This window comes from Entelurus aequoreus, linkage group LG02, assembly GCF_033978785.1.
Source record: "Entelurus aequoreus isolate RoL-2023_Sb linkage group LG02, RoL_Eaeq_v1.1, whole genome shotgun sequence".
Lineage (NCBI taxonomy): Eukaryota > Metazoa > Chordata > Actinopteri > Syngnathiformes > Syngnathidae > Entelurus > Entelurus aequoreus.
The window spans coordinates 37,084,893-37,229,071 of NC_084732.1; the positions used below are offsets into that span (position 1 = coordinate 37,084,893).

Here is a 144,179-nt window from a genome sequence, read left to right on the forward strand (position 1 = left end):
TGTATCTGCACAAAGTTGTGAAAAACAGAGTGTGCAGACAGAGTCATTGTCTAAAAAGAAGGAATGCGATTATGGCTTGCAAGCCTTAAACAGATTTTGGATGTGAATAATGTGATAAAAAATTCAAATGTGCTCAGCTCATTTTGTATCTGGTGTGTATGGATACATTTTTCCATTTTTTTTGGACTTTTTTGAAAAAATAATGATATTAAACAATAATGACTTTTTATTTAGGCATGACAAGATGACATTCGCAAATCTCCATTGCTTTCCTCACCCCACAATAAGATGAGTGTAAACACAGGCAACCGCTTTTAATGTCAGTTGCTGTATAAACTTGGAGAAAAAGATTAGGCATGAGAAGCTGACCTGAAATTATTGGAACAAATAATAGAAATAATATAAGAGAATTATGTTTTTTATAGTTTTACACTACTCCCACAGAGAAAATGAGTGTGTGCTTACTGTATGTAATAACATGATTTCACTACTAAACTTCTCATATTGATCTCCTTCAGCAATTGGCACCACTTAACCCACATAACACTCTTTTGGGGTGTTACTTTTATCTTTGTAAAGTTGTGCAAATGGCATTTCAACATCTTTTGACACTGACTTATCCTGGATTTTTGACTTTTATATTATAAATCCATTCACTTTCACCGCCATGTTCACAATCGCTTCCCTCCTTGATGGCTGCACATCTGGGTAATAAACACTTTATACGTTTCCATCCACCGGCTTCAACCATGCATTAAATTGATCGTTCAGGAGACGTAATTGTTGAACTTTTACTTACCCATCTTATGCAACTAATTTGGCTTTGCTGTGGGCTTTCGTTAAGTTTTCTCCACTGCTATGCTAACTAAGCTGTCAATACACAGCTGCGCGCGCACAGCAATAGCTTGTGGTGTTCGATAAATTCTGACCGGGCAGCACAGTTAGTTCCGCTGTGTAGTTACGTTATAGCGTCCTCAAAAATCTAAACATTTCAAAGCGAGACCGAAGTTTATGCATGTTTTAAATAAAAGTAACGTCAATGATTTTTAAGACCTTTCAAAATCGTATTTAAGACCTTTATGAGAATTTTTGACATTTTAAGGCCTTAAATTCAAATGATTGGATTTAAAACTTTTTTTAGACTTTTTAAGACCCCGCGAATACCCTGAGTTTAGTGCTTCTTAACCATAGAGCTGCGAGCGCCCCCTAGAAGGCCGCCAAAAATATGTCTCTCTCTGCTGTGGTCCGTATAGGACGCAGCGGTACTCTGTTGTAATACACTTTTTCATCATGTGTGGCAGTAATGACAATTTCAAACAAACAGAAGAAGTCTGGAGCAGAAGTCATGGAGAAGTTTCCTAAGAGCAAATATGACTAAAGTGATTAGGCTGTATATTTACTTGCACTTTAATTTTATTGAGAGTTTATATAAGAAACATATGTATTATTAATTAAGTTTACGTTCTTATTTTAGCACTGCGTAATTTTGTATGTAAAAAATGTTCATCAGATTTTAAAAGTCCCTTCTTTTGGTTTCATGGTTCATGGTTTCATACCATTTGACAAGGTTTTTATCATGTTAAACTGTAAGTAGGTTAAATATATTTTAATAATAAAATGATTAAAATCAAGAGTACGATTGCTAATTCAGTATTAATATTTGGGTGGGCCTGGCCCCTGTGTAGGTTAAGAACCCCTGTTTTACAGTGCATTACATCGGACCATGAGAGAGCAGGTTACACAGGTGGACTGGTCAATGGGAATTTTCCATAGGCCCCGCCCCCGAGGCGTGAGATGCTGAGAAGCAAAAATAGCTTGTAAAATGTTAGTTAATAAATGACAGGGTGAAACTTAATAACAAACTTAGCCGCCTTGCGAGACACACCTCTCCCGGATGCACTGCAGTATGTGTCATCATTTATCATATCAGCCCACTATTGTTGCTTTTATTATTTACTTTTACTTTATTTTGCACTAAAAATAATTTATCATGTATTTTTAAAGACCCAAAACATGCATCTAATCCTTCAAACCACGCCCCTTGTACTCAAGCCAATTGTGCCACCGAACCCACTACTGAAATCAGAATTTGGTCCCTGGTTTGCACATGATCATGTCTACAAAGCCACATTATCCCGTTGCCCTGGTACAAAGGAGCAACCCAGAAGGCGTTAATTATATTTTACTAACTTAACTGGACGCCACGTCTGAGCACGTCATGTTATGGCAGTATATGTAGCTTCAAAAGTATAAGGTTGTAAATCCTCATTTGTCCAAGTCTGCCATGATTAGAAAACACACTTGTGATTAATTCCGGAAGTAGGAACTAACAGTTGCTGCCACATCTAAGTGAATTATTGTGCATTTCTTTTCTCATTTATCCTGTTCAGGGTGATAGGATGATTCACAGATCATCACAGGGCACACATAAACAAACAACCATTCACAATCTGTGACACATTTTTGGCAACTAGCTTAACACGATGTTTTTTGTATATATATATATATATATATATATATATATATATATATATATATATATATATATATATATATATATATATATATATATATATATATATATATATATATATATATATATATATATATATATATATATATATATATATATATATGTATATATACTGTATATATATATATATATATATATATATATATATATATATATATATATATATACTGTATATGCGTGTGTGTGTGTGTGTATATATGTATGTATATATGTATGTACAGTATATATATGTATATGTATATATACTATGTATATGTATATATATATATCACATATATATATATACACATGATTACACATTATGCAATGTGTAATCATGCACAATGCAATGCAACACAATGTCGTTTCGTACTGTAAAGTTCAAATTTGAATGACAATTAAAGGAAGTGTAAGTCTAGGTCTAATTATAATAATATAATGTATATAATTAATAATTATTCAAATTGAATATCAAGACCATGAGAAAGTTCAACTCCTACCCTGTTTCCCTTCATGACGGCTTCCTTAAAGTTATCAATCAGAAATATCTCGCAGCTAAAATGCGCCAAACATGCATAGGTGAGGAGAGTTTTTTTGCATTTTCCTATCATGCCTTGCAATGGATTTAAATGGGTGTAATTTAGATTTTTTATGTTCAGTGAGCAGGTTGTGTTGAGTGTGACATGTTTGTTCTTAATAAATACATTTGGAACGGGACAAGCGGTATAAAATGGATGGATGGCTTGTAAACACTAGGAAAGTAATTTACATATTATACTATACCTAATTGGTAATGCATAACACATCCATTCATCCATCCATCTTCTTCCGCTTATCCGAGGCCGGGTCGCGGGGGCAGCAGCCTAAGCAGGGAAGCCCAGACTTCCCTCTCCCCAGCCACTTTGTCCAGCTCCAGGCGTTTGGGTGGCATCCTGACCAGATGCCCGTACCACCTCATCTGGCTCCTCTCGATGTGGAGGAGCAGTGGCTTTACTTTGAGCTCCCCCCGGATGACAGAGCTTCTTACCCTATCTCTAGGGGAGAGCCCCACCACCCGGCGGAGGAAAATAATTTTGGCCGCTTGTACCGGTGATCTTGTCCTTTCGGTCATAACCCAAAGCTCATGATCATAGGTGAGGATGGGAACGTAGATCGACCAGTAAATTGAGAGCTTTGCCTTCCGGCTCAGCTCCTTCTTCACCACAACGGATTGATAAAGCGTCCGCATTACTGAAGACGCCGCACCGATCCGCCTGTCGATCTCACGATCCACTCTTCCATCACTTGTGAACAAGACTTTGAGGTACTTGAACTCCTCCACTTGGGGCAAGATGTCCTCCCCAACACGGAGATGGCCCTCCGCCATTTTCCGGGCGAGAACCATGGACTTGGACTTGGAGGTGCTGATTCTCATTCCAGTCGCTTCACACTCAGTTGCGAACCGATCCAGTGAGAGCTGAGGAGCCTGGCCAGATGAAGCCATCAGGACTACATCATCTGCAAAAAGCAGAGACTTAATCCTGCAGCCACCAAACCGGATCCCTTCAACGCCCTGACTGTGTCTAGAAATTCTGTCCATAAAAGTTATGAACAGAATCTGTGACAAAGGGCAGCCTTGGCGGAGTCCAACCCTCACTGGAAAAGGGTCCGACTTACTGCCGGCAACACGGACCAAGCTCTGACACTGATCATACAGGGAGCAGACCGTCACAATCAGACAGTCCGATACCCCATACTCTCTGAGCACTCCCCACAGGACTTCCCATTTATTGCGGTCATGTCTGGAACCACGGTCGAATGCCTTCTTTAAGTCCACAAAGCACATGTAGACTGGTTGGGCAAACTCCCATGCAACCTCAAGGACCCTGCCGAGAGTATAGAGCTGGTCCACAGTTCCACGACCAGGACAAAAACCACACTGTTCCTGCTGAATTCGAGGTTTGACTATCCGGCGTAATGCATAACACATATTTCCGTTAATTAACATATATGTTCAGAAAAGTGCACAGTGAGTATAGGGAGAAGGTGCTCAAGCCAAAAAAAGGGTACCCAACGTGAAAATTATTTAGGATGTTTTCAATTCATGTAGTAACAAATACAAACTCAAATTGTCAAGTTGAAAGAAAAATGTGTACAGTCACACACATTTTTTCTACTTTTTTATGATATACTTGAAGAAAAAGAAGTATCACACAATTTATAATATACATTCGTCCCTCTCTACATTGCGCTTCAAATAGTGTGTCTTCACATCAAATATTTTTTGGCATTATTTTTTAAATCATAGTCTACATTTTTTTGGTTTTAAATTAACAGTGTTAAATAATAAATAAAATAAAATATGACCACCCTCAGTGTGACATGTATGGCTGTTCCTCAAGTATGTCTTGCAATACCTTGCGTGTGTCTGCATAAGCCTCATACAACATGTGTCTGGGCCGGCACACTGTTAGTGTGGAGTAAAAGATGGTGCGGTGACAGTTTCTAGAGGACACTAAAGGCAGTGCCATCACGGCACACCCTTGACATTGTCAAGAGCCTTATACCACACCATGAATGGTAGAATCCTTCAGCTCCACACACAACGCTGTCAAGCGCCATTCATTTAAAACTCGCGGGCTGCACTAACATTAAACTTTCATATTAAGGTGGGGGCCGCAAAATAACGTCTCGCGGGCCGCAATTAGCCCGCGGGCCGCAATTAGCCCGCGGGCCGCGTGTTTGAGACCCCTGTTTTAGAGGGCTTTAAAGGCTACAATGGTGACTTCCATTAGCCGCATCTTCCAAGAGTTTTTTTGTCGTAAAAAAAAAAAAGAAAAAAAAAAAGAAGTGTGTGTTCTTGTCTCTCATAATTATTGTGAACGATTCCAAAAAAAAGCGCATTTCCCCTTTAAGCATTTTCAATCATAGCAATGGCTTAATAAAGTAGAAATATACATCAATCAACTACAGTAGTATTGGCCACTAGATGAGACCAATACAATTAGAGCGCACTGTTCAGTATTGTGGCCACTGATTGGCTCAGCCTTGGGGAGCATTAGTATATTGGATTAAAAGAGTATAAAATGACTGAAAGGTGTCATTTAATGTCTAAAGGGCTCTAATATTGTAGAAAATCGTATCTACAAGGTCGTAAACTGATAGTAGCCATAGGCATGAAAGTATTTGATTAATAATTAATGATTTCTACTTTGAGGAAATTCATTTATTGTGGTCACAGGAAAACAGTTGTTGTGTTTGTTTGCCTAATATTTTTGTCTGTGTTATAGCTCAGTGGTTAAAATGCTTACTTGGTATCAAGACTTATGGAACACTATAAGTGAGAGCCGTTGAGCAGTTTTGGGAGGAATTTTCACAAGAACTCAAATATGCCCCGTCATGTTTTGGGCTGGGATGTTGGCCAGGTGTTTACCGTTGCGAGACCCTGCATGTCGGTGGCATTCTGTGCACAATGTGATAATGGACTGAGTTGTCATGAAGTGGTGGTGACGAACCCCAAGATGCAGAGATGGTAGGCTTGGTACAAGAAAACTTGGTTTTAATGTTCAAAAAATGCAAGGAAAACACGAACCAGAAACCAGGAAACAGGGACAGGATCCAGGGAATAGCTCACAGCATACAAGAAACAGGCAGTCCACAGCATACAGCAAACAATACTCCAGCCTGACTGGAGGGCAAGGCAGGTATAAATAGCAGCTGACTGATTGACACCAGGTGTGGCCAGGTGCCAATCAGTGGCAGCTGAGGGGAACAGCGCTAAGGGAGGCAAGTAAGAAACTGAACAAAAATAAGAGCGTTGACAGGAAATAAAACACAAACAGAGGGAAAACTAAAACATAACCAAAACTGTCAGTGACAAGCCTGACATGAGTTGTGTGCACATGTGGACTGACTCTCATGAAAGGATCACAGGGCAAAATGCAAGAATGGGTGGGTCAAGCAAGATAAGGATGGAAAATGATTTGTGCCTTAGGAGATGGAGAGGAAAGTAGTATATTGATATTGACGTTTCATTGTCTGAAGGCTGTTCTAATCTACTTAGAAAATTCTGAATTCACAACAATGTATGATTAGTAAAGACCAATGGTATGTCAATGCATGGCATTCCAAGGCTGTCAGACCTTGGCTATTGACTTTCATGTTTTTTCACTACTGTGCAAATTACATTGGTACATTCTTCTTAGTCATTCTATTTACTGTAGTTGTCATGTCTGTGATTATATTTTGTTTTAGTCATGTTCGCATTTGGTTTTGGACTTTTTGTGCACTTTTATTTGTCACCATAGCAACCATTAGTTTCACCTGGTTCACATTGTCATGTCACGCACCTGTTTACGGTTAGAGTCACACACCTGTTTTCACTGATCATGTCACTATATAAGCTTTTCTGTTTCTGTTGTTCATCCTGGCAACATCACATTCATGCTCCACATTTATGCTCTGCACCCTTTATGATCACGCTTCTTCATGCCATGTTCACAGTTCCTTGTCACGTAAGTTTTTGTTTAATGTTCATAGTTCTCCGCCATTGTGCGCGCCTTTTGTATTCCTAGTCAAGTTTTTTACCTCCGCTGTGAGCGCCTTTTGTTTATACCCTTTTGAGCCTTTTGAGTTTAAATATTAAAACATGTCCTCACTTGCACGTCATGTCCAGTTAAGTTGCTTTGCACCACGGAAAAACAATCCACGCCAAGGACCAAGTCGTGACAGATGTTGCCAGCAATCCGTTTTTCCGCAAGCAACTTGGCGGATGGAGGAAGGAAGGTGGGAAGCGCTAGGTGCCATGGGGGACCGAGATTTGATGTGGGGGCCAAATGGAAAGCTAATTCCGATTAGCTCCATTTGGTCCGAGGATGGCGCTGCGTCACCGCAGTCCCGGAAGCGCCGCTCCAGACCGAGGACGTCAGGGAAGGTGAGCGGACAGAACACAGCGCTCCTGTAAGCTCCTTCCCCTCTGGGCGGAAATGGGCCGCAGCCTGCCCGGCTTCCCCAGGATGACATCACAGACCAGGATTTTTTTTTTCTGAACTATTTTTCTTTTGATCATCCGCCCCCAGCAAAAGACTCTAAGTCCAAGATAGAGCACTATCAAAACATGTTTTTAGAAATAAGAGCATGTCAATCACAGTCACCCAGTTTTCATGTCCCGCCCCCCAGGACTCAAGTCACGCCCATGTCACAAAAAATGTTTTTCTCACTCACAAAGTGCCAGGTAGAAAAAGAGAGACTTTTTGGACAGTTTGGAGGGGAGGATTCTGCCCCCCTTCCGACCTCCCTCCACCCACCCCAAAAGACGGTTCCAGACCGCGGGGAGCGCGTCTGGGATCCGCTCCTTGAGGAGGGGGGGCTAGGGCTGGGAATTGTTCAGGTGGGGTGGGTCAGCTTCGCCATGCCAAGCCACAGCCTCCAGCTCGGCCACCACCACCTGAATTTCGTCATGCCAAGCCACAGCCTCCAGCACGACCACCACCACCAGTCTTTCGATCTGCCAAGCCACAGCCACCAGCACGGCCCCCACCACCAGTCTTTTGACCTGCCAAGCCACAGCCTCCAGCTAGGCCACCTCCACCTGCTCCACGCCCAGCTCCACGCCAAGCTCTACCACGCCAAGCGCCACCAGTACCTGCTCCACGCCAGGCACCTGTCGCAGCTCCACGCCAAGTTCCGCTACCTGCTCCACGCCGCCAAGTGCCGCCAGTCGCAGCTTCACGACGCCAAGTGCCGCCAGTCGCAGCTCCACAACGCCAAGTGCCGCCAGTCGCAGCTCCACGACGCCAAGTGCCGCCAGTCGCAGCTCCACGACGCCAAGTGCCGCCAGTCGCAGCTCCACGACGCCAAGTGCCGCCAGTCGCAGCTCCACGACGCCAAGTGCCGCCAGTCGCAGCTCCACGACGCCAAGTGCCGCCAATCGCAGCTCCACGACGCCAAGTGCCGCCAGTCGCAGCTCCACGCCGAGACCCCTCAAGCCAAGACCAAGTCCAAGACCCCTCAAGCCAAGACCAAGACCCCTCACGCCAAGTCCAAGACCCCTCACGCCAAGTCCAAGACCCCTCACGCCAAGTCCAAGACCCCTCACGCCAAGTCCAAGACACACCACCCCAAGACCAAGACTGCCAAGACCAACACCAAGACTACCAAGACCAACACCAAGACTGCCAACACCAAGACTGCCAAGACCAACACCAAGACCAACACCAAGACCCACGCTGCCAAGACCAAGACCCACGCTGCCAGGACACGCCACGCCAAGCTTTTCCGCCCGACACACCACGCCAAGCTTCGTCATCTGCGACTGCCACGTCGACGAAGCGCCTGCCTTCTCGTCGGCCATGGATGTGGCCAGTCCATGGGCGTCCGCCACGCCAGGTACGCCGACCTCCTCGTCGGCCACGGATGTGGCCACTACCTGGTCGGCCGCCACGCCAAGTGCGCCCACCTCCTCGTCGGCCATGGATATGGCCATTCCCGGGTCGCCCACCTCGTCAGGTACAGCGGCGGTCTACGCGTCGCCGCCACCTGATCCTGCCCCGGTGGATTCGGGGACACCTGGTCTGGCGACCCACCGCCATGTCCCCCTCCCGCCCTCCCATGACTCTCGATCCTGCCTTGTTTTGTTTGTTTTGGACATCTGGGATCTGTCCGTAAGGGGGGGGCTCTGTCATGTCTGTGATTATATTTTGTTTTAGTCATGTTCGGATTTGGTTTTGGACTTTTTGTGCACTTTTATTTGTCACCATAGCAACCATTAGTTTCACCTGGTTCACATTGTCATGTCACGCACCTGTTCACGGTTAGAGTCACACACCTGTTTTCACTGATCATGTCACTATATAAGCTTTTCTGTTTCTGTTGTTCATCCTGGCAACATCACATTCATGCTCCACATTTATGCTCTGCACCCTTTATGATCACGCTTCTTCATGCCATGTTCACAGTTCCTTGTCACGTAAGTTTTTGTTTAATGTTCATAGTTCTCCGCCATTGTGCGCGCCTTTTGTTTTCCTAGTCAAGTTTTTTACCTCCGCTGTGAGCGCCCTTTGTTTATACCCTTTTGAGCCTTTTGAGTTTAAATATTAAAACATGTCCTCACCTGCACGTCACGTCCAGTTAAGTTGCTTTGCACCACGGAAAAACAATCCACGCCAAGGACCAAGTCGTGACAGTAGTAAATATCCACCACAAACCTATTAACATTTTAGCTATGACCTTTTTGTGTCTTCATGTCTTGGCATTTGTCTTGTACATCGTCCTCCATCACTATCATTATTCATATACTGTTGTTGTACATGTATCATTTATTCCTGTGTCTTTTGTACGTCCACTAATATAAATAGGAAATAAAGATTTTTAATGTGTGAGGATTAGGAAACCCCATCATAAGTGGCTTGAAAAAAAATGCAACTGTGAATTGATGCTTTAGTATATACACAAAAGTACATTGAATTGAATTACTAGATTTAGGTCCTCTGGAACTGGCCTTTTATCTTTACCAAATATAATAACAAAGACCTAGGGTGATCGGGCGGCATTTAGCCACAATGGCCCCCAGCTGTGGAATAGCCGGCTGGGGAGCCATGAGACTTGCAGAGACCATTGAAACGGTAATATAGAAAAAAATATATATATATTTGAATGCCATATTTATTTAATTAGTCTTATTACTAATAATTTCAAATTGTTCTTAGGTTCTGAATTATTATTGTTATTTTTTGATGTTATTTTCTTCTTCTACTTTGTTAAAGCACATTGTATTGCAACTTGCATGTGCATGAAAAGTGCTCTGTAAACAAAATTTGATTGAATAAATTATAATAAACAATACTAACTATCCAAAAGCGATATGACAAACAATACCAACTATATAAGCGATATAAAAAACCCAATATATATATATATATATATATATATATATATATATATATATATATATATATATATATATATATATATATATATATATATATCAATCAAACAAAGTCAACGGGATCACATAGTTAAAAATTAGGCAAAATAACATAATTACAAATAGAAAATATTAATAAAATGTAAATACAACTTAAATTTACAGTGCCCTGATTGAACAGGGTATACATACGGTAATTATCGTACGTCTGGCAACACCGTGTAGAACATGTTTGCCATAGTGCGCCATCTAGTAGACATTGTGGTACAAAGTACGCATCTACACATTAACTTCCGTCCATCCAATTTTTCTACCGCTTGTCCCTCTACAAAGATAAAATGGACCATTTGTTTTGGTGTCAAACACAATAGTCACTATCTTAAATTGATATTGAGTCGAGATAGTGCGTCAAGCGGTGTGAGTGACAATGAAAGGGTGGTACGAAGGAAGATTGATGGGAAGGAGGAATTTAAGGTGCGTATAAAACTTTAGGAAGGGTATGACATCAGGAAAGTAGGGCCAAAAGCACATTTTTATTTTTTTAACAATTTTTTAATACACCTTTATATATTATGTAATGTTCAACATTTACAAAAAAGCATATAAACAATAATAATAAAGACAAGTACAAAAACAGTACAATACAGCGCCAAGGGGTTGTAAACTCAATAAAGCAACTACAGTATATATATATATATATATATATATGTATATGTGTGTTTAAAGCCATAGGCTCACACAAGTTCCATAAATAGTCAAAATTTTATCATAGTTTTCACAGCCTTTTAGTTGTTAAGGTAGAAAGGGTTTTAAAGTAAAGTTTTTTTTATTTATTTAAAGGCACCAAAAACAGGTGAAACTTACATTTATGAATATATAAATGATAAATAATAATAATAAATGGGTTATACTTGTATAGCGCTTTTCTACCTTCAAGGTACTCAAAGCGCTTTGACAGTATTTCCACATTCACCCATTCACACACACATTCACACACTGATGGCGGGAGCTGCCATGCAAGGCGCTAACCAGCAGCCATCAGGAGCTAGGGTGAAGTGTCTTGCCCAAGGACACAACGGACATGACTTGGTAGAAGGTGGGGATTGAACCCCAGTAACCAGCAACCCTCCGATTGCTGGCACAGCCACTCTGCTAACTTCGCCACGCCGTAAAACTTAGCCAATAGTATAACGAGGCTGCAAAGGTAAAATTCCAAATGCAGTTATTAGGTTCCTATGTGAAAACCTTGGTGACGTAACGAGGGCAAACGTGCGTAATAATGGGGATCTAATGATAGTGTGTAAGAGTGAAGGACAAAGAGAAAAGGCTTTAAAACTTAAAAACATTTGCAAGAAAGAAATTGCATGGGGAAAAAGATAGAAGCAATGAAAGTAACAAAAGGAGTAATATATGATATTCCATTGAGGGTGGACTTGGACAAAATGAAGGAGAAATTAAAGGAGGGAAAGTAGTGAACCTGAGGAGATTAAAAGCATGGAGAGGGGGCGAAAAAGTAACAGCTTGTCAGTGCTTGTGAAATTTTAAGAGGAAACTGTAAGGAAAATAATAATAAAAATGTAAAAAGGATTTTTGGCAGAAGTATTGTAAGTGTTGGGAGAAAGACTACTATACATAAAATATGGGGAGTTGTTAAAACGATGAGTAGGGTACAAAAGTCTTGGAACTATACAGTTTTAAAGAATTAAGAGATAATAGCAGTTAAAGATGAAGACAAGGTAAATATGATGGTAAAGGTATTAGTTAAAGTGCATAATTGTACAAACTTGACTGATGTGGGGAGAAAGAAAAGAGAGGAAACAAAACAGCGGTATCAGCATTTATTAGAAAGTAGAGAACAAAATAATTATTCAATAAATGTTCCATTTACATTGAATGAAATGATAAAGACAATAAATAAAGCAAAAGTAACTTCACCAAGTAAAGACAGAATAAGCTGTGCGAAGTTAAAACATCTGAGTGAAGAAGCTCTTAGAATAGTTTTGGAGATGTTCAACAAAATTTTGGGAAAATTCAAAAAAATTGGAAAGTGGCAACTATTGTGCCAATTAGGAAACCAGGGAAGGACCCTACAATAGCAACTAATTATAGACCAATAGCTCTTACCTCTCATATTGGGAAAATTATTGGAAATAATGATTGTTGAGCGAAATAGCTTTTATATTGAATCAAGGAATTTAATATCAACATTTCAAAGTGGTTTTAGAAGAGGAAGATCGACAATGGATCCTATTGTCAAGTTAGAGAATGACATAAGGCTTATGATACGTAATGGAGCGACGGCGTACTAATTCAATTACGAAAGGAAGGATGTATGAGTAGATCAAGAACTTGCTCAGTAACAGGGAAATACAAGTGCAAATAAACAAAAGTGTTTCAGAAAGTATGATTGTGGAAAATGGGGTTCCTCGAGGAAGTGTGACGAGTCCCATTTTATTTAGCATTGTGCTAAATGATATATATGAGGCAATGGATCATACAATTTGTAAATTCTTATTTGCTGATGACGGTGCGCTCTGGAAAAGAGGCAGGAATATTTAACATACTGTACAAAGTTTACGAAATGATATCAACAATGTGGAGACATGGGCTGGAAAGGGGGGGATTCAAATTCTCAGTTGAAAAGAAAAAAGTAATATTTTTCTCAAATAAGAAAATATATGATACATATAAGTTTACAATGTATGGCAAAGAGCTAGAGAATATCAGATCAGTAATTGGTTATGGATGCGTAGCTTATGGGTCAGCCGTCATAAGCCAGTTAAAGAAGCTTGATGTTGTTCATAATAAAGTATTAAGGATTTGATCGGGGGCCATGAGAACCACCCCAGTGTGTGCACTCCAGGTTGATGTGGGTGAAGACTCCAAATATCAATGTCATACTTTTTACAGTTACAGGGGCAAAGAGATGATCACCCAACCAAAAATGTTGTTATTCAAACGTGGGAACAGACCAAAATGAAGAGGGATCATTTTGGTAAAAATAGGCAAACTCAAGTTAAAAAAACGTTTTAAGACAAATGTGAATTAAGACAAACATTGTTAGTCGACAAAATTACCAATGGGGACGTCAGGGTAGTCGATGCAGAAAGGAGGAAACAATAATCACTCGTTTGAGGTTAGGACATACTGGGTTGAATACAAACACTGTTCTCAATAGGCAAACACAAGACTGTGAAATCTGAAAAATGTAATAGAAACGGTAGAACATGTCATTTTGCATTACAGTAAATATGAAAACAAAAGAAACAGAATAAAGAAAAAAATTGAAGACATGGGAGAAACATTTGGACTCAAGACCACAGAACTTTCTTCTAGAAGGTCTTATTTTTGTCCATGTGATGTCAGATTAAACAAAAATTTAGCTGTTTGGCTACAATACCCGGCAGTATGTTTGGAGGAGAAAATGTGAGGCCTTTAATCCCAGGAACACCGTCAAGCATGGTGGTGGTAGTATTATGCTCTGGGCCTGTTTTGCTGCCAATGGAACTGGTGCTTTACAGAGAGTAAATGGGACAATGCAAAAGGAGGATTACCTTCAAATTCTTTAGGACAACCTAAAATCATTAGCTCGGAGGTTGGGTCTTGGGCGCAGTGGGGTGTTCTAACAGGACAATCAATCAATCAATCAATCAAGCACTTGTGATTTAGGGCTATATAAATAAACATTGATTGATTGATTGGCAACACTAAATTGGCCCTAGTGTGTGAATGTGAGTGTGAATGTTGTCTGTCTATCTGTGTTGGCCCTGCGATGAGGTGGCGACTTGTCCAGGGTGTACCCCGCCTTCCGCCCGATTGTAGCCCCCCGCGACCCCGAAGGGAATAAGCGGTAGAAAATGGATGGATGGATGGATGATTGATTGATTTATTGAACTGCACCAATTGGGTCAAGTGGAGTGGTCAAAAATTCAACCAGAAGCTTGCCAGAGGCTTGTGGATGGCTACCGAAAGCGCCTTATTGCAGTGAAATTATCCCCCCAACTCCCCCCAAAATGGATTATCTCGCTGGAATAAAAAAGACAATATAACATACATCCATAAACGTGGATGCATGTGAAAAAGTGCAATATATTTATCTGTACAGTAACCTATTTATTTATTTATATATGCACCTTATTACTTTTTTATCCTGCACTACCATGAGCTTATGTAACAAAATTTCGTTCTTATCTGTACTGTAAAGTTCAAATTTGAATGACAATAAAAAGGAAGTCTAAGCCAGTCTAAGTCTAAGAAATTCATAAAAGAACCAAACTTCATGAATGTTGCTGTAGTAGGGCCTAGTGATTTTTTTAGTTTCCTATTTTATCCTACAGCAAGAACAGAAGGGATTTTGAAAATAAGATAAACGGGTCCAAAACGGACCCGGGCCAGATGAGCCAGGGTTTTTATGAGTCCGTTGCTGAAGTTTAAACTTCATGAATGTTTTTTGTGACAAACAAGTATGTGCTCCAATCACTCTATCACAAAAAATAAGAGTTGTAGAAATTATTGGAAACTCAAGACAGCCATGACATTATGTTCTTTACAAGTTTATGTAAACTTTTGACCACGACTGTATCTGTTGAGATCCTGATGGAAACGAAGATCATTAGAAGAATATAGTGTATTTTAATGTTGGTTATTATAAGTACTATTGATGTATAACGAGTGTGTACAAATAGATGTGCATATGTATTTATTAATAGGAAATTTGAGTCAATGTATAATTTCAAACTTTAGTCTGCGAGCCATTAAGTTACCATTCACATCCGAGAGAGGGCGGTGATGCACGAAGTCAGTCTGCCACCGCCGTAAAACAAAGGAAGAAGAAAAGCTGTTCTCGGGCACACGCGCTAGGCTCCCTCTTTTCAATTCGCGTGCCCGCGTGTTTGCGTGTGTTCAGATCGAGTGATTCCATCTTGGGGAGGAAATGCCATCAAAAGTCATGGTAGAAACTGACACACATATGGAAGAAGAGCTGGACGCCGCCGCGGAACTTAAGGCCTCAAAGGTGAGCAGATTGACTCTCGGGCGGACTTTTAAATCCCTCCCGTTTCAGCTGCTTCCCTGTTCCATAACATGTGGCATATGATGCTAGTGTGACCATCATTTGACGACCGGCTTTCGAAACGGTGACGCGCTTTTCTAAACTGGTACAATGTAAGGTTATATAACGGGTTTGAACACTACGGTGTACGCCACAGTGTTAAAGAAGACATTCATTTTATTAAATGTCGTCAAGGTGGTGTTGTACATTCGCAGCATAGCCTAGCAAGAACATCGTCACGTGGGAAGGCCATGTGCTTGAGAACAGATCTGTAAACCATATGGATACCGGAAGTTGACAGCAAAATGAAAGACTCTGCGAAAACGTTGCAACACTGGAGAGCCGGTGTTTATTTTGTCGCATTGTTGTGACGTCACATAAGGTCGACTTGCAAAAGCACATAAATCAGCATGTTTACGTTTTGGGTTCATAGCACTCTAGCTTCTATACTCGCCTTTTGTGTCCGCTCTTCTTACCTTTTGGTCTTTTGATGCTGTTTTTACTGCGCAGGGAATGCGCCCCCGAAAGGGACAAGCGGTAGAAATGGATAGATGGAATGTTATGTCGGATTTGTTTTACTTTTTAACCAGCTCGTAGTATATAAAACAAATATTGTGTATACCTCCAAACTCCAGCTTAAGCTGTGTCACTGTATAGTCATATACAAATGATCAGTCTCTGTTTTTTATTCTCAAAATCATTGAATCTGCTTCTTTTACAAGCAATTCAGAATTTTTCAGTAACCTATATAAAAAAATACTTCAGGAAAAATGTTTAACAAGTAAAATTGTTTTTTCAAATGACCATTGGTAAATACGATTCACTCTAAGGACTTTAAAAGGGAACTGCACTTTTTTTTTGGAATTTTGCCTATTGTTCACAATCAATTATGAGAGACAAGAAGACAATCAATCAATGTTTATTTTTATAGCCCTAAATCACAAGTGTCTCAAAGGGCTGCACAAGCCACAACGACATCCTCGGTTCAGATCCCACATAAGGGCAAGGAAAAACTCACAACCCAGTGGGATGTCAATGTGAATGACTATGAGAAACCTTGGAGAGGACCGCAGATGTGGGTGACCCCCCCCACCCCTCCTCTAGGGGAGACCGGATGCAATGGACGTCGAGTGGGTCTAGCATAATACTGTGAAAGTCCAGTCTATGGTGGATCTAACATAATAGTGAGAGTCCAGTCCATAGTGGGGCCAGCAGGAGACCATCCCGAGCGGAGACGGGTCAGCAGCGCAGAGCGGTCCACCCCGGGTCCCGACTCTGGACAGCCAGCACTTAATCCATGGCCACCGGACCTGTGCCCCCCCCTTCCACAAGGGAGAGGGGGGCAGAGCAGAAAAGAAAAAAGAAACGGCAAATCAACTTGTCTAAAAAGGGGGTCTATTTAAAGGCTAGAGTATACAAATGAGTTTTAAGATGGGATTTAAATGCTTCTACTGAGATAGCATCTCTGTTACCGGGAGGGCATTCCAGAGTACTGGAGCCCGAATAGAAAACGCTCTATAGCCCGCAGACTTTTTTTGGGCTCTGGGAATCACTAATAAGCCGGAGTTCTTTGAACGCAGATGGCTTGCCGGAACATATGGTACAATACAATCGGCAAGATAGGATGGAGGTAAACCGTGTAGTATTTTATACGTAAGTAGTAAAACCTTAAAGTCACATCCTAAATGCACAGGAAGCCAGTGCAGGTGAGCCAGTATAGGCGTAATATGACCAAACTTTCTTGTTCTTGTCAAAACAAAACAAAACGTTTTTGTTTTGTTCACTTTCTAACTTATAAAAATCGGCTCGTTCTAGGTGGCTAGCAATGCAGCTAATGGGACAGTAGTCCGTTTGGTCAAGCTGGCCAGGGATGTTTCCAGTTTATTATGGTACTCCAATAATTCAGCATAGTAGGTATTCAAAAGTTCCAGATTTGCAGCATGACCAAATCGTACCGACCTCACTCTCTGGGCTTCCGTCTGCGACAACGATTCACCTTGTTCCTTGTGCTCGCTTCTATAAGCAGCAGTTCATTCTCCGTTCGTGTATTCAGCTTCAGAAAGATATAGATGTAAATCCTCATTTGTCCAAAAATAGTCGTCTTCGTGTCTGTTACCAAGTCTGCCATGATTACAACACACTCTAGTATTTGTTTACGGAAGTAGGAACAAACAGTAGATGCCAGAAGTCGGATGTACGCTGCTCTGGAAACGGAAATAAATGTGCTAGATTAGGAAGTCCCGCTGTTGATCAAAATGAGCAAACAATGGTAACTATTGTACATATTACATTTTGTTATGAACGTGTCTGTTACTTCATCATATATAGACTTGGAGCGTGTATATAAAACGTTAATGAAGGGTTTTAAAGGGCTTTGAAGGCTGCAACAGTGGCTCCCTTTAGCCTCATCTTGAAAGTTTTTTTTTATCATCTTAAAAAAAAACACTCAAAAATGACGTGTGTTCTTGTCTCTCATAATGACTGTGAATGATAGGCAAAAAGTGCAGTTCCCCTTCAAGTTAACCTGTTAAAGGGGAACTGCACTCTTTTGGAATTTTATGTATCTTTCACAATCATTATTAAAGACAAGACGGATGTATTTTTTAAAAAATGCATTCAAAGTCTGCTTATAGCGAAGCCAATGGGAGCTCCACTATTCCGCCCATGAACCACTGAAGTAAACCACTCAAAAAGCGCCAACAATACTCCATTTACATTCTGAGGCTTGAATATTAACTAAGTATGAGTGATATTGTTATTATAGGCGCTAACGCAGCCAAACTATTTATAGTGGCGCCGTGATCACTACCGTGTGTCACCATGTTTACACAATCGAGTGGTCTGTTTTTTCCTCGCTTCCCTGTTCCTTGGAAGTTTATTGTAGATCATAAATCATGCCTCTCACCTGGAAAATAGATGGCTGAGGATGTAATTCGACAAGTTGTTCTCACCAGTTCAGAGTCCTAAATGGCTGTCAAAGTGTACCGACACAAAAAGCACCAGCAGTCTGCATCCTAATGACAGCAGACTTTATACAATAATTGATGTTTTATTATGTTTGTTGGCTCTCGTGAAGTCTGCAGTGAGCAGTAATCAGTGATGAAGGAAAGAAAAAGTAAACGTGATGAGTTTTTCAAATTAATGCGCCGTGTATAAATGATTAAAGTACGTAAAAAATAAATATCATAAATGTGCCCGTTACTACATTACATATATACTTGTATCATGTATGCAAAACCCTAATGGAGGTGTTTAGATGTTTGTTACAGGCTTTGTAGGCAGAATTGAGCGCCTCCTATATGCTCCATCATACAAGTACTTTTGATCACATTTATTTAATATTTAGAATGCATTAAAAAAAAGCATCCATCGTCATGACTTTCATGGTTGTGACCAATAGGCAAAATTCCAAAAAAAAGTGCAGTTCCTCTTTTAAAGTGAGTGATATTTTTATAATTACTTCTAATTTGCAATAGCAGTTTGTTTTAAATTCATGTTGAGCTAACTATTTTGATACTCGACTAGTCATCGACTATCTTTAAGATGAATATCAGAATATAAAGTGTATACATACAGGCCTCGAAGTGTAACTTTTTAAGGTCAAGGCAAGTATTGCCCTAAAAGAGGGCACATATTTTAGTGTGTATATACACTACCGTTCAAAAGTTTGGGGTCACCCAAACAATTTTGTGGAATAGCCTTCATTTATAAGAACAAGAATAGACTGTCGAGTTTCAGATGAAAGTTCTTTTTTTCTGGCCATTTTGAGCGTTTAATTGACCCCACAAATGTGATGCTCCAGAAACTCAATCTGCTCAAAGGAAGGTCAGTTTTGTAGCTTCTGTAACGAGCTAAACTGTTTTCAGATGTGTTAGAACACTGGAGTGATAGTTGCTGGAAATGGGCCTCTATACACCTATGTAAATATTGCACCAAAAACCAGACATTTGCAGCTAGAATAGTCATTTACCACATTAGCAATGTATAGAGTGTATTTCTTTAAAGTTAAGACTAGTTTAAAGTTATCTTCATTGAAAAGTACAGTGCTTTTCCTTAAAAAATAAGGACATTTCAATGTGACCCCAAACTTTTGAACGGTAGTGTACATACAGTATACATATGTATATATATAGTTTTTTCCCCTCGGCCATCAGGCAAATGAACAATAACTCCTAACAGTAGCTCCTTGAATTCCCTCTAAGTCTATAACAATATCTGATAGCTCAGTTACAGCTCTTTTTATTACCAAATATGTGTTTTATGTTGCACGAGTGCACCAAGAAAAATTCCTAGTTTGTGAACCCGTTCTCAAACAATGGCAATAAAACTATTCTGATTCTGATGTATATACATATATATATATATATATATAACAAATTTTAGTGTTGATATTTGTCCACAAGGTTGACGAATCGTGGCACCCCTACTATATAAGGTATCAAAATATTACCTGCAGGCTAAAGCTTTTATAAATGTATCAAAACATTTTGTAATATGTGAAAATATCTTCTTTCCTAAACATGAAGAGCAAATCTAAGGATGGCAAGAAACAGAAGAAGAAGAAGCAGGTGGTAACACAGGAGGAGGTGGAGGAAGATATAGACTGTGAACCTCCTGCACCGAAAAAGAAAAAGAAGAAAGACAAGCTTGCAGAGGACCAAACAAATAAGCACATCGATGAGGCCACAGATGTGAATGACAACATTGACGATGTTGAACCACCCAAAAAGAAGAAAAAGAAGAGCACAGAAGCAGATAAGGAGGTTAGAACTGGTTTACCTTTTAAACAGATGTGTGCTAAAAAAATACCAGCATGATTTCTTGCTTTAACACTGTGAGAAAGCTTATTTGTAACCCGTTAAATTATTGCTTTACTTTCTTGTTTTAAGACCAAAAAAAAGAGAGCAATTGCTGAAGCTATCAACGGACATTCCATGCCGGAGACACCAGCTGAGACCCCCAACCCGACCCCATCTCAATCAAGCGATGACTCAACCAGTGACAGTGATAAAGAAATTGTAAGATTTGTCATCTTATTTCATAGCTTTTGACATGTGACAAATACTGAACTGAAATTATTTTAACTGTCATGTCGTCTGCCTTTACATTTAGTCTTCTAACAGGGGAACTGTCTATTAACAAAGTGAATATTAACAAAGTATTAGCAAAATTCTAATTATAAGCGCTATTTTTACCAATGCTGTGATCACAGAGAGCTAACTAGTTTTTGATGCTACCGTATTGACATACTGAGTTGCTGCTGCATCGCCTCTGAGTTGACAAAAATGAATTCTAGATTTTAAATCATGCATCTCACTTGTATAGTGAAAGGTTGTTGCCATAAATCTAGAAGTTGGTAAACTTTGAAATCCATCTTTTACCCGGAGAAGGTCTGCTTTACTTGCTCTCACATGAGTCCACTGTCTTGGTCGCCCCCTGGTGGTTGGCTGCCTGTTGACTTTGAACGTGCTTTGTTTGAAATGCAGCGGAGCCTGTAATTGTAGCTGCCAAATTGTGCAGCCCAACTTACAGTGGATATATTAATGTTGGAGGTTTTTTTAGAGCACTTTATAGGCAGAATAGAGCAAGTCCTGATAGCTTCATTGTTAGCTGACTTTTGCTAGCACTTATTTAAGTTAGATTGCATAAAAAAAGAAAAACATTTGTGCTTGTCTTGCATTAGGATTGTGAATGATGCACAATTCATAAGAAGTGCATTTCCCATTTTAAAAGCTCTCACGTTTAACTCAGTGATTCTAATTGTTTAGGAGGAGACACCAGAACAAAAAGAAGGGGCATTCTCCAACTTCCGAATCTCTCAGGACACCATTGAGAAGCTAAAAGGTATTTATCATGTATACATTTCTATACCTCATCAAAAATTTGTCTAAGCTGTTGTAGGACTTTGTGTTCCAATATTTTAACTAGAAGCATGGCTTGATGGCGTGTGGTCAATATGATCTTAGCATATAATTTGCTATGATGCAGATATTTGATTTAAAAAGGCAAAACCGAAATCTGTGTTAATAATTAGTAATAACATATATTTTCTTTACATAATATAGTTTTGCTATATTTTTCAAGTGTTGCAGCTTATTGTACAATGTCCAAAACCAGTGAAGTTGGCACGTTTTGTAATTCGTAAATAAAAACGGAATACAATGATTTACAAATCCTTTTCAACCTATATTCAATTGAATGCACTGCAAAGACAAAATACACTACATTGCCAAAAGTATTTGGCCACCCATCTTAATGATCAGAATCAAGTGTCCTAATCACTTGGCCCGGCCACAAGTGTATAAAATCAAGCACTTAGGCATGGAGACTGTTTCTACAAACATTTGTGAAAGAATATGCAGCTCTCAGGAGCTCAGTGATTTCCAGCGTGGAACTGTTATAGCAGGGGTCACCAACCTTTTTGAAACCAAGAGCTACTTCTTTGGTACTGATTAATGCGAAGGGCTACCAGTTTGATACACACTTAAATAAATTGCCAGAAATAGCCAATTTGCTCAATTTACCTTTAACTCTATGTTTTTATTAATAATTAATGATATTTACACTTAATTGAACGGTTTAAAAGAGGAGAAAGCACGAAAAAAATGACAATTAATTTTGAAACATAGTTTATCTTCAATTTCGACTCTTTAAAATTCAAAATTCAACTGAAAAAAAGAAGAGAAAAACTAGCTAATTCGAATCTTTTTTTTTTTAAATTAAATTTTTTTTTTATGGAACATCATTAGTAATTTTTCCTGATTAAGATTCATTTTAGAATTTTGATGACATGTTTTAAAAAGGTTAAAATCCAATCTACACTTTTTTAGAATATATAACAAATTGGACCAAGCTATATTTCTAACAAAGACAAATGATTATTTCTTCTAGATTTTCCAGAACAAAAATGTTAAAAGAAATTCAAAAGACTTTGAAATAAGATTTAAATGTGATTCTACAGATTTTCTAGATTTGCCAGAATATTTTTTTTGAATTTTAATCATAATAAGTTTGAAGAAATATTTCACAAATATTCTTCGTCGAAAAAACAGAAGCTAAAATGAAGAATTAAATTAAAATGTATTTATTATTCTTTACAATAAAAACAATACATTTACCTGAACATTGATTTAAATTGTCAGGAAAGAAGAGGAAGGAATTTAAAAGGTAGAAAGGTATATGTGTTTAAAAATCCTAAAATCATTTTTAAAGTTGTATTTTTTCTCTAAAATTGTCTTTCTGAAAGTTATAAGAAGCAAAGTAAAAAAAAAAAAGACTTAAACCAAGTCTTTAAAATATTTTCTTGGATTTTCAAATTCTATTTGAGTTTTGTCTCTCTTAGAAGTAAAAATGTTGGGCAAAGCGAGACCAGCTTGCTAGTAAATAAATAAAATTTAAAAAATAGAGCCAGCTCACTGGTAAGGGCTGCTATTTGAGCTATTTTTAGAACAGGCCAGCGGGCGACTCATCTGGTCCTTACGGGCTACCTGGTGCCCGCGGGCACCGCGTTGGTGACCCCTGTGTTATAGGATGCCACCTGTGCAACAAATCCTGTCGTGAAATTTCCTCGCTCCTAAATATTCCAAAGTCAACTGTCGGCTTTATTATAAGAAAATGAAAGAGTTTGGGAACAACAGCAACTCAGCCACAAAGTGGTAGGCCATGTAAACTGACAGATGGGTCAGCGGATGCTGAAGCGCATAGTGCAAGACGTCGCCGACTTTCTGCACAGTCAGTTGCTACAGAGCTCCAAACTTCATGTGACCTTCCAATTAGCCCACGTACACTACGCAGAGAGCTTCATGGAATGGGTTTCCATGACCGAGCAGCTGCATCTAAGCCATACATCACCAAGTCCAATGCAAAGCGTCGGATGCAGTGGTGTAAAGCTCTAGAGTCCAGTGTCGACGCGTTCCCTGGAGTGATGAATCACGCTTTTCTATCTGGCAATCTGATGGACGAGTCTGGGTTTGGGGGTTGCCAGGAGAAAGGTACATTTCGGACTGCATTGTGCCAAGTGTGAAATTTGGTGGAGGAGAAATTATGGTGTGGGGTTGTTTTTCAGGAGTTGGGCTTGGCCCCTTAGTTCCAGTGAAAGGAACTTTGAATGCTCCAGGATACCAAAACATTTTGGACAATTCCCTGCTCCCAACCTTGTGGGAACAGTTTGGAGCGGACCCTTTCCTATTCCAACATGACCGTGCACCAGTGCACAAAGCAAGGTCCATAAAGACATAGATGACAGAGTCTGGTGTGGATGAACTTGACTGGCCTGCACAGAGTCCTGACCTGAACCCGTTAGAACAGTGGTCCCCAACCACTGGGCCGCGGCCCTGTACCAGTCCGTGGATCGATTGGTACCTGGCTGCACAAGAATTAAAATAGATTTTTTATTTTTTATTAATTAACATAAAAAACACAAGATACACTTACAATTAGTGCACCAAACCAAAAAAAATACCCTCCCCCATTTAAACTCATTCACACTCATTCGCACAAAAGGGTTGTTTCTTTCTGTTATTATTTCTGGTTCCTACATTATATATCAATATAGATCAATACAGTCTGCAGGGATACAGTCCGTAAGCACACATGATTGTATTTTTTTATGACAAAAAAAATAAATAAAAAAATCTTCCCCCCCCCCCCCCCCCGGTCCGTGGGACACATTTTCAAGCGTTGACCGGTCCGCAGTTACAAAAAGGTTGGGGACCACTGCGTTAGAACGCCTTTGGGATGAAATAGAATGGAGACTGAAAACCAGGCCTTTTCGGTCAACATCAGTATGTGACCTCACCAATGCACTTTTACAACACTCAGTAAACGTTTGGGAACCGAGGAGACCAATTTTTGAAGCTTTTCAGGTGGAATTCTTTCCCATTCTTGCTTGATGTACAGCCTAAGTTGTTTAACAGTCCAGGGTCTCCGCTGTGGTATTTTACGCTTCATAATGCGCCACATATTTTCAATGGGAGACAGGTCTGGACTACAGGCAGGCCAGTCTAGTACCCGCACTCTTTTACTATGAAGCCACATTGTTGTAATACGTGGCTTGGCATTGTCTTGCTGAAATAAGCAGCAAGATGATAACGTTGCTTGGATGGCAACATATGTTGCTCCAAAATTTGTATGTACCTTTCAGCATTAATGGTACCTTCACAGATGTGTAAGTTACCCATGCCTTGGGCATTAATACACCAACCATACCATCACAGATGCTGGCTTTTGAACTTTACGCCTATAACAATCCGAATGGTTCTTTTCATCTTTGGTCCCGAGGACACGGCGTCCACAGTTTCCAAAAACAATTTGAAATGTGGACTCGTCAGACCACAGAACACTTTTCCACTTTGCATCAGTCCATCTTAGATGAGCTCAAGCCCAGCGAAGCGTTTCTGGGTGTTGTTGATGAATGGCTTTCGCTTTGCATAGTAGAGTTTTAACTTGCACTTACGGATGTAGCGACCAACTTTAGTTACTGACAGTGGTTTTCTGAAATGTTCCTGAGCCCATGTGGTGTTATCCTTTACACACTGTTGTCTCTTTTTGATGCAGTACAGCCTGTGGAATCGAAGGTCACGGGCATTCAATGATGGTTTTTGGCTTATGTGCAGTGATTTCTCCAGATTCTCTGAACCTTTTGATGATATTATGGACCGTAGATGGTGAAATCCCTAAATTCCTTGCAATAGCTGGTTGAGAAATGTTGTTCTTAAACAATTTGCTAAGGCATTTGTTCACAAAGTAGTGACCCTTGCCCCATCCTTGTGTGTGAATGACTGAGCGTTTCATGGAAGCTGCTTTTATACCCAATCATGGCATCGACCTATTCCCAATTAGCCTGTTCACCTGTGGCATGTTCCAAATAAGTGTTTGATGAGCATTCCTCAACGTTCTCAGTCTTTTTTGCCACTTGTGCCAGCTTTTTTGAAACATTTTGCAGGCATCTAATTCCAAATGAGCTAATATTTGCAAAAAATAACAAAGTTTCTCAGTTCAAACATTAAGTATCTTGTCTTTGCAGTGCATTCAATTGAATATAGGTTGAAAAGGATTTACATATCATTGTATTCTGTTTTTATTTACCATTTACACAACGTGCCAACTTCACTGGTTTTGGGTTTTGTACTTTGTTTATTTTTTACGACTCCAGAGTAGGGAGGGATGTCACTGTATGAAAATGTCTTATCACGATAATTGTGACCAAAATTATCACTGTTATCGCTGTAATTTCAAATGTGCTCAAAATTTTCAAAAACTACTTATACTGAAATCTTATAACCAAGTGTTATAAAAAAAAAAAATACAAACACATTCAAAATTTTGGTATGTACTTCAAGTAGAAAGTTGAATGTACATAAGCAACACAAAGTAATATGGCAGAAACAAAATAATACTATGGATAAAAATGTGAACATTTCGCAAGATGGCACCTTATGGACATAAAACGTAACTGCATTTTTTGTCCATATAGATAAAACAGTGTGTTTGAGGTCTAGTCTTACACATAGGACTGCACGATTATGGGCAAAATAATAATTCAGATTATTTTGATCAATATTGAAATCAGAATTATTCATTATGTTACGTAAAGCAGTGTTGGGGTGTGAACGCGACGCCATCATGTCATTTGTAATATCTGATAAATCAATCAATCAATGTTTACTGATATAGCCCTAAATCACGAGTGTCTCAAAGGGCTGCACAAGCCACAACGACAAATAAAATATACAAATGAAAATGCTCTAGATAAATTAGGGCTGGGCGATATGGCCTTTTATTAGATTAGACTTAGATTTAAATTTATTGGTCCCCTTGGGGAAATTCCTTGTCACTGCCGTACATTTGAACAATAGACATTACACATCACAAAAAATAACAAAAAGACATCCTACTTGACCAACACACATTTACAGGCTTGTCAGACAGGTCGGCCGGGCCTGCTGTTAAGGGCGGCTATAGCTGCAGGGATAAGGCTTTTCCTGAGGCGGGCCCTCCGGAATTTGATAGTTCTGTACCTAACATCTCTATATTTTTAGGCCATGTCACGATACACGATATATATCTCGATATTTTGCCTTAGCCTTGAATTAACACTTGATGCTTATAATCACACCAGTATGATGATTCTATTTATCATTTTACCGTTACATCCCTAGTCCAGAGACTTTTCCAAACCTTTAAAGGCCTACTGAAATGATTTTTTTTTTATTTAAACGGGGATAGCAGATCCATTCTATGTGTCATACTTGATCATTTTGCGATATTGCCATATTTTTGCTGAAAGGATTTAGTAGAGAACATCGACGATAAAGTTCGCAACTTTTGGTCGCTGATAAAAAAAGCCTTGCCTGTACCGGAAGTAGCGTGACGTCCCACGTTGAAAGGCTCCTCACATTTCCCCATTGTTTACACCAGCAGCGAGAGCGATTCGGACAGAGAAAGCGACGATTACTCCATTAATTTGAGCCAGGATGAAAGATTTGTGGATGAGGAACGTGAGAGTGAAGGACTAGAGTGCAGTGCAGGACGCATCTTTTTTCGCTCTGACCGTAACTTAGGTACAAGCTGGCTCATTGGAATCCACACTTTCTCCTTTTTCTATTGTGCATCACGGATTTGTATTTTAAACCACCTCGGATACTATATCCTCTTGAAAATGAGAGTCGAGAACGCAAAATGGACATTCACAGTGACTTTTATCTCCACGACAATACATCCGTGAAGCACTTTAGCTACGGAGCTAACGTGATAGCATCGTGCTTAAATGCAGATAGAAACAAAAGAAATAAACCCCTGACTGGAAGGATAGACAGAAAATCAACAATACTATTAAACCATGGACCTGTAAATACACGGTTAATGCTTGGCGAAGCTTAACAATGCTGTTGCTAACGACGCCATTGAAGCTAACTTAGCAACGGGACCTCACAGAGCTATGATAAAAACATTAGCGCTCCACCTACGCCAGCCAGCCCTCATCTGCTCATCAACAACACCCGTGCTCACCTGCGTTCCAACGATCGACGGAAGGACGAAGGACTTCACCCGATCATCCGTGCGGTCGGATAGCGCGTCTGCTATCCAAGTCAAAGTCCTCCTGGTTGTGTTGCCACAGCCAGCCGCTATTACACCGATCCCACATACAACTTTCTTCTTTGCAGTCTTCATTGTTCATTAAACAAATTGCAAAAGATTCACCAACACAGATGTCCAGAATACTGTGGAATTTTGCGATGAAAACAGAGCTTTTTTGTATTGCATTCAATGGTGTCCGAATACTTCCGTTTAACTATTGACGTCACGCGCATACGTCATCATACATAGACGTTTTCAACTGGAAGTTTAGCGGGAAATTAAAAATTGCACTTTATAAGTTAACCCGGCCGTATTGGCATGTGTTGCAAAGTTAAGATTTCATCATTGATATATAAACTATCAGACTGCATGGTCGGTAGTAGTGAGTTTCAGTAGGCCTTTAAGTCACTTAAGCTCTGCTAAAAACGACTAGCAACAAATCTAGCATAATTTTTCTGGTGTAATTATAGACTGTACTCGTGTTTAAAGACTTCTGTTGCTGCATGCAATCTGAGCGAGCATGACATCAAACTTGCTTCGCGCTGCTGCAAGCCTTCCTCTTCTTAAAAACCCCACTTTCCACTAACATTTTGTAGATGGCAGTCCGTGGGTATATCTCTGATATATTGAAGTACGTCATAATCCCAGAAATGCTGCCTCCGATCCAAACAACCCTGTGTGTCTTGCTTACGTCATCACAACATCCTGTTTTAGCAGCGCTGTTTCACTGATCAGTCTGTTTTTTCACTGGATTAATTTATGGTGCATCACACGTCAATAGTACGCAAATAATAAACTATATGTATATACAGTACAGGCCAAACGTTTAGACACACCTTCTCATTCAATGGGTTTTCTTTATTTTCATGACATTTACATTGTAGATTGTCACTGAAGGCATCAAAACTATGAATGAACATATGTGGAGTTATGTACTTAACAAAAAAAGGTGAAATAACTGAAAACATGTTTTATCTTCTAGTTTCTTCAGAATAGCCACCCTTTGCTCTGATTACTGTTTTGCACATTCTTGGCATTTTCTCGATGAGCTTCAAGAGGTAGTCACCTGAAAGGGTTTTCACTTCACAGGTGTCATAGTTTTGATGCCTTCAGTGACATTCTAAAATGTAAATAGTCATGAAAATATAGAAAACCCATTGAAATGAGAAGGTGTGTCTAAACTGTTGGCCTGTACTATGTGTGTATGTATGTGTGTGTGTATGTATGTATGTATGTATATATATATATATATATATATATATATATATATATATATATATATATATATTAAAAAGAGCGCAAGACTTTGTGTCTTCTCTGCGCTACAATACATTATATTACTTTTAATTTGTTTTCACCTAAAAAAAAATATATATATATTTTTTAAACTGTTGTGGCAGATGCGCCACGATCAAATGGAAACCCCGTCAAGTTAACGGAATATTTAAAAAAAGAAATAAATGACCTCCTGAATTTGTACTAAAGTAAATTAAACAAAGTTTTAACAATTTCAACAAATGTCCCCTAATCATGCATGCCACCAATCCCTAATCATTAGCACTGGATAGTTTTTCAAAAATTATTTGGTGAAATTCATTTGGTAAAATAAAATCTTTGGCATCCCACTATGAGATGTGAAAACATTTTAAATTGAAGTGACCATCTGGTGTTCACACACTTAATAAAAAACCTAACTTTACGTTTGTATAACGGTGTGCTAATTCAAGAGCTTTGCTGATTTATTGTGGACAGGCTGTCAAATGACACATTAATGCTATTAATGTTATTCAATTGTCTACATATGCCATCCCGTCTTCTTTCTCAAATTGCAAATTCTCATTTCAGCTCGTGGTGTCTCTTACCTTTTTGACATTCAAGTCAAAACATTTGATTGTGTTTACGATGGAGAAGATGTACTGGCTCAAGCCCGTACAGGAACAGGAAAGACTTTCTCCTTTGCCATCCCACTGGTGGAGAAGCTCCAGATGGATTCAGTGGCGCGGGCAAGAGGCCGTCCTCCCAAGGTCTGCACAGTCATTAAACACATCATTTTTATATAACTGTCTTAAACTGTAACCTGTTTCCGCTATTGACTATTCTTTGTCTGCAGGTGTTAGTCTTGGCTCCCACCAGAGAGTTGGCCATTCAGGTCGCTAAGGACTTTAAAGACATCAACAAGAAACTATACATCTGTTGTTTCTATGGAGGCAGCCCATACAACTCACAGAGTAGGTTGTCTGCATATATCTAAGTATATCATAAGTCTACCTAGGGTTTAATTATATTCAATTGACAGCAATGGCCCTCAGTTAAGCACAGAAATCGGTCAAGGCAGATACACCAAAAGGTTTTCACAATCTTAAGATATTTTTTTATTTGTTACAGACCCCACACATAAAGATAAAAAACAGGCATTGAGCAGTTTTGATCTTTGTGTGTTGTGTGCTACAATGTCAGCACAGCACACACATGAAGATTCTGTCCCACCAGGGAGCCAGACTCCAGTCCTTCCATTCACCCCTTTTTTTATCGCTTGTCTCTCTCTGGGTCATGTATTCCTTATTTGTATCAGATTGATACTATTGTGGTGGAATCGATACTATTTTGTACTTGCTCTTTTATAAGTCAGCCAAATTACTCCATTACCTCACAGTTTATGTGACTGTGCGTCTCTTTGTCAGTGGTGTTATTTCTCACAAATATCTGCGTACCATTTTAGTGTTTTTGTTTAAATTAAAGGGGAACACCACTTTTTCTTGGAAGTTTGCCTATCGATCACAATCATTTTGAAAGACATGATGACGGATGTATTTAAAAAAAAAAAAAAAGTGATCAAAAGTCCGCGTACAATGGAGCCTATGGAAGCTGGTCTATTCTGCCTATAAAGCCCTTAAAAAACATCCAAACGCCTCAGTTAAAGTTTTATATACAGTACATGCTGTAAGTATGTATGTAATGTAGTAACGGGCACACTCCTACTAACACTTAAAATTTAAATATTTTGAATTTCAAAATTGCATCACAATGTTCTTTTATTTTTTTCTTACTCACTGCAGACTTCATGGGTGCCAACAAACATATTAAAACATCACTTACTGTACAAGGTCTGCTGCCATTAGGATGCCAAGTGCTAGGATGTTCATATATTCCCATTTACATGAAGAGTGACTCATAATCATCTCGAAGAAGGAGGGGCGGGGAAGTGACTAAGCGTCTTTTTCGTGTCGTTCGCGACACAGAAAGCTACATTTTAGTTTCATCTGACATCACATGGACAAAGATAAGACCTTCTGGAGGAAAGTTCTTTCGTCAGATGAAACAAAAATTTAGCTTTTTGGCCACACTACCCAGCAATATGTTTTGGGGAGAAAAGGTGAGGCCTTTAATCCCAGGAACACCATGCCTACCATCAAGCATGGTGGTGGTAGTATTATGCTCTGTGCCTTGTTTTGCTGCCAATGGAACTGGTGCTTTACAGAGAGTAAATGGAACAATGAAAAAGGAGGATTACCTTCAATTTCTTCAGGACAACCTAAAATCATCAGGATTTTGGGTCTTGGGCGCAGTTGGGTGTTCCAACAGGACAATGACCCCAAACACACATCAAAAGTGGTAAAGGAATGGCTAAATCAGGCTAGAATTAAAGTTTTAGAATGGCCTTCCCAAAGTCCTGACTTAAACGTGTGGACAATGCTGAAGAAACAAGTCCATGTCAGAAAACCAACACATTTAGCTGAACTGCACCAATTTTGTCAATTGGAGTGGTCAAAAATTCAACAAGAAGCTTGTGCATGGCTACCGAAAGCACCTTATTGCAGTGAAACTTGTCAAGGGACATGTAACCAAATATTAACATTGCTGTATGTATACTTTTGACCCAGCAGATTTGGTCACATTTTCAGTAGACCCCTAATAAATTCATAAAAGAACCAAACTTTATTAATGTTTTTTGTGACAAACAACTATGTGCTCCAATCACTCTATCACCAAAAAATAAGAGTTGTAGAAATTATTGGAAACTCAAGACAGCAATGACATTATGTTCTTTACAAGTTTATGTAAACTTTTGACCACGACTGTACGATTGTCGGCCCTTTTCAGTTTTGAAGCCAATTATCGGGACACTCGTAACACACCTCAGTCTTACATGACATAAGATATTCGGGCTGTCTGTGGTCTGAAGGGGGAAAGTAATGACAAAAACAGCCAGATCGTTCTTGTGTGTACCCCACTTTAGTTTTTATTAGCACCAAATTATACACCTACATAGGTTCTTAATAGTTGAGATTCATGTATTATTCACTGAGAAAATAAAGAATATAATTATTCTCACAATGTTAACAAAACAAAAACAAAAAGTCTGTATTGGCCTTACCTGACTCTACCACAATTTTAAAATAGTAGTTTAAGTCATTTACATGTAAACTTAAAAGTATAATTTATTAAAATATGAATGCTTCTACTATGTCTGCAGTCGATGCTATCCGGAGTGGGATCGATATTTTGGTTGGAACACCTGGTCGGATCAGAGACCTCATACAGAATTATAAACTGGACCTGACTAAACTGAAGCACGTGGTTCTGGATGAAGTAGACCAAATGCTGGACATGGGATTTGCTGAGCAAGTGGAAGAAATTCTATCCGCCTCCTACAAAAAAGGTATCACAAATGTTGACTGTGGCGGGGGGGAAAGTGGTTTGAATTTTTTATTATTTTTATTATGAATTAATCTTCCTGTTAATGTGTGACCAATTTATTAATTTCTCAAATTTAGAATTGTACCTTAAGAGGTACATTGTTTGTCCCATCAAAACGATTGATTTAATTCCTCCTTCTCAATGACAACCGTGCCTTTGTGTGCTTATGGCCATGTTCCCCTCCAGATGGCGACTCCAACCCCCAGACTTTGCTCTTTTCGGCCACATGCCCCCCGTGGGTCTATGATGTGGCCAAGAAATACATGAGACCAGAGTGCAAACGTGTCGACCTGATTGGTAAGAAATCACAGAGAGCTGCAACAACTGTGGAAGTAAGTGTGCGCTTGAATTGGAGCTGAGAATGGGCATAGTTAATGCTGAACAATTTCACATTTTGTCACTTGGTGTTGGTTGTTTCTTTTTCTTTTCTTTCTTTCTTTTAGTTTATTTCCAACATGAACACATTTACATCATAATACATCACACAATTTCATATCATTTCATTTACATCATGCCCGAAAAGGAGTAGGAAGAGGCAAAGCTTATTTAATCCTACCCCTTTCCCACTTCAAAGCATTTACAATTATATGAAATCAATTACTGACCTTTTTATATAATAAAATAACATCTATGAATTAGTATATACAAAAGTTTGTAATATGTAATTAATTAATTCAGTCATTATTAACATACTGAGATGAAGAATATTTTCAATAAGGTTGGAAGTTTTTCTCATAATTCTTCTTCTTTGTACTTTGTAAGCACTATTAATTTAAACAACCTCTTAAACTGGATCATGTCAGTACAATTTTTAACTTCTTTACTTAATCCATTCCATAATTTAATTCCACATACTGTTATGCTAAAAGTTTTAAGTGTTAAACGTGCATATAAATGTTTTAAATTATTTTTTCCTCTAAGGTTATATTTCTCCTTTTTAGTTGAGAAGAAATGTTGTACATTCTTTGGTAGCAGGTTATAGATTGCTTTGTACATCATTTTAGCTGTTTGCAATTTTACCAAATCACCAAACTTTAATATTTTTGACTTAATAAATAAAGGGTTTGTATGTTCTCTATATCCAACATTATGTATTATTCTAACTGATCTTTTTTGTAACATGGTTAACGAATGTAGCGCACATTTGTAGTTATTTCCCCATATTTCTGCACAATAAGTCAGATATGGTAACACTAGTGAGCAGTAGAGAATATGCAGTGATTTTTGGCCCAGGACGTGTTTTGTTTTATTCATTAATGAAATGTTTTTTGCTACCTTATGTTGTATGTTTTGTATATGAGATTTCCAGTTCATTTTATCATCTATTAATACTCCCAAAAATCTGGTTTCTTTTACCCTTTCGATGTCTACTCCGTCTATTTGTATTTGCGTATGATGCTCTTTCCTACTATTACCAAATAGCATTATTTTAGTTTTACTGAGATTCAAAGATAGTCTGTTTTTGTCAAACCATCTTTTTAATTTGTTCATTTCTTCTGTTATTATTTGTATTATCTTCTGTGTGTTCTCTCCTGAACAGAAAGCAGTTGTATCATCTGCAAATAAAACTAACTTTAAGTCCTTTGTAACTTTACAAATGTCGTTTATATAAAGATTAAACAATTTTGGTCCCAGTATTGATCCCTGCGGCACACCACAGGATATATCTAGCCGTGTTGACATATTTTCACCCATCTTCACATATTGCTTCCTGTTGGTTAAATAGCTTCTTACCCAGTTCAATACCAAACCTCTGATGCCATATCGTTCTAATTTTTGTATTAAAATATCATGATTAATTGTATCAAATGCTTTTGTTAAGTCCATGAATACTGCTGCCGCACATTCTTTACCATCTATTGCATTGGTAATTTCCTCTGTTATTTTAATTAATGGTATTGATGTTGAGATATTTGCTCGAAATCCATATTGGTTCTCCACGAGTGTCCCACTTTTGTTAATAAATAAATCTAATCGACTATTGAATAATTTTTCCATGATTTTGGAGAATTGTGGAAGTAATGAAACTGGTCTGTAGTTAGTAAACTGGTGTACGTCTCCATTCTTATAGATTGGTACGACTTTTGCAATTTTCATTTTGTCTGGGAATTTTCCGGTTAAAAATGATAAATTGGTGATATATGTCAGAGGTTCTGAAATGTCTTCTATAACCTTTTTTATCGTTACCATATCTATTCCATGACAGTCAGTTGAAGTCTTGTATTTACAATTTTTTACAATTTTGATTATTTCTTCTTTTGTTACACTTTTAAGAAACATGGAATTGGGATTTCTGTCTATGAGCTCACTCAAGTCCTCAACTGACCCATCATCTGCATTTGGAATTGTTTGATCCAGATTTGTTCCGATATTAACAAAATAATCATTGAAACGTTCAGCTATTTGGTTCATATTGTCATTTTTTGTATGTCCATTTAGAAAGTACTGGGGGTAATCTTTCTTAGCACCATTTTTAATGATGCTATTTAGAATGCCCCATGTTGCTCTCATGTTGTTTTTGTTCTTGTTTAATAATTGACTGTAGTATTCCTTCTTACATGTTCGTAGTATACCAATTAGCTTGTTTTTATATTTCTTATACTTATTTTCTGCCTCTATAGATCTTTGTGTTATAAATATTCGATACAATGTGTTTTTTTTGTGACAAGCATTTTTCAGTCCTTTTGTCATCCACGGTTGGTTGTTTTTCTTTTGCTTCTTACTACGTTCTTTCCATGGGCAATGTTTATCATAGAGTGTTAGAAAGGTGTTGACAAAATTCCCATATGCATCATCTACATCATCTTCATTATATACATTGTCCCAAATTTGTTTCCTCAGATCCTTCTTGAAGAAAATCATTCCTTCCTCTGTACATAGTCTTTGAAATGTCTTTTTGTCAATGTTCTTCTTCCTGTAGTTCCCATCATAAATAGTAAAGACTGGCAGATGGTCGCTGATGTCGGTTGTTAACAGTCCACTTGTTATATTATCATCAAAGACATTAGTGAATATATTGTCAATAAGTGTAGCACTGTGACTTGCAATTCTGGTTGGCCTTGTGATTTGAGGATACAAACTCATACTATACATTGTATCTGTGAAATCATTAATGGACTTTTGCTTGTTGGGGTTCAAGAGATCAATGTTGAAGTCTCCACATAAAAAGAGTACTTTTTGACTGATTCCATTGAAAGTTCCCTTAATCCAGTCTTCAAATCCTTCAATACTTGAGTTGGGTGCCCTATATATACAACTGATCAATACATTTCTATTTCTTTCATGACATATCTCAATGGTTATACACTCTAAAACATTGTCAATAGCCAGTGACATGTCTTTTACCACCTTGTAATGGAAGTCCTTCATCACATATACAGCAACTCCGCCTCCATTCTTATTTACTCTATTAATATAATTGAGTTAATATCCTTCTAGTCCAAAGTCCATTCCTTTTTTTGGATCCATCCATGTCTCTGATACAGCGATAATTTTGAAAGGTTCTTTAAAGTGTTCCAAAAATAATTTCATATTGTTAAAATTGGCATACAAGCTTCTGCAGTTAATATGAATAATTGACAGTTTGTTATTGGAATTAATGTTGGTGTTGTACTGTACTTCTGTATAATATAAACAATTATTGTCCATGTGAGAAAAAAAATGTATGTCTGGATCTATAGCACTGTCCAATTCCGTCCTGTTATAGTCGGTGCTGGAAAAGGTTATAAATTCTCTGTTTGATTGATTATTGTTTGTTTGTGTCATGGTTGTGTTTAATTTTTGTATCGTTATTGATATTTATCCAGCTCTGCTATTTTCCTTATGACTATTACTCTTGCTTCCTCTGGTGTTCCATTTAGTTTAATAAATATTTTACAGTTTGCTGTCCATGTTTGTTGTATTTTTCCTTGTTTTCTTAAGCTACGTGCTTTTCTGGCTATGTCTGCGTTTTTCTTTGTTAAATGTTCATTTATGTACACGTCTGTTCCTTTCAGCTTCCTCCCTTGTTTTAGTAATGCGGTTTTATGTTTCCTATTGACAAATCTCATTATTATTACTGGTGCCGAATTATCTTTCTTCTTATGGAGTGGGTGGCAAGCTTCCACATTTGCCATGTCCATGAATATGCCTTTTGACTCCATGAATGTTGCCACTTGCCTCTCTGTGGAGATGTCCAAATTCCCGGGCTCTTCTCCACCATTGGCGGTCACCGCCCGAGCATATGAACGGGGCTTAATATTAAGCCCGTTCAAAATAACGTCATTTATTCTTGTGTATTGTTCCAGTTCATCCACTCGGTCTGTTAACTGTTCTATTTGTAAAGTTTTTGCATCATTCTCGACTCGTAGAATTTTTACCTCCTCCACCAGCTGCATAATTGTCTGTTGGTACTGCTTAATGGCTGATACCTCTGCTGTTAAAAATTCAAGTGATCGCCTTATCTCCTCACCTTCATCAGGAGAGAGCACCTTCATTGGCCCCATGTTGATTTTGGCTGTCGCGGGTGTTTACCGCCTTCAGCCAAGGCTGTCCCCGGTCCCGTCGTCGCGAGGTGGTCCCGCTTCTGCTAGCTGCTGCTAGCCGCTAGCCGGGCCTCTCCCTTGCCGCTCTGCTGCTGTCACACGCCGCCGCGCGAAAGCTGTCGCTCTCGCCGCCGTGAGGTGGTGGTCCCACTGCTGCTGGCTGCTAGCCGGGCCTCTCCCTTGCCGCCCCGCTGCCGTCACTCGCCGCCGCCGTCACCTGCCGGTCCCGTCGTCGCGAGGTGGTCCCGCTTCTGCTAGCCGGGCCTCTCCCTCGCCGCTCTGCTGCTATCACACGCCGCCGCAAGAAAGCTGTCGATCTCGCCGCCGTGAGGTGGTGGGGTGGTGGTCCCACTGCTGCTGGCTGCTAGCTGGGCCTCTACCTCGCCGCCCCGCTGCCGTCACTCGCCGCCGCCGTCACCTACCGGTCCCGTCGTCGCAAGGTGGTCTTGTTTCTGCTAGCTGCTGCTAGCTGCTAGCCAGGCCTCTCCCTCGCCACCGACGTCTTCCGCAGGAAGCCTGCACGTACCCAGAGCCCAGTTGCGTCTTCTGAGTCCACACTGGAGCTGTCTTCCTTCCTCTTAGCATGTCAAAGGGTTGTTGATGAAGCTTTTGAGGAAAACATTCAGTGCACTACTTAGCTGCAACCAGCACAGGCACCATTGTTTGTGTTCAACACAGGGGTGTCTAAACTTTGTCCACCAAGGGCTGCATATTCAAAATGGGCCAAAATAGGTGTCAACACAAATAGTTGTTATATTTAATATACATCATTATTAATGAATTCATGTAATTTTGAGAACATGTGGAGGGCCAACAAAAAAACTGTCTGAGGGCCAGAAATGACACCATGTGGTGTATCATCCAAATGTATGGATTTGGTCTGAAAAATCTTTAATTACTGCAAATGTGTCTTTGTACACCTATCCATGCCAGTGGCATATAGTAGGGGTGTGGGAAAAAATCCATTCGAAATCAAATCGCGATTCTCACGTTGTACGATTCAGTATCGATTCTCATTTTTCAAAAATCGATATTTATATATATATATATATATATATATATATATATATATATATATATATATATATATATATATATATATATATATATATATATATATATATATATATATATATATATATATATATATATATATAATTTTTCTTTTTAATCAATCCAACAAAATAATACAAAGCAATACCATAACAATGCAATCCAATTCCAAAACCAAACCCGACCCAGCAACACTCAGAACAGCAATAAACAGAGCAATTGAGAGGAGACACAAACACGACACAGAACAATCCAAAAGTAGTGAAACAAAAATGAATATTATCAACACAGTATCAATATTAGTAACAATTTCAACATAGCAGTGATTAAAAATCCCTCATTGACATTATCATTAGACATTTATAAAAAGAACAATAGTGTCACAGTGGCTTACACTTGCATCCCATCTCATAAGCTTGACAACACACTGTCTCCAATATTTTCACAAAGATAAAATAAGTCATATTTTTGGTTCATTTAATAGTTAAAACAAATTTACATTATTGCAATCAGTTAATTGTCCTTTACAATTATAAAAGCTTTTTACAAAAATCTACTACTGTGCTTGCATGTCAGCAGACTGGGGTAGATCCTGCTGAAATCCTATGTATTGAATGAATAGAGAATTGTTTTGAATCGGAAAAATATCGTTTTTGAATTGACAATCGCGTTGAATCGAAAAAATCGATTTATAATTGAATTGTGACCCCAAGAATCGATATTGAATCGAATCGTGGGACACCCAAAGATTCGCCGCCCTATCATGTAGTGACCGGCAGAACAATTAAATGTTTCTCCACTAGATGGCAGTATATAGTTAATCTGTGTAAGCACCGGTTGACTTTTATACAACAGGAATATACTTGCTGATATTTTTTGATGTGCCTTGGTTAAATGAAGTTTGGAAACACTGGTTTAGTAAAAAAATAAAATGCCAGCTATGGAACTTTAGGCTAAATCTACACAGAACAGTACAGGGGTCTTCTACTAGGGATGTCACGGTACGAAAATAATAAATATATGTGAACATTATGCAACATAGCACGTTATGGACATAAGAGATAATAAAAACAAATGAAATAATTTTGCAAGGTGGCACCTGATGGCCATAAGACATAACTGCACTTGTCCATTTAGACAAAAATAGTGTTTGTGTATGAAATCTAGTCTTACACAAAGGTGGCCAATTATGGCCAAAATAATAATTAAGATTATTTTTTATCAATATTGAAATCATGATTATTCATTATGTTAGGTAAAACAGTGTTGGGGTGTGAACGCGACACCATCATGTAATTTGTAATGTCGAATAAAAAGGCTATAGATACACGTTATCCATATATTTGAAGACAAATTTTAGTTTTTTTGTTCATTAATATGATGTCAGCTTTTTCTCAGTACATGATGCCTTTATCTGTATTTTTACATTTTGGTAGAAGTATTTTAAGTTATGTACATTCATATGTACGTGTACATGCCGTATTGGAACAGATCCATTAAGAGTTTGAGCAGAAATAACTACACCATGAATATTAACAACATGCTATGTCACATGAATGGTTTATAAAATAACTTTATGAAATGAAAACAAACCAAGTAATGTAAAACTACTTTCTGTTTACTTTTTGATAACAAAATAAAACAAAACCGTTTGGCTAATGAAAATTAAGTCTAATAAACAAGCGTTGTTCTTCTCTAACAACACCAACAGTTTGGCCAACAAAAAAAAACAGGAGTGATACCTCTTACATCGAATAGACAATCTTCACAGCCTGCATTCAATTTGATGAGATGACAAAACATTATAGCTAGTATTTATGTTATTTGAACACTGATACAGTTGGAAACGGAAATAAATGCGCCAAAGAATTAGTTACGGCAATAATTAAAATGACCAAAATATGGTAAATCTTGCACATATTACATATTGTTATGAACGTGTCTGTTACTACATTATTTATTGACTTGTAGTGTGAATACAAAACATTGATTGAGGGTTTTGAAGTTGTTTGAGAGGGCTTTGACGGCTACAATGGTGACTCCCATTAGCTGCATCTTCTAAGCGTTTATCATCTTTAAAATTCCCACCAAAAACAGAAGTGTGTTCTTGTCTTTCATAATGATTGTGAACAATAGGCAAAATTCCAAGAAAAAGTGCCGTTCCCCTTTTAAGAATCACGTTTTAACCACATGATAAAGTTGGTTACTACTTCTACCAGCAACTACAGCTGCTCTGAGTTATAGTGGGCCTTATGTAAAATTAAATGTCAAAATTGTATACATTTAAACTGTTGAGTTCACCAGAGATTGTCAGAAATGATTACCGTATTTACACAGTGTGCACAGGCCGCAATTACACAAAACTATGAAGTTTTAAAGAGGGTTAATAGTACCGGTAATACTGATAATTGCGGCAACAATCGTGATTGATATCTGCTCTTTGATAAACTCATGAATTTACTGGCGCCAGCTTGCTAGCTTAAATGCTAAAATGAAAACAAGAGACATTAACTTATTTTCCCATTAGAAAACATACCCCGATGTAGACTTACAGTATATCTGTCTGAGCAACTAAGATATTGAATTATGTACATTGAACCTACAAGCTGTGATCTCTTAGCACAGAGTGATTGTTCTATACTGAAAGGATTATGAGACAGGGGTGTTTTAACGCTGTGTTCATGGACCGTTGAACAGAGGAGGAGGCCACAATGCCTGCCAAAAATGATCAATAATAATGATAGATTTTGCTACGCGCTTTTCCGTTGCCGGTAAATAAATCTTAAAGTGCTGCGTTACACACCAAAATTTAAAACAATAAAAGCTTAGCTATTAAAACAGATAAAATACTAAGAATAAACTCAATCAGTGAGGCATAAGAAAAAAAGTGGGTTTTCTAACAGTGTGTCTATTTATTTTTGTTATTTTATTATAAGTATCCTGGTCAAAATATTTCACTGAGTATAAGTAACTTTTGAGCACATTTACTTGTGATTTAGGGCTATATAAATAAACATTGATTGATTGACATTTAACAACTGCACAATAATAATGATAACCGTGATATGAAATTTTGATGTCGTTACATTCCTAGTAGAAGGCGATAAAATTTGGGCCTGCGGGCCCTTGGACCAGTACATTGAAACAAGACTTTAGAACATTCATGGAGAGATTCTCCCATCCTTATTATTATTATTATTATTATTATTGTGGTTGTTGTTGTTGTTGTTGTTATTATTATTATAATAATGATAATCAATTATTTATCCATTTTGAGTTATCTCTATGACAACAGTAACGGTCTCTTCTTTTTCACATTTTATAGCATCTGGCCATAGCGTGCCACTGGTCACAGCGTGCAGCGGTGATTGGAGATGTGATACAGGTGTACAGCGGCAGCCACGGCAAAACTATCGTCTTCTGTGAGACCAAGAAAGAGGCCAATGAACTTTCATTGAGTGCATCCATCAAGCAGGTAAGCCATTTTTGCACAACAGAACTCATTTAGAGTTTTAGGAGCCGTTGACTTCTTGGAGAAGCAGTCGTGTCGGCATGTGTCACATCATTTGCTTTGGTGTCACACTTCTGACATCTTTCCAGAGTGCCCAGTCCCTCCATGGAGACATCCCTCAAAAACAGAGAGAGACAACATTGAAAGGCTTCAGGAACGGATTGTTTGAGGTTTTGGTGGCCACAAACGTGGCAGCCCGTGGGTTAGATATCCCTGAAGTTGACTTGGTGGTCCAGTGTTCTCCACCTAAGGTATTTTGTACTGCATGTGTTTTTTAAGCATTACTGTCAAGTTATATTGTCATAATTGAGATTGTGTGTCATCTGCACTCGTCAGGATGTGGAGTCATACATTCATCGCTCAGGTCGAACTGGCAGAGCTGGAAGGACCGGAGTTTGCATTTGTATGTACCAGAAGAGAGAAGAGAACCTGCTGCGCTACGTAGAAAACAAAGCTGTAAGTGTCCTCTTTTTAAAGTACCAGTAGAGTGGAAAAACAAGTTGCTGCTATATTGAAGCTATTATCATATACAGGTATATCTGATGTATGACACCGAGATATTTACAAAGTTTGCGAGTAAATAGATATGATCACAATAGTATCAATCTCACAGAGATTTTGATTTTATTTTATTTACTTATTTTTTTTAAAATTATTTTATGTACATAAGGCTTATAAATTATAGACAACACATCTCTTGCTCCATGTCTTTCTAATTGTGGCGTATTTCCAGTATGACTGATCTGATAACATGGTCATAGTGCAGAAGCGTTACTACGGTGACGTCAAGCTCCGGAAATAGCCGAAGGTATTCGAAGCGGAGTATTGAAAATAGCTGACTGATTTTGTGGCTTTTTTTGAGGTTCGGACGGTATTAACACATACTTTGCAGATTGTGAATACAATTGGATATGGTTTAATAGATACAATGAACACAATTAAGCATATTAAGTCAACTTATTTTTCCACTCTACTGGTGGAGTCCCCCAAGGCAGTATATTGGGACCTTTACTGTTCCTAATATACATAAACGACATGTCATCTGCATGCGACTGTGAATTGTTTTTGTTTGTGGATGACTCTGCCTTGCTGGTGTCCGGCAAGGACAAGTCACAGGTGGAGAAAATCCTCAGTGCTGAGCTCTGTAGAACTTGCACCTGGCTCGCTGACAACAAGCTATGCATACACTTGGGTAAAACAGAATCCATCCTGTTTGGGTCCCACATCAAACTTAAGAAAGTCAATGACTTCACCATAAAAGTAGGTGACAGTGTCATCACCAGGAAAGATGAGGTCACCTACCTAGGTTCCATTCTAGAGGCTAATCTTTCCTGTGATAAAATGGCAACCAAGGTAATCAAAAAGGTCAACCAACGAACGAGATTTCTCTACAGAATTTCCTCTCTGGTCAACAAAAGCACCTTGAGGATTCTGGCGGGAACTCTCGTTCAACCCTTTTTCGATTACGCATGCACCTCCTGGTACCCTAGCACCTCCAAAACCCTCAAATCTAAACTCCAAACATCTCAGAACAAGCTAGTCAGGTTACTTCTAGACCTCCACCCCAGATCCCACCTCACTCCTACCCACTTCTCTAAAGTGGGCTGGCTCAAGGTGGAGGACAGAGTTAAACAACTTGCACTGAGCCTAGTCTATAAAATCCGCTACACCTCCCTGATACCGAAGTACATGTCAAACTACTTCCTTAACGTAAATGACCGCCATAACCACAACACCAGGGGGTGCTCCACTAACCACGTTAAACCCAGATTCCGAACTAACAAAGGTCTTAACTCATTCTATTTCTATGCCACATCAATGTGGAATGCGCTCCCAACAGGTATAAAAGAAAGGGCATCTCTATCCTCCTTCAAAACCGCAATAAAAGTTCACCTCCAGGCAGCTACAACCCTAAACTAACACCCTCCCCAGATTGCTAATAATCAAATGTAAACAATCAAATGCAGATACTTTTTCTTATGCCTTCTGATCGATCTCTCTCTCTCTCTCTGTCTCTCTCTCTCTCTCTCTCTCTCTCTCTCTCTCTCTCTCTCTCTCTCTGTCTCTCTCTCTCTCTCTCTCTCTCTCTCTCTCTCTCTCTCTGTCCACTACTTGATGTCCATATCCTCCTCCACACCCCTGATTGTAAATAATGTAAATAATTCAATGTGATTATCTTGTGTGATGACTGTATTATGATGATATTATATATGATAGTATATATCTGTATCATGAATCAATTTAAGTGGACCCCGACTTAAACAAGTTGAAAAACTTATTCGGGTGTTACCATTTATTGGTCAATTGTACGGAATATGTACTTCACTGTGCAACCTACTAATAAAAGTCTCAATCAACCTTAAGCCAAAATATTATAACAACTTTTTGCAGGAGCTGATTTTGTCAAGGAAATATTAAATGTCTTTTGTATTGATGCAGGGCCTCTCATTCAGACGAGTCGGCGTTCCCACAGCCAATGACATCATCAAGTCATCAAGCAAGGATGCTCTAAGGTGTGTTTGAGGCACAATGTTACTGAGCATGCTACAATTATGGGGCATAAACTCCCACTACTAATATAGGGCTGGGTCATATGGCTGAAAAGTGTATCACGATATAAGTTTTATATTCCTGATATTGATGATTATTCATATTTTGTATGACCTATCAAAAATAAGGACCAGTAGAAAAATATATTAAATGTAAACATTTTTAGCATGCTCAGTGGCCTTGTGGTTAGTGTCCGCCCTGAGATCGGTAGGTCATGAGGTCAAACCCCGGCCGAGTCATACCAAAGACTATAAAAATGGGACCCATTACCTCCCTGCTTGGCACTGAGCATCAAGGTTTGGAATTGGGGGTTAAATCACCAAAATGATTCCTGAGCGCGGCCATCACTGCTGGTCACTGCTCCCCTCACCTCCGAGGGGGTGGAACAAGAGAATGGGTCAACTGCAAAGGGTAATTTCACCACACATAGTGTCTGTGTGACTATCAGTGGTACTTTAACTTTTAACTTGAACTTTATTTAAAATTTAACTTTTTTGTAATTATAATCCCCTCAGCTGTCAAGGTGGAAAGGAAATGGCAACAAAACCATTCAATGTAAACACAATTCTAATATCACATTGAACACATAATATAGTGTCTTTAAAATGAAGTTGAAAGTAAGGAATGGGATGAAATGCTTGAAGTGTAATAATAGTACAAAGTATGAACATGTAAACTTAGAGAAACCTAAGAAGTACTATTTTCTGCATGTTTAGTGCTGGTGTTCTGTCAATTTTGACTGTTTCCTTGAAAAAAAACCCAATAGCTTTCTCAGTATGTAATTGTCTACTGTCCGTTTATATACAATGTGAATTTTCTCACACTAATTTTCTGCATGCTTACTGGTCGGAAGATACAATGAAAGAAAAATAATTTAAAATCCCTAGTTGCTTTTACATGAAGCAGCGGCTTTTTGTTCTAGGCAAATGTTTGAAATATGGTGAGCAGCTAAGGTAGTGTGGTCTTACTGATTACGAACACCTTGATCTGACAACAGTCTGTTAATAAAATAAAATAAAAACTATAAACTGCCATAGGCGAGGTGACTTTTGCTGTTTTATCGACAATTTATTTGCGGTCTGCAGCATTACTTTTTACTTTGTCTTCTCACTCCATCCAAAGACTCAACTGCAGACGACAAGATGGCACAACCAAACTTGATAGTTCATACTGTTACCTTATTGGCTGTTTGTGTGTCACACCCACTGATCATTAGCCTGTGCCTTTGTTCATGCAACCAACCTTGCTTCGCAACTTCCTGTTTCTTACGATGAAGAAAAAATAATGTTTCGGAACGCATTTTTTATTGATATTGATTACATGTCCATTGCGATATATTGGTACCGTTTTATCGCCCAGCCCTACTATTATACCACAAAAGTTGTTTGGAATCCGATGCTGGTTGGTGTGGAATTGTCAGATTTTTCTTTTTCATCCAGGTATCTGGACTCTGTTCCAGCTGCTGCTGTTGAGTACTTCAGAGAGGCTGCAGAGAAGCTCATAGAGGCAAGAGGAGCTGCAAACGCGCTGGCCGCTGCATTGGCACACATTTCTGGAGCTACCAGTCTAGAGCAGAGGTCACTTCTCAATTCTGATGCTGTAAGTTAATCTGTTGCTTTTCAATCAAGTATTGCTCGTTTCTGCCACCTTGTTTACCAGAGCTTGGCAATAATTTTGCTTTCATATCTACTGCAGCTCTCAGAAGTTCATTGTTTATTATCATTGAAATTTATTTCACTTTTTGATATGTTGCCGCCGTTTGTTTTTCCAGGGTTTCAGCACTCTGAAGTTGACATGTTCTCAGGAATTGGATAACATGGGTTATGTTTGGCGAAGCATCAAAGAACAACTTGGAGAGGAGATTGAAAACCACATTCATAGAATGAACTTCCTGAAAGGGAAAATGGTATGTTTGGCCAGTATATAAAGGGTTTGCAAACCGTGTAGCAGCTTTTAGCACAGCAACCTTTAACCTTATTTTGTGATCAGGCTGATGTATTTGTATTGTAGCAGTTTTAAAATGACCAAGAATACTAATTATAATAATAGTTACAACTACCCTCAGATGGCTGCATGTCACTGCGATATAATATAATCATATACTGGTAAATGCAGAATATAATCGCCTCACGATATTGAAAAAAATTCCCCCTTCATTTTGTTTATCATTGTTTACCAACAAACTGATATAAAACCTGTTTTGACATCACAATAAGGTGACAAGCAGACATTATCATATATTAGCAGATATTACTTGTACAAACACATTACTCTGAGCAACTAAGGTGTTCAGTTGTGCACACTAAAGCAACAGTGTGGGCTCTCTTAGCACACAGTAATCAATCTATTCTCATAGAAATATAACACAAAGAACAGGAAGTGAACACCTATCTTTCAGGTCATCTAAAAAAACCCACTAAAACCTTTACAAATCAAAACAAAAGAAGATAAACATATTTAAACTCTGAACTAAAAATAATGACTTAAGATCTGGGATCTGAGCCGAGGATGTCGTTGTGGCTTGTACAGCCCTTTGAGACATCTGTGATTAAGGGCTATATAAGTAAACTTGATTGATTGAAAAAGCCAGAAGTTTTATGTTTCTTCTGCCAAGAAAGTATATTGCAGGTCTATTTTAATTTTTAATTTTAAACAGAAAATTAAAGCATTAGAAATATAAAATAGTATATATTTTTGACAATACTGTCATAACGGTGATATGACATATTCATATCGTTCTACCCCTCTATATCTGACTTATAATAACTGTTATTTTTTACATAAAAAGTCCTCATTTTAACCTGACTGTGTTTCCAATAGGGAGTTTGTTTTGACGTGCCAGCCAACAAAGTCAAAGAGATTCAGGTAAGAACATCTATTTGTGGGACTTTAAAGGCTGCCCTGTCATGTCAGTGTTTCCCACAAGACCGCCATCTATTTGTGGGGCGGGGTAGGACGTATCAGTCCAGTTTGCATGATTGGCCCTGATAACGGTTTTCCTGTTTGTTTTTCACTGTCACAAAAACAAAGCTGCCTCTGAGCGCTTTAAGAAGGGGAAGGGGTCTTCAGCAGTATTTGCTGCTTGTTGCATGTTCTCCCTGTGACTGCGTGGGTTCCCTCCGGGTACTCTGGCTTCCTCCCACCTCCCAAGACATGCACCTGGGGATAGGCTGATTGGCAACACTAAATTGGCCCGAGTGTGTGAATGTGAGTGTGAATGTTGTCTGTCTATCTGTGTTGGCCCTGCAATGAGGTGGCGACTTGTCCAGGGTGTAACCCGCCTTCCGCCCGAATGCAGCTGAGATAGGCTCCAGCACCCCCCGTGACCCCAAAAGGGACAAGCGGTAGAAAATGGATGGATGGATAGATGGATGGATGTCTCCTCCATGTTTGAAAACATAGCAAAATTGTCGCAGGTAGGAGCATGACAACATGGATGTGCAGTAAATGAGTGTCTCTGTGGTGATGCTCTGTATAGTACGGTACATGTAAAATCCTCATTTAAATAAGGCGGTCTGCACCACTTTACAATTGTAGATGCAGTGTTAGTAGATCACAAGCAACACACCCACATAGAGTACACGTTATAGATTGCACATGCTGTTTAGCGCGTGGTATTTGGATCTTAGTAAATTTGTTTCCAGCTATAGTCATTGCTGTCCTTCAAACTGTCATCCTCTCACCGTTTGATTGGTCAACAGGATGCCTGGAGTGATGGTCGCCGTTGGCAGCTGACCGTGGCCACAGAGCTGCCCGAGCTGGAAGAGAAGCACTACGGCAATTATGGCGACAGAAGCTTTGGCGATCGACGAGGAGGATTCAGAGGCGGAAGGGGACATAGTTTTGGGGGAAGTGGTGGACGCGGGTTCCGCAGAGGTGGTGGTGGCAGCGGTGGCGGTGGCGGCCGCGGTTACGGCAACAATAGTGGCAGTGGACACAAACGCTTTTTCAGCGATGCGTTTAATTAATGAGACGCCAAACTGTGGACTGATAGGATGACTGTCAGGCCTGTGTGCAGGCAGGAATTCTTCTTCATAATAAACAATGTCAGCTGTTCATGAATAGTATTTAAAACTTATATTCAGCATTATCAGAGGAGCAAGATTTTGAAAGGCTGTTTTGTGAGAAACCTTTACACAGTAAGTAGAAGACCAATAGCAGCCATTTTGTAATGACAGACTTCTGAACGTGACAACCTGAGCTTTCACTTTCCAAATCGGTACAGTACTGAAATCCAAAGTGAAAGTCGTAGATCTCATTGAGTTGTGGGTAACGTTTTTATTACTTTGCATTTGGGGAAACGTGGGCAGCAAGACACTCTCCTGTAGGAGGTGACCATTTGTGTGTCTCTATGGAGAGGGGCGTGATCATGGTCGTCAACCTTTATTGTGCTGGAGTCTGTTTTGCTGCCTTACCTCAGCCGAACATTCTCCCCAAAATATATTGGATGATTGCTTTGCAATTGCCTCTTTTTACTGCTTGTTTGACTACCTTCCTTCATTTGAACGGAGTGTGTCCATTAAAAACTGGTCAACAAAGGTTGTGTGTCTTTCTTTATGTAGTTAACGTTACTGCATTTACATAGTTATTTTGTAATACTTTTTGTCAAATACAATTGAATTAGGAACAAGAATAAAGGCTTAATCCCAGCTGACATCAAAGTACATATATAGTACATAGAGGTTTCTTCATTTTGCACTTAATACAATACGTGTTTTTATTTTACTACACAATTACACTGAGAAAACATGGTTAATCAAAACGGATAAACAATTATAGACTACATTTAATTTACAAAGTCATACATAATTATAGGCTTACAGTTTGTGCAAATGTTGCATTTTAAACCAGTTTTCAGGAGCGCTTTGATGGGATTTATGTGAGTAACTGCATAAAGGGCCACAAAAAATAAACATCTTGATACAAACTCAACCATGAAGTTACAGATTTATCTTTCTGCTTTCAGGCAGGATTTCAGTATTTGACTGGTTGGGAGTGTGTTATCTCTACGTCATAGATGAACATTCAGTATATCTCTGGGCTTTACAACACCTTTGACTTTGGCTCCCAATAACACCACAGTATGATAAGTAAAACAAGCAGAATAATTCCAATCATGTTATGATAAAACTATAAGTCATCACTTGTGATGCAAAGTCCACTGGTGGTATGGTTCTCCAGAATCAAGCCATTATCATCATCATCCTGGGAACAAAGAAACACATGAATGGTTATGCACTGCGCAGAGCAAATACTTCACATTATATGCTGAAGAAAGTGGAGAGATATTACAATATAATATATTGGTAACACTTTCGTATGGGGAACATATTCACCATTAATTATTTGCTTATCAACATGCACATTAGTAACATATTGGCTCTTAATTAGTCATTAAGTACTTATTAATGCTTTATTCTGCATGGCCATATTATACAACTAACCCTAACCAAATAACTCTAAATTAAGTCTTTGTTACTTATATGTTCCCCATACTAAAGTGTTACCAATATATTTAACCTGAGCCCAGACCTAAATTTAATAAAATATGTGAAATCAAGAGTTCTGTCCCAAAAAGCAAATAAAAGTGGTCTTGCATGTACAAACCCCGTTTCCATATGAGTTGGGAAATTGTGTTAGATGTAAATATAAACGGAATGATTTGCAAATCATTTTCAACCCATATTCAGTTGAATATGCTACAAAGACAACATATTTGATGTTCAAACTGATAAACTTTTTTTTTTTTTTTGCAAATAATCATTAACTTTAGAATTTGATGCCTGCAACACGTGACAAAGATGTTGGGAAAGGTGGCAATAAATACTGATAAAGTTGAGGAATGCTCATCAAACACTTATTTGGAACATCACACAGGTGAACAGGCAAATTGGGAACAGGTGGGTGCCATAATTGGGTATAAAAGTAGATTCCATGAAATGCTCAGTCATTCACAAACAAGAATGGGGCGAGGGTCACCACTTTGTCAACAAATGCGTGAGCAAATTGTTGAACAGTTTAAGAAAAACCTTTCTCAACCAGCTATTGCAAGGAATTTAGGGATTTCACCACCTAAGGTCCGTAATATCATCAAAGGGTTCAGAGAATCTGGAGAAATCACTGCACGTAAGCAGCTAAGCCCGTGACCTTCGATCCCTCAGGCTGTACTGCATCAACAAGCGACATCAGTGTGTAAAGGATATCACCACATGGGCTCAGGAACATTTCAGAAATCCACTGTCAGTAACTACAGTTGGTCGCTACATCTGTAAGTGCAAGTTAAAACTCTCCTATGCAAAGTGAAAACCGTTTATCAACAACACCCAGAAACGCAGTCGGCTTCGCTGGGCCTGAGCTCATCTAAGATGGACTGATACAAAGTGGAAAAGTGTTCTGTGGTCTGACGAGTCCACATTTCAAATTGTTTTTGGAAACTGTGGACGTCGTGTCCTCCGGACCAAAGAGGAAAAGGCGCAAAGTTGAAAAGCCAGTATCTGTGATGGTATGGGGGTGTATTAGTGCCCAAGACATGGGTAACTTACACATCTGTGAAGGCGCCATTAATGCTGAAAGGTACATACAAGCAACGTTACCATGGACGCCCCTGCTTATTTCAGCAAGACAATGCCAAGTCACGTGTTACATCAACGTGGCTTCATAGTAAAAGCTGGCCTGCCTGTAGTCCAGACCTGTCTCCCATTGAAAATGTGTGGCGCATTATGAAGCCTAAAATACCACAACTTGAACAACTTAAGCTGTACATCAAGCAAGAATGGGAAAGAATTCCACCTGAGAAGCTTAAAAAATGTGTCTCCTCAGTTCCCAAACGTTTACTGAGTGTTGTTTAAAGGAAAGGCCATTAGTGGTGAACATGCCCTTTCCCAACTACTTTGGCACGTGTTGCAGCCATGAAATTCTAAGTTAATTATTATTTGCAAGAAAAAAATAAAGTTTATGAGTTTGAACATCAAATATCTTGTCTTTGTAGTGCATTCAATTGAAAATGGGTTGAAAAGGATTTGCAAATCATTGTATTCCGTTTATTTTTACATCTAACACAATTTCCCAACTCATATATGGAAACGGGGTTTGTACATTTATTTACGACATTTTCCGCTAAATTGCCTTTTTAAATAATTTGTGCATGTTAGGGTCCCAATTTTTAGGTTTGAAATTAATCATTCTTATTTTTTCTTGTATAGAGCCACTGTAATTATCGATCTAGCTAATTAATCGATCCAGGTGATTGGCTGTAATGAATTGGCATCATAGTTAGCCAGGTGAAGCTGCCTGTGTGAAAATGAAACGTGTAACATGTTATTTAATAGTTACGAAACTCCATATGTCCAAAAAAACAGTAGAATTTTCGAAACTTCCTCTACACCATGAAATAAATAATGACTGGAAATAATCCACAAGGGCAGGGAAATTGCGTTGATTCAGCAAAACATAAGTGGTGGGACGAGGTCATGGAAGCTCTGAGTGAGTGAGTACGCCCTCATTAGTGTTTTCTTTTACTTACAATGTCTTTCAATTTGTAGTCTTTCTCCGTGCTGCGGTATGACACCACGTGGATCAGAGTGTAGACCCTGTAGATAAAGATTGAAAGTAGATCAGTACCTGCGGCGCCTTTTCCAGCTGGAAATAATACAACAGGATAACAAAGTGTGTTGTGTGCACCTGTGATATAACATGGCAAGGAACTGGATGAGGAGAAGGACTGCAAAAGACAGCAGAAACATCAAACTGAGAGGCTCCACCTGGCAACGCAAAAGAGACATACAAGGAAATTAGTTTTGCATCAGAATTTGATCTTTAAAACATGTCACTCTGGTGTGTGTGTGTGTGTGTGCCAACCCTGAGGACTTCTGCAGATAATGTTCCATTGGGATAGTATTTCGGAATCTTAATGCTGATGAGGTCGGTTCCGATGGCTTGCAGGAAGAAGGTAGCCACAACCCACAGCACATTGACGATAAAATACAGGAATACTGACTGTGGAATGTTGGAGGAAGAAAATGAAAATGGGTTATACATGTATAGCGCTTTTCTACCTTTGAGTTACTCAAAGCGCTTTGACACTATTTCCACATTCACACATTCACACACTGATGGCGGGAGCTGCCATGCAAGGCCCTAACCACGACCCATCAGGAGCAAGGGTGAAGTGTCTTGCTCAAGGACACAACGGACGTGACTATGTTGGTAGAAGCTGGGGATCGAGCCAGGAACCCTCAGGTTGTTGGCACGGCCACTCCCAACCGCGCCACGCCGTCCCCCAGCATTTTGTAATGTCTGTACATCGTTTCCTGTTTCTTGGTCGTTGGCTTGACCGAATCCACGAATAAACTGTACGTCGATATGCTTTTTTGAAAGCAAAGTGGTTTGATAAACAAGAGAAAGTGCTCACCTTGTTGCGCAGAGACTTAAGTTCTCTTTTGACCTCCTCTAAATGTTTTTTATCGTCTACGATGGGCTTCAAGTAGCGGTCGATCAACTTGCTCCAGAAGTCATGTTCGTCCTGCATGCATATACGTATTTATCTTTTCTTTAGAAGAGGGAAACAAGATTATACAACAATACACAAAGCACATATTTCCAGTGTCATGCCATGCCCAAAAGAGAGTTGCAAGAAGCAGAGCTTATGCAATACTACCATTTTTACATTGAATTATTACTATTACTTTCGTTCACTTCCTGCATTCAACATAAATATATACATATGTAATAAACAATTACACATTAATGAAAAGTTATCAAGGAGTTAAAATCCTTATATTAAGAATATATATCAACATATCTCCTATGAAAACAATTCCTTAAAGAATGCATATTTTGCGTCTTCAGCACAGTAAGGGCAGCCTCTTTCAGCGCATCTGCAGCGCACAAGAAAGTGGGTTTTCATTGACAATGCAGTGGACTGCTTCTAAAATGCCCATAAAAAGTGGTGCATGTCGGTTGCTTGTTTGATAGCAAAACGCCACAGGTAGGCACATGATAACATGAACGTGCAGTAAATGAGAGTGTCTCTATGGTGAAAGCTGCGTAGTGCACGCAAAAACATCATTTAAACAAGGTGGTCTGCACCAGTTATGAATAGCACGTGCAATGTTAGTAGATCGCACCAAACACGCCTACTAATAGTACACACTATTTTATAGAGTGTACATGCTGTTCAGCACGTGGTATTTGGATCTTTGTAAATCAGGTCCTCAGGTTCCAATAGCAACATCTACTTCTGACGGCCAATACTAATACAATAAACTCTCGTTTATTGCCCGTCAATTGGTTCCGGGCCTAGCCGTTTTAATTATAAATGTAATATTTCCCTAGCTTAACTAAAGGCCTTAGTGGCCACATTTGTGGACAGCACCTTTTAGCTCTTATTTCCAAAATTGTGTATACTACTGAATTGGGGTCTTATGGCCCTTATGTGGACACTTATACTGTCATCTGGTGGTGTCAGAGGAGTATAACATACAATGGAATTTGGGGAAAAAAAGTGTAAAAATAAGAATTAGCATGTCACTAAACATGAAGTACACGTTTGTTACTTATGGACTAAATAGTACATCATATAAAAAGATGATTCTTAGTTTTTTATTCTAATTAGGGTCCAATAAGCTCAAATAGCAAAGAGAAATAAAAAAAAGCATGTAAACAAACAGCTTGGGCCTTAAGAGGTTAAGCTTAAAAAAACTATTTACGGCTTCTTAAAATACTGTTTTCAATATTAAAAAATGCCTCTCAACATGCAATAACAACGATTGAAACTATTTCTAGAATCACTCTCTTACCTCATCTATTTTTGGCACTTGAGGGGCAGTCAGAGTTTTCTGGATGGCTCTCTTGACTTTCTGCTGGTACCGTTCCATGTGACTGGTCTTGAGGGTGCGCCGAGCCTATGTGGGCACAGAATTCGATACATTTGATATGATAAAATCAATGCATTGATTAAATCTATCATGCATATTCATGAGGGATGTTGTGGATTGGATTCCCGACAAGGTTCGACAAAGTGCGTGTTACGTTCGGGTGGCATTGCTGCGATGGTGGGAGTTCTTACCATGCGGAGAATGACAGGAAGCAGCAAGAGCAGCGTGCAGGTAAGATTGATTTTATTCTATATAAAAGGCAAAAACATGAAAAGTGTGTCGCTCGGAGGCGCACAAGGATCCACAAAGCAACAACTTAAAGGCCTACTGAAATGATTTTTTTTTTATTTAAACGGGGATAGCAGATCCATTCTATGTGTCATACTTGATCATTTCGCGATATTGCCATATTTTCGCTGAAAGGATTTAGTATAGAACAACGATGATAAAGTTCGCAACTTTTGGTCGCTGATAAAAAAAAAGCCTTGCCTATACCGGAAGTAGCGTGACGTCACAGGAGGAAGGATTCCTCAAAATTCCCCGTTGTTTACAATGGAGCGAGAGAGATTCGGACCGAGAAACGACGATTACCCCATTAATTTGAGCGAGGATGAAAGATTCGTGGATGAGGAACGTTGGAGTGAAGAACTAGAGAGGCAGTGCAGGGTGTATCTTTTTTCACTCTGACCGTAACTTAGGTCTCATTGGATTCCACACACTCTCCTTTTTCTATTGTGGATCACGGATTTGTATTTTAAACCACCTCGGATACTATATCCTCTTGAAAATGAGAGTCGAGAACGCGAAATGGACATTCACAGTGACTTTTATCTCCACGACAATACATCAGCGAAGCTCTTTAGCTACTGAGCTAATGTGATAGCATCTGGCTCAAATGCAGATAGAAACAAAAGAAATAAATCCCTGACTGGAAGGATAGACAGAAGATCAACAATACTATTAAACCATGGACATGTAACTACACGGTTAATAATTCTCAGCCTGGCAAAGCTTAACAATGCTGTTGCTAACGACGCTGAAGCTAACTTAGCAACTTAGCAACCGGACCTTACAGAGCTATGATAAAAACATTAGCGCTCCACCTACACCAGCCAGCCCTCATCTGCTCATCAACACCCGTGCTCACCTGCGTTCCAGCGATCGACGGCGCGACGAAGGACTTCACCCGATCACAGATGCGGTTGGCGGCTAGCATCGGCTAGCGCGTCTGCTATCCAAGTAAGTACTCCTTGTTGTGTTGCTGGAGCCAGCCGCTAATACACCGATCCCACCTACAACTTTCTTCTTTGCAATCTCCATTGTTCATTAAACAAATTGCAAAAGATTCACCTACACAGATGTCCAGAATACTGTGGAATTGTTCGATGAAAACAGAGCAGTTTGTATGGTGACACATTGGGTACGAATACTTCCGTTGCCGCCGTGACGTCACGCGCATACGCATCATACATAGACGTTTCCAACCGGAAGTTTAGCGGGAAATTTAAAATTGCACTTTATAAGTTAACCCGGCCGTATTGGCATGTGTTTCAATGTTAAGATTTCATCATTGATATATAAACTATCAGACTGCGTGGTCGGTAGTAGTGGGTTTCAGTAGGCCTTTAAGTTGAGCACGGAGAGGTGAAAAAACATAAGCTGTAGCACGCACCTGTTGTAATTAATGGTAAACAAAAGGAAAAGTAATCACAGCAAGAGCAAACGTACGTGACGCATAAAGCCTACATTGATCCAGCCACTCTAGGCTGGGAGACGCCAAAATATAAAGGGGAGTACTTTTCAAATGTTCTTGTAGTCAGACAATATTTTCGGTATATTAGATGGAATTTTTACCTGACATGTTTCGACTGTCATCTGCAGTATTATTCAGAAGGGTCACCTGACCACTGTGACCAATTGATGGTTTCCTTAATCCAATCACCTCCTTAATCCATCGTTTAAATTTGTTACTTTCTGTCCCAATGATGTTGGTGTTGTCCCAGTCCACGATGTGGTTATTTATCTTGCAATGATCTGATATGGCTGATTTGAAGTATTCCTGTTCAGATTTTAGTTTTAGGCTTCTTGTGAACCTTCCAGTTGTCTCTTTTTCACATTCTTTCTGATGTTCCTTCTTTCTTGTGTTGAATGTCCTCCCTGTTTCTCTGATGTGTGATTTTCTGCATGATTTACACGGGATTTTGTAAATGACATTGCATTTCCTGTCTTGTTCTATTTTGTTCTTTGGATGTACAAGTAAGTGTCTTGTTTTTGTGTGAGGTTTTTTTTTGTGTTTTTTCATGACCTGTTGGTTCTGTCATTCGGCCTTTATTCTCTTTCCCTTGTTTTTTACCTGTTGTTCCCCTTTTTTTGATAACCCAGGTCGGATATAGGGAGTTTTTGAGTGCAATTTAGATGTGTTTCTCTTCCTTTTGTCTGACTTTTTCTTCTGTTATGATGTTGGCCCGTTCATAGAGTGTCCTCCTGACTGACAGTTTGTGTGCTGTGCGATGTTCGAAATCAAGAGTAGATATTGGTCTGTGTGTGTACCAAAAATGTTGTCTGACTACGAGAACATTTGAGAAGTATGTGAATAAGAAGACATCATGAACCTTTTTGAGCAATATAAAGGGGAGTGATTAGGGGCAGAAACAGGTGAAGACACTAATCACTAAACGTAAAACAGATGTGATCATTTAGTGTCCACGGCAACCAAAAATAAACAAAAGGAAATAGTGTTGAGGACAAAAATAGTCTTGAACATAGGAAAAAAGCTATTAAACATAAATCAAGACAGTGACATCACTTTGATTGTTGTAACTGTTGTAATGACTACCTGCTCCGTCAGTGCCTGTTGCAGTTCATTCAGCTGACTTTCTGTCAGAACATCCTCTGGTCCCACTCCATAAAGTTCCCCGTTAAGAGTGTCCGTTAACATGGAGACCAACTCCTCACACACGTCAACCAGATTTTTGTTGCGGAGAGAGGACCTGAGTTCAAAGAAAAGAACAGCACAAGACTGAAGTACTGCACACATTGTGTTAAGTGTGGGTTTTTTTTACAGCACAATAAATAGTGCACAGTCATGTTCTGCATTGCGCAATACCGAATGTGTTCTTGTAAGTTCCTCTTCAGGTTGGCAAAGGTCAGCTTCTTCAAAAACTCTTCTTTCACCGGACCCACCCAATCTAAGAACACATGCACACAAATACAAACAGCTGGTGTTATCTTTCATCCAGGTGGCCATGTTGAAATAAAAAATAAATATTTGCTATTCGACAGTTTTACTAAAATATTTGTATTTAAAAAAAAATAATATTCATGATTTTATTGATGTTTTTTTATTCGTGATTTTGTGTAATAAAAACAAAACTTGTTAAGGATTCTTAGGAAAAATCTTGATATCAGACAGTGATCCGGATCACCCCCAAAATCGAATCACTTATTACGTACTCAATTTTTTACATTTTCTGAATGTTTCATCAAAATCTGCCCATTATGTTTTAACCTATCTTGTTATTGTTTTATAGCGGAATTAAATAAACCAAGTAAACCCTCTTGTCAGTCGTCCACTCTCTTTGTCTCTGTGGGTGAAGGCGTGGAACACACACACACACACACACACACACACACACACACACACACACACACACACACACACACACACACACACACACACACACACACACACACACACACACACACACACACACACACACACACACACACACACACACACACACACACACACACAATTTTAGTCTGGTAACTTTTACGGCGCATGCGCGTACCATCATTTCCTCCGCAGCAAGCGCAGCTAGAAGCTCAGCTGAGAGCGCCTGCGGACACGCCCTTGCTCGTTCCGCTCAGACCGCGGCTGCGCGCCTGCCCGGCTGCGGGCAATCTACCATCAGCGCACCTGGATCTAATGAGGCTCGACAGCCTAAAGACCAACGCAGTCGACGATCCAGTGCTGGAACGTAGTTCTCTGTTTGACAGTAAGCTTCGCGTCTTTGGCTCATCTCCTGTGTTTGCTCTCCGTGTACCTCTGCCCCTTGTGCTCACTTGTCCTTGTTGTTTCCCTTGTTACCGCAGTTTATCCTCCGTCGCCTTGGAAGTGAGCCGTGCGCCTCACTTCCCTGGATCCCCCCCTGGACTCTGACTGCCTCCCTCGATCCTCGACCCCCGCTCAGGACGCCTATTTGCAGCCTCACGGACCTGCCGCTTGGATCACAGACCTTCTTCTGCCCAGCCCCTTTGGACTTGTTTGCCTTTCCAACACGCACTTACAACAACCTCCTGGTAACATTACCTTGTTAATTCCTTCACATAGTCTTTCATGCACACACATAGTAGCATACACACTCCAACACCTCATCAAGCTCAATAAATTCCTGTTGAGCGATACTTCCTGTGTCGGGCTGTCTCATTCCCCCTCCGTACGTAACAGTAACATAAACATAAAGTAATCAAAACTGTTTTTTTCATAAGAAACAATGTAAATCCAACAGAAGAGAGCCCCGGACGCCACCTCCATACTTTGCTACTTCTTCTTTTTGAGTTTCTTCACCTTATTTATCAAAAAGCTGGCACTTGTGTCATATCCAAGTATGCACAGATCACGACTGTGTACTTACACAACGCTGTTTACGTCAACTGATTCAATCACATGCATGCGCAGCAGCACTTTACACACAACACGTCACACCGTCGGGACTCTGCAGCCCCACAGCTTATTCACTTGAAAGAAATTCTGATTAAAGCAAAAACAATTTAAAAAATCCATGCATCCATTGTCTTCCATCTACACAGGTCAGGCTTGCCGTGGCAACATCTCAGTAGGGAATGGAAAGACTTTACTGGTCAGAGGATGTATTTTTTTAAATACTTAAAAGTCCAAACAGACCAGTACCAAGGAACGGCGGTGGTATTCCAACATGTCCACACATGTTTCACACAGGGGTAGACCGACAGAAACGTGACTGCCAATTTGCACCTCTCCGACCACTACTAAATTATGTCAGTTTAAATGTCAGGTAAAGGGTTTCTCACCACTCATGGGAAGATCTGTTGCGTTTTTGTCATCTTGGTCATCATCGTCGTCGTCGTCGTCGTCGTTGTAAGATGCAGTTGATTTTTTTTCAAAACTTTTATCACTACACACACACGCACACGCACACGCACACGCACACACACACACACACACACACACACACACACACACACACACACACACACACACACACACACACACACACACACACACACACACACACACACACATTTAAATCACAGTTCTGTTGGGAATTTAGGGTACTATGTATTTGTCGAGAAGAACATTTTTCCTTAAGTTACCTGTAACTGGACATGGTGTCAAAGTCTTTCACCTCAATCTTGTCTCTCTGTCCTTTTTGCTCAACAGGCTCGTCGCTGGCGTCTAATCTATCTTGTGGCTCCACATTTGACGCGGCAAGTAGAGTTGTTTCATGGTTTGTGATAGCATGGGGAGGGGCTTGCTGTCCAATTTGTCCTGTGATTTGTTGTATCATCAAATTCTCTGTTTCCTGGGTTACCTGGAGATTGCAAATAATGAAGAGCTGTAAAATTGACTCATTCACAATTACAGTGCGATACAGTATGGGTCTGATTACTGAAGGTTTGGGTTGCATGCAAATCTGATCGACTAAGCATGTGCACTAGCGCATCTTTTAAATGAGCAAAATAGAGAGCGCAATCCATTTAGCGTGTCTGTCTTCGTGTACAGAATATGCAGAAAATGTGCTGATTATTAGAACACCCGCAATACTGGTAGGAGAAGATGAAAACGTAATCTTTTAGCACTCGCAATGTAAATGATCAAGACACAAACGTTTGTACCAACGCTGTTTTGCATCTATATTTGTCACCTCTGGAATGGTCATGCAAACTGGCACAGTTATGCACAAATGGCTGTGACAAAGAAGGACAAACTGTGCTGCAAAGACAGACGATTACGAGAGAATATTCCATCAGTGTCACAATATTTAAACTGCCAGAAAAATATTGGACATATCGTGTATGTCTTCTCAATTGTGACATCAGCAGATATCTCCTTGTATGATAGAAATATTCCCGATTTGCTTTGCGCAAGTCCGCAATTGTATCTGACGCCATAGTCAATAAAATCCTTCTTTTTTCTATCCTTTTGTTGTGGGGCAAACTGGCTTGTACTTGCACATGCATCCTCCGCTGTTGCCATTTTTAATAAAAAGTAGCGTATATTTCGAACTTATATCTGTCAGTCGACGCTAAAAGCGCTGAAACTACAACATGTAAGATGGGGGAGAAGATGCTGTCAAAGTGGAGGCATGTAAATAAAACCCCAAAATGGTGCATCCAGAAGAAACAGACAGAAAAAGGCACGAAAAATGTCTGTAAAACATAATCTACCGTATTTCCTTGAATTGGCGCAGGGAATATAGTATTCGCACGTCTAGAATTACTGCCGGGTCAAACTCGTTTCTCAAAATAATTAACGCATGCTTGGCCTTATCGCCGGTTTATTATTGAAGCTGGATCAAATTCGTTTCGCAAAATATTAATTTTATTATCGCATGTCTATAATTTTCGCCGGGTCAAACTCGTTTCGCAAAATATTTAGCATATGGCTAGAACTTCCACCGGGTGAAATTCGTTACGTCACGAGTGACGCATCTGTCCTCCTTTTCAAAATGGAGGAAGCTGATTTCAGTAGTTTACAATCGCACAAAGGAAAAAAGATAAAGAGCTTTTCAGTAGGATTTAAGGTTCAAGCTATTGAATACCGGTACAGTATGCTAAAGAGAACAGTAAGCAGCTATGTTTTATTAATATACCGTAGCTGCGTGTGTGAAATACTGTATAAGTCATTAAATCACTCCCGCCTCCTGGTGGTAGAGGGCGCTGCCGCGCTAGTGATCCTTCTTGCGACTTCCTGTACTGCAGAAGAAGTGAACACACGCAGCAAGAGATTTATTTTTTCCCTCTGCCTGAACTTCTAACATGGAGGATCACATACAGGTATCTAAAATAAAACAGTTTTCTAAACTGGACTTTCAATCGAAGCAGGAGGTAATAATTAAAGGAATATCTCCATCGAAACAGAGACTTTTAAAACTGAAGAAAGAAAATAAGGAAGACTTCTATAAACAAGTTATCGATGCTTTTGGTCAGAAGGAGCTGCAAATGGACTCCATTTATAAGTACAGGTAAGACCATAATAACGTTTTTGTTAATTAAATGTGCTTTTCATGATGGTATGCTTACATCACACTCAAAGCGCACGCCTAAATTTTATGGATTCCTTTTGGTAAACGCCGGAGTGAGAAGAGGTTTTAAAATAATTACCGCATGCACGGCCATCCCGCCGGTTTCCGGTAAACGCAGGTGTGACAGGAGGTTTTAAATTAATTAACGCCCCTGCGGCTATTCAAGGAAATACGGTATGCAAAATTTGGACCAAAGAACCACCATTACATGTTATGCCATACTTGCCAACCTTGAGACCTCCAATATCGGGAGGTGGGGGGTAGGGGATGGGGAGGGGGGGTGGTTGGGGGCGTTGTTGGGGGCGTGGTTATTTACAGCTGGAATTCACCAACTCGAGTATTTCATATATATTTCATATATATATATATATACAGTGTTGGGACAAACGCGTTACTTTGTAACGCGTTACTGTAACGCCGTTAGTTTTGGCAGTAACTAGTAATCTAACGCGTTATTTTTTATATTCAGTAACTCAGTTACCGTTACTACATGATGCGTTACTGCGTTATTTTACGTTATTTTTTATGTACTATCGGCTAGAAACTGAAGATCTGAGTGTGTTTTGTGGCAGCGCTGCGGTGGAAAAGAAAGGGCGTACGTGCTTTCTGTGGGTGGGGGCGGGGGGGTATGAGGGGCCGTTAGGGACATTATTGAGAATTACCTCTTACATACACTACTGAAATGCTCTCACATAAACAACTGAAATCTTTTTCTTTTATACACACTACTGAAACACTCTTATAAACACTACTGAAATGCTCTTACATACACTACTGAAATGCTCTCACATAAACAACTGAAATCTTTTTCTCTCACACACCCTACTGAAACACTCTTATAAACACTACTGAAATGCTCTTACATATACTAATGAAACACTCTTATAAACACTACTGAAACACTCTTATAAACACTACTGAAATACTCTTACATACACTACTGAAACACTCTTATAAACACTACTGAAACACTCTTATAAACACTACTGAAATACTCTTACATACACTACTGAAACACTCTTATAAACACTACTGAAATACTCTTACATACACTACTGAAACACTTTTACATACACTACTGAAACACTCTTATATACACTACTGAAACACTCTTATAAACACTACTTAAAATACCCTTACATACACTACTGAAACACTCTTATAAACACTACTGAAACACTCTTATAAACACTACTGGAACACTCTTACATACACTACTGGAACACTCTTATAAACACTACTGAAATGTTTTTGTCTCACGCACACACACACACACACACACACACACACACACACACACACCTGGAATTATTTTTCACTAGTATGTATAAACGGATTTCACCTGTGTGTGTGTGTGCTTTTTACACGTGTGTGTAAGGGACAACAATTTCAGTAGTATGTGTGCAAAGATTTCAGTTATGTGTATGAGTGCATCTTACCATTGTGTATACGAGCATTTTACCACTATGTGTAAGAGCATCTTACTAGTGTGTGTGAGCGATGTTGCATTCCGGTTCCGGTATAATCCCCGCCCCTTTTCAGACAAGTTTATTTTTATTTTTTTTAAAGCCAAGTTGTGGACAAAATGTCTGCCGACAAGCAGCTTAACCGAGGCGGGAGCTCCACTTAATAATTTGAGGGCTTCAGCGGAGAATATAATAACACTTTCAATGCAACAAGGGTCGGACTGCCGCCATGGGTCTCCCCCGCAGGACGCGGCACCTGAGCGGCCACACAGCGGTGCCTTTCTCCTCCCGACAGCCAAGGAGCCTGGAGCACTCGTTCCATTGCGAGTTTGCACCGCACACATGCAACGTTTCAGTTCATGGACATCGGGGCAAAAGGAGGAAAAGGTAATTAGACGTTATTTATTTCTAAATGATTGTTGAATCACACGAAATGTAAGACAACATGGCATTGTAGTGAGCTACAATGGTAACATGTCCAAATGTGAGTCACGTCGTGTTACGTCAGTAGCTAATCATATACTAATGATAATGGATTGCATTTATTTAGCGCTTATCATCGACTAGATAAGGGGTCCCCAAACTACGGCCCGCGGGCCGGTTACGGCCCTCCAAAGTCCAACATCCGGCCCGCTGGGAAAAACAATTTTTTTGTATTATTATTTTCAATCTGTCTTTTCTAATCTAATCCATTTTTTGGTGTTCCCTAGCCGCTCAGGCAAATCATATTGTCTACAAATGCATTTCCCTGTATGACTTATATTGTCTTAGCTGTTTTCATGTGATCTGATTGTTATATTCTTATTTCAGAGTCACCACACAGCTGCATGCCCATTTCAACAAGGACGGAATAAACAACCTCTGGATTCATGGAACTTCTTTGCACACAAATATATTAATTGGAATATATACATATATATATATATATATATATCTATATATATATATATATATATATATATATATATATATATATATATATATATATATATATATATATATGTATGAAATACTTGACTTTCAGTGAATTCTAGCTCTATATATATATATATATATATATATATATATATATATATATATATATATATATATATATATATATATATATATATATATATATATATATATATATATATATATATATTTTATTTACATAGAAGAAGAAAAAAAAAATACTTGAATTTCTGTGTTCCGGTGGCTATCCATTAGATGGCAGTATTGTCCTGTTTAACTTCTCCGTTCATTGGGCAGGCAAGCTGTTTATATTGTGGGAAAGCGGACGTGAGAACAGGCTGTCCCCACTCAGTCTCAGGTCCGCATTGAGCTGGAGGGGGCGTGGCCTCCAGCTCCGGCTGAATACCGGGAGTTTGTCGGGAGAAAATCTCTGCCGGGAGGTTGTCGGGAGAGGCGCTGAATTCTCCCGCTAAAAACGGGAGGGTTGGCAAGTATGTGTTATGCAGACCACAAGTGTTTTTAAATTTGCATTAAACTTAAGGGGCTGACATTTTTTTAGTGGTGTTTGTTTTTCATAGAGATTATATATCCCCTATTGGAAATTATTTTTTGCAATATGCATCTTCTTGCACCTAAGTTTTTCCAGACACACCATAACAACACCGCAGCGCTTGCACGGCGCACCTTCAGCATGCCAAAAGTAGGTTTTGTTGTCCAGATAGCGCTTCAAGGTGGTTCATATTATATTTGTGTGCGGCATGTGAACAACATGACGCCACGGGTTGGACCGTATAAACCAATAAATATGCAGTAAATGAGTATCTCCATGGTGATAGCCGATATATACACACAAAAAGGCTAATTTGAATAGGGCGATCTGCACCACTTTTGCACTTGTTTCTAATTTCCCACGCTGTCTTAGTAGTTCACCTGCAGCACACACTAATAGCGCACTCAATTTTATAGTTTGCACATTCTGTACTACATCATAGTGTGCTGGGGGGGCAGTACAGTTAAGAAGGACAGCTCCAGACTGGAGAATCTGATCAGGCGGGCCGGTTCTATGATCGAAATACAACTGGACTCACTGGTGACGGTGGCAGAGAAGAGGATTGTGGAAAAACTAGTGAGCATCCTGGATGATGCCAGTCACCCTCTGCATACCGTTGTCAGTAGCCAGAGGAGCCTGTTCAGTGCTAGACTGCTTCATCCCAAGTGCAGGACTAATAGACTCAAAAACTCCTTTGTCCGACACGCCATTAGACTGTACAATTCCTCTCTGGGGGGGAGGGAGGGTACTCGGATGACAGGGGATGCAAAACAATAACAGTGCAATACTTTTTCATAACATGGTCACTACTGTCTAGTTTCTCTTGTTATATTCCTATTTTACTGTTATATTTTTATTCTCATTGTTGCTTTTTATTTTTACTCTTATTGTAATATTTTTCTATTTTGTTTCCATTTATACCCCCATTATTTACTTTTTACTTTTTAAATTCGATCTCAACTCTGTACACTACTGCTGGAATTTTAATTTTCCTAAGGGAACTCTCCTGAAGGAATCAATAAAGTAATATCTATCTATCTATGCTTTTTATCACTTGTTATTTGGATCATAGTAGATCACACCCCATTTTGGCAGGTGTTTATCTTACCTGCAACTTCATGTCCCAACAGCAGAGTTTGCAGTTTCTATCACACAGAACGTTCTGGTTCCTTTTCACCTCTGTTGCTCCTCTATGATGAAATGTCAGAAAAAAATAGTGTGAACACGCCCAATACCTAAAATACTTAAGAGTAAACAACGCTTGCCAGTATGAGATAAGCCATAAGTAAATTATTACTTTAAAATGCTTATAAAAAATTGTTGCATTACTTATTAGATTCTCTGGTGCCCCAGGTCACAATGTTCATGTTAACCAGTGAGTAGATGGTAAGTAGAAGGTAGCCACTGGGAATACAGATGAAATACATCAGGCCGTAGATAATCATCCCTAGATGGAACAAGAATATCATCACAATGAATAATATGGCATCATTCCACATTTATATGCGAGCATTGAGGATAACCGAGTGTACGTACCAAACTCCTCAGGGTGTAGGAGGGCAGTCACCAGGTACATGATCGTCATAGAAACCAGAAACACTCCGGTTGGGGTCAGGAACGTGCCCTCAACCACCATATCACCTGGTTGGGCCAGAATGGTGGCGTTTTTTCTACTTTTCAAAAAACCTTCTCCAAAGAATCCTAATAAACCTAACAGAGATTAACTCACCGATGATAGAAAACAAGGACGCTGTCATGAGGAAAGCGTACAGAACACTCATAATTCCAGCAATTGTTATCTGGGTGTTTGGCTTGGCGACAAAACAGACGATGATGTAGAACACGGGAGGAATGCTCGAAATGATGATGGAAATTGTACCAGCGAGCTCAAAGACAAACTGGAAAGCTCCTGAAGGACAGAACAAATAGGATTCGATAAAGACAGGTGTATTATGCCAATAGGGTGGTATGACGTCATAGGCAACCCACCTGCCACCATCAGAGTCACTGAGGCTGGTCCAAGAATAGAAGAACCAACTGTAAACATCTGGTAGAAAATGTAAAGACTGGATATGGAGGAGTTTCTCTTCACCGTCTCTGAGCCGCTGCGGTGCAAAATAATTCATATTCATCTGAATGACAACATCTTAAAGGAGTTATATTATGATTTTTAGTCTACATCTAAAACACTTCCGTGAGGTCTACATGAAATGGAACAGTGGTGCTGTCAAAATTTGGTCGGCATAGATTATGTTTTACACACCATCTTCAAGCCACTTTCTGGCTGTCTCTTCAAAACGAGTCTGACCAATAGTGACAGGAACGCCAAAAAGAAGACACTTCAGAACCGAGATTTAAAACCTCCCAAAGGTTAATTTTTTTTTGCTTTGTTTTTCACACCTTGCAGTGCTAAAAAGCTAAAAGAATACAGGCTACGTGTTTTTAAAATGTTTGTCTCCCAATTGGAAATGACTAATGTACATCCCGGCGTGAATATAGCATTATATGTAGCCTGTTCATAGCTCATCTACATGTAGCTAATACTGTATCACTAATGTATCATTACATTTGTCAATCGAGTTATCTATTACAGAGCATACAAAAAAGATGTGATATAGAATGCTGGCAATGTATGCTAAACTGTAACTCTGTAATTACATGTGCCAGTGTCCTACTTGCTAATATCAATAGTGAGGAGGATGCTACATGCTACCGTATCATTACAAATTGTCATATATATACTGTTGTTGGACTTATTGCTTCATTGTATCCATCGTTTCTATAAGTTGTTGGAACTGCCTCTGCGATTAAATGTAGTCTTGGGTAAATCCTTCTGTATATTTTGTCCTCTGACCTCGATGCTCCACAGCCGAGTAATTACAAAAACACAAAAGTTAACCAGGCACTTCTTCCTTCTTCAGATGGGAACTGTGAATTACATTTATATAGCGCTTTTTCTCAAGTGACTCAAAGCACTTTACATTGTGAAACCCAATATCTAAGTTACACTTAAACCAGTGTGGGTGGCACTGGGAACTGGTGGGTAAAGTGTCTTGCCCAAGGACACAACGGCAGTGACTAGGATGGCGGAAGTGGGGATCGAACCGGCAACCCTCAAGTTTCTGGCACGGCCGCTCTACCAACCGAGCTATCCCCATGAGATGAGGCTGGAAGTTTGTGTAGTGACCTGTGCTGGTTAATGTACCCAATAACGGCATTTTTGGTCATCAGGTCGCACCGCAGACGTATTTTTGTTTGGCCTACAACTGCCACAAGGGAAGATTAAAAAATGTCGGACTCGTGCAGAAGTTTCCCAGAAAACATCTACCATGTATGGAGCTGGCCGCTGATGTCACCAATTGGTAAACGTCACACGTTGGGGCAAATCTCAACCGTTTGTTATGAAAAAGGCTAAATTGTGTAATAGATATCTCCTCAACGCTATCGTTGCTTGACTTATGGGGATCCAAATACACCAAAAACTGTGTCAACAGGCCAGAAAGGTGGGTTTTTAACATTCCCCCTATATGTGACAGGCTGGAGTCAAATGTAGTCATAAAAAGCACTGACCTGTGCAGCAGGTCCAATGTATTCGCCAGCGTAGACGGTCCCCACCGTCTCCTCTGGTTGTAAAATTCTTTGAATTCTTGTGGAGAGTTAGTGAAAGCGTCGGATGCAGCGTTGTATTCCACACGCCACCCCTGCTGCAGTAACAAAGTACACAACCAACGATCCTCCCCTGGAAAAGAGAAGAAAATAACTTGAATATCACAAGGACCTGAGAGGGAGAGAGAGAGAAAAAAAAGACAACTGTACTGTCTCTACCTTGGTCATATTGCACATATTCTGCCGCCCTTGTTGAAGTCGTCGTGTATCTCTTCAGTACGTTGTCATCCATTAAGGCGGATGCTCGAAACAGACTGAAACATCCCGGACTGCACAGCACAGACCCAAACACGTGTTCTGCGGTTTTCTGAAGCCAGTGACCGACTGCATACTCAAACTTTTGGTACCACACCATAGGACCTGATGGTCAGAGACAGAGCTAAACATTGAGCTTTGGGGGAACATGTTAATGGATGCCGTCATTCATCTGGGTCAGTTATTCTTAAACTGTGGTACGGTACACGGTCTCAAGTGGTACGCCTAAGAATCACTTGATTCTGAACTTGCAATGTTTTATTTTCCTATATTCAAACAGAGTGTTACAGTTCAAATTGTATTAATGTTATAGTGGCCAAAAAAATGTAATATACTATGCCTATGCCTTGTTTTTATTGACTAAATAGGCCTACTATGCTACTGTAATGTTGGTTATTATAATGCTACTTTGAGAGGCAAGTACTTTCTGAAATGGTACAAGGTGAAAAAAGTTTGAGGACCACTGATCTATGTCATTGTATTGTCTGGGCAATAAATCGATCGAAACCGGACTGTTTAGTATGTCTTAGAAGAAGTTTTGCCTCTCATCTTTGCAGGCTTCATCAGATCATGCTCGTAGACTTAGATTGGTCAGATCTAGTCCAGATGCTTGTGCCAAAGCCCCAAGTATTTATCCTCCAACAAGAAGGGGACATATTTATTGGTGTCACCTCAAAGGCCCCTGGGACAACCGTGTAGGAAGAGGTGACTTGTTAAAGTTCTGCTGTTTTTCCTCTGCTAATCACTGATTAGTAAGTCAACTCTGGCTTTATTATCACTTTTTTCAAAAGCGGGCTTGTTGGATGATTAATATCTCCTACAGAATAGTGGAGTACAAATGTTTGTTTACCCATTCCAGTCGGATGGATTCGCCCACAGGCTGCTCCTACGTTTTCATACATCCTCAGCCTGTCAATCAAAGTTTCATTAGATGAAAATGAAAATAAGTGAACAAGCAGTTACAACAGGTTCAACAAAATGTATTGAATATTTTTGGTGATTACAGAGTTAAAATATTAGAGAAATCTATTATAGAATAAAATTGTCTAATACTGACCTGTCTACAAGCAGTATGACAGCTTTAGGCTGAAAGTCAGTGTCTCCGTCCAGAGCCAGGATGTAAACGTTGTCATCTGAGATTAACCTTCTCTTGTTGTCATTGTCGTACTGAGGCATGAAGAATATCTCACCGTCCATAGAGATTAAAGATTCTCTAGATAGGTTATCCTGGCGCTACAAAGAAAAACAAAAGCATTAATTTAATTTGCACAATATCTCTGCAAACTATTATCTAATATTAGGACAAGTCTTACATTGATCTTCTGAGGGGTTTTGGAAATGTACCCCTTCCAGCCAAGAAGATAATACATGTACATGATCTACAAGACATAAGAAATGATAAAGGGAGTCAAGGGACAAATTATGACTGTTAAGTCCAAGTATAAATTGGGTAGTCACTTGCTGGCTAATTGACCATTTTGTGGCTTGATGATATGTTTTGCACTTTCAAAACAATAGTCTCCTTAACACCAGCTAGTTAAAGACATGATCATTGTAATCTACATTCAACTCACTTCTTTATGGTCTAGACTATATAAATTAGCTATGCTTTGGTGTACATTTTGCGCACATTCAGCTCCTCAGTCGCATTTATAACCCATTTTGTGAGTCTGTCTGCAAAACGTTCATGTGTCTTGGAGAGACGTGTGTCTTTTTATGCAACCAAAACGAAAAAAACAAAGATTCGCAACCAAAAAAAGATTTGCACACAAAATATTGGTTTAGCAAAAAAAACAATATTTGTAAACAAAAAATAATGGATTTAAACAAATGAATATAAGTATATATTTTTCCCCAGACAAAAACATTTTTTAATTTCTTTGGATTCCATAATTTTTTAAAGTTACAAACAATAGTTTTGGTGGATGTATATTTTATGGGGTTGTAAATCTTTTTTTGGTTGGAACAAACCAGTGCAAAGTAGTAAATTTGCAACCCCCAAAATATTGTTTTTTAAACAAAATATTGAAGAAAATAACATTTTAACAAAATATTGTTTTGGTTGCAATGCCCCACCTTCTCCAAAAGTATCCGAATTACTCTTTTGAAAAGGTACAAACGAATATCACTGTTAGTCTTTTCTTGACACGGTCGGAAAATACACTTCATTAACAATACAGGTTATAGATTCACCGGTTAAAACATTAGGTAAATCTTGTGTGAACGCATTAGGCCTCATAAAAAATAAAAAGATCAACATTTACCAGCATTTGTGTCACTACATGTTGCACGTCAGTGTTATTGTGCTCAAGATACGATTAGAGGAAAATAATACTTTATCCTTCCTTCTCTCTTGTTTGTCCCCCAAAAAACAATTAGTAAGGTCGCAATGGTGCCGACTTTTTAATCAGAGTTTAGCGGCTAATTCAACTTTGTACTGGTCCATGTTGACAAAACAGTCTGGAGTAAAATGTTGTGGACAAATAAACACTGAGGTATTTATTTTATGTTTATCAGAGCCGGTGGGAGGGCATGAGATGACAAGGATTGACACGGGAGGCTGCAGTTAGCAGTGTCAGTACAGCAGAATTAGAAGAGGCTGACAAAGAGCATGTACTAGAAATTCCCACATAAATACGTCCGTCAATCTGTGACATCACAAAGGGCCCTATGGTAAAAAAAAGACTGCAAAACAGCATTCAGAGGCATCCAAAATTATGTGGAAGCTCACACCTAAATGCTTGAACCCTATGATTTGACGCATTTGGCATTGTTTAACGCGAGTATCCAACATTGTAAGAACATTTATAAGTCAGAAAAGAGCAAACTCATATTTATTTGGGTCAGCGCTTACTCAGGTTGGCAGCTCATACCTGCGACCATCTTTTCTTGTTCCTGATACGAGCTTTGTCTTTAAGGTGAACGTAGAGCATGTTGCCTTCCGGCATAACAAACATGAGTCTGCCACCATATGGAGTTTCCACAATCGACACATCATCCGGCTCTTTGTTGGTAAAAACCCTAAATATTTGGACGAAAGGCTTAGATGGCGAAACTTTTATGCAATGTTTAAATTAAAGGCGAGACCTTACCTGTACACCTCGATGACAACTCGGGTCAAGTCATTAACGTATGAGTTAACCAGCCTTTTTTCTGTGCCTTCTTCAGTCATAAAGGCGTCATCCACATAAATGTGACACTCAAAATCAAAACAGTCCTTATGTTCTTCTTTGGGGTCACCTCGATAACGGTCAAGCCTAAAAAAACAAAACAAAAAAAACAGTTACACCTTTTAATATAAATTCTGTAATATCCCTATCTTATCTGGTGACCATGAACACTAAATAGCTTCAAACATCACCTTCTTTATAGTTATCTCAGAAGATGGATATCATACGGCTTTTTGAAGACACAACATTTTCTTGTAGAGTAAACAATCATGGAAGATAATTGTTGCATAGGCTGTGTGGAACTTATGTGCCACCAGTAAATCCAAAAATATTATTTTCAGTTCTGAGGTGTTTCTAGCTTAATTCCAATTTAATCGTAGCAATATACAGTAGACATAAAGTCCCACCAGGATTTTGCGGGCTTTTTTTCATGACTTTTGTGGCCTAAAATGGATGAATTTGTAGTTGCTTTTTCAATTATAGCGGATTTTTTTTTTCCTTAACATTGAATCAGCTTTTGATTTTATGAATGTGTTATCAATTGATTTACCGGTAAATGTTGCTTGTACCCTTAACTTAAAAAAGCACAGGATTTCAAAGAAAAATTATTAAACGAATACAGTTTCGATGTTTTACTAGTTTTATACCAGACCGACTTAAAAGTAGACGCTAGAAAACAGTACACAAAAATGACCGTAGTGTTTTAATTAATCTTAACTAACAATCGTAATATGTATTAATAATTATACAAAATAATCACCATAAAAAGGCTTTCTTGTCATTCATTGTCTGCCCAGTCATCCACAAGTTGCAGAGATTCTCTGAGTATGTTTTACGCTCATTTATATTTATTGATGTTAATCAATTTATGTTATATTACACATTTACCACCCCACTTTAAGAATATTTGTGAACTGTTGAGATGTATCCACGGCGACCGTTTTTGTTGGTAAATGAGAGACGATGAAAGATTATCATCACACTTCAACATTCCTAACATGTAAATGCTGCCTCTTTGCAAAGTCAGCATTTCAAATGAAAATCTGTTTTTAATTGTCTTATCTTGGATAAATAAAGATTACATCAAATTAGGAAGTGAGGACCTCAGTAGGGCTGCTAATGTTTATATACGACATTACCCAAAAGGTTTAACGCTGTATACAGTAACAGGAAGTAAGTCTGAGCTATGCGGGAGGACAACAATATACAATTACAATATACAGTTGATATACTGTTGCACGTTTTCTTTTTCGGCTTCGTCCACACAAAAAATAAACATACATTTTGATTAGACAGCTGACGCGTGCGTTTGAGCAAAAATGACCTTGATTGGCCAAAATGTGCGGAGAAGTTGCAGGCATTAGACAAAGTTAATTCGAGGGGATCCGCTGAACTTGCGCAATCGCAACATCGCAAATTCCTGGAGGGACAAACATTACATACAGTCCCTCTTCGGCTGACTGAAAATCATAATTTGATGTTGTTAGTGGCTTCATGTGTGTGTTGTTGTTATGCAAACCTGAACATGGAGGTGAGAATCTTCAGCATTTCGTCGTAGGTCTCATGCCACATGGTGGCACATAGGTAGATGACACAGCTCTGGATGTCGTCTTGGCTGAAGCATTGAGGGGTAGAACTGTTATGTTATCATTTGCAACTGATTGACAAGGCTTTTCCTTGTTATCAGTATTAGTCTCTCTTGGCTGTCTTTCTCCCGTCCACCCAACAAAGAAAAAAAAACCATTGTTATGAAACCTAGCTTACCTTTCATGGTTTCGGGCCCGAGCTACCTTCATCTTGGTGTTGAGTAACAAAGACAAGTCAATGAAAGCAGATTCGTACAGACGCCGAACAAATAGCTGAGAGGTCCTTTCTATTCGCTGGACCTATGAGGAAGTAAACACCATGTATCATTTATTTTGATTTACATACCAATTGCAAAGTTTGTGTATCGGTATCTACCTTGATCTTCCATACGTAGTATGTGCAGGCGACAAAACCCGACCACATGCATACTCCCTCGAGTGCCAGCATTGAAAAAGGCCATTGTAAGTAGTAGCTGTCAATCAAATTGGTATTTACCGTACAATATTTATTACTGGAGATGCCTACTTGATGATGATACAGTTAATAGTTAACGTATGGATACCTGTAAAGTGACGTCCGGCAAATGCTCCTGGTGAGTTCTAGTAACACCACAGGAGTTGTGTTCTTGTGGCTCAAGAAGACCAAGCTTTCACAAAACTCTGAAATGAAAAAACATTGCTTAAGTTGTGGGCGCAATTACACGAGAGTGGGTTTTAATCGAACTGAACCTGTGAACTTAAAGGAGAACTGCACTTTTGTTTTAAATGTTGTCCATCATCCTCAATCACGATGTGAAAGAAGAACACAGGTGTTTCACTATTACGTGCATTCTAGCAAAACTCTGCTTGTACATTGCGGGTAATGGGGAGCCATCTATTCTGCCAATAAAGAGCTCTAAAAACATCCCAAAACTTCCAAAAACACTTAATTTACAACCAAGGTACAGCGACATTGTTATTGTACAAGCAAACACAAAGAACTACTTTTCTGGCGTTGTGACACATCACCTTGCTCACACTGCTCCTCCGACCACCAGCCAGAGCCGGCTATACTAGATAGCTTGAGCTGCTTTAGTTTCTTGAACTGAAGTTCCCTGTGAAAGTGTGTGGTTTGTGTTTCCACCGCATTTCACCGTTCCAGGTAGTCTATACAAATCAGGCTGATGGCGTATGGAGGAGTGGTTTACTATATTTCTACACTGATACAATGTAAATAAACAGACAATATTAAGTCATGTTTCTTTTACTAAAGTGTAAGTGAATGAAAAACAAGACAATAACTTACAAATTGATATGATTGAAAAAGAAAGGGAACCGAATTTTACATAGAAATTCAGGCTTTTGCCCAAAATGTCCAATAGTCAAAAATTTGTCCCCTCAGTAAGTTATGAATTCATGAGGGTCATACGATTTCTTATGTTCCATTTCAGTTGTAAAAAAACAATACATAAAGAATACATTTCAGTGTTTATCTCATGGTGACAACATATGCGCATCCGATTTAGTGTTAGCCTGTTAGCATTAGCATTCGGTTTCCTCGGGTTGAAACAAATAACTAAACAAATGGCGTGTCACAGATTTCTTTTACAGCATGCAACAAAGTAAAAAGTTAATATTTGATGTGATTTATCTTCGTTCCACTCGTCCTTTATTTCATATTTATCCCCAAACAACGAAGTCGGAGTCCCAGTGAGCAGCTTGCCTCGCTACTTCGAAGTCCGGCTTATTCCTCTGTAAATACGTTTAAAAGAGTCCATCCATTTTCCCGTAGATTGGCGTATTGAAATAAAGTTTGGAAAAATTCATAAAACACATTAAACTGCATACTCGTTTAAATAATTCGGCTGAGAAAGGTTAACCAACGAACGAGAATTCTCTACAGAATCTCCTCTCTTGTCAACAAAAGCACCATGAGGATTCTGGCGGAAACTCTCGTTCAACCCTTTTTCGATTACGCATGCACCTCCTGGTACCCTAGCACCTCCAAAACCCTCAAATCTAAACTCCAAACATCTCAGAACAAGCTAGTCAGGTTACTTCTAGACCTCCACCCCAGATCCCACCTCACACTTCTCCAAAGTGGGCTAGCTCAAGGTGGAGGACAGAGTTAAACAACTTGCACTGAGCCTAATCTATAAAATCCACTACACCTCCCTGATACCGAAGTACATGTCAAACTACCTCCTTAACGTAAATGACCGCCATAACCACAACACCAGGGGGAGCTCCACTAACCACGTTAAACCCAGATTCCGAGTTAACAAAGGTCTTAACTCATTCTCTTTCTATGCCACATCAATGTGGAATGCGCTCCCAACAGGTATAAAAGAAAGGGCATCTCTATCCTCCTTCAAAACCGCAATAAAAGTTCACCTCCAGGCAGCTACAACCCTAAACTAACACCCTCCCCGGATTGCTAATAATCAAATGTAAACAATCAAATGCAGATACTTTTTCTTATGCCTTCTGATCTCTCTCTCTCTCTCTCTCTCTCTCTCTCTCTCTCTCTCTCTCTCTCTCTCTCTCTCTCTCTCTCTCTCTCTCTCTCTCTCTCTCTCTATGTCCACTACTTGCTGTCCATATCCTACCCCCCACCCCCTCCACACCCCTGATTGTAAATAATGTAAATAATTCAATGTGATTATCTTGTGTGATAATCTGATAATTTAAGTGGACCCCAACTTAAACAAGTTGAAAAACTTATTCGGGTGTTACCATTTAGTGGTCAATTGTACGGAATATGTACTTCACTGTGCAACCTACTAATAAAAGTCTCAATCAATCAATCAATCAATCAATCAATCAATCAATCAATCAATCAATCAATCAATCAATCAATCAATCAATCAAAGAGTAAAAACACTGCGAGATAGTTCCACTAATCAGCGTTCTTCAGCACAAAAATGCCCCACAAAAGTTCCTACAAGTCAAACGTTTGTTTTGTTTTGCTTTCTCTCCATTGTCAAGTTTGTTGTAATTGAAATACGCAAGAAATAAGAGATAAACAAATTGTCTCGCATACTGTAATAGTGGTGTTTGTGTTCGAATACAAAGTTTTTAGGATGCCCCATCCGTGTTTAACCAATCAGCGGTCGACAGCACAGCCTGCCCCTCAAAGGTTCTTGGAGAACTTATAAAAGCCCCAACTTGCTAATAGGGACTAAAAGTGATTCCGGTAGAATTTAATCTACCCCCGTAGTTTTTGGTGAAAACACAGAGGGGGGGGGGGGGGGGGGGGGGGTATAAATACAATATAAAGACAATATAACATACATCCATAAACGTGGATGCATATGCAAAAGTGCAATATATTTATCCGTACAGTAATCTATTTATTTATAACCGCACTTTATTGCTCTTTAATCCTGCACTACAACGCGCTAATGCAACGCATTTTCGTTCTTATCTGTACTGTAAAGTTCAAATTTGAATGACAATAAAAGGAAGTCTAAGTCTAAGTCTAAGTCTAAGTCTAAGTTAACAGGAATGTGCCTGTTATTACATTACATACATACTTACAGCATGTGTATAAAACTGTGTTGGAGATTTTTGGATGGATGTGCTTTATACGCAGAATAAATCATATTCCAAATTACCTTCGTTGTTGGCCACCTCATACTAGCAGTTTTTCATTATTGAGAATGCACAGAAAAGGGAAAGACGTGTGTTCTTGTCTGACATCGGGATTGTGGATGATGGGCAAAATTCCCAACAAGTTGTGTGCAGTAATAAAAAACTCACCTGTGATGTTGTGAGGTTGTGCCCCATTTAGTTCTTGTGCTTGGGTAATGAAAAGGATCAGTCCCAGTAGTAGCACAATAGGCCCGGTGCTACACAAAGGCAGGGCAAAACTCATCCTGACAGCATGAATCTTACAGGCCACCACCCCAAACCAGTGGCACGCTGCTGAGCAAAATGCCTTAAAGCAGGAGACAATAACCATATCAATAATAATAGGTAGGAGAATTGTCAATCGAGTATAGTCAGTCCATACTTTGACAACCAAGTATGAATGTCTGCCTACCTGTAAGAAAAACAGCACCAGTCCTATTTGCAATAATTCCCAGTCATAACTCTTTAAATTGAAGTCCTTCCAGACGATGGAGTTTTCAATGAGGACATAGTAGATCAAGTACACAGCCCCTACAAATGAAAACAGATTTATTAGTTTGTGTACATGACGGAATCACTCAATGTATACCACAGTACACAGTTACAGTGAAACCTCTAAAATGCCCCTTCACAGTTGACTTCACTCAGATATTTGATCTCGAGCACAAAGTGTGGCATAACACACACGTTAACCCTTGTGCAACCTCAAGATTGACTACAAACACTTACTCTTAGGATCAATAAGAGTTCCGCTCACACAAGGGTCAAAATTAATATAAAGGATTGATATTAATATTTTTTTATATTTTCAACGCTTGCAATATGTGAACAACTCCAACAACTTTTTTTAATGGCCTTTTTGTCATAAATAGCAACAGTTTTTTTTATAATAGGAAAATGATAAATATGTAATATTTTTTAAAATAAGTTGCAGAGTGGAATATTTGGCCTTGATTAGGTTAATTATTCGTGATAACATTGAATTTTATACAGTAGATAAGTAGACAAAAACTATAATTTTTACAGTGCATAGAGAAACAGGCAGGACTTGGTTACATTTATTGAGTTTACAGAAGTATGTTATGTACATCTGCTGTGGTACACACGTATAACTGCCCAAAACCATTTTCGATGCATTTTAGCGGGTTAATGGCAGTCTATCTAATTTATGCTCGTCAAAGCTCCAATAATTACGCTTACGGTTTTCACAATCACTCTTAAACTACATTTTCTTGTCTCTCAATTGGCAAGAATGAGATTCATTTGGTTTTTTTGGGACGGCGTGGCGAAGTTGGTAGAGTGGCCGTGCCAGCAATCGGACGGTTGCTGGTTACTGGGGTTCAATCCCCACCTTCTACCATCCTAGTCACGTCCGTTGTGTCCTTGGGCAAGACACTTCACCCTTGCTCCTGATGGCTGCTGGTTAGCGCCTTGCATGGCAGCACCCGCCATCAGTGTATGAATGTGTGTGAATGGGTGAATGTGGAAATACTGTCAAAGCACTTTGAGTACCTTGAAGGTAGAAAAGCGCTATACAAGTATAACCCATTTATTATTTATCATTTATTTTATGGAAAAATCTAAGTAATATACCAGGATTACTCTCATTTAAAACACATCAGTTATAATGGGAGTCAATGGAACCAAAATAGTTCTTAAGAGAAAATGTGTAAACTTAATGTTTGTATGCTATTCTAACAACTTGCAATCAAAAACACAATGCAATTGAATAAAATTAACTTGTGAAAAGCTTCCTGGCAAAAATTCAGACTGCGAACCTTCAAACTGAACAATCTTATCACATAAGTAACCGGTTTTGGGCCCTACTGTAGGAGTGCACAAGGGTTAACATTAAATGTGTTTTTACATTATTGATCCAGACAGACCTATGAAAATTATCCAGACCTACCTATGACAATTATCCTCAGAATGCTGCTGATGACAAACACAAAGTCCCTGAAACCGTCCAGTTCTGACAACGTATTCTATGAAGAGATGCAAAACAGTCTCAGTTTATATTTTCACACGACAAATGGGCCAAAACACTTTGACATGAATAAAAGCTATACTTGAAGAAATTCCCACCACTCGCTGTAATAATTGCAAATAAACTGTTAATTGTACATAGACTTGGAAACCGATTTTACCTGGATGCGATTTGTAGCTTGCATTGGATTCTCCCACCAGCAGAAGGAAATGAGGATTGAGGAGACAATTCCGACCGCTACAAAGATAAAGCAGTCGGCGCTTTGTCTATCCACATGTGACGATACCCGGACGTAATAGTCAATTCCAAGCAGGCAGTATCCTGAATGAAAGTGAAGAACAATCTTGTTGGTCAGTATTCAAACATATTTTATAAACTGTGTGCAATATATCTATGGCCATAGAATGTAAAAACTAATAGGTTTTTAGAACACATATACAATACTGTGAGTTTATTTAAAAATTATAAGGACAAGCGGTAGAAAATGGATGGATGGACAGTCATTATCATTTTGTTCCATCTACTCACTAAAGGTTGGAGGTCATGGTTTGCCAGTGGCACATGTTTTTGCAGTCCTGATGGACTTTTAGTGGTGATGTGATCTGTCATGATCCCACATGACAATGGGGATTTGGTGCTTTATTTTCCTGTGTTTGGTATCACTTCCTGTCCTGGTGCTCTTGTTTTAGTAGTACTTTCTGTTGGACTTCACTTTCTGCTTTATTTCCTGTGAGTGCACTTGTTTTCTATTGGTTAATCAAGTCTATTTAGGTTCACCTATTTCTCCTTGCCACTGCTGGATTATTGCCTTTCGTCAGTGTGCATGAGTTATTTTGCTGCCGCTACGTGCTGCCGATGTAAAGAATGAAATTCTTTGACCTGCATGCCGCCTGCCGTCTCTGCAACGTGGGGTCACGCCATCAGCTGACATGCGCCACAAGGACAATTAGCGGTCTATTTGTATACCGTTTTACCTTTTCCCTATATTGACGTTTCCTCGTATCAAACAACGGACTTGACACATTTTTTTTTGTATATTAATTTTCATTCTGTATATTTTCCCTGTGTTTCAAGTTTTGTCTCCCTAATGAAAATATATCACACACCTCTCTTTATATGTATTGCTTTCGAAAAGTAATCATTGAATTGTTTTTCTTTGTTGACGGTAACAGTCTGTAATACATCTATATATTTTTATGTTTGATTCAACTGATATACAGTACATATAGTCTATATATCTTTTTGTCATTGAATTTTAGTTTTATGAATGGAGATGGAAAAACTTTGGTTTATTGTAATTTTACTTATAAATGTTCTTTTGTCGGAAGTTGTGTCGAAAAGCAATACAGAAATCTTTTGTTGTGAATTGGCGATTAATGAATTCCCGCAAAGTAGGAATCATTAATTATCAATCAAACATTTTCATAGCTCGAGCATAAAACAATTATTTCCTACCTTCTAAATCCATTTTCAACATTATGACATGAAATAACAACCTTCAGTCACTTTTATACTTTTTAAAAATCCAAAATAGTAATTCTGCCTGAGGCTGAGCCAATCAGTGTCTACAATACTGAGCAGCGTGATCTGATTGGTTTGGTCTCATCTAGTGGCCAATACTACTGTAGTATTGATCATTCTCAGTTCATTTAGCCATTTTTATGCTTGAAAACTTCAATAAAACAAAACAAAAAAAAAACTGGGATTGATTCGTGATTCCCATTCCAATTGAATGGGATTGTGCTGAAAATCTTAATTTCCCCTCGGGGATTAATAAAGTACTTCTGATTCTGATTCTGAAAACAACAATGTGGTTAAACTGCAATATCTGGCGAGGGACGACTGAAATGACATCTAAAAAACACTTTATTTACATGTAATATTTCTTTTTTGTAGCCCTACAGACCTATTTGCGGTCTTGCCTTTTAATAACAGATTTTAGTTCCGATGTTGGAATATAAAAAAAAGTATTTATATGACATATTTATATGACTTATATAAAACTAAAATAAAACCGCTGTTTAGATCTAGTTATTGCTCTTTGACACCGAACAAGAAAAACACTTTGTTTTTTAATTTTACTTTTTGTTTCAAAAATACCAATCTTTTTTTTTTTTTTTTTTTTCAATTTGCATCCATGAAATGAAAATTCAATGACCCAAACATACAGAGACCAGTAGATATTCCACTTACCAGCGCTTGTTAGAATGATGGAGCAGATTGGAAATACAATTTTCCAAGTGTCTGTCTGCAGCCGGAACCACATCTGAAGCAATGCAGGTATGACGCAGACACCACCGCTGATGAACAGATTTGTCAGGACGTCAAACTGAGGCATCACCACAAGCACAAGCACTGCGGTACCAAGTGACACAGTGCATTCAATGGCACAGATCTGCAAAAGGAAGAAATCGACATTTTGTCAGGAAGAGATTTTTGATAAATAGACATAAGCCTGGGTCATGTAATACATGTCACGTACAAATGCCATGGTCTTGAAGTTGGGTTGCACGAAGATGCTCTTGAACGCACACCTCCACAGTGATTTGATAAACACCAGGAAATTTGGCCAAACGAGACAGAACACCAACATCAGCATGTAGAACTGTTTTTCCTTGGGCTTGCGCATGGAGGTCGGACTGGACAACGTTGACAGCACCAAGAGAGAGCCCTGATAGTCCAAAGCAAAATATTTTTTTAATTTAAAGAGGAACCTAACATGCTCCATGGATGATTGTATGTCATTTATGAATCATACCTTGGCAATGATAGCACTGGTAAGGACGAATAATCCTACAATAATAGCCACTAGGTACTGGGCCAGTTGGAAGCATCTTCTTTTTTGTTCCTTCTCGGCTCCTATTGGGTTGAGCTGAAATGGATCCCATCTTTCCCTGAGTCACAAATGATGAAATCTATTGGAAATCTCATGTAAAAACTATAAAACATAAAGTAGCAAGAAACACATCAATAATGAATAAAGCAAAACATGTTCTGGACCAAAAACCACTTCACATTCTTTACTGCTCGCTAGTGATACCATATCTGAGGTACTGTGTAGAAATATGGGGAAACAACTACAAATGTGCGCTTCATTCACTAACGGTGTTACAAAAAAGATCAATTAGAATAATACATAATGTCGGATATAGAGAACATACAAACCCTTTATTTATTGAACCACAAATATTGAAATTCAACGATTTGGTGCATTTGGAAACATCTAAAATTATGTACAAAGCAAACTATAACCTGCTACCCAAGAATGTACAACGATTATTCTCAACAAAAGAGGAGAAATATAACCTTAGAGGAAAATAAAATGTAAAACACTTGTATGCTCGTACAACACTTAAAACCTTTAGCATATCTGTATGTGGAATTAAATTATGGAATGGATTAACCAAAGAAATCAAACAAAGCACTGATATGATTCAGTTTAAGAAACTGTTCAAATTACAAGTGTTCACAAAGTACACAGAACAATAATTATAATGAACATCTTGAACCCTTTTTTCTTAATTTTTAATTTTATTTGAATTTGATTTTTTTTTATTGAGACAAAGATTATTTATGTAATTTATATTTGTTTACTTACTAAGGTATATTATTTGTTTATTATTTATTTGTTTACTGTTCTGTTACAGAGAACAAGGAAATAGGATAAAATTGCTATGGTATGAAAAGGGGTAGGATTAAATAAGATCAGCTTCTTCCTACTCCTTTTCGGACGTGCTGTAATGAAACAACTGGGAATATGTGATGAATTAAATTGTATCGTATGCATGTTCCAAATAAACTGAAACTGAACTGAACTGAACTGAACAAACAGGCTATATTAATTACAGTTATTGTATATAATCTAAAATTATAGTTCCCTGACAAAATGACCTGTGGTAAAATAATTTATTGTGCCCATGCATTCACACATATAGTATTCTACACATAAAAAAATCATCTATTCATTATTATTCCGTCCAAAAACATCGGCGTGCTCCACAGCCCAAAGTTTTCATCCGATCTGAGCTGTTCCAGTATCAAAACGTATTGTATGGAATTTCCGGTTTTCCGGGTCATTTTGCCCATTGAAAATGAAAGGGCCGTTTTTCGAACTTGCACAATTCCCACATTTCCACTTTTTCCACCATTCACACACTCCACTTACCTTGGATTATCAAACTACCATTTTCCAAGTTCAAAAAAATTCCTGGAGTTCCCAAAATTCACAGTTTTCCAAAACCCTATTTTCACTTCTTCCTGGAAGGTTTTCACAGCCCACATTTTTCAACCGTTAGTATTGTAAGTATTACAAATATATTGCGTGGTACCAGACACATTCATAATATGTAATATGGACAATATTTTCCAAGGTGTACCGCGCCTTTCGCCCGAATGCAGCTGAGATAGGCTCCAGCACCCCCCGCGACCCCGAACGGGACAAGCGGTAGAAAATGGATGGATGGATTTTCGCACTCTGTGATGAGGTGGCAACTTGTCCAGGGTGTACCCCACCTTCCGCCCGAATGCAGCTGAGATAGGCTCCAGCGACCCCCCCGCGACCCCAAAAAGGGACAAGCGGTAGAAAATGGATGGATGGATGGATTTTCGCACTTTGGTCATTTTAAGCATTACTGGAACTTCTTTCATGGGCACATTGATTTCAATGCCCATACAACGTACTTCCTTCTTCCGTCAACAAACAGAGACGACGGGAGCCGAGAGAGTCAGGACCGACATGACTTGGTGTTGCAAATGTGGACTTTGCTGACATAAATAGAGTGCTTCTGCTGCACTGAGTGGCACAACATGTTATTATCGATAGAATGGTTTCATGTATCTGGCGAGGAGGACATTGCTCAAGGAATTTGCATCACAAAGAAAGACGAACTGTTTGCGCTAACAAACCCTCCAGTGGTAGAAACTTTTTTCCACCTAACCAAAATCACCTGAATTGTCCCCGGCCAGCTCGCCCAAATGGACAACTGTCCATCGAGTAAATCGCTATGATATTGATCATGATACATTCTGCAAATCCCGTTTGTTAGTACAACTACACACATTGTCGAGCAAGCTGTGTACAAACAAAACAACTAGCCCTAGTGCCATGCTTTTATTCCACAACAACAAACACTTACTTACAATCTACGCTCTCGGTATAGCTGACTGATGGGATGGCTGAGTCTTTCAGCAAAATAATTGTACTCAGAGTAGAGCTGGTAAATTCAGAATATTCCTCACGTAAAGAATGTTGAGAACAAACTTTTATCTTGCTTAGTCTTTCGAGCGAAGTCATTGATTTCAAGTCGAGAGCCAGTCGAGTATCCATTGCTTCAGCCAGTCCGGAGTTTTTCTTGGTGGTAACACATGGAATCTGGAAGTTGACCAACTTTTCATCAAACAACCACAACCTTGTATAATACACATGCCAGGCATGATTAATAATCTAACATTAACTATTACAATCTCAAAATTGATCCAGCTGCTGAAGCAGAAGCTAGCTCAGCTCTAGCTAGTGCCGTAGAAGTGTGAGTGTCTCTGTGAAAAACGCTGGAAAAACAGTTCCTCAGTGTTCGCTCTTACGATAACTATGTTGCTGCAGCTTGGTTATTATCAGAGGTGGGTAGTAACGCGCTACATTTACTCCGTTACATCTACTTGAGTAACTTTTGGGATAAATTGTACTTCTAAGAGTAGTTTTAATGCAACATACTTTTACTTTTACTTGAGTATATTTATAGAGAAGAAACACTACTTTTACTCCGCTCCATTTATCTACATTCAGCTCGCTACTCGCTACTGATTTTTATCGATCTTTTAATGCACGCTTTGTTTGTTTTGGTTTGTCAGACAAACCTTCAAAGTAGGATGTATCGCATGCCGGCGTTTCACCAATCAAATGCAGTCACTGGTGATGTTTGACTCCGTTTCACCAATCAAACAGAGCCAGGCGGTCACGTGACCGCCTGGCTCTGTTTGTCACGTGACCAGGCGGCAAAACAAAACAAGCTTAAGCTTACATGAACTCAACGTCAAATTTGAGGAAGCACATCGCGGTAAGTAACGTTAGTAGATATTTTGGCTGTCACCATAGGCTGATGTTAACTTCCCTGCTATGAATCACTGTCAAATCTACATCATGTGGGGACATTTATTAACGTACTGCAGCCTCATAGACACACACAGTCGCACGCACACACACACACGCATGCATAGAAACACTAATTTGAAGTGCACAGTGTGTTCTCAGGTGCAGCCCACACCTATCTGTTTATGGTTTGCGTAAAGGCTTTGTTATTTTCCTTTGTAATCTCTGCCTACTGAGCCTATGGTGCTGTTAAGTTATTGTGGCACAATTTACCCTAATTTTTTTTATGTTAATGTATTATTATTTAATATATATTATTGTTTTAGTTGCTTGAGAGATATTCCTGGCTCTGAATTTGCTCATTGCTATTTTTATGTTTTTGTGCATTATTTGTTGCCGTCATTAAACGAACAGGTTACTCATCAGTTACTCAGTACTTGAGTAGTTTTTTCACAACATACTTTTTACTTTTACTCAAGTAAATATTTGGGTGACTACTCCTTACTTTTACTTGAGTAATACATCTCTAAAATAACAGTACTCTTACTTGAGTACAATTTCTGGCTACTCTACCCACCTCTGGTTATTATGCAGGTTACGGAACATAATTAAATTTTCTTGGCGGTTTTTGGATGCATTTTAGAGTGATTGGCAGCATGGGGTAGTGGGTAGCGCGGCCGTGCCAGAAACCTGAGGGTTGCAGGTTCGCTCCCCGCCTCTTGACATCCAAATCGCTGCCGTTATGTCCTTGGGCAGGACACTTCACCCTTGCCCCCGGTGCTGCTCACACTGGTGAATGAATGATGAATGAATGATAGGTGGTGGTCGGAGGGGCCGTAGGCGCAAACTGGCACCCTCGCTTCCGTCAGTCTACCCCAGGGCAGCTGTGGCTACAAATGTAGCTTACCACCACCAGGTGTGAATGAATGATGGGTTCTCACTTCTCTGTAAGCGCTTTGAGTATATAATACTAGAAAAGCGCTATATAAAATCTAATCCATTATTATTATTATTATTCAGAGGCAGAATGGATTACTCCTATCAGCTGCATTGCGAGGTCCCTAGAACCAGCAGATCATTACAAATTAGAATGAAAAACAAATACATGTGTTCTTGTCTCTCATAAGGATTGTAAATGATAGGCAAAATTGAAAAAAAATATGGGCAGTTCCATTTTAAAGCATTGTGTTACTTCACAGCTACTCACATACCTTTTCATACAAGGAAACTTAAGTGTTGACTTTAGATATTCCAACATACAATTGATGATTCAACTTTCATAGGCACTTCACATGCTACCTTGTATTCCACTCCCTTATTATTGAAGTCAGTATTTAGGTGGGTGTTGCACAAGATTGGCTAGTTATCCAACACTTGGATGTATGTATGTAAACAGCAATACCATCTACACTGGTATCCAATTACCACAAGTTATTAAACTGTGATGCTATAAATCACGGGAGTCAAACTCAAGGCCCTAAAATGACATGGTTGGCAAGATGTGGCCCGCAAAAACCGGGAAATAATGTGTGTCAAAAAGGCATTTCATCTTCTTCTTTTTTTATGCATACTTGCAATGCATTTCTTGACTCATTATTATTATCATTTTTATTAATCACTCCAACAAAATAATACAGAATAATAGAATAATAATTCAATTCCATTTCCAACTCAACATTTGATACAACATGATATATAGAGCTTTTTTTGTCATTAAAACACTTTTCAAATTAAATTCTATACTATCCATCAATCCATTTTCTACCCAACCAAAATATGGGATTATTACTTTGACTTTGACAAAGCAAGTTTTCCATAAGTTTTTGGGTAAACAACAATAATAATAAAATGAAGGGACAATTATGTAATAATCAGTCCCTTTTTGTGATAGTTGGGGCCTTAAATGCCTAATTTTGCTGCAGCCTTTTCAAGAAGTTGCTGCAAATTCGCCACCCGTTATGCAGGGAGACATTTGATTGGTCAGACAGTTGCATTGGGGTGCTGCTGGGACAAATTTGATTGGCAAAGATGTCGTCGATTGGCCAAAATGTGCCGGGAAATTGCAGGGGTTGGACAAATGCGAGGCTGTGTATAATTGGCACGATCGCAACATCGCAAAATCCTGGGAGGACCTAATATCTGGTGAAGTGACTGGGATGTAGCCAATGATGAAAATTAGTTTGACACACCTGCTATGAATAATATCCTGTAAATTGTGTGTCACTTATCTTTAAAAAAAAAAAAAAAATTCATATAGTTTCATGAAGTTACCGATAAGCACTGTGGTTTCTAGGCTTTTATGTTGGCTATCATTTTTATGTTGTGTTTCCTTGTTTTAAGTGCTCCTTTAAATATGACACGAGACATGTATTTACATGTCACGCACGTCACGCACGTCTATTGTCTAATCAAAATATATTTTCAAATCTTGTGTAGACCAAGCAGGAACAACAACTTGTAAACATATATCAACTTTTATTGCTCAAACCTCATAATTGTCGACCTTCCGTGTACCTTAGACCTACAGTACTTCTCGTTCTGTTTATGGCGCTGAGCCTTCTGTGTAATGTAGTATATAAACCTTTAGCAACACACTGGTGTCCTGACTTCCTAGTTTACATGTACTTTTATATTTATTTAAACATTATTTAGCTCGGTAAGGCAACCAAGAAGAGATTGTCATTTGCCATGCCAGAGATGTTGAAGTGTGATGATGATCTCTCTGACCACAATAGATTGCTCTCAACAGTTCACAAATGCTCTTAAAGGGTGGGAATGAATGTGTATTATCATAAATGAATGTTCAAAGCAGCACTAGGCGGCTGCGCCCGGGAATCATTTTGGTGATTTAACCCCCAATTCCAACCCTTGATGCGGAATGCCAAGCAGGGAGGTAATGGGTCCCATTTTTATAGTCTTTGGTATGACTCGGTCGGGGTTCGAACTCACCACCTAGCGATCTCAGGGCGGACACTCTAACCACAAGGCCACTGAGTAGGTAGGTAAATGGAACGCAGCATGGTAGACGCTACAAAACAACTGAAGAAAAGGCAAGTTTTGCCTGAGGAGACAAAAAAAAAAGATAAAGGGAGCCTACCCGCATAAAAAGACAGTCATGGATCAACATTGCCTTGGCTTTCACCCGCTGGTGTGAGCTCAATAACCAAGAGGGATGCTGCCTGCTAAGTGATTTTTGATGCTCAAATCAAAATGATAATGCTAGTGTTAGCAATCTGAAATTTGCGTGATAGCAATAAATAGCCACTAGCTTGAGGTATGCAGTTCCACACTTACACGACCAGCCACGCAACAAACTCAAAATTATTGAATGAAGAAAAAACAATGTAATGACTGCAAACCGCAAATATAAAGTTTGAGTAAAATATGTAGATTCCTACTTTGGAAAGATAAGTCATACTGAATCATTGAGGTATTATTGTGTCAGTTTGTTTGTATGTATGTGACAGTAGTTTCTGACGATTTACATCGCTATGCTATGGTCTTCCTTCAGGCAAAACACTGCCGCATGGGTCCACTGGTGCCGCCAAAATCAACCAAAACTGAAAGTTCTGAAATGGGGCTTAATGATAGACAAACACATTTCAAGTGTAAAATAAACATGGAGAATGCCTGCAATTTATAGACGACAGAGCAGTCTGCAAATTGCATTACTTATAATTACAGAAAGAAGCAAGTAATCAAATGATTTAATAAGATTATTAGTTATAATTAATTAAAACAGTAAATTAATTCGACTAGTGTCTACTTTAAAGTCTGCATGGTACAAAATGAGTAAAACATCAATATAGTATTTGCTTTCCACTTTTTGCTGCGATGCTGTCCTTTTTTATGTTAAGGTTACAAGAAACACATAACATTAATAGCAAATAAATTTAAAAAATCATCAATAAAAAATGATTTAATGATATTAAAAAAAAAAAAAAGCAGCCTCAAAACATTGTATGCTGCAACTTTTGGAAAAAGCTGCCACAAATTCAGGGTTTTTAAGACCGCAAAAATCACAAAAAAAGCCTGCGAAATCATGGAAGGATTGATTAAGAAAAACATAGGTATTTATATTATTTACATTTAAAAAAAAAAACCAAATAAAATATAAATAAAATTAATACAAATATTTCATAATTTAGAATTTATAACTTAATAATTAATGATGTTGGTATTTTATAGTATAATATAGGATAGATGCACTCAAAATTATTCTACCCTCAATTTTGATTATGTTAAGGTTTTATTAAAACAACAAAACTAAATAATTAACAAAGCTCAAGATATTAATATTACAATATTACAGTCTCTATTTTTCTTTTGGATGGTTTGTCCATTTTGACACCAGATGTAATTTACAATGGGTTGTTGAATAATGTCCAGTGCAACTATAAATGCCAGTTGACTGTACACAAAAAGCAGATTTGAAGAAGATATTCCTTCTCCATCCATGCAGCCAATTTGTTTAATAAATTGAACGACGAAAAGCCTTTCAGGGACCAGCGGGTAGCAAGAATCAAGCCCATGAGAAAAAGATGGATTTTTGCTACCAAGAGGAAAATGTCAGCTCGACCAATTTTCTTCCTCCTTTTGTATGAATTTAATCTAGTTTTTTAATTAAACTTGAAGGATCCCATCCCCAAAATTGCTGAACATGTGTATAAATTAAATATGTTGGTTGGTTGGCTCATTAAAGAAAATTAAACATGGGGACTACATGTTATTTCTTACTTGTGTCGCTCCTCTCTGTTTTTTTCTCTGCTTTTAATGTCCTCCATCATGCGTGTCTAGTCTTGTCTGGCCGTGGACATACAGTATATATGAAGACGATGCATCCAGTGGTAAAAGGAATTTAGCTGTGGAATGAAATCGTAATATATTTATTACAGCGACACAAGCAATTAGTGGAGTAGGGGGGGGGGGGGGGTAAAAGCTTACCTTCTTTTGTTGGTTCTTCTGCTTGTTGTCTTTTGTTGTCCTTAGCTCATCATTCACTTTAGTGCCGATGTGAACTAAAACTAAAGCAAATTTATTGAGCTTTATCTGCAGATGTGTACACAAAAATGTAATTCATCTCCAATCGGACTCGGTTATATTGGTTGTCACAACTTTGTGAAAAAAAAACAAAAGAAAAAAACCCCTTATATTTCCTTATAGCTGCCAGCAATGTGTGCAGGCTCTCCCTGAATACACAAGGAAGTATGCATGTGTCGTGGACAGATACTGTTAGATAAGCATGTGAGGGTTGGTATAAAAGGTTATACTGTAACCACCCAACATGACTTAACTTTGCATGACTAATAAACAAACAAAATCTCAGTGTTACTGTAATCTCTCCTCGCCATAAAGAGGTACAAGGGTCATATTCATGGACACGCATACGTCCTTTTTCTGACTGTGGTTTTTAATCAACTGAGCCAACACCTACTGAAGCTAAGTGCTCTCAACCCCAGATCTAGATAAATGACATTTTTTCTTATCCATGACTGGCCCGATACCAATCATATGTATTAACTGTAAATGTTTCAATTCATTACACACAGTAACCCTGTGTTTCTACGTCACTTCGTGTCAATGAGAAAGGACGCAAAGAAAAAAGCTCCGCTTCTGCTACCGGAGTTTTTGTTAAGTCTGAAGATTTTGACCACTGATTTGACCACTGATTTGCGATCACAGCCACAGGAGAGTCACCTGGCATCTTCGATCTGATTTTGGTCAGTTGAGAGGCACTGATACGCTGAAATAAGGCGAGTGGAAGAGCCGTTAGCCTCAAGCCAAAGGCGCCTCCCGCAGTTCAAAGCGGTTGCCTAGCAACCAAAAGTTACGGCGAGTTTACAGCTGTTTTAAAGTGATCCCGACGTCGCAGAGTGATATAAGTTGACAGGCTGACACCTCAAATTGATCTCTGAACGGCGCAAGGTACGAAATTGTTGAAAAAACAAGTTAAAAGTGCCGCAAGTCGCTAAAGAAGTAACTGCCCTTAAGACATAAGAGGCGCTGACGTCAGTGACTGCCGCGATGCCAAAAGTTAAAGGATTGACTGGAAAGACTGATTTGAAGCTGGGCACAGGACATGATGGGATTCAAGAAGGGATACTACAAAAAATACTCCAGGAATTTAAAGAAGAAATGATAGAAAAATTGGAAGAATTGATGGATGGATGGAAAGAGGATATGAAAGAAATGAAAGAAGAAGTTAAAGAAATGAAAAAAGAGAACAACTCCAGAAATAAAGAAGCCACTGAAATGAGCAAACAAATGAAGATCCTTCAAGAAGACAACAACATGCTGAGGAACATCATAGATGAAATGGATCAGGATAAACGAATGAATGATATCATTGTGACAGGGCACCGAATTAAACCAAGATCCTATGCGAAAGCTGTGAATAATGAAGGTGAACCAGATGAAATGGATATGGTCTCAGCAGAACAGCAAGTGGTCAACTTTCTGCAATCAAAAGAAAATTGAAATTGACATTAATAGCATCGAAACATGCATCCCACTGAACGGAAGAAACAACAACGCCACTCCAGTCGTGCTTGTGAAACTCGTAAACAGAAAATCTAAAATGGCATTGCTGAGACAGGGAAAGAAGCTGAAGGGAACAAATGTGTACATGAATGAGCATCTCACAAAACGTAATGCTGGAATCGCCAAGAAAGCACGCGACTTGAGAAGGCAGGGAAAAATCCAGGGAACTTGGAGCGCCAACTGTAAAATCTACATCAAGCTGAATGGAGGTCCAGAAGCAAGAGTAATTGTTGTCCATGACATCAAGGACCTGGACAATTTTTAAAGTTTACACAGCTACCACAACAACGATGATAATGGATTCTGAAAGAAAACAAGCACCTAAATTCAGCATCGACACTACTATGTTCCAAGGGACGACTAAACAAGAGGACCTAGATTCAGGATTGCATCCACCTACACTTATAGAGATTATTGAAACAACATTAAAGTTTGTTGAACAAGAAAATATGGAACTAAAAAATTTCTGCAACAAAGATCACAAAAACCAGGATTTGGAAAATGATATAGATCCAGATACAAATTTTTTCTCCCAAATCAGTAATAGTTTTTTTTATTATACAGATGATCAATATAATAGCAACATTGAATGTGATAACAAATTGTCAATTATTCATTTTAATAGTAGAAGCTTGTATGCAAATTACAACAACATTAAGAACTTTTTGGAACACATCAACGAACCCTTCAAAGTGATTGCTGTCACAGAAACATGGATTGATGATAAAAAAGGAATATATTTTGATCTGGAGGGATATGAACTAAACTACATCAACAGAACCAACAAAAATGGAGGAGGAGTAGCTGTGTACGTGATGAAGAACCTGAACTACAAAGTGGTAAAAAACATGTCATTTGCCATTGATAATATCTTAGAATGTATAACCATTGAAATATGTCAGGAAAAAAGCAAAAATATATTCATCAGTTGTATATATAGATCACCTAAGTCAAGTATAGAAACATTTGAAGAATGGATCAAGGCAACTTACATGGACAATGGTCAAAGAATAATGTTCTTATGTGGTGACTTTAATATTGACTTATTGAACCCCAACAAGCAAAAGTCTATTGATGACTTCATTGATACAATGTACAGCATCAGTCTATATCCTAAAATCACAAAGCCAAGCAGAATCACAGGACAATGTGCCACGCTTATTGATAATATTTTTACCAATGATTTTGATAATAACACTACAAGTGGTCTACTTATAAGCGACGTTAGTGATCATCTGCCAGTTTTTACAATATATGATGGAAACTACAAGAAGAACATGGAAGACAAAAGGACATTTCGAAGACTATGCACAGAGAAGAGGATGACTGCCTTCAAAATTGAACTACAAAAGCAAGATTGGGACAATGTGTATAATGAAAAAGAGGTTGATGAAGCATATGAACATTTCTTAAACAAGTTCATAATACTTTATGACAAACATTGTCCATGGATACAACTCAGTAACAAGCAGAGAAAGAATAATCAACCATGGATGACAAAAGGATTAAAAAATGCTTGTAAGAAGAAGAATACACTATATAGAACATTTATAGCACAAAGAACTATAGAGGCAGAAATTAAGTACAAAAAGTATAAAAACAAGTTAACAGACATACTACGATCATGTAGAAAATAATATTACAGTGAATTATTGGACAGGAACAAAAAAAATATGAGAGCAACATGGGGCATCCTCAATAGCATTATTAAAAATGGAACTAAGAGGGACTACCCTCAATACTTCTTAGATGAAAATAAAAAAAATGACAACATAAAGGAAGTAGTTGAAAGATTCAATAATTATTTTGTAAATATTGGACCAAAATTGGAAGAAAGGATTCCAGACCCAGTTCCAATTGAGGACTATAATGATACCATAGAGCGAAATCCCAACTCCATGTTCCTCAGTAATGTGACACAGGAGGAAATAGTTACAATCGTGAAAAAATGTAAATCTAAGACTTCAACTGATTGTAACGGAATTGATATGGAAACGATAAAAAAGGTTATTGAAGAGATCTCAGGACCATTAATGTATATTGGTAACCTATCATTTCAAACAGGTACATTTCCAAACAAAATTAAAATAGCTAAAGTTGCACCAATTTATAAGACTGGAGACAAACATCAATTTACAAATTATAGACCTGTTTCTCTACTTCCACAATTTTCTAAAATCATTGAAAAACTGTTCAATAGCAGATTAGAAAGTTTCATAAATAAAAATAGAATACTCGAAGAGAACCAATATGGATATAGAGCTAATGTTTCAACTTCAATGGCTTTAATTGAAATTACAGAAGAAATTACCAATGCAATAGATAGTAAAAAATGTGCGGCAGCGGTTTTTATGGATCTAAGTAAAGCATTTGACACAATTAATCACAATATTTTAATCAAAAAACTAGAACGATATGGCATCAGAGGGTTAGTCTTAAACTGGATAAGAAGTTATCTAACGAACAGGAAACAATACGTGAAGCTAGGCGAACACACGTCTACAACGCTAAATATATCCTGTGGTGTACCTCAGGGATCAATACTAGGACCTAAATTATTCAATCTCTATATAAATGACATTTGTAAAGTTACAAAAAATTTAAAGTTAGTATTATTTGCGGATGATACAACAGCGTTTTGTTCAGGAGAGAACACACAGGAGATAATACAAATAATAACAGAAGAAATTAACAAATTAAAAAGATGGTTTGACAAAAACAGACTATCATTGAATCTTAGTAAAACTAAAATAATGCTATTTGGTAACAGTAGAAGAGAAAGTCAAACACAAATACAAATAGACGGAATAGAAATTGAAAGAGTAAACGAAACCAAATTTCTAGGTATAATGATTGATGATAAATTGAACTGGAAATCTCACGTAAAAAATATACAACATAAAGTTGCAAGAGACACGTCAATAATGAATAAAGCAAAACATGTTCTAGACCAAAAATCCCTTCATATTCTCTACTGCTCACTAGTGTTACCATATCTGAACTACTGTGTAGAAATATGGGGAAATAATTACAAAAGTACACTTCATTCATTAACGGTGTTACAAAAAAGATCAGTTAGAATAATACATAATGTTGGATATAGAGAACATACAAACCCTTTATTTATTGAATCAAAAATACTGAAATTCCACGACATAGTGAATTTGCAAACAGCTAAAATTATGCACAAAGCAAACTATAACCTGCTACCCAAGAATATAGAAAAATTCTTCTCAAAAAAAGAGGAGAAATATAATCTTAGAGAAAAACGTAATTTAAAACATTTGTTTGCACGTACAACACTTAAGACCTTCAGTATATCAGTATGTGGAATTAAATTATGGAATGGATTAAGCAAAGCAATCAAACAATGTACTAATATGATACACTTCAAGAAACTCTTCAAACTTAAAGTGTTTACAAAGTACAAAGAAGAAGAACCATGACAAACATTCTCAATTTATTTCATCCATCCATTCATTCATTCTTAAAGTAATCTTATTTATCTCATCATATGAAATATGACTTACTTCACCAATTATTATTATTAAATTCTTACTATTATTTATTTATTTATTTTTATTGTGATTACTTATGGAGTTTATTGTGAAAAAATTGTGAACAGGAAGTGAACAAAAAGTTTTGCAACTGTTATGTAAAGAAAAGGGGTAGGATTAAATAAGCTCTGCTTCTTCCTACTCCTTTTCGAACATGTTGAAAAGAAACTGGAAATTGTGTTGTATGCTTGCATGTTCGAAATAAACTCAAACTCAAACTCAATATTTAATTAATAGATGTTGACAGTTTAACATTATTAACAAAATATTTAGACTAGTTCATTATTTATTTTTTATTACATGCAAGTGTTTGATCGATACAAAGTCAATAGTGAACAATAACTAAACACTAATTATTACTGTATCTACTACTCCAATGGTTCCCAAACTTTTTTCACCAAGTACCACCTCGGGAAACATCTCCAAGTACCACCAAATTGACAACATTAAAATACAGTAGTATTGTAGGCCTGAATATTCTTTAAAAACAAGGCAGAGGTTTTATTTAACAAGTATCATCAATTCACTTTTTTCCTACGCTTTTGGCCACGCGGCTTATATAACGGTGTGGCTAATTTATGGATTTTGTTTCGCTGACGGCCATGATGCAAATAGTAAAAAAACAAAAAACAGGCAAAGACACTGAACATGTGTGGTATTGTTTGTGCTATGGCACAATTTTTTTTGACAAGTTTGCTAACTGCTGGTGCTACGGTGCCCTCTGTTTAGGCTGAGCTTTCGACCGGAAGTACAAGTGCCATTTTGTCTTCTAGCCGTCTATAGTGTTTCTACACGTATGGATTCTTCATTCATCACTCCAAGCAACGTTTGTAAGTTTTACAATATATCTAAAACTATTCATACTTATTAAATCATTCCATGTGTGATGTCTGTAGTGTTTTCATGCATATTTGTACATGCTATTATAATGTAATGAAGCTATCCCAGTTAGCATTAGCTAATATGCTAACACGTTCACTCGTGTCCCTGTTAGTATTATTAACTTTCAATGGCATTCTTTTTGCATTGTTTCAGTTTCGTAAATACACCAAAAGTCACTGTGAACTAGGGCTGGGCGATATATCGAATATACTTTTGTCTCTGTGCGATATAGAAAATGACTATATCGTGATATTCGAGTATACGTTCTCACGCAGTTGCTTTTAGCTGCGGGCAATACACTACAAGCTCTTCCCACAGAGACAAAAAACAAGCGCACCTTCTTACATACATCACATACTGTCACGCGTGCAACGTCATACGGTGTCACGGAAGCAGAGAGGTAGCGGCATGGGTAACGTTAGCTGTGATGCTAACAGTGCGAGTGGTAAAACGAGAGAAAGAAGGTGCAAATCTGGTAACAAATGAAGGAAGAATTAATTCCCAAGAAAAACAGCACAGGGTCCATTGTCTGGCGATGGTTTGGCTTCAAGCGGGAAGATGTTAAACAGACAACTGTAATATGTCAAGTATGCGGCAAAAGCTTTGCTACAAAAAGTAGCACCACTGCTAATGTGTAGCATCATTTGAAAAGTCACCCGCTAGAGAATGAAGGGTGCTTGAAACTCTGCATGTCAACATCTCCGTTCGGTGCCACACCCACAAAATGCCCAAACAACCATTTCCACATCAACACCGTATGGAAAAACTAGTCAATCAACAGAAGGAGATAACGTCCGCAGTAAACTACCACATAGCGAAGCACATAAACTATTTGATTTCTTATTATGCAGCTCATTTTTATTTGACAGTTATTGAAATATCTTGTGTGACATCATGCACAAAAGTGCACTTTATTTGTCTTAAACTATTGTAGTGGCGTTCTGTACAAAAAGTGCACTTTAATTTAGTGTTGTTTTGATAAGTCGTCTTAGTGACATCATGCACAAAAGTGCACTAATAGCTTGTATTAAAATGTCTGTGACAATCTTGCACTTTCTGTTTTGAAATGACATGAATGTTTGTGCCACTGCTTAATAACTGTTTAATAAATACAGTTTTGGTCAATTGACTTAGTTGTGATTTCCCACTCTGCATGAAAGTTTAAAATGAGCATATATTAATGCAGTGTGAACAAGAATGTTTTAATGTAGACACATAGAATCATCATACTGGTGTGATTATATGCATCAAGTGTTCATTCAAGGCTAAGGCAAAATATTGAGATATATATCGTGTATCGTGACATGGCCTAAAAATATTGAGATATTTATAAAAGGCCATATCGCCCAGCCCTACTGTGAACTTTATCTCAAAGTCCTCCTGTGTCCAGGAAATTATTCCATGAGTTTGTAAACATAAACAAAAAAAACCAACAAAAAAACGGATTTGGGGAAAAGAAAAACATGGACATAATCGCCCTAGTATCATACACTGATACAACCCTTGATATCAATTCCACCAATTTATGAATTGATCTGCCGTCCAAAAAACTGAGTTAGTACTTAGTACTGACTGTGACAATGCTGTTGTTATATTATCCTGTCTCTAGACTCTTAATCTACTTGTTATTTGTTACTTGCTATTTACAAACGTACCTTCTGCTGTAATGTGCTTCCATCTATATACCATACCAACTTTATTTATAAATCCCTTTAAAAAACTTCTTAAAATTGACAAGGCACTTATTTATTGGTGTTGTTTGAAGCTATCTTAGCGGTTAGTTTAGCTATTAGCATGCCTGGTCCTGGCTTACTCGTGTGTAACATGTTTAGCCTCATCCTCCAGTGATAATGCTACATGATAATGATACTTGATTATTAAAAACTCAGGGATGTGGCTCCACACTGTGTATGGAGACACATACTTAGCTGCTAGCTTGTCAGCCGGGGGACGGATGGTGTGTTCCATTAATCTCGGAAATTGGAAATCGGAGCAAGGAATGAAGTCACAGCCCAGTTATAAGCGTACCAGTTATGAGGTTGGAAATGGAGATGGCCACATCCACGGAGGCAATTCATGCATTACCTGAGTACAAACGACTTATGGAAACACAGTGTATGCACTCTTTCTGCAACCTTCGAACACAGTAGATGAAAATTGATATTGATAGCGATGTAGAACGTATTAAACACTTGAAAAAAAAGTAATTCACCATAGGGTAACATTACCATATACAGTACAAGTGTCGAACAATACATTGCATATGGCTAATTTAGTGCGACAAAAAATTGAAGTGAAAATAATGGATATTACAGAGTCTTCGATTATTGTTTACATTCGGAGCAGTCATCTTTAAAGCCAACTCAGGGGTGGTGAGGATTCAGAAATTCTGACTTCCCAGTACACCTGGAACACACCATTAAAATAAACACAATATTAGCCACAAGGTATTAACCACAATGTTTGCAAACGGCATTTAAAGGTATTAATCGGTACCAGCAATCACCTACTTTTTCACGAAAATCGTCCGATACTGATCAGTGGCCGATTAATCGGCAAATCCCTAGTTAAACTTAATGCTGTCAAATGATTAATCACACTTGAACTTTGATGAAAGTGTTTAACTTATCTGTGGCAGTTTTGTTGACAACATTTCTGAGGGTATGCTTCCCCAGCGTTGTTTGTCGTCCACTGCTTGCAGCTAACCATCTGTGCTTGAGGTAAAGGAGCATGTGCGGTCATAATAAATTGCGTGATTAATCTGCATTTATACATAATTAATGTGGTAATTGTTGTGGGCCTATAAAATTGTGTTTTGAATTAAGGTGCAAAAATAAATGATTATTAATTAAACAATTAATTAATAACAAATAATTGTGCAACTCACTTTGTTAAGGCAAATACAGGTGGTATTTGGGTAATGAAAGGGTTCCATTCCTAGACAGCAATGTAAGTTGTGTTTTAGTGTAAATTGGATATTATGCCTAAAATATGCATACATTAACTGCTAACTTACTCACACTGCACACAGAACACATGAAATACATCTAGAATATACAAATACATAATAGGATACAAGAATTAAATGAAGCAATAATAGAAGAGAATAACTACATATGTGAACTACATTTCTGAGATAATTATTTACGTCCAACTTTGTGTCTCTACATCGCGTCACACATTACATTTGTCAAGCGCTCCAAAACCAACCACACAAGTTTCACAATACATACGCTGAGCGATGCATTTTGCCTGACTGCATTGAACTCAATAATGATATTATTGTATAATAGTGTTGTCCCGATACCAATATTATTTTGATACTTTTCGTTACTTTTCTAAATAAATGGCACCACAAAAAATTGCATTATTGGCTTTATTTTAACAAAAAATCTTAGGGTACATCAAACACATGTTTCTTATTGCAAGTTTGTCCTAAAATAAAATAGTGAACAAACAAGACAACTTGTCTTTTAGTAGTAAGTAAGCAAACAAAGGCTCCTAATTTAGCTGCTGATGTATGCAGTAACGTGTTGTGTCATTTTCCATTCTATTATTTTGTCAACATTATTAAGGACAAGTGGTAGAAAATGAATTATTAATCTACTTGTTCATTTACTGTTAATATCTGCGTACTTTCTCTTTTAACATGTTATATCTACACTTCTGGTAAAATGTAATAATCACTTATTCTTCTGTTGTTTGGATACTTTACATTAGTTTTGGATGATACCACAAATTTGGGTATCAATCTGATACCAAGTAGTTACAGGATCATACATTGGTCATATTCAAAGTCCTCATGTGTCCAGGGACACATTTCCTGAGTTTATAAACATAATATACATTTTAAAAAACTGAAAGAAGATGTTGTGATGACAAAAAATGTCGACATAATCATAGTAGTATCGACTAGATACACTACTGTACTTGGTATCATTACAGTGGATGTTAGGTGTAGATCCACCAATGGTTACAGTTACTTTTCAGAGGGGGTATAGTACCGAATATGATTCATTAGTATCGCGGTACTATACTAATACCGGTATACCGTACAACCCTATGGTATAAAGATGTACAGTTACAGTAAAGAAATGAGAGCGCCCTCGGTTACACTTACTTTTATCCCTGTAATTGTCTTGCAGCTCTTTGGCTGGTCTTTAAGTGTTTCTACCTTCTTAAAATATTGTCCCAGGCTAGACAGAAAATTACCATCCTCTTTCCTCCAAGATCTTGTAACGGTACCGAATCAATGACCACTCTGGCTTTTATAAACATTAATATGCTTTAGTTTCAACAAAGGGGTGATCGCAACAGTCCAAAAATAAGGACCAATGCGCAGCTTATATTGGTGGCGGCTTTATCCCCTCTGAGCTTTTTATGGTGTTCATTTTCACTTCAATGTCACACAACTGCATGGGAGACAAAATGAAGTCCGTAAGCATCAGCTGGCTGCCTTACACACATAGGGCCCCATTCTCTAACGTGCTCAAGTGAAAAAAGGTGCACAACTGCGTGGATTCTGGCTGTGCAGAATTCTCCCACTCATCTTAGCAGTGACGTCCAGTCAGGGGAGGCAGGTGTGGCGGGGCCTCACGTGCCATCATGGAAAGAACAAAAATGTAAAAAGAAAACATTTTTTTTAAATTGTTATATGTATCCAGTGATTATACTATAAAGTTATTTTCCATTTAACTTCACCAGTTTTAGATTATTTTTATTCAAAATCGCTGAATTTTCACATTTGCCGTTCAAATACTGAGAAGAGACGGTGCGGTGATGAGCAGCCAGTTGAGGCACGTCACTGAGTTGAGCCTCACCATGGATTGCGCAATGACTCGGCTAACTGCTGGCCTGCTGTGCAGTGAGACCGTATTGCTATATAAATTATATTATACATTTCCATAGTTTAGTTAGCTGAGGTATATAATGTACAGTGTATTTTGTCAACAACTGTATGTGTGTAACGTATTTCTTGTGCTGAGCAATCATAAAACTGCTGCGAAGACGTACTGGCTGAGGCTCGCAGTAATCCCGCCTCCTGGTGGTAGAGAATGCACCTCCGCCGTAGAATGCAATCCCTGACGGGAGTGTTATATCAACTAAAGCCCACACTTAAACTTTCCACGTGCAAGATTGAATCTATTTAAAAAAGTTATTTAATAAGAAGCCAAAAAGTGCAAAAACAATAATGTTCGTGTTGGAGGAGCTGTGAATGACCGCTGGGCCACAACATTAGGTACACCTGCAGACTGCAGCACAGATTTCATATTTCAGTCATTCACAACTCCTCCAACACGAACATTGTTGTTTTTACACTTTTTGGCTTCTTATTAAATAACTTTTTTAAATAGATTCAATCTTGCACGTGGAAAGTTTAAGTGTGGGGTTTAGTTGATATAACACTCCCGTCAGGGGGTGCATTCTACGGCGGGGGTGCATTATCCGGCACAACAGCGGCGCATGGACTTCATTTATAAGTAAAGGTAAGACCATAATAACGTTTTTTTTATTAAATGTGCTTTTTTGTGTGCTACAGTTTGTATGTGTAAAGTTAAAGTTAAGTTAAAGTACCAATGATTGTCACACACACACTAGGTGTAATGAAATTTGCCCTCTGCATTTGACCCATCTCCTTGTTCACCCCCTGGGAGGTGAGGGGAGCAGTGGGCAGCAGCGGCGCTGCGCCCGGGAATCATTTTTTGGGGATTTAACCCCCAATTCCAACCTTTGATGCTGAGTGCCAAGCAGGGAAGAATGCTGGTATGAGCTTTTAAACACCACCTGTGAACTGCTGCCAATCAAATGGTGATTAAGATACTCTTTAGGGTTCATATGTTTGTAAATCTGACTGTGATGAAGTCAGTGCCTCACCAGCCATGAACCTCACCGCACGTCACTGCATCTTAGGTATACCAATACGCGCCTTCATCTAAGACGCACACTGTGGGTGGAGAAACACTTAAAAGTACTTTTGTTCTTACGCACCTCTTAGGCTATTATAAGTCCAGAGCTCCAAGAAGGTGAAACGTTATACTGCACTCAAATTTTGGATGCAGTGTGCATCACACAAAATAAAATGAGAAAATAAACTTCCAGAAAACTATCAAATCTATTCTGATTACCTCAACCGAAAGACCTGAAAACATCCGTCTAGATGAGATGAGGATAAAAGCACAATGGTGCCACTTTGTATTATCTATGAAAGATCTGAATGCACATCGTGGACCGGGCTAACTAACTTTCAACACACGTGGACAATGATCATTGAACTGATGTGACTATTTAATACAAAGTTAACTCCATTGATTTTTTTTAAATTTGATATCAAACTGTCACTCTCCACCGCATAATCAAACACACAAACAGCATCTACCAAGCCCCTCTGATGCATCGCGGCTTCACAAACATTTGTACTAAACAGAAATTTTAAAAGACAACTGCTCTTTTTTTGGAATTTTGCCTATCGTTCACAATCATTATGAAAGACATGTCAAGGGTTGTATTTAAAAAAAAAGAAGAAGCATACTAACTCAGAAAATAAACGTAAATAAAAGTCTGCTTGCCATGGAGCCAATCGGAGGTCCTCTATTCCGCCCAATAAATAACCATCCCAAAACCGCCATCAATACTCAATTTACTTTTTGCGACATGTATATTAGTTAAGTATTAGTGATATCGTTATTATAAGCGCTAACGGCTTCCTCACATCAGAACTCGTGGAAGTTTATTCCAGATCATATATAATGCAGGGCAGCACGGTGACACAGGGGTTAGTGCATGTGCCTCACAATACGAAGGTCCTGAGTAGTCCTGGGTTCAATCCCGGGCTCGGGATCATTCTGTGTGGGGTTAGCATTTTCTCCCCGATACTGCGTGGGTTCCCACCGGGTACTCCGGCTTCCTCCCACCTCCAAAGACATGCACCTGGGAATAGGTTAATTGGCAACACTAAATTGGCCCTAGTGTGTCAATGTTGTCTGTCTATCTGTGTTGGCCTTGTGATGAGGTGGCGACTTGTCCAGAGTGTACTCCGCCTTCCGCCCGAATGCAGCTGAGACCCCAAAAGGGACAAGCGGTAGAACATGGGTGGATATAATGCCTCTCACCTTGATAGTCGAAGGATGAGTCCATAATCCGACAAGTTGGTACACTTTAACAGCCAATCCAGCCCGGGAATTGTCAAGAAAGACAGGAAAAGACGCTTGGTTTCCACCCCCTTTTCTTCGCAAGGATTATGTGTCATTCTTCATCTAAACGGGATATGAACATTCTATCAGTCGGCATCCTAATGACAGCAGACCTTGTACAGTAAGTGATGTTTTATTATGTTTGTTGGCTCTCATAATGTCGGCAGTGAGTAGTAATCAGTGAAAACGTGATGCATTTTAAAAATGTTTTTATCATTGCTTATGCGTATGCTTGAAATTTGTTAAATACGTAAATATTACATCTTATAATAAATGTGCCTGTTACTACATTACATGTGTATATATTGTTTATACAATGTGTATATAAAACCTTAATGGAGGTGTTTGGATGTGTTTTTAAGGGTTTTTATAGGCAGAATAAAGCGACTTCCATAGGCTCCATTGTAAGCGGACATTTTGATTGCATTTCTATAGAATGCATGAAAAAAAATAAAAACCTGTGTGCTTGTCTCACATAAGTATTGTGACTGATACATTTTTTTTTTTAAAGTGCGGTTCCCTTTGGACATCAGAAATAACATCAGGGTGGTTATAACAACAAGTAAATAAAGTTTGAGCCACAGATTATTTTGCACATCCAGCCAGGAAGAAGTAGCTGTTGTAGCGTGTATACACACACTAAATCACCATGGCAACAAACATTTACGTAACAAGCACTTCTTGGATTGAAGTGTTGTCTTTTTCCTGGATTTCATGGAGCGTTAGTAAAACTCTGTGTTCCACAATTTTCCCACAACCAAGAAAAAAAGGTTTCAGAAAGTCCGCCTCATTAGCAATGAGCACGCCTTTTTTTGCCTCACTTACAACTTACAACTTCCAGCCTGTAAACAGGGAAATAGCGGTGCAACGCGTTCTGGAGCGGGTCTCTGGTTATCTGTTCACTACAGCAGAGGTTCTTAACCTTTTTGTCCTAGAGACCCAACTTTTCCACTGCAGAGGGGCCCAGGACCCACTCAGATATTAACACTTAATTAGTAATCTTACTCTTGATGTTAATGGTACTCAATGATTATATCTAACTTACTTACACTTTACACCCTTGTCAAATGATATGAATCGCAATGATTATTCTTTATTTAACACATACATTTTAGGCTTACGTAAGGCTGATTACAAAAATAAATACTAACCAAATATACTGCATAAAAAGAGACTCATAAATAACTGACAAAAATAAATGTACATATTATGTTGTGCTAAAATAAATACATTAATTTAGTAAGGAATATGTTCTTAGATACACTTTCAATAATATGTAAATGCAAGTTAAATTACAGCTTCACCACTTTAATCCTAATTTATGCCCTCAAGAAACTTCTCTAGGACTTTAGCTGCAGACCTCTTCTGTTTGTATGATAATGTCATTACTGCCACAAGTGGTGGAAAAGTGTATTACAAATGAGTACCGTTGCGGCCCATACAGACCACGGCTTGGATACAGAAGTTTTTTGGTGGCCAGGCCCTATGGTTAAGAAACACTGCACTACAGTATTTGAACTAAGGTTTATTGGTATTTAAAAATGTGAAAAAATGCCAGGGGACCATAAAATGATTGATAAAAAAAGGTATCAAACAATAATGTCACAACAGCCCATGCAGTATGGGGTCGCATTAACCTCCGATCTAAATCAATCAATCAATCAATCAATGTTTATTTATATAGCCCTAAATCACTAGTGTCTCAAAGGGCTGTACAAGCCACAACGACATCCTCGGTGTCGAGTGGGTCTGATATAATATTGTGAAAGTCCAACACATCAGCGAAAGTCCAGTCCATGGTGGGGCCAGCGGGAACCATCCCGAGTGGAGACGGGTCAGCAGCGTAGAGATGTCCCCATCTGATGGACAGGCTAGCGGTCCACCCCGGAGCAGAGTAAAAAAGAAAAGAAAAGAAACGGCAGATCAACTGGTCTAAAAAGGGAGTCTATTTAAAGGCTAGAGTATACAAATGAGTTTTAAGATGAGACTTAAATGCTTCTACTGAGGTAGCATCTCTAACTTTTACCGGGAGGGCATTCCATAGTATTGGAGCCCGAATAGAAAACGCTCTATAGCCCGCAGACTTTTTTTGGGCTCTGGGAATCACTAATAAGCCGGAGTTCTTTGAACGCAGATTTCTTGCCGGGACATATGGTACAATACAATCGTCAAGATAGGCAGGAGCTTGACCGTGTAGTATTTTATACGTAAGTAGTAAAACCTTAAAGTCGCATCTTAGGTGCACAGGAAGCCAGTGCAAGTGAGCCAGTATAGGCGTAATATGATCAAACTTTCTTGTTTTTGTCAAAAGTCTAGCAGCCGCATTTTGTACCATCTGTAATCTTTTAATGCTAGACATAGGGAGGCCCGAAAATAATACGTTACAGTAATCGAGACGAGATGTAACGAACGCATGGATAATGATCTCAGCATCGCTTGTGGACAAAATGGAACGAATTTTAGCGATATTACGGAGATGAAAGAAGGCCGTTTTAGTAACACTCTTAATGTGTGACTCAAACGAGAGAGTTGGGTCGAAGATAATACCCAGATTCTTTACCGAGTCGCCTTGTTTAATTGTTTGGTTGTCAAATGTTAAGGTGGTATTATTAAATAGATGTTGGTGTTGAGCAGGACCGATAATCAGCATTTCCGTTTTCTTAGCGTTGAGTTGCAAAAAGTTAGCGGACATCCATTGTTTAATTTCATTAAGACACGCCTCCAGCTGACTACAATCCGGCGTGTTGGTCAGCTTTAGGGGCATGTAGAGTTGGGTGTCATCAGCATAACAGTGAAAGCTAACACCGTATTTGCGTATAATGTCACCTAGCGGCAGCATGTAAATACTAAAGAGTGCAGGGCCAAGAACTGAACCCTGGGGAACTCCGCACGTTACCTTAACATAGTCCGAGGTCACATTGTTATGGGAGACACACTGCATCCTGTCAGTAAGATAAGAGTTAAACCAAGACAAGGCTAAGTCTGACATCCCAATACGCGTTTTGATACGCTCTAATAAAATATTATGATCAACAGTATCGAAAGCGGCGCTAAGATCAAGAAGCAGCAACATAGATGAAGCATCAGAATCCATCGTCAGCAATAGATCATTAGTCATTTTTGCGAGGGCTGTCTCCGTAGAGTGATTTGCCCTGAAACCGGATTGAAAAGGTTCACAGAGATTGTTAGTCACTAAGTGTTCATTTAGCTGCTGTGCGACAATTTTTTCGAGAATTTTCGAGATAAACGGTAGGTGGGACACCGGCCGGTAGTTCACCATGAGGTCAGGATCGAGGTTAGGTCTTTTGAGTAGAGGATGAATAACCGCTTTTTTGAATGCTAGAGGAACAGTACCAGAGGAAAGTGATAGGTTTATAATATTTAACACTGATGGACCTAATAAAACAAAAAGCTCCTTGATAAGTTTCCCAGGAATTGGGTCAAGTAAACATGTTGTTTGTTTTGTCCCATTTACACATTTTAACAATTCCTCCAATGTTATTTCATCAAAGAGAGAGAAACTATTTTGGAGGGCAATGTCCGTCGTATATACAGTCATATTTGTGTTAATAGAACCCAGTTGTGGCTGGGATGCATTGTCTTTAATCTCTTTTCTGATGAGTTCAATTTTCTTATTAAAGAAATTCATAAAGTCATCTGCTGAGTGGGTGGAGCTACTGGGAGGAGTCCCTTGTTGGGTTAGCGATGCTACTGTACTAAACAAAAATGTAGGATCATTTTTGTTGAGGTGGATGAGATTTGAGTAATATTTAGCTTTAGCTGAGGTAAGCATGCGTTTATAAGTTATTAAACTATCACTCCATGCTTGATGGAAAACCTCAAGTTTAGTCGCACGCCATTTGCGTTCCAGCTTTCTACATGATAATTTCTGGGCTTTAGTTTCTTCTGTAAACCATGGGGTACGCCTTTTAGGGGCCCTTTTTAGCTTTAGCGGTGCTACAATATCAATGGTGTCGCGCAGGGCGTCGTTAAAGCTGTTAGTGAGGTTATCAATAGAGCCCACATAATTTGGGAATGGTGCCATTACCGAAGGCAGTAGGTCAGTAAGAGTCGTCGTTGTGGCAGTATTAATGTTGCGGCTGCTATAGTAGTTATTATTATTATTATTAGTTTGTTGACAATGAGTCCGAACTTCGAATTTTATAAGGTAATGATCGGACATTACTTTAGTGTACGGGAGTATCGTAACTTTAGAGGTGGTGACACCCCTGACAAGCACTAGATCTATCGTATTACCGTTGCGATGCGTGGGTTCATTTATTATTTGTGTAAGACCACAGCTATCAATTATAGTCTGGAGCGCCACGCATGGAGGGTCCGATGGGGTATTCATATGGATGTTAAAGTCTCCCATTATGATTATATTGTCGGCGTGCGTCACTAGATCAGCAACGAACTCTGAAAATTCATTGATAAAGTCCGAATAGGGCCCAGGGGGGCGGTAGATGACAGCCAGGTGGAGAGGCAGCGGTGTGACAAACCTCATAGTGAGCACCTCAAACGAGTTATATTTATTATTTAGGTCCGAGGTAAGGCTAAAGTTTTTGTTGTATATTAGTGCAACACCCCCACCCCTTTTAATGGGGCGGGCAATATGCGTTCCCGCATAGCCAGGAGGAGACGCCTCACCCAGCGCAAAAAATTCGTCTGGTTTGAGCCAGGTCTCGGCTAAACCAACGACATCAAGATTGTTGTCTCTGATGATTTCATTAACTAATAACGTTTTGGAGGACAATGACCTTATGTTTAAAAAGCCCATATTATAGGTAGTGGGCTGTTTTGAGGAGTTTTTGTTGAAAGTATCCGTAGTAGCAATATTAATAATGTTACGTTTATTATGCATAGTGCACTTTAAATAATTTCGACCATATCTAGGAATTGATATGACAGGAATTTTTAGATTGTTTGCCACCTCAGTAAAATGCATGTCCACCTCTGACGCAGAAAAAACATTATGTGAGTTGTATATTATTCTAGAAGAATTGCTATGTGTGCAGGGATTATCCAGCCTGGCGCTGGCTAGTTCTAGCTTAACAGACTCCTTATTAGCGCTTCTTTGTGGATTAGCATTTAGCTTTTTCGTTAGCCCCGCTAACAACAAAGCATTTAGCTCTGTAGGAATATCTATTTTGGTATGTTTGTGATGATGACTATACAAAAGGTATTGAGTGTTTGTGACTTCTCTCATTTTTATGTTTTTTTTTAATTCATTATGTGGTAATGTTGTTTTAAAGTTTTACTACATAGCAGTTGACTTATTTTCATGCTATGGCAGCCAAGAATACTAAAAGACACCATATGAATGCAATCTTTCATTGTGCATCATCAATGAGTGAGTCGTTAGGTTTTAGTTTTATTTTGCCATGTTTGTATCCTATTAACTTCTTTTTACACTTGTTGCAAGATTTTAAAATGGTAATAAACATTCTACAATATCAAAGTTTTACATTTTTCTCAAAGAACAATTGTTTCAAACTGTATACAAACTTGTTAAGGTTTATGTCTTAAGGACTATGCTGTGTCTTTTATAGTGTTTTTCATTCTTTATCTAGCAGTGTGGCTATAAAGCAAAAGGCACACCTTAATTCCCCCAAGCACCATGGAAACACACTGTTGTGAATTTATTTAATAGCCATGTCATTGTAAGGCAGTGCTTCTGAATTATTTTCTATTACACCCCCCCAGGAAGAAGAAAATATTTTGCGCCGCCTCACTCTACACCCCGACTATAAATAGTATGATTTGTCTATAAGCACACCTCTGCTACATTGTATCCTTATCAACATTTAAGAAAAAAGAAAAAAACTATAGCTCAGCTTACAACAAACAATAACTTTATTAACATTGGAACAGAAACAATTTAAAGTGTATCAATGTGCCAGAAAAAAAAAAGAAGTATATTTATTGAAACCAGTGCTTTTCAATCATTTTCTGTTATGCACCTCCCCAACCCCCCGCCCCAGAAAGAAACCAATATATTGCGCCCACCCCCACTCTCCACTGTAGTATAATTTGTCTATAAAATGGTTTTGGGTGCGTCTGTAACAAACGCACCCAAGTTCCCCGGTTCTCCACAGGCCAATGGAAAACACACCAAAAAAGTCAAAAAGGCCGATTATTCCAAGAAGTGGCTCCGTGGCAAAAAACACTGCGTCTGACAGGTGCTCCAGGTGGTTAGTGACGTCACTTTCCGCTTCCGCCCGGTCTGATAGAACCGGATGCCTTTTATATCCCCACATATTATTTACGTACATATTTAATATTAACACGATTATTAAATACGCCTGTAACAGTTTATAATAAGTAAATGGATGACATAATAAGTATATATATATATTTATTTTCCCAGCTGAGCACAAGTTAACTGTGACTGGCAATTTATTATATATATATATATCGATGGACCCCTATGGCCATTACAAATCCCCCCCCCCCCCAGCCAGCGGCTTATGGGGACCATAATAGGGTTTCATGTTTACCACATTAATAGTATCCACCTTACACTTATCAGTCAACCAACGAATACTGTAATTTACAGGACCTAACTTCTTCTCTACCCGCACAGGCCCTAACCATCTGGGTGCAAGTTTGGCAGAGAATTTACTTGAAGCTTTGGAAAGTGGGTGCGCCCTAATCCAGACCAGATCCCCAACTACAAAGTGTACATCTTTGTGTCGTGCATTATAATATCTGGCTTGTCGAGCTTTGGACGCGCCTACATGTCTCTCCACTTCGTCCTTTAGGTGTGTGTGTGTAAGTATGGTGTGATATGCAGATGTGTGTGGTGGTGGAGCTTTGTGCACCAGTCGTTCTAGGGGTCCCATCAGATTCCGCCCGAGAGTCAACCTGGCAGGGGTTGAACCAGTCGTCTCATGGACAGCGGTGTTAAGGGCAAACCGGAATTCAGGCAGCCACTTATCCCAGTCCTGATGATGGTTCCCTACGAGACACCACTGTTACAATTTGTAACAGTGGTGTTTGTCATTATCAAACACCACTGTTTGATAATGACTGATTTATCCTATAAACTTTTTTTGAGTGACTTGAACCATTTGATTCTGAAAAATGTAATTAAATCAACTCAATAGATGACTATCAATTCAAAATGATCAGCAACATGAATTTAGGAGCACAATATATGAAACACTTTAACCTACAAGACAAAAATGAATAAAACCATGTATGCTGACTTTAAAATCAAAATCAAAAGGAGGAAGCGATTATGGGCTACAATAAGCACGTTTTGTAGTGCACAGTTTGTCGAAGCAGGGTTTGAAGCGTGCATTATACCAACGAAGCATGTGGGACACACACCTGGCATCGGACCCTTTGGCATGCCCCACTATTTGAGAAGGACTGTTTTAGGGTGACATACCTTAAAGGAGCCATATGTAATAAATTCATGTCAAGTCATCATTAAATGGCCCTGATATGTCAAAAAGCATTAATAAATTACGTTGTTTTCCGAAAACCTCTATAACTGATATCAGTAGTTCAGCCAGGATATGCTCATTTCAAAATTAGATTTACAGCCCTGAAATCTTGTTATTGTTTTAATTTCGATGCCCCGCCCTCTACCGTTTGAAAAAAAAAGCTAACGTTGATCCATGCAGATGTCCGTGCCTCCTCTACTTACCATAAAAAGATTAGAACCCAAATATATTACACTATATCCATTCATACATTATATTACTTTAATTTATTTTCACGTTAAATAAACACACATTTTTATGGTGTGGCGACAATATCTGCGGTGGCGACTCTTATTTTATTTTGTAGTAGTAGCTACTTCCTTGTTTATTTACAGAATCCGGTCAACTTCCTTTGTTTTCATTTTTAATCGAGCCGCGCATGCAAGTGACATCAAGGCCACATTGGGACCACATTGGGCCACTTGTATCTGATAAAGGCCAAATTTTACAAACCCCGTTTCCATATGAGTTGGGAAATTGTGTTACATGTAAATATAAACGGAATACAATGATTAGCAAATAATTTTCAACCCATATTCAGTTGAATATGCTACAAAGACAACATATTTGATGTTCAAACTGATAAACATTTTTTTTTTTGCAAATAATCATTAACCTTTAGAATTTGATGCCAGCAACACGTGACAAAGAAGTTGGGAAAGGTGGCAAAAAATACTGATAAAGTTGAAGAATGCTCATCAAACACTTATTTGGAACATCCCACAGGTGAACAGGCAAATTGGGAACAGGTGGGTGCCATGATTGGGTATAAAAGTAGATTCCATGAAATGCTCAGTCATTCACAAACAAGGATGGGGCGAGGGTCACCACTTTGCCAACAAATGCGTGAGCAAATTGTTGAACAGTTTAAGAAAAACCTTTCTCAACCAGCTATTGCAAGGAATTTAGGGATTTCACCCTCTACGGCAGGGGTGTCAAACGTACGGCCCGAGGGCCGGATCAGGCCCGCGAACAGGTTTTATCCGGCCCGCGGGATGAGTTTACTTAGTATAAAAATTAATCTGAAATTTTTGAATGAAAGAAACAGCTGTTCTAAATGTGTCCACTGGATGTCGCAATGGCAATTCTTTGTATCTTTGCAGATGATGCTACATATGTACAAAATAAACCACACGATGTTAAGTACATCAGTCGTGGAAAATGATCAAACTACATACATAACCAACTTTAATTTGATTTTGATATCTCGATAGATTGAAAATTAACACCAATGAGTTGACTAATGAACATTACCACATAATTTATTTAGAAAATATAAATAACGACAAATAAAGATAGAATACTATTAACCGCAACATGTAAGTGTAACAAACCCAACAACATTATGATTTGTACATTTTCAGAATGTGCTTGTTCTATTTTCAAACAAAGACAACAATCTGAAGTTGTCTTTATTTTTATGTTATCGTGCCGTGATTTTACCAGTCCGGCCCACTTGGGAGTAGATTTTTCTCCATGTGGCCCCCCGATCTAAAATGAGTTTGACACCCCTGCTCTACGGTCCGTAATATCATCGACGGGTTCAGAGAATCTGGAGAAATCACTGCACGTAAGCAGCTAAGCCCGTGACCTTCGATCCCTCAGGCTGTACTGCATCAACAAGCGACATCAGTGTGTAAAGGATATCACCACATGACCTCAGGAACACTTCAGAAACCCACTGTCTGTAACTACAGTTGGTCACTACATCTGTAAGTGCAAGTTAAAACTCTCCTATGCAAGGGGAAAACCGTTTATCAACAACACCCAGAAACGCCGTCAGCTTCGCTGGGCCTGAGCTCATCTAAGATGGACTGATACAAAGTGGAAAAGTGTTCTGTGGTCTGACGAGTCCACATTTCAAATAGTTTTTGGAAACTGTGGACGTCGTGTCCTCCGGACCCAAGAGGAAAAGAACCATCCGGATTGTTATAGGCGCAAAGTTGAAAAGTCAGCATCTATGATGGTATGGGGGTGTATTAGTGCCCAAAACATGGGTAACTTACACATCTGTGAAGGCGCTATTAATGCTGAAAGGTACAAACAGGTTTTGGAGCAACATATGTTGCCATCCAAGCAACGTTACCATGGACGCCCCTGCTTATTTCAGCAAGACAATGCCAAGCCACGTGTTACATCAACGTGGCTTCATAGTAAACGAGTGCAGGTACTAGACTGGCCTGCCTGTAGTCCAGACCTGTCTCCCATTGAAAATGTGTGGCGCATTATGAAGCCTAAAATACCACAACGGAGACCCCAGGACTGTTGAACAATTTAAGCTGTACATCAAGCGAGAATGGGAAATAATTCCACCTGAGAAGCTTAAAATGTTCTCAGTTCCCAAACGTTTAGTGAGTGTTGTTAAAAGGAAAGGCAATGTAACACAGAGGTGAACATACCCTTTCCCAACTACTTTGGCACGTGTTGCAGCCATGAAATTCTAAGTTAATTATTATTTGCAAAAAAAAAAAAAAGTTTATGAGTTTGAACATCAAATATCTTGTCTTTGTAGTGCATTCAATTGAATAAGGGTTGAAAAGGATTTGCAAATCATTGTATTCTGTTTATATTTACATCTAACACAATTTCCCAACTCATATGGAAACAGGGTTTGTAGTTATTTGAATGACTCTTGCCATGATGTGTTGCGTTAACATACCAAGCAAATTCTCAGTTGGTTATTTGTCGTCATATGGCGTACACTTATTCAGCCTGTTGTTCACTATTCATTATTTATTTTAAATTGCCTTTCAAATGTCAATTCTTGGTGTTGGATTTTATCAAATAAATTTCCCCCAAAAATGCGACTGTTTTTTTCCTTCTTTATTGTGCATTTTCGGCCGGTGCGACGTATACTCTGGAGCGACTTATAGTCTGAAAAATACGGTAATGTTACAATTTTCTATGCCAACAAAGCAAGTATGTCTGATCAAAAAATACTCGAAAATACGGTAAAGCTCCACTTTTAATCATCCCGGTGGGATGTTCCAAATAAGTGTTTGATGAGCATTCCTCAACTTTATCAGTATTTATTGCCACCTTTCCCAACTTCTTTGTCACGTGTTGCTGGCATCAAATTCTAAAGTTAATGATTATTTGAAAAAAAAAAAAAGTTTATCAGTTTGAACATCAAATATGTTGTCTTTGTGGCATATTCAACTGAATATGGGTTGAAAATGATTTGCAAATCATTGTATTCCGTTTATATTTACATCTAACACAATTTCCCAACTCATATGGAAACAGGGTTTGTACTTATAAAATATGTAATTAGTTTTTTGCATTTGATCATCTGTTGCAAGCTAAATATTTTTGTGTCATCATAAGTGTGAAGCTGATATTTTGTTTCAATGTTTAGTAAGATTTGGCTGCTTCCCTGTTGTCCAGCAATGTTTAACCACATACACGATGGGCCTGATTTACTAAAGGTTTGTGTGTACTAAAACAGGTGCAAACTTGATAGCACACACAAAGCCTATCTACTAAATGTGTACAAAGTGGATTGTGCCTGCTAAGTGGGCAGAATAAGCCGTGCAATCCATTTTGCGTCTCTGTCTTCTTAACATGCAAAATATATGCTGATCATCAAAACGCCCTCAATACTGGGAGGAGAAGATGCTAATATAATTATTTAGCACACGCAATATGATTTATCAACACTCATTACCGTTTTGCCAACACTATTTTGCGTTTTATTTCAAGTACAACAAGCTGCGGCCGCAGACACTCGGAGTTTCTCCCACTTTATGTTCAAGTCACGCCCACTTTAAGGGTCAGCTCTAAGCCGTACACCCTTAAAGACTTGCCCACATGAGTGACGACAACAGAAGTGTGTTTTAAACAAAAGTGAAGCTGAAGAGACAATGCGTAAGACGGAAATCAGATATGAATACAAAAATTCTGCTGAAAATAAGTTAGGGTTCAACGTTCAACATTGAACACCCGGAATAATAACAAACATGGTGCAATGCATTAGCCATCTTGGATCACGTTACAAATCAAATGTCTGCTCTCAGGTTGTCAGAGCAACTGTGGTCATGTCTTTAAGACACGGTTTACTTCTGTTCTCGTCACCCCTGTGGGCAGAACTTAGAGTGGGCACGACTTAGAGTGCGTGCAACTTTAAACGTCTGCGGCTGCAGCTAGACCTTTCTGTTTTATTTAGCACGTCTGGAAAGGACGTGCAATTTGACACTGTTTCACACACGGCTGCAGGATTACTGCTCGCGCTACACAGGTGGACAGACGAAAATCCTCCGTCCTATGGTCAGAAATAAAATATTACACATATTGTCTATTCAGCAACATAATTTTTTATGTTATAGCTGCTCAAGGACTTAAGGTGCTGATTAAAGCAAATTCAATTGATTTTTTTGACTCGGACTTGGAAGTGCTGATATTCATCCCAATCGATTCACACTCAACCGATCCAGTGAGATCTGAAATACCTGGTCAGATGAAGCCATATTTAATCTGCATAATCCACAAAACAATATAATATTTATAATAATAATCCGCAAAAAATAGTGACCTAATCCTGCAGCCACCAAACCGGATCCCCTAAACACACCAGACCAAGCTCTGACACTGATCATACAGGGAGCGGACCGCCACGATCAAGCGGTCCGATTCCACATACTCTTTGAGCACTCTCCACAGGACTTCCCGAGGGACACGGTCGAATGCCTTCTCCAAGTCCACAAAACACATGGAGACTGGTTAAGTTAAAGTTAAAGTTAAGTTAAAGTTAAAGTACCAATGATTGTCACACACACACTAGGTGTGGTGAAATTTGTTCTCTGCATTTGACCCATCCCCTTGATCACCCCCTGGGGGGTGAGGGGAGCAGTGGGCAGCAGCGGTGCCGCGCCCGGGAATCATTTTTGGTGATTTAACCCCCAATTCCAACCCTTGATGCTGAGTGCCAAGCAGGGAGGTAATGGGTCCCATTTTTTATAGTCTTTGGTATGACTCGGCCTTGGTATGACTTGGTTGGGCAAACTCCAGTGCACCCAGAAATAGGAAAGCCCACCGCCGAGTCCCCAGGCAGTGCTTCCTCATTGGAAGACGTGTAGGTGGGATTGAAGAGCTCTCCGAAGTATTCTTTCCACCGATCCAAAACATCCCCAGTCGACGTCGGCAGCACTCCGTCCCTACTATACATGATCATGACAGTGCGCTGCTTCCCTCTCCTGAGGTGGCAGATGGTGGTTCAGAATTGTTTCAAAGATGTCCGGAAGTTGCTCTCCATGGCTTCTCTGAACTCCTCCTGTGTCTGAGTTTTTGCCTCTGCAACCGCCAAAGCCACACACCGCTTGGCCTGATGGTACCTGCCCGCTGCCTCCAGAGGCACATGAGCCAAAAGGACGAGATAGGACTCCTTCAGCTTGAGGGCTTCTCCCACCGCCGACCACCTTGCCACCACAGTTTTGATCGGCTGCCTCGACAATAGAGGCATGGAACATGGTCCACTCAGACTCAATGTATAACGCCTCCCTCGTAACATGTTCGAAGATCTTCTGAAGGTGGGAATTGAAACCCTCCTTGACAGGAGAATCTGACAGAAGTTCCCAGCAGACCCTCACCATGCATTTGGGCCTGCCAGGTCTGTCAAGCATCCTCCCTCAACATCGGAGCCGACTCACTACCAGGTGGTGATTGGCGATCGGTTGAAATCTGCATTAGTACCATTAATAATTTATCCCTAAAGGTTCACTGCAGATTAGGGTTGTCCCGATACCAATAATCATGGAACCGGTACCGACATGTATATCGACACTTTTCGATACTTTTCCATACTTTTCAAAACTTTTCAAAATAAAGGAAACAACAAAAAATTTCAATATTGGCTTTTTTTTTGCAGAAAAATCTTACAAAACATTAAACACATGTTTCTTATTGCACTTGAATAACACTTTTAGAAGATTAAAATATAAATTAAAAGGCATTACACACATTGGGATTTTCTTGTTGCACTCAAAGAACAATTTACAATTTTCCATATTATATATAGTCTGCCATAATCAATGGTCAAATTTGAATAGAATAAAAAGCGTCATTGACATGATATTAAATGCTTCATGATTAAAGGTTACCAATCCTGTTCTGTACTTTAAGAAAATTAAAATTATTAGTAAATACTTAAAACAAAACCATGGATACAAGTACACAAATAAGCCATGCAGTGGGTAAAACACATTGGCAAACGTAAAACACAAATTGTAGGAATTTGTCTTTTATGAAATGCAGTCATTTCACTTGCATTAGTTGATACTAATTGGGCGGTTTTAACTCCGTTAATATTTTGCATCAAGTCAAGCAGCCGCGTGCGCATCTATGTATCTACATGTGCACAGCAGGGGAGCTGGTTATCTATGTTATGAGAGTAGTGTATGTGTGTTTGCGAGAATGGCAACGTGTTGGCTGAGTGATGTCAGTGAGTGAGTGGGCGAGTAAAGAGAGAGAGCAGTAGCATGTGCACTGCGCACTAGAGTGATGAACTGGTCCGGTTTTGTCCTGCAAAACTAATAATGAAACGATTGTCATTGTCAGCTTAGCAGATCCATTGCCGGGTGAAGTGAAGGGTGTTACCCCCGACAAAAACATCGACCCTGGAGGGAACGTCTCCCCTGTGCTCCTCGACTCCGGTCTCCACTGGAGCCGAACAGCAGGAAAGTTGTAACAATTACATTATTACCTGTCACTCTTTATAACTCCTTGTGCCGATCTCAATGCTTATTATTGAAATGTTTGCCTAAGTTTGAAGCAAATGTGGTAATTCTAATGGCCACATTTGGCGAGGCGTGTTTTAAAGCAACACTTGCAGCATCTGTGATGGTATGGGGGTGTCATCATCATCATCATCATCGGCGGTCACTCGAAGCGAGTATGACGCTCTTCCTGGTAGGGGGGTATCCCTTTATGGATGATGCCTGTGCGTGACTTTGTTTAACGTGGGGAGACTGGTGCACAGACAGTCACCACACGATCCTTGACAGATCCAGGTCAGGGTCCAGTGGCATGGAGTCCAAGACGACTGGGGACCCTTTTCTGCTGCAGCCTTCATCCGCCATCCCAGCCGTTGTGACGCTCCATGGGGTTAGCAATCATCGACCGCCTGTTCCACCGTTGAGGTCTTGGGTTGTTATTTCACCATAACTGGGCCCACATGGATGTGGGGGTGCCTTCTTCCGCCATCGCAGCCGTTGTGGTGGTTCATACATCTACCGTCTACCGCCTGCTCCGCCGTTGAGGTCTTCACCGTATCCCTGGCTAGGGGGCAGTCAGGTACTAGGCCTTTGCCAAGGGCCACCTGGGGTAACAGTAGTAAAGGGGTTAACCCCCTAGTGCCCCAAGACCCCATAGAGGAGCCTCCACTGCCGGATGCACTTTAACGTCATGCCCAGGACGGGGATGGGGGTGTATTAGTGCCCAAGGCATGGGTATCTTACACATCTGTGAAGGCACCATTAATGCTGAAAGGTACATACAGGTTTTGGAGCAACATATGTTGCCATCCAACAACGTTATCATGGACGCCCCTGTTTATTTCAGCAAGACAATGCCAAGCCACGCGCTACAACATCGTGGCTTCATAGTAAAAGAGTGTGGGTACTAGACTGGCTTGCCTGTAGTCCAGACCTGTCTCCCATTGAAAATGTGTGGCGCAATATGAAGCCTAAAATACGACAACTGAGACCCCAGACTGTTGAACAACTTAAGCTGTACATCAAGCAAGAATGGGAAAGACTTGCTTCAAAAATTGGTCTCCTCAGTTCCCAAACGTTTACTGAGTGTTGTTAAAAGGAAAGGCCATGTAACACAGTGGTAAAAATGCCTCTGTGCCAACTTTTTTGCAATGTGTTGCTGCCATTAAATTATAAGTTAAAGATTATTTGCAAAAAAAATATGTAGTCTTTGCAGTCTATTCAATTGAATATAAGTTGAAAGGGATTTGCAAATAACATTTGCAAATAATATTCTGTTTTTATTTATGAATTACACAACATGCCAACTTCACTGGTTTTGGGTTTTGTAGATTCTAATAAGTTAATCCCATATTTAAAAAGTCCAGAACCTTAATCAAGTGTATTGCATGCACAATCTTGGAGACATTCATTACAATCTGCATACTGCATGTGTTTTAAAAAGCTAGTTTCAACCAAATTAAGTCACTAATTAGTTTTTTAAAACAATGTTTGTGCTATTTAATCCATATTTATGAGAAATATGTATCTTTTTGCACAATCTGTTTTTTCAACCCATTATTTGTAACATATATGGTGGTGTTCTTATATGTTGGTTGAAAAAAAAAAGTGATTTTCGGGCAGGCTGGTGACAAACGGCAGCTTTGATCTCAGGTTGCTTGTTTGCGTTCTGATGTTATCATTTGACAGATTTTACCCTTACCATTTGAACTCAATACTGTAAACATAGCGCTGTGGCTTCGTATCAAAGGAACCTGAACCAAGGTCCAAGGAGGATAAAACATTCCCAAGCCGAGACCTTGTAAACTATGTTTAGAGTTAGTGTGTTACCACTAGGTGTCAGTACAGAGCTGTGGCTGCAGCTATTTTATTTACACTTTGTTTTTCACTGATAAGTGTGTTGAACTTTCTGCCCAATTTGTGGTTGTAAATGTAACTTTGGTGCTTCTAGTCAAGGAGTGTGCATTTGATTGAGTGCATGAAGCCACGGGTGCACTAGAAGTATTCATTCTGCAGTGCGCGTCTGTCAGTGTGGACCAAAAATAATGTCTATGTCAGATGTGGACCCTCATTAGGTTGCACAGCTGGTGCATAATAATCAGTCGGCCATATGGTTGACATGGTGGTGGTATCTTGCCCTTAACTTAGATAATAAACTACCTATACCGTTGGTTCATGTGCTTCTAGTTTTTACTCCAAGTACTACCTCAGAAATATTTAGCTGGGTAAATACCACCGTTTTTGCCATCATTAGCTTAAAACATGAAAGTTAAAGTTAAAGTACCAATGACTGTCACACACACACTAGGTGTGGCAAAATTATTCTCTGCATTTGACCCATCACCCTTGATCCCCCCCTGGGAGGTGAGGGGAGCAGTGAGCAGCAGCGGTGGCTGCGCCCGGGAATAATTTTTGGTGATTTAACCCCCAATCCCAAGCCTTGATGCTGAGTGCCATGCACGGAGGTAATGGGTCCCATTTTTATAGTCTTTGGTATGACTCGGACAGGGTTTGAACTCACAACCTACCGATCTCAGGGCGGACACTCTAACCACTAGGCCACTGAGTAGGTAGATAATTAAACCTGTACTTGTAATTCTGAAAAACACAATGTCTGTTATTGTTTATTCTGAATTTATCATTTATTACTAATGAGGCATTATCTGTTATGTATTTACCTTTTTGTTACTATTTGTTTGTTATTTGTTATTATATCTATTATGTCTACCCCAGGGCAGCTGTGGCTACGAAAGTAGCTTACCACCACCAGGTGTGAATGAATGATGGGTTTTTAACATGTAAAGCGACTTTGGGTACTTAGAAAAGCGCTATATAAATCCCAGGTATTATTATTATTATTATGTATGTATCTCTTCATTATACACTGCTTCTGTCAGTTTTAACTTCGGTACTTTGTTAAACTATTGTTATTATTACCTTATTGTTTATCATATATCCTATCCTTATTCTATACTGTTCAATGATTTTGTCATTTTTTAGACATTTATTTGTTTATTCTTTATTAATTAATAAATTATCCATAAAAACTCTCTTAACTTTACAGTAGCAACTCAACTTACAAGGTTAATTGGTTCTTGGACAGAGCTCTTAACTCAAAACTTGTATCTCAAATATGAATATAAATCATTTTAATTGTTGCTTAGCCCCCCAAGACAGCCGGATGTTAACATATAACATACCATTTAAAAAGATAAACAAACTTTTAGATAAGAAATGTTGTACAAAAACAATACAATAGAATGTGATACTAAAAAATACAGTAGTTTTATAAAGTAATGTAATAATATTATACAACATTTAACTTGGATAGTGGACTTCTAAAGTATCTCCAGCTGCTTCTCCGTTAAACACACCATCAGCAGCTTCTCGATATTTTTATGGATACATGTCCGCCATATAGATGTTATTTTAACATTTTTGGCTGGCGTTAGGACTGCTTCAGTATGGTGCAACTGCAGACTAGCAGTGATGTGCTCCAACTGCTTCGCTAAGTTGACTAGCTATACGCTTGGTCATGTTTTTTATTTCTTTCATTTATTTTATGAATATATTATTCACACTATTTTTGTTTGGAATGATTGTAAAAACAAAATTATGTCAGTCTCTGGCTATAAGCTAATGCTAGTCAATAAGACCAGATGTTTTGGTCGGATCTTACAGGGTTCACCGTGACATTTGCCACGCCAACTAATGGCACGGATGCTTGTAACTCAAATCTTTGCTTGTAACTTAAAGCACACCAATTAGTTTAGAGACAACTCTTATCTCAAAGCACTCTTAAGTTGGGGCACTCTTTTCTTTATAAGTCATTTAGAAGAAAGTTAAGGTGCTGCTGGATCAGGTGACCAATTTAAGTGGTATTTCATGATTTGTGCTTGAAGTTTTTTAAATAAGAATCCATAGAAGTATTGCATAACTTGAGTTATGTAGCAGGCATCTGAATTTCTTGCTTTAGAGGAGCAATATGTTATATCATAATTAGAATTATTATATACCATATCTAATTAAATTCAGACAGAAAAAAGTCTCACCAGACCATCCCTAATTTGTAGTAGGAAGGTTTGAAAGGTAATTGCTAATGAATGCTTAAAGTGTCTGACAAGAGTTGACCACAATTTCGGGTCGGCGGCTAGCGTCGGCTAGCGCGTCTGCTATCCAAGTCAAAGTCCTCCTGGTTGTGTTGCTACAGCCAGCCGCTAATACACCGATCCCCCTACAACTTTCTTCTTTGCAGTCTTCATTGTTCATTAAACAAATTGCAAAAGATTCACCAACACAGATGTCCGGAATACTGTGGAATTTTTAGATGAAAGCAGCTTTTTTGTATTGGATTACAAGGTGTACCAATACTTCCGTTTTACTATTGACGTCATTTGCATACGTCATCATACATAGACGTTTTCAACCGGAAGTTTAGCGGGAAATTTAAAATTGCACTTTATAAGTTAACCCGGCCGTATTGGCATGTGTTGCAATGTTGAGATTTCATCATTGATATATAAACTATCAGACTGCGTGGTCGGTAGTAGTGGGTTTCAGTAGGCCTTTAAGGGTTAATTAAAACACATTCAATTGATGTGTTTTGGTGTTTTTCTGCAGTTTGGTTTTAAATGTGTGTTGTTGGTTTTTTTTTAGGAATTATATTACTATAATATATCTTCTACATGAAAACACGTCTTTAATTGTGCATTTTCTTGCGTTTGAGTTATTCCAGACCCACGAACGCGCTGGTGATGCAATCCACAGCATAAGTGTCAGTGTGCATATATTTCTGTTGTCTTGATTGCAATTCAGAAAAGGTTTTACAGATTATAGATGGGTGCTGCTGATTCAACACATAGCACACAGATAGGAGCATAGCATGAATGTGCAGGAAATGATCATCTCTATGGAAAAAAATCCCTGTATGCGCACAAAATCTTCATTTAAATAAGGTGGTCTGCACCACTTTTCAATTGCACACACAGTGTTGGTAGATCACACATAACACACCCACTAGTAGTACACGCTGTTTTATTGTTTGCACAAGCTGTTTAGTGCAGGGATGCCCAAAGTGGGGCCCGCAGGCCAAATTTCGTTTGGCCCGTCAAAGGTGGCTAGCAAATGTAATACATATTCATACAGACCTCTTTCATGCTGCACAACCATTGGTGGCATGATCGCACTGTGAAAAGTCAGTAGATTTTACTGTAAAAAACTGGACGTTCAGTTGCCAGAAATTTGCCGTAAAATCATCAGTGGTACCGTGTTTTCATTTACTGTAAGGCACTGTAAAAAATTGCCATAGATTTTAGGGTAAAAAAATAACAGCTCAGTCACCAGCATTTTAACATAAAGACAACAGTGATACAGTTTTCAATTTACAGTTATTGGTGTAAAAAAACCCTGTACATTTTCCCGTAAAATTCTGGCGACTGAGCTGCCAGTTTCTTTTCCGTTGTAAAATATATACATTTTTTTTTTTTTTTACAGACTAACGAGTTGCATTTGAATTTAAGACCCCTGCTGTACAGTAAAGTTGTGAATTGTTGACGTTCTATGGAAAATGGATAATCTTGGTCGCCACGCTTCGCCCACATCCTATAAATAAACATCTTCCATGTGCATACTTGCCAACCTTGAGACCTCCGATTTCGGGAGGTGGGGGGTGGGGTGGGGTGGGGGGGCGTGGTTGGGGGCGTGGTTACGAGGGGAGGAGTATATTTACAGTTAGAATTCACCAAGTCAAGTATTTCATATATATATACAGTATATACTGTATATATATATCCTGAAAATATGCAAACAAAACTGTGTTTAGATAATTGATACTTCAAACTTGCATAAATAAATCTTAATGAATATAATATAACTTGGCTTATGAGAGCTTCAAAATGTAATGAATAAAATGCTAAAGTTGTTGATAAAAAAAAAAAAAAAGTTTCATAAAGAAATGCAATCATGTGTGCTTACGGACTGTATCCCTGCAGACTGTATTGATCTATATTGATATATAATGTATATATCGTGTTTTTTATGTGGATTTAATTAAAAAAAACAAAAATTTTATTTTTTTTTTCCGCGTGGTTCCACTGCCCTACCTCAACAACACGGTCGGCGGCCCGTCGGTGCGCAGCTCGTACATCGCCGCCCTCTACTTCACCCTCAGCAGCCTGACCAGCGTCGGCTTTGGCAACGTGTGCGCCAACACGGACGCCGAGAAAATCTTCTCCATCTGCACCATGCTCATCGGCGGTATGCCGGACGTCTCGTATGGAATAACGTGATCGGGCAGGCACGCTGTTTATATCGTGGGAAAGCGGACGTGAAAAAAGGCTGTCCTCACTCAGGTCCGCATGGAGCTGGAGGGGGCGTGGCCTCCAGCGCTGGCTGAAAATCAGGAGGTTTTCGGGAGAGGCACTGAATTTCGGGAGTCTCCCGGAAAATCCGTGAGGGTTGGCAAGTATGTCCATGTGTCTAACCTGTGTGGGCAAAGTTTGAAAGCGATCAGATGAAATATCCAGGTGGAGCTTGTTACAGAACAACACCTGGAAATTGCAAAAATCTGCAGAAAATTACCTTTTTGAATTTTATGAAGTTAAAAATGCACATAAAAGCCGCATAGTTGCATTTTAACTGAATTAGGCACATGACTTATGATTTTGGTGATATATGACTTTATGTGGCTAAATTCTTTACTAGTAGTGCTATTGGATGGTGAAAATCGCTGTTTGGCCCGCGGGCCATCGCCCCATTTTCACTTTGGCCCTTGGAGGCAAAACGTTTGAGCAACCCCTGGTTTAGTGCGCAGTATTTGGATATTAGTAAACCAGGCTCATACTACGCAATATGAAATTACCTCCAGTCTTCTGTAGGTGACATCAGCAGACTGATGCAGGCCCGCCCACATTTTGTAGATAATGTAGATAAAATCACTATTGTGTCTATTTTTGGGTGGAATTTTACATGTAAACATAATTTACTATAAAATAAGTGCCAATATTGCCAGAATTGGAGAGGTCCTTCAATTAAAAGGAAAATACGGTATAGACAAATAGACACCATTTTTATTCTTCTATTGATGGGATCATTACATTTTGGCGAGAAGCTTTATATTGATTGGCAATGAATGAAATGATGGGTTTTGATGACCGCATTCAGGCTTGACCAAACAAATCAGTATTTTTTGGGACGGCGTGGGTTGCTGGTTCAATCCCCAGCTTCTACCAACCTAGTTACGTCCGTTGTGTCCTTGAGCAAGACACTTTACCCTTGCTCCTGATGGGTCGTGGTTAGCGCCTTGCATGGCAGCTCCCGCCATCAGTGTGTGAATGGGTGTGTGAATGGGTTAATGTGGAAATATTGTCAAAGCGCTTTGAGTACCTGGAAGGTAAAAAAGCGCTATACAAGTATAACACATTTACCATTTACTATATGAGAAGGATTTGATTAGGTGCAAAGGGGAGTGAGGAGACTCCGACTTTCGCTCTGAAAGATGCCCCAATGGGACTTTAGATAAAACCAAGGTAATATGTATATATTTTAGCGATTAATTCGAAGTACAAAAAGTTTTAAATACAAGACATATTTTTGAGGCAAGATCGCTACGAGAACAACGACAACAAGCATTGCACGACAAACAAGGCTAGCGAAGCAATGTTGTCAACAAAAGTACCAGAGATATGTTAAGCACTGCTATTGTAGCAAGTGCGATTAATCACAATTAATCAAAACTCAAAAGTGTGATTAGTCTGATTATAAACGTATTGTTTGATAGCACTAGTTTTTAGGAAACAAATATGAACATACCCTAAAAGCTAATGCATTGTAGTGCACATGCATTGTGTGTAACGGTTCTGCAAATGCAATATGCTGATAGTGAACAGCAGAGACAAGCAGAAGAAAAAATAAACCTTTATTCCCTTCCAAGTCCCAAAGTGACTTATTCCACTTCCTGTCATTTTGCAGTGGCATCACATTTGAATATCACATACAGCACACTCTGACAGTGTCTGTTTGGGCTTTTTCTCCTGTTGACTCTCGTTTTTTTGTCTTTCTCTGTCTGCCTATCAGCTTGTGTCTTTGTTTTGTTTGCAGCATTCACTGACATCATATGAGGTGTGCGGCGCGACTAGTCAGATATTGCATTGGCGGAACACAATCAGTAATCTTGTATTTTCTTTCACCCCACGGTGAAAAGAAAACTAACTGTTGTGCATTCAGCGCTTCTTTTTGAAAGCGTCCTAACAACTGCATATTTGTGGTTTTGGTTCAATTGCGAACACAGTAATGCTCATCTATTTGCACTCATCAAATGATTAATCAAATGCATGTAATATGGATGGGTATTTATTTGATGCGAGGGCAATACGTTTGAGTAACATTTTAAATCAAATTTATCTGAAAATTCTCTGGTTTGTACACCAGTGTTGCATTGAGCAGTATAATGGTTCCTGGTGAAGTGGTGCCATAAGGTTAGTACTGTATATTCGATCAAAAGGGAGGACAATTTAAAAAGGAAACTTATAAAGTGACCAAAATAACGACGGGTGATTAAAAACGGTCAAGAGGAATAATTCAATCCAAGTGAAAGTGGAAGTATGGACTTGTCTGAGTGCACAAGGTGTTTGTAAAACAAAGAAAGAGAAAAGTAAAGTAAAAGTTGACCAACCAAATAAATTACAGTCAGTCAGCCAGGGAAAAACAAAGGATTAAATGAGAATGGGTAATCAGATGGAAATGCTTCTCTCGCTCACCCAGCCCGAAAGTTGAATTAGAGTTTACACGCTTCTGGCTTTACACCAGCATGTATATTTGTAATTGAGCAACGGTTTTAGAACAGTGATATTACTATACCATATGTTCATGTTATTCAGTTTCCACGTCACTGCAGCTGCGGTTCTAATTTCTTGCACACTCTTTTTTTTTGCCTTTAAATAAAAGTACCGCCCACATGTAACAACAAAAGCATGTCTGTTACGCTGTGATGGATTTCTTACTGAGTTGTATTATTGTGCTGCTCTTGTGCACTCAACATTTTTTTAAATCTCATTTACATACTGTACATCCCTCAATATCTTAAGTCATAGTGACTAAAAAAGTGAGTAAACCCCTCGCATTTTAGCAACTATTTTGATTAAAGTATATCTTCTCAATAGACAATATGATATACCGTCAATAATATAGTATATAGAGATGTCATTTTAGTAATAGAGTAATCCATCAATTAATATGGGGACGGCGTGGCTCCGTTAGTAGAGCGGCCGTGCCAGCAACCTGAGAGTTCCTGGTTCAATCCTCGGTTTCCGCCATCCTAGCCACATCCGTTGTGTCTTTGAGTAAGACACTTCACCCTTGCTCCTGATGGTTTGTGGTTGCATGGCAGCTCCCGCCATCAGTGTGTGAATGTGTGTGTGAATGGGTGAATGTGGAAATAGTGTTCATTCATTCATTGTTTTTATTTATCTCCTTCATTGATGTGCATTTTTGATCAATAGACAATTAAACTTTAGCAACTAAACACATATTTACACACCTATGCTTGAGAAGGAACAGGATGAAGAAAATCTTATATTTCCTGCACCCTTCAACATAATAAGTAGTCTTACTTAATGGATAGCCCAGATTCACAAGCATACAAACCAAACAAATACATCCAAATATAATGAAAACAAACAAAAAACACACAAAAAAAACCAACAAGTGCAAAACTTCATGAAGTACAAATTGAACAAAAAAAGTAATATACACCTCACGGGATGACACAAAACAAATACAAAACCAGACAAAAAATAAGTAAAATAAAAAATATAAAGCAAAATGCAGACACTTACGGCTGTCCATATGATCTTATTGTTCTGTCTTTATATATTTTTTTCAATTGGAATATATTTCTACAATCTTTTATATCATTGTAAAGAGAATTCCATAGTTTAACCCCCACCACTGATATACACATTTGTTTTAAAGTTGTCCTTGAATACTGATGTTGGAAACTACTTTTTCTTCTATGCTCTTCATTCTCAGAAGCGATGACAAACATTTTTTGTAACTTTGCTGGTAATGTTTTACTTTTAGCCTTAAACATAACACATCATGTCTGTAACTTTACTAGCTCTTATAGTTTCAATAAACCAGAATTAATAAATAATATGTTAGTGTGTGGCCCTGCGATGAGGTGGCGACTTGCCCAGGGTGTACCCCGCCTTCCGCTGGATTGTAGCTAAGATAGGCTCCAGCGCCCCCCGCGACCCCAAAGGGAATAAGCGGTAGAAAATGGATGGATGGATATTAGTGTGTTCCAGATAATCTGCTTTATGAATAATCCTTATAGCTCTCTGTTGTTTGTGAATCAAACCTAATAAGTTTAAATTGGAGCTTTGGCTAGTTGCCTGATAATTGTTTGTGCTTAAAACCTGCTCAGTGGCCTTGTAGTTAGAGTGTCCGCCTTGAGATTGGTAGGTCGCGAGTTCAAACCCTGTCCGAGTCATACCAAAGACTATAAAAATGGGACCCATTACCTCCCTGCTTGGCACTCAGCATCAAGGGTTGGAATTGGGGGTTAAATCACCAAAATGATTCCCAAGCTCGGCCACCACTGCTGCTCACTGCTCCCCTCACCTCCCAGGGGGTGGAACAAGGGGATGGGTCAAATGTAGAGGGTAATTTCACCACACCTAGTGTGTGTGTGTGACTATCAGTGGTACTTTAAATTTAACTTAACATGTGTCCACCTTTTTGTGTTTTTTGATGTTTTGGTCTTTACTAGCTACTTGCTGTTTGCATTTATGCCACCTTTTTGCCCCTAATTAAATGACTTAACTGCATCCTGAGGTGACGCTACCAACGTGACAGTACCTTCCACACCTATGATATACTGTACTGTATGTCAGCAATGCACTAAAGGTGGACATAAAGTCCTGTTAATTTGAGAACTGCTACTATATTCCAACGATGGACTGCATGTGGAAACACGCATGCTTGAAGAGTTTGTGCTCACCATTTATTATTTCTCTGTATCCCATAATTCATTTGTGACCACTGGCAGTCACTTGATATTGCAGTTGCATTTGCAAACGATCTCATCTGTCATAATGATTCTCACAGAAAAGGCTCAATGAGGTGTCACAGAATGATGTATTTCGTGGGGCACAGGTCCAATGTGCAAAGGCTGCCAGAGAGTTTAGTTGATGCTCAGACTGGTGACCATGCCCAGGTGTGCTAAAGTGAATAACGCTGCAATAACTCCAGCGCTCCGGGAAGTTGAAACATTATATTGCACTTGAAGTTTGGATTGCAGTTCTACAACACATGTCATGGACACATTAGGTGCTCAAGCAAGCTCTCAAATCAGCTAAACAGTCTCAATAACTCTTTGGTGAGGGTTTTATGAATATGCTGAGGATTTTGTTAAACTAAAAACATACAAAAACAATTCCTTTCTGAGCTGATAGCAATGATACAGCATGTATGTGTATTAGCCAAATGCTAATGACCTTAGCTTAACCACGTAACCATAGCACATATAAAGTATCCACAAGAACACCACTGCAGACACCAAAGCAATTAAAGCAATTCAGGGCCTGAATGTGGTTAATTCAAGTCTCTCACAGTGAGGAAGTCCTGAGTTCGATTCCCAGGCCAGGGGTCTTTCTGTGTGGAGTTTACATTTTCTCCCTGTGACTGCATGGGTTCTCTAGTATTGCGGCTTCCTCTAACCTCCAAAGACATGCACCTGAGAATAGGTTGATTGGCAACACTAAAATTGGCCCTAATGTGTTTTACGGTGAATTCCTGGCTACCACAGCTGCCAGTATTTTAGCGTAAATTCTACACTTTTTTTGTGAACAGGTTAACAATATAACTTTTTAATTTTTTTTTTTCTGTAAGCAAAAACAGTTATCAACAACAAAATTAACACATTCAACATCAACATACCATAATGTCTGTTACATCGTGACTGTATTCTTTTACGGTGAATTCCTGGCTACCACAGCTGCCAGTATTTTAGTGTAAATTCTACACTTTTTTTGTGAATAGGTTAACAATATAACTTTTTAATTTTTTTTTTTACTGTAAGCAAAAACAGTTATCAACTACAAAATTAACGCATTCAACATCAACATACCAAAATGTCCGTTACATCGTGACTGTATTTTTTTATGGTGAATTCCTGGCAACCACAGCTGCCAGTATTTTACCATAAAGTGTGCGAATATTTTTTTACAGTGTGCTGTCAGCGCTGGTGTCATGATTTTGTCATCATTCGTCCAGAATCTTAACGGTCCTCCTGTACCGACTCATTTAGGGACCGGTACCAAAACATAAAGTCTCTCAGTTTTCATCCCTAACTGTGACAGTCATGCAAACGACTTTTTTTTTTAGGTTAGGACTATTGTTATGTAGGAGTATGGTACCGTGTTGTAGTTAGTTAAACATACATACTGAAACCATACCACTTGTCACACAATTTAGCTTATTTCATTATTAATTTCACAAACCCCTCCTGAGAATTGGAAATGATTTTTTCCTAATGAACACACTTCCACGTTCACGCTTGTAACATTGCGAATAAAACAATATTTGATTCAAGCGGTTTTTTGTTGTTGCCAGGAATCCATTGTGTAATGTGCAGGGCACATTTGGGTCAAGGTAGGACAAGATATTTTTGGTAAGCAATGTCAAAGGCACAAAGTGCAGTCGACAGCGGGGATAGCACAGGGCTTGGGTCAGTGAGTTATACTGCATTATATACACTTTTTGCCACAGCTTTCTGTGGCTTCAAGCTTGCTGTTCAACACCAAAGCAGTCAGAGAATAAGGGGAGTTTTGAAAAATAACCTGTTGATGAATTAATCTTTAATCTTGTATGGAACCATGGCGCAGTGTGGATAAGGAGTAATAGTGCCTTTTTTACATTAAGCAGCTTTTATGGATGTTAATTAGTGTCTTCATTACATTTTTTACACTGAATTTATCTATATATTGAGAGATAATGATCTACCATATGGTGATGTACAGCACACACAACGTCCCACATAAAGTATATTTGCAGTCAGTTAGACTTAAAAAATACATGACCTCTGTGTCCTCAATGTTAGTTATGGCCATGGCTGTAGTAATTACATTGTACGTTGGCATGGAGAATTATAATGGAAAGATAAATATACTTATTTCATTAGGTGTATGTGTATGCCAGCAATATGTAGTTAGCATTAAACAATATTCAATTCCTTCATGGGTTACACATTTTTAATGTGATTTGTGTAACAAAGGTGTTGGTATAGCTTGTTTACTTCAGATGCAGTCAGTAGTCAATAGTTCAACTCATTTAGTTATAATATTACAATACGAAGGTACTGGGTTCAATCCTGGGCTCGGGATCTTTCTGTGTGGAGTTTGCATGTTCTCCCCGTGACTGCGTGGGTTCCCCCCGGGTAATCCGGCTTCCTCCCACCTCCAAAAACATGCACCTGGGTTTAGGTTGATTGGCAACACTAAATTGGTCCTAGTGCGTGAATGTGAGTGTGAATGTTGTCTGTCTATCTGTGTTGGCCCTCCGATGAGGTGGCAACTTTTCCAGGGTGTATCCCGCCTTCCGCCCGAGTGCAGCTGGGATAGGCTCTAGCACCCCCCGCGACCCCGAAAGGGACAAGCGACAGAAAATGGATGGATGGATAGATTAAGGTTCTTTAAGGTTCCAATCTAGGTCCTCTCTTTTTCAAAATTTGGGATATTTACCTGGTGGCCCGTGGGTTCAGTTCAAACAACTTGTTAAAGACATACATTTTTGCAGCAGATTCCTAAAAACACTACAGTGATGTCATAGAGATGATCTTTGACCAGATTTTTTTGCAGAAGGTCCTTAAAAACATCAGAGCGCTCCTGTAACTGACATAATAAATAATAGTCTTTCGTAGAAGACACTGGTTCTCCAGAATATACAGACAAAAACTCATAGTGAAGGGAGAAGTCCGGCGTCACAGTCCTTAACTTTCTGGAAATGTGGCCCCCAAAAGAATTTAGTTGAATATCCCTGCAGTACAGTATATTATGTTTGGTGAGGTTGAACTTCATATAAACTTGCTAATGTGGAGCAGAATTGCATTTTACTTCACCGAACATGACCAGCAAATAAATCAAATGTAATTGTCAGACTACCGAGACAGTAATTCGAGCTTATTTGTATTTTTCACGGCCTTTGTCTTTGTTGATGCATGTCCTGCCTTTTGTGTCTCTATTATCAGTCCGCAGTAAGTTTGGGTCAAGGTGAATTGTGTATCACAACAGGCTAATTAGCAGCTAATGCAATTAGCTTGTCGAACAACGCAGGAAAGAAAAGGGTCGAATTACGACAGTCATCCTCTCCCCGTGTCTTGAATGTCTTCCATTCCTTAATGAAATATGTGCCCCTTTTCCTTATTCCTCCTTATCATAATCACTCTCTTCTGGGCAAACACTCAGAGTTTAACCTTCTCAAAGTCAATTTACCGTCCGACACGTAGTCACTATGGTTTTATTCTCTTGATTCTTGTCCTTAGTCTACCTCAATTTGAGTGTTTTCCTCTGCTTTCTGACTGCAGCTTCCTCCGGTCCGGTTTCCTCCACTGGGGAGCAGCTCATCTCCTGCAGGACTGCTTGCTGGTATGATGCCAAAAATGGACAACTGCAGTCCTGATTACTTTGGACCGTTTATCAAAGACAAGGCACCTCTAGCATAGGTAACTTGCAAAACATTTTTTTAACTTACCTGATGTGCCTTCAGGCCATTTTCAGGCCATTTGTTCATCATAACGAAAACTCAGAAGTGACACAGCAGCTCAGGAGCTTGCTTACCTCTCTGTGAGCAAGACGCTGTGTTACTAAAGGTAGTTCCTCAGTGTTTGCTCTTACGATAACAATGTTGCTGTAGCTTGGTTAATATGCAGGTCACAGCATGTAAATTGGGTTTTGTTGGCGATTTTTGGATATTTATATATAGTGCTTTACAGGCAGAGTAGATGACTCTCTATTACCTGCATTGTTAGCTGCCTCTTGCTACCCGTTTTTCACGATTGAGAACGCACAGAAAAGAAAAAGATATGTGTCCTCTTATCGCACATAAAAATTGTGAATGATGGGAAAAATTCCACCCAAATAGTGCAGTTCCCCTCTAAAACTCTGACAGTACTGTGATGCTGCAGGTGTATTGTTCACCTCGCTATATTAAGTTAGCTTCCAACTATTTTTTTTAAACAACATGGGTTCATTTGGACCCTTTCAGTCTTGTTACTGTTTATTTTTTATTACTTAAAAATAAATCAAATCAATCACTCAAAGTTGATTTATATAGCCCTTAATAACAGGTGCCCCAAAAGGCTGCACAATTGTATTAAAAAATAAATAAATAAAGTTAGTTTCTATGAAACTGGTCTGAAGTATTTAAGTTGACATGTTATTGTAAGTTATTGTATGTCATGTTATATAAAATACTTCCTAGGCCATCCAGTACAATTTATTTTGCTTTTATCAGATATAGAGGAGCCAGTAGTTAAAGAAAGCTATGCTTTCCGTTTCACTTTCCCACACACCAAATCATTAGTAAAGTTAATATAATGTATGTATATTCAATGATTATTAATATAATTGATTGAGGGCAGCACGGTGGTGTAGTGGTTAGTGCTCGTGCCTCACATCGAGAAGGTCCTGGAACCTATTTCCCTGGGTCATTCTGTGTGGAGTTTGCATGTTCTCCCTGTGACTGCGTGGGTTCCCTCCAGGTACTTCCTCCCACCTCCAAAAACATGCACTTGGGTTTGGGTTGATTGGCAACACTAAATTGGCCCTAGTGTGAGTGTGAATGTTGTCTGTCTATCTGTGTTGGCCCTGCGAGGAGGTGGCGACTTTTCCAGGGTGTACCCCGCCTTCCGCCCGAGTGCAGCTGAGATAGGCTCCAGCCCTCCCACGACCCTGAGATGGACAGGCGGTAGAAAATGGATGAATGGATTATTGATTGATATGTTTCAGCTTGCCCATGATGCTAACAGCATAAACAGTATAACATTTTGATTATTGAATGAGAGGACACTTCGGAAGCCCGTTAAGAAAACTGCAGATGCAATGTTTTTTGAAAAGGTGACTTACAGTAGGAACTTATTAGCTTCAACTTTTGCGCCCATGGAGGGTTCATTATGCCTTCAAGTAAATGTCACTGTTATGTTTGGACTAAGGGGAGGTGACGGCTCAGACACCAGGGGGCAGTATATACAAAGATTTATTATATATAAAGTATATATATATATAATAATAAGACAATAATAATATTAACCAAAAGGAAATGGAGTGTGACAAAATCCAAGAGTGTGTATGGTGTAAGACTATGTGTAGTATTTATCTGGAACGTTTTACCGTAAATGTTGGAGGTGCGTGTTGGGAGGAGCGGTGCTGTCAAACAAGGGGCAAGGCAGGCAGGGATGTCAAAGGGCGGAAGCGTGGTCGAGAGGCAGGAGCGAGTCGTCGTAGTCCGGGGGCGAGCGAGGAGTCGAGAACCAGGAAGCGCGGGGGAAGCAGGGAAGATCCGGGAGCACAAGACGCACAGCTTGACTCAGGGATGCACACAGGGAACTGTGGGGATGCGGGAGGACACGACAATCAACGCAGGGAAAGCACAGAGAGGACAGATAGAGCATAAAACGAGAGTTGCGTCAAGCATCAGATCATAGTTTACTGAACACCAACAGGAGATTATATTCCGGCGCCGGCATGCCAAATTGTCCAGGTTTATGTAGGCAGCTTCTTCATTACAGGCAGGTGTGCCGATTGCCGGTAATTGATTGCAGCTGGCGGAAGCTGCAGGGCGGATGTGCGCCGTGGCCGTGGGCGTGTCCCGAGGTGCTTGCAGTGCGCAAGGATGAGGGGGCATTCCAATGCGCCCAGGCCGTGACAGTCACCACATTTTAGCACTCAATTCCCAGGATTCTATCGCGCTGTAAACCTGCCCTGATGAATAACCCGCTCTCTGCAGTGCAGGCCAATCATTTCCTTCTTTTCAATTAAGTAACCGCACAAGTCAACTTAATAAACCTCATCTGGAGTGCTTTCAACTACTGCATTATGAAAAAAATATGAAATAGAACTACCTTATTATTATTTTTTAGATCAAATCACAGGTTTACTACTTTGTCATTGACTTGCGAGAGTAAATTGCTTTCTGCTAATCAGAGCAAGATCAGATAGGAACATGATTGCAGTGCACTCCAGAGTAGGTTAGGGAGGTTACTTAGCTGCTTCATATTGATCTCTCTGATGGTTTATCGACCCATATTACATTATTCTTTTAGATTTGATCAAATACTGTTGTCACTTTTATTGTTACCCTGGCCTGATAAATCTGTTCTTGCAACTGTTATTTGTTTAATGTTTGGAAGGAACTAAAGATTATTACGACCTCATAAAATATTCAAAGAGAATATTTCATCAGTGTGACACAGATGCGTATAGTACAGTTGTGATCAAAAGTTTACATACACTTGTAAAGAACATAATGTCATGGCTGTCTTGAGTTTCCAATAATTTTCTACAACTCTTATTTTTTTGTGATAGAGTGATTGGAGCACATACTTGTTGGTTACAAAAAACAAACAAAGTTAGTTCTTTTATACATTTATTATGGGTCTACTGAAAATATGACCAAATCTGCTGGGTCAAAAGTATACATACAGCAATGTTAATATTTGGTTACATGTCCCTTGGCAAGTTTCACTGCAATAAGGCGCTTTTGGTAGCCATCCACAAGCTTCTGGTAAGCTTCTGGTTGAATTTTTGACCACCCCTCTTGACAAAATTGGTGCATTTCAGCTAAATGTGTATGTTTTCTGACATGGACTTGTTTCTTCAGCATTGTCCACGGGTTTAAGTCAGGACTTTGGGAAGGCCATTCTGAAACCTTCATTCTAGCCTGATTTAGCCATTCCTTTACCACTTTTGACGTGTGTTTGGGGTCATTGTCCTGTTGGAACACCCAACTGCGCCCAAGACCCAACCTCCGGGCTGATGATTTGAGGTTGTCTTGAAGAATTTGGAGGTAATCCTCCTTTTTCATTGTCCCATTTACTCTCTGTAAAGCACCAGTTCCATAGGCAGCAAAACAGTCCCAGAGCATAATACTACCACAACCGTGCTTGACGATAGGGATGGTGTTCCTGGGATTAAAGACCTTACCTTTGGGTATTGTGGCCAAACAGCTAATTTTTTGTTTCATCTGACCACAGAACTTTCCTTCAGAAGGTCTTATCGTTGTCCATGTGATGTCATATTAAACAAACATTTTGCTCATATTGTTCTTTGGAGGTAAGGTGGTGTACTCAGTATTTTGAGATACTGCATATCACTTAGTTTTAGATATGGTATATCGGCACACCAAGTATAATTTTCCATATTTTCCTATGCTGACACAAACAAATACATTCAGTCACATAAAGGACCGCATTGCCTTATCTTCCAAAAAGCGAAGCCTGGCCACGCATTTATGACTCAACTAACATTTCATTTCACCTTCAGACGTTGTCCCTGTCATACAAAGCTCATTTTAGAATGCATTTGACGTTTTTATTCCTGACAACCGAAGGAGTGCCGTTCACGTTAATCCCTTTGGGGGGGGGGGGGCACTCTGACTAAAAGGTAATCTAAAAGATTTGCTGGGAGTAAACATCACAATGATGGCAGTTTATCACCCAAAATTATGCCCAAATCGAACAGAGACTTGGGGATTATCACACTTAAGTAAATAGATTCAATTTCGATCACGAGGAATCAGACGATGCAAGGTGGGACAGCTGGACGGGTGATCAAAGTGACAGATGGACGAGCATACAGATGATGCCCGCCTGCTTCACACTAACTGAGGGTCAATAACTTTTCATGGATTGGAAATGAACTCCACTCAATAAGGTGCGCGGCACACGATGAGGTTAGAGATGGACATCAGAGAAAGATGGAGTGAGCGAGTCATGCAAAGACAGAAGAGGGGAGGAAGACAAGATGCCGGAGAGGGACCGAGATGAATAGAAAGAAGTGTGCAGAGGAGCGAGGCTGAGGAGATGAAGGGCTGTCTGCTGACTCCTTCTCTAACTACAGAATTGAAATTGATCTCCAACCTGTGTGTGTGTGTGTATGTGTGTGTGTGTGTGTGTGTGTGTGTGTGTGTGTGTGTGTGTGTGTGTGTGCGTGTGTGTGTGTGTGTGTGTGACCTGTCAGGACCTGCAAGATTAAAGGGGACATTATTGTGTGTTTTTGCATAAATAGTGTAGGTGTGTGTGTGTGCTGTGTCCATGCAGCCATAATAGAAAGGTAAGGGAGGCTGATTGAACTAAAAACAAGCAGAGGCAGAACAGCACACGCTTTTAAGTTTTAGTTCGAGGCTCTTTTAATGAGGGTCAAATCATTTCAAACAGCCATTACTGCTGGGTCACATACTGTGTGATTGAGTTCCATCAACTTCAATTGCAGGGTCAAACATTTTTAACTCTTGTTGAACTGCACTTCCTCTCTAGCACACCCGAAGGAAGCGTGATCTGGGTCGCTATCTGCATGTTGAAATCCACCCCACTGAGTATTTTGTTTCAGCTGTGGATTGATGGCCCGGGTAAATTGGTCCGTGCCACATCATGATGATCTCATCATGAGAATACAATAATGAATACCACTGCCACACGCAGGCAATACAATAATTAATACCACTGCCACACGCAGGGCAAGTCAACGGTGTGCTTGTGAGGATGTGCAACCATAGCACAAACAAAACACGGTTTCTGTTTGTCCATTTGAATGGATGTCAGTAAATTACTGTTATCACAATTGGCACGGCCGTTTCATCGTAGGCAACATTGAGACTCATCAGAGAAATGGAGGAAACAAAACATATGTATATACAAAAGGACGCCATCAAAACTGTCATAGGTTGGGCAGACATGGTAGGCATGGCACCCACGTTTAACAATACCAAACAAAGGGCATCATATACTTAAGGAAATGCACACAATTTGGTTTGAACACATCCTTATGCTGAAAACTGTAAACAGAATACGACAATTTCCAAATACTCTTTCTAAGACACATAGAGTACATTGGTACCAAATTGACTAATTGTTATGCTTTAAGTTGCAAGCAAACATTTTAGTTACAAGTATTCCCGTCATTAGTATGCGTAGCAAATGTCAAAGTGACCCCCGTAAGATCCTCCCAAAACATCTGGTCTAATTGCTAGCATTAACTTAATAGTTAAGAGATAGACATCATTTTGTTTTTTCAACAATGTGAAGGAAGAACGTGAGTGTGAGAGGACAGTGCTCTAAAGAACAACTGGATGATATTCATTGAATTAAAAAAAAAATCTTTAAAAACATAGCAGGACGTGTAGCTCACTTGGTCAAACAATTTGAGAAAATCACCGCTAGTCTGCAAGATACTGAAGAACAATGAAGCCAAGAAGGTTAAAATATTCTATAACCGTTGGCTGCTGATGGTGTGTTTGACGAAGAAGCAGCTAGTATGCGTTAATGTAGAAGTCCACTGTCTAAGCTACCGTATTTTTCGGACTAAAGGGGCCACATAAAGTCCTTTGGGACACCGTGGCTCGGTTGATAGAGCGGCCGTGCAAGATAGGGAAGATGCTGTGAGAGCCGGGGGTGACCTGATATTCAGCTGGGAATGACTACAACAGTAAATAAACACAAGACATATATATACTCTATTAGCCACAACACAACCAGGCTTATATTTAATATGTCACAAATTAATCCTGCATAAAAACACCTGCGTGTTTGTTATGCTAGCTCCTAGCTCCTATGCTAGCTCCTAGCTCCATAGAACACGCCAATACAATTCAAACACCTGATCAACACACACAATCACTCAGCCCAAAAGACTGTTCACCTAACCCAAGGTTCATAAAGCTTATATATTTTTAAAAAGTTACGTACGTGACGCGCACGTACGGTCAAGCTATCTAATGTTTAGCAGCCAAGGCTGCATACTCACGGTACCTGGTATTCAGCTGGGAATGACTAAAACAGTAAATAAACACAAGACATATATTTACTCTATTAGCCACAACACAACCAGGCTTATATTTAATATACCACAAATTAACCCTGCATAAAAACACCTGCGTGTTTTTTATGCTAGCTCCTAGCTCCTATGCTAGCTCCTAGCTCCATAGAACACGCCAATACAATTCAAACACCTGATCAACACACACAATCACTCAGCCCAAAAGACCGTTCACCTAACCCAAGGTTCATAAAGCTTATATATTTGAAAAAAGTTACGTACATACGCAAAAAAAAGTTGCGTACATACGGTCAAGCGATCAAATGTTTAGAAGCCAAAGCTGCATACTCACAGTAGCACGTCTGCGTCTTTGTCATCCAAATCAAAGTAATCCTGGTAAGAGTCTGTGTTGTCCCAGTTCTCTACAGGCGTCTGTGTATCGAAGTCAAAAGTCCTCCTGGTTAGAGTCTCTGTTATCCGAGTTCTTCCATCTTTTTTTTTTTCTTTTTTTTTTTCAGTTCTTCCATCTTGACTGCATCTTTCGGGAATGTAAACAAAGAAGCGCTGACTGTGTACTGTTGTTGCTGACTACGTTCGAAAAATACGTCCATTTCGCACCGACAACTTTCTTCTTTGCTTGCTCAGCTTCCTTCTCCATAATGCAATGAACATGATTGCAACAGATTCACGAACACAGATGTCCAGAATACTGTGGAATTATGAAATGAAAACAGAGCTTTTTCGTATTGGCTTCAATGTGGAAGGCATACCCGTGTTCCCCGGTCTACGTCACGCGCATACGTCATCCTCAGAGGCGTTTCGAACCGGAAGTTTAGCGGCAAATTTAAAATGTCACTTTATAAGTTAACCCGGCCGTATTGGCATGTGTTATAATGTTAAGATTTCATCATTGATATATAAACTATCAGACTGCGTGGTCGGTAGTAGTGGGTTTCAGTAGGCCTTTAAGAATGTAGATCATGGGTTTCACTATGTAAAGTGCTTTGAATCACTAGAGAAAAAGTTAGTATATAAATCACTTTACTTTCATTTTTTCAAAAATTGACAGTGCGCCTTACAACCCGGTGCCTCAATGTACATATTAATTCTGGATGTGCTTACCGTCCTCGAAGCAATTTTATTCGGTACATGGTGTAATGATAAGTGTGACCAGTAGATACGCGTGGACGGCAGGTGTTCAATAAATGACGCTAGCAAGTACAGGTAAGCAAGCGAGCCCAAAACATTTTTTATTTTATTTATTTAACCTTTATTTAACCAGGAAAAAGTCCCATTTAGATTAAACACCTCTTTTTCAAGGGAGTCCTGGCCATGAGGCAGCAGAGTTACACAAAACATTACATTCACATTACACATTAAAATGACAGGATGGACATCAAGTAAAACAGTTACATATAACTGAGGCTCCTTCAAATGCTCTCAGTTTGGATTTAAAAGCATTCGAGGATACAAATTCAGTCATCTTTCGGGTCTCTTTGTATCATGTTCCAAGCACAAGGAGCTGCATAGACAAAAGCTTTTTTCCCGAGCTCAGTGCGAGCAAAAGGGACAGAGAGCAACAGCTGATCGTTGGATCTCAGTGAATAAGAGTTCGTACTCTTCTGTGAAGTCAATGTACAAATGTATTCGGGCTATAGTCCCAGAAGAGCCTCGCAAATAGAAATGTACCAATGACACTGTCTCCTAATGGACAGAGAAGGCCATCCCACCTGAGAGTACAAGTCACAGTGGTGTGTCATGGCTCTACAGTTTGTGATGAACCTCAAAGAAGCATGGTAAACACAGTCCACTATCTGAAGACAGGAATGAGTAGCATTCATATAAAAAATCATCACCATAATCTAGCACAGATAAAAATGTGACAGAGACAAGCCGCTTTTTTACACCAAAAGAAAAACATCTCTTATTACGGAAGAAAACCCCCAACTTAAGTTTTAGTTTCTTCACCAGTTGATCAATAAAAGGTTTAAAAGTGAGAGAGTCATCAATTAAAAGACCACGGTATTTATATTCACACACCACTTCTATGACATTCCCTTCAAGAATGGACACTATCGGGGGAGTTTGAGGCACCTTCCTATGTTTGGAAAACAGCATTAAGTTTTGTCTTGTCAGCATTGAAAACCAGTTTTAAGTCAATGAGTGAATTCTGCACAGTGACAAAAGCTTTCTGCAGGGAATTAACAGCCTGTTTAAGGGATGATCTAGAGAAATAAATGTATCGTCAGCATAAAAATGCATAGTAGCATCAGAGAAATGGTGTTCGAGATCATTGATGTATAAGATAAATAAGAGGGGACCAAATACATATCCCTGAGGCACCCCTTTATGAACAGTGACACATTCTGAACAAAGGCCCTCATATATGATACACTGGGTCCTGTTTTCTAAATGATTTGAAAACCAAGCGACCGTATGTTCTGACAACTTTAATGTTTCATTGAGAATATAGAACATTTAACACAGCGCTCAAAAATCTGTCAAAATGTTTTGGTACGACTTTGGCAAGTGACAAAGCCGCATCGGTTGATGGATTGTCGGCGCATTACGGCTACCATAGTCAGACGTACTGTTCTTCAACCTAAGGGTATTATTATGGTGTGTGTATAAGGACCTTAAAATGGCACACTTTAGGAGACATTATCTGGCGTTCTGTTTTGCAAAACTATGCAAAACCAACTTTTTTTTACCAATTGGTATTTGCTGATATGTATTTGGGATCTGCATAAGTCCCGAAAATCTGAGCACATCGGCCACTGTAGTCCGCGTCGACGCCGTAGTCTATAAGCTCCTTCTTTTTCTCTATCCTCTAATTGTGGGGCATTCATCCTCGGCTGTTGCCATTTCTAATATAAAGTAGTGTAAAGTTATGGGTTAAATGATAAATGGGTTATACTTGTATAGCGCTTTTCTACCTTCAAGGTACTCAAAGCGCTTTGACAGTATTTCCACATTCACCCATTCACACACACATTCACACACTGATGGCAGGAGCTGCCATGCAAGGCGCTAACCAGCAGCCATCAGGAGCGAGGGTGAAGTGTCTTGCCCAAGGACACAACGGACATGACTAGAATGGTAGAAGGTGGGGATTGAACCCCAGTAACCAGCAACCCTCCGATTGCTGGCACGGCCACTCTACCAACTTCGCCACGCCGCCCCTAACTTATATCTGTCAGTAGACTCGCTATGAAAACGGTAAAAACTACCAGTACAACAAAGATGATGAGGAGAAGACGCTGTCTAAGGGGAGCCATGTAAATAAGACCGCGCACAAAACGGCGCATCCTGAATAGACGATCAGGAAACGGCTTGAAGGTGGTCTGTTACCAAGTCTGCCACAAAGTTTCTGAAAGTAGGAAGGGCGTTGCTTTGCAAACGTAAATATATTCGTCGAGGAAAGAAGTTCTGGTAATGCATAAAATGACCAAAATACGGTAAATATTTTACATTATACATATTGCAATGAATGTGTCTGTTACTGCATTATATGCAGCGTGTACTTAACAGGTTGATGGAGGGCCTTGAAGGATACAATAGTGACTCTTATTAGCCGCGCCTTTCAAGAGTTTTTTAAAACTATTTTGTGAGGTATCCCTCTTGTGGTGGGCTCTCCTGGCTGACAGATCTTCGGGAGCCCGGTAGAGAGTTTGAATCAAGTCTTTATTTTGCATAAACACCCGGGGGTGGCTTGCTTTCCAGCAATATCTATTTGTCTCTGGGCGTGTGTCTCTCTCTGGCTCCAACTCCACCAACGTGTTTCGTTCCGGCTGCTGCTAATAAGGGCGACAGGTGATTAGATAACAAGCCCCAGCTGGGCAATCTACTCACCTGCCGCTGACCTCGAGGCCGGTCCTTACACACCCCGCTCCGCGGCAGGCCCGCAGACCACGCCCCCTCCACATATTATTTTTAAAATCCTAAATAAAAATGCGAGTGTGTTCTTATCTCTCATAAGGATGGTGAACAATAGGCAAAATTCCAAAAAAAATTGCAGTTCCCCTTTAATATAGTGCATCATTTTACCTTTTCAGATGACAATGCTGATCTCTTTTTGTTGTTGTGATTACTTACAGATGTCCAATGTTCTCCAGTAAGCAAAATAATTTGCATTCAGCCAGTACATGCAAATTGATGCTCTTGTTTGTGTTGGTTTATCCTTGCTGTAATTGTGATTCTCCAAGGTATTGTCCAAGGTATTACAGATGTTAGGTGTCCTGTATTATGTTACTATTATGTTAGATCCACTATGGACTAGACTCTCACAATATTATGCTAGATCCACTCGACGTCCATTGCACCAGTCGCCCATCTGCGGTCCCCTCCAAGGTCTCTCATTGTTATCCCATTGGGTTGAGTTTTTTCTTGCCCTGATGTGGGGTCTGCCCTTTGAGACACTCATGATTTAGGGCTATATAAGTAAACATTGATTGATTGATTGATTGACTGTATGCGGTGGCTGTGCCTTTAGCAAAGGTATATGTTTAACCTAACTGTGGTACTTTTGTTGACAACACCGGCGCAGGTAAACTGCCAGCGTAGCATTCTCCTCTGCTTGTTGTCGATGTAGCATTCATGCTATCGGCAACATCCATGTGTTTCGCTTTAAGATAGTATTTAAAACTTGATGTCGCTGATAATATGAACGTTTGGTGCTGCAATACAAACAAGTTAACTCAGTTTTGTCTAAACTTCTGTTTTGAAGTGAAATTGGCAGCCTCCTATTGTGATCACAGACTGTGTGACAATACGCGCATCTTCCGGGTTAAGCATTAATTCAGATTTATTTTCATGCATATATGATAACACTTATGACATGTTATCATATATGATAACATGATAATTATTTTTATTAATTAATACGCTAACTTTGACGGCCCTAATTTTTATACAATATCCCTGCTTGGCACTCAGCATCAAGGGTTGGAATTGGGGGTTAAATCATCAAAAATGATTCCCGGGGGCTGCCACCGCTGCTGCTCACTACTCCCCTCACCTCCCAGGGGGTGAGGGTGTTGGGTCAAATGCAGAGGATAATCTCACCACACCTAGTGTGTGTGTGTGACAATCATTGGTACTTTTACTTTTTATCTAAAAGTTAGTTTTTCTTTTTAAAAGGCATATTATATGTGCCGTTTTGGGGACTCAAAGCACTGATTTATTGGATTTCAATTAATTGAACACTTAGCGTCTAACAATCTCTGTGAACCTTTTCAATCCGGTTTCAGGGCAAATCACTCTACGGAGACAGCCCTGGCAAAAATGACTAATGATCTATTGCTAACGATGGATTCTGATGCTTCATGTATGTTGCTACTTCTTGATCTTAGCGCCGCTTTCGATACTGTAGATCATAATATTTTATTAGAGCGTATCAAAACGCGTATTGGGATGACAGACTTAGCCTTGTCTTGGTTTAACTCTCATCTTACTGACAGGATGCAGTGTGTCTCCCATAACAATGTGACCTCGGGCTATGTTAAGGTAACGTGCGGAGTTCCCCAGGGTTCGGTTCTTGGCCCTGCACTCTTTAGTATTTACATGCTGCCGCTAGGTGACATCATACGCAAATACGGTGTTAGCTTTCACTGTTATGCTGATGACACCCAACTCTACATGCCCCTAAAGCTGACCAACACGCCAGATTGTAGTCAGCTGGAGGCGTGTCTTAATGAAATTAAACAAAGGATGTCCGCTAACTTTTTGCAACTCAACGCTAAGAAAACGGAAATGCTGATTATCGGTCCTGCTCAACACCGACATCTATTTAATAATACCACCTTAACATTTGACAACCAAACAATTAAACAAGGCGACTCGGTAAAGAATCTGGGTATTATCTTCGACCCAACTCTCTCGTTTGAGTCACACATTAAGAGTGTTACTAAAACGGCCTTCTTTCATCTCCGTAATATCGCTAAAATCCGTACCATTTTGTCCACAAGCTATGCTGAGATCATTATCCATGCGTTCGTTACATCTCGTCTCGATTACTGTAACGTATTGTTTTTGGGCCTCCCTATGTCTAGCATTAAAAGATTACAGATGGTACAAAATGCGGCTGCTAGACTTTTGACAAAAACAAGAAAGTTTGATCATATTACGCCTATACTGGCTCACCTGCACTGGCTTCCTGTGCACCTAAGATGCGACTTTAAGGTTTTACTACTTACGTATAAAATACTACACGGTCAAGCTCCTGCCTATCTTGCCGATTGTATTGTACCATATGTCCCGGCAAGAAATCTGCGTTCAAAGAACTCCGGCTTATTAGTGATTCCCAGAGCCCAAAAAAAGTCTGCGGGCTATAGAGCGTTTTCTATTCGGGCTTCAATACTATGGAATGCCCTCCCGGTAAAAGTTAGAGATGCTACCTCAGTAGAAGCATTTAAG

At 39.1% G+C, this 144,179-nt stretch overlaps 2 protein-coding genes across 2 annotated transcripts; one reads left to right on the plus strand and one right to left on the minus strand.

Annotated features, from left to right (window-relative positions):
* The first annotated feature begins 15,236 nt into the window (after positions 1-15,236).
* ddx21 (DEAD (Asp-Glu-Ala-Asp) box helicase 21) lies at positions 15,237-48,425 on the plus strand. The gene is made up of 16 exons (XM_062026280.1): positions 15,237-15,429; positions 19,992-20,228; positions 20,355-20,483; positions 21,234-21,309; positions 29,389-29,567; positions 29,654-29,771; positions 32,018-32,203; positions 32,428-32,573; positions 41,143-41,292; positions 41,418-41,579; positions 41,665-41,784; positions 43,768-43,841; positions 45,318-45,477; positions 45,650-45,784; positions 46,699-46,743; positions 47,580-48,425. The coding sequence occupies exons 1-16, from the start codon at positions 15,349-15,351 to the stop codon at positions 47,844-47,846; spliced, it is 2,265 nt and encodes a 754-aa protein (XP_061882264.1). The 5' UTR covers positions 15,237-15,348; the 3' UTR covers positions 47,847-48,425.
* On the minus strand, positions 47,934-89,445 carry chs1 (chitin synthase 1). The gene is made up of 35 exons (XM_062026265.1): positions 89,315-89,445; positions 89,108-89,232; positions 81,044-81,179; positions 80,768-80,956; positions 80,479-80,680; positions 78,446-78,606; positions 78,208-78,283; positions 76,711-76,829; positions 76,428-76,605; positions 73,250-73,346; positions 73,063-73,159; positions 72,865-72,986; positions 72,620-72,715; positions 71,023-71,187; positions 70,804-70,951; positions 69,244-69,309; positions 68,988-69,163; positions 68,781-68,839; positions 67,835-68,035; positions 67,580-67,748; positions 65,999-66,114; positions 65,739-65,918; positions 65,546-65,650; positions 65,339-65,456; positions 65,118-65,199; positions 59,109-59,326; positions 58,806-58,909; positions 56,860-56,941; positions 56,590-56,743; positions 53,676-53,780; positions 52,289-52,399; positions 51,736-51,873; positions 51,559-51,638; positions 51,401-51,467; positions 47,934-49,083 (listed from the first exon to the last, which is right to left on the minus strand). The coding sequence occupies exons 2-35, from the start codon at positions 89,155-89,157 to the stop codon at positions 49,009-49,011; spliced, it is 4,242 nt and encodes a 1,413-aa protein (XP_061882249.1). The 5' UTR covers positions 89,158-89,232; positions 89,315-89,445; the 3' UTR covers positions 47,934-49,008.
* Positions 89,446-144,179: the final 54,734 nt, after the last annotated feature.

Coding starts and splice junctions, on each gene's coding strand:
- ddx21 (XM_062026280.1), top strand. CDS start 15,349: ATGCCATCAAAAGTCATGGTAGAAACTGACACACATATGGAAGAAGAG. Junction 29,772..32,017: donor CAGCCCATACAACTCACAGA/GTAGGTTGTCTG, acceptor CTATGTCTGCAG/TCGATGCTATCCGGAGTGGG. Junction 41,580..41,664: donor TCCAGTGTTCTCCACCTAAG/GTATTTTGTACT, acceptor TGCACTCGTCAG/GATGTGGAGTCATACATTCA.
- chs1 (XM_062026265.1), bottom strand. CDS start 89,157: ATGATGGAGGACATTAAAAGCAGAGAAAAAAACAGAGAGGAGCGACAC. Junction 59,327..65,117: donor GTTGGGACATGAAGTTGCAG/GTAAGATAAACA, acceptor TGCAATCTCCAG/GTAACCCAGGAAACAGAGAA. Junction 51,639..51,735: donor TATCTGCAGAAGTCCTCAGG/GTTGGCACACAC, acceptor TTGCGTTGCCAG/GTGGAGCCTCTCAGTTTGAT.